Source organism: Sabethes cyaneus, chromosome 1 (genome assembly GCF_943734655.1).
Source record: "Sabethes cyaneus chromosome 1, idSabCyanKW18_F2, whole genome shotgun sequence".
NCBI lineage: Eukaryota > Metazoa > Arthropoda > Insecta > Diptera > Culicidae > Sabethes > Sabethes cyaneus.
Genome location: NC_071353.1, coordinates 156,605,594 through 156,714,926, shown reverse-complemented (window position 1 = coordinate 156,714,926; position 109,333 = coordinate 156,605,594). Strand labels below are relative to the sequence as shown.

Here is a 109,333-nt window from a genome sequence, read left to right as displayed (position 1 = left end):
TGGTCGTGCGAACCAAACCATTGTATATAGCGATTATCGTGTACGGATCATCTAGTTCGCGGCTGTATCGCTTCACCATGCCAAATAATGAGTTCGCTTTCGTTACAATTTTCTCGACATGTTTACTAAAGGTCAGTTCACTGTTCATTTCCACGCCTATATCGCAATGGCACGTTTTCCTTGGGACTAAATCCGCACCGAGATGGTATTCATACTCAATTTTGTTAGAATTGCGACCGAATGAAATCACGTTACACTTGGCAACGTTCACTTTTAACCCAAACAGTTCACAAAAGTGGAGAAAACGATTTAAATTCTCTTGAAGAATCGTACAATCTTTGAAGCCGCGCACAGGTATAAATATTTTTACGTCGTCAGCATAAATTAACACGAATACATCCACTAACGTATCTGGGAGTTCATTCATGACAACCACGAATAATAGAGGTCCCAAATGACTCCCTTGAGGTACTCCTGAACTTGTTACAAACACTTTGGAATCAGTGTTGTGTAGCCTTACATACTGCAAACGGTTAGTCAAGTATGAATGCATCCATTCTAAACAGACCCCATCAACTCCATATTTTCGCAAAACCGCAATCATTGCATTTATGTTGACCAAATCAAACGCCTTGGACATATCTGTATAAATAGTGTCCACTTGGTAACCAGCCGACATCCATTGCACAGTTCTGGAAACAAATTCTGTTAAATTTGTCACTGTTGAGCGTTTTTTAACAAATCCGTGTTGACAGTTTAGGATTAGAGGCTCGATCCACGTATACACATAATCATAAACAATGCTTTCAAACATTTTTGGAATAGCCGATAAAATGGAAACACCTCTATAATTTTCAACAAACGTTTTCGAACCATTTTTGTGAATTGGTACAATATATGATATTTTCCAGATGTCTGGGAACAATCCTGTCGTTAAAGATGTGTTGAAAAGTATGAACAGCGGAAGCAGCAAGCCATCCACACATTTCTTAAGCAAAGAGTTCGGTATCCCATCCGGTCCAGGTCCTTTTGATTCATCTAGCGATTTTATTTTATTACAAATTGTTTCGATATCTAAACTGATTACAGGCATGTTCATGTTGGGTGCGACAAATTCAGAGACATTGGTAACGGTTGCACGGTCGTAGATACTTTTAAAGAAATCAGCAAACAAATCGACGGTGTCTTGAACATTTTCACTTTTCCTGTTATTTAGTATTTAGTATTTATTAATTACCCAGTAGCGTAAAGGTAAACCTTTTTCAAATTTGCTACCTGCGGATGTCTTAGTATTGTACATCAAAAAACTTAACTCTAACAAAAAAACTTAACTACTAACATTAATTGCGATTCCAATAATCGAGGCAGCCCCTCTTAAAAACTGTTTCAGAAGTTGATCGTTTAACAATCGGGGGTATTGCGTTATAGTTTATCACACCTCTAACGAACAGTGAGCTTGAGTAGCTAGTCGAGTTGTTGGGAGGAACTATCAGGTTATGTAGCCGACGCCCTTGGGATGGCAACAATTTCTCAAAGAGTACTGGCGGAGATTGCGTTCTGATCAGCTTGCGTAGGAACACACATGAGCGGTGCGCGTAGAAATTCTCAAGTGGGCATCCGATCAGGTTTTCCTGCAGTTGAGTTACATGCGCGAAGCGGTTCAACCCGTAAACAACCACTATAGTTTCCCAACTAAATGATTCTTTTGATTTGCACACTGACAACCTTTGGCTCCTCTGGCGCTAGTTTAAATGGACTATAAGCGTTATGCTAGGGCCAGAAGCTAGCTGTTGTGAGTTTAGTGTAGAATTTTATGCGCCTTCAGCGACATCATCACTATAGTTTCCCAACTAATTTGACATAAGTTTTATCCAAGTGGGGACCTTTTGCTTGGATGTCTGTTCTCTGTGGCTATTCTATTTGCATCGCATCAGTAGAGTTTTCTTGTATAATTTTCATCAATTTTTATTAACCTTCGGTTACTCACGCTGTTGTATTTGATACAACACGTGTAGGTTTTCCAACGCCATATTGTTATAAAGTTATAAAACGTTGTTTAACTAACGTATATTCTTCAACAAACTTATTGTGCGCAAAATGTCATAATTATTCAATGCATTAATAATTTAAACTGTTGGGAAAATGTATGCAGCAAAACTATCAGCAAATGTAAAATGTTTAAAATGTATCCGTCTGCTGGTAGTCGAGTAATTCGGAGTCAAAATTGGGGCATTCTTTATAATCAAAGTTCTACAGTTCCTAAACAAGCAAACATACAGGTATACTATTTTCAGCAAAGTTGTGTATTTTTATTATTTGTACAATATTGTAGTACATATAAAAGTTATACAACGATTACAAAAAGAGCAAAAATAGAAAAACTGATTTTACAAATTCATATACAATAAATAAGATTTTTCTATCTTCGCTGCAGAGATAGAAGGTTACAGTCTTCAACAAAATTTCTTGTAATAATATGTTCTATAACTTTGCAGAACACATCAATGTGTTATATTGACACTGAAGAAAAATAAATTTTTTATTTCACTTTTAGGGGGATTAATCAAAATTTAAATTCTACCAGACGATAGAGCTTTCAATTTCAAGAAACTCTTACAATGGTTTAATAAACTTAAAACCAAGTTTTCCCAGTCAAAACTCCCTTGCACACGTTTTCTTTGGTTTGGGACTATTTTGCGCGCGAGTAACTGTATTACAAAAGTTGGCGCGAGTGTTCGAGGGTTAATATCTTTTGACCGGTAAAACCAATTCTTATGAAATTTTGCATATATATTCGTAGTGTGAAAACCTCTCGTTTGATATTAAAATAATTGAAATTAGGTAAATTTTCTTCGTTAAAATCATTCTAATTTATTGTTAATTTTGGTGTGGTGTATACGGTTGCTCATAACTTTCAAATTAAACGTCCAATCAAAAAATCATTCAATAGTGATCTATTAGGATATATTATCTTTCAAATGAGACTAATAGCGCATAAATCGGTTTGGCCATATCTAAGAAACAGGCGATAATTATTACCCTGTCAAAACAGGTTTTTTAAGGCTAACTTCTAAACTACTTGTTTCTTTTCAATAAAAAAAATCCTGAACAATTTAGATTTAATAAGGGCTTTCATTTGATGCTAAGATCGTTGAAATCGGTCATGTAGTTCCGGAGAAACCCGTGTCACGTATTTTTCACATTTTTGCTTATAACTTTTAAACGAAACGTCGTATCACGAAACAACTCAATAGTGATCTACTAGACAATAATACCTTTCAAACAAAAGTAATAGCGAACGATTCGGTTCAGCCATCTCTGAGAAACAGGCGATAGAAAAAATCATTACATACATACACACACACACACACACACACACACACACACACACACACACACACACACACACACACACACACACACACACACACACACACACACACACACACACACACACACACACACACACACACACACACACACACACACACACACACACACACACACACACACACACACACTCACACACACACACACACACACACACACACACACACACACACACACACACACACACACACACACACACACACACACACACACACACACACACACACACACACACACACACACACACACACACACACACACACACACACACACACACACACACACACACACACACACACACACACACACACACACACACACACACACACACACACACACACACACACACACACACACACACACACACACACACACACACACACACACACACACACACACACACACACACACACACACACACACACACACACACACACACACACACACACACACACACACACACACACACACACACACACACACACACACACACACACACACACACACACACACACACACACACACACACACACACACACACACACACACACACACACACACACACACACACACACACACACACACACACACACACACACACACACACACACACAGACATTGCTCAAATCGTCGAACCCTATCGATTGGTATATGTGACTTGGCCCTCCGGGCCTCGGATCAATTTCGTGTTTTTCGACCAATTTTTAAACCTTTGTTATAGTATAACAAAGGTAAAACGGGGGTATCCTTGCCAACGAGGAGTGGTTGACATGCCGGCTTCAACAACAGGCACAACCTACTAATTTTCGCTTTCAATGCCGAAAATACAGTTTATGATTGTCAAACGTACAGACCCGCAAGGATCTGCCATCACACTAGAGCATGCTGTGCTGTGCTGTGCTGTGATGCAGTTCGTCCCTAATTGGACCCAACAAGTCAAACAACAGTCATTTATCGTGTGCCTTTTTTCGGTTTGATTACCAGCTTTATGTCCCACTTAACATATCGCCTTCACAACGCTGGCTGGCTGTGAGCCAATCGGAACATGCAGAGCAGGGCGGGCACAGGGAGGGGAGGAAAAGCAATTGTTTGCAAATTAATATGGTAATTCATGTCGCGGTGCTGCTTTCCATAGGAGATAGATAGGATGCTACACAGTGAGCTGCAGCATGCTGCGCATGCATGCAGTTCGACATTTACCGTGAATGGCGGGTTGCAAACGAGCCATAAAGTTGGGCCAAACAGGAAAGTAGAAAAATAAAATAACGGAACGCATGCGAAATGTTTTTATTAAAAATATTTGAATCGCTTTTCCTTCCGAGGTACTTGCTGTGTATGTGTACCTGCTGAACATAGAACGTGGAGCTTTTTTTCGGGGCATTTCGGACCAGCAACATCGCATTATTTATTTATCCATTTGTTGAAACGAGTATCTACATATTTTGGTAGTCAGCATTTGGATGCAGTTTGCTCTTGCACGTATCCAATGTTGCGCTGCGGACCAGCAGGGCTCCCAGTGGGCCACTACCACACCATAAGACATTTCAGTTGGTAAGGGAAAAGTGTTGAATTGAAACTGATAGAGGAAAAAAAAAATTGAAAAACTTTGTTTGATACGGGCGAGTTTGCAGTTTGGAAAGGTCAACACATCGGAAAAGTGGCAAAACATGATTTGAAACTTTAAGTTTGAAGAACTTTCCCACTATCAGCTGAATTGTGTTTAATTCAGCAAATGCGGGCCACACGCGGCCGGCTGTTGTTGAGGTCAACATGAATTTTCAACGCCTCTGTACGCCCGCCGGTTTGGTCGGTGAAACAAGGTGGAAGAAAAAACATGTTGATGCAAAGCAGCTTGTTTGTGCGGGCATATTTTTTTTTTGCTATTTGCGAAAACGAAAACAATGTGTTAAACCGGTGGAAAAGGATCTGGTTGAGCTTCAGGCGTAAAGCCAGGTGCAATCAGGCGATCAATTGAGCCGCATTATGAAAATTGCGTAAACAGTTGTGCGGAAAGCCTTTCCGCTGCTGAGATAATATTTAAATTACAATATCGGAAGTTGAATTAATTGTGCATTTGGTTTTCGAAAATCAAATATGTAGCAGGAAGAGGCTCCAGATAACACAACGTTCGCCTCCCACGGACAGTGTCTATTAACAGTGATGAACTGGAAAGGGTTACTACTTACTTTACTTTTTCGGCGACAATCCACTTATCGAATCCGTGCTGAATTCAGGAGCCGTCTCCACATTACTCGGTCTTGAGCTGCCACTCTCCAGTCGCCCCTGACACCCGCTGTTCTAGCATCCTCGTCAACAGCGGTCATCCAACGGGTACGGGGTCTGCCGCTTAACAATATTCGCAGCTTTGTACACTTGGTATATTTCATGATTCATACGCCTGCGCCACACTCCTTCGTCTAATATGCCGCCAAGAATTGATCGCAGGATCTTACGCTCGAAAACGCCAAGAGCTCGTCGGTCGCTCTCTTTCAACGTCCGCGTTTCGTGGCCGTAGAGTATCACCGGGAGAATTAGTGTCTTGCAGAGCGCGAGTTTTGTACGGAGTTGTAGGCTACGGGACCTCAGCTGGCTACGTAATCCGTAGAAGGCCCTGTTGGCAGCCGCTATCCGCGGCTGTTCCTTTTGCCAACACTCAGCAGATGCACGGGTGCCTCCTTCCCTGTCGGTATACGAACTTGGCTTCCACCGGGGTTAGTTACCCGATCTCCACCAAGGTTGCTCGTATTCCGGCTGGTACCACGAGGAGGTAGGGAGAGGAGTTTATTTATTTATTTATTTATTTTATATTTATTTTTATATTTATTTAGATGGATTTTTTATCTGACTGTTTGTCTTAATGAATAAAACAATTCTGGCTTCTATTGAACACATTGATTAGTCGCTCTCGAAAAACATGAACTGGAACATTGAAGTCAAATAACTCAAACACTTCATTGAAACGTTGGCATATAATTCTGACAGGTTCATGAGCTCCAAATTGGCGGTTCCACGGCTCTAGGTACAGAAAATTCCTTTGACGTAACTGCCTGATTATTTTGATTATTTTAGAGCCTTGATAAAGAATACATATTATTCGAAACGTTGGTAGAAGAGAAAAACACCGTTTTTTCTGCTTATTTACTGCGACTGCGAAGCCGAAAAAGTTTCCATTAAGTGAATCACCAGTCGGTAAAAGATTGTAGTAACTGCCTAACAGGAGCATATATGTTCAACTGCTCCAGCAGCGAAGGACAGTCCACGTGATTGGATAGAAGCTTCGCAGCGAAGTCAGCTTGGGCAATTCGACGTCTCAGCTCCAAAGGCTATATATCAAGAAGTCTGCAGCGATATTCGTATGATGGCAGGTTCAGCGGGTCACTCCAAAGCAAATGGCGAAGCGCGTAGCGGATAGATTCCTTCTGTACCGTTTCTATTCTGTTGTACCAGTTGGCGTGAAATGGGCACCAAACAACGGAATTAGTTTCTAGGATCAATCTCACAAGAGAGCAATAGAGCGATTTAAGGCAGAGAGGATCACGAAACTCATCGGCAATTTTGAAAATAAATCCAAGCTGGCGGTTAGCTCTTGAGATGATACTTTCATAGTGGTTCCTGAATGTTAGCTCGTTGTCTAGCAGCACTCCCAGGTCTTTGACACATTGCACACGGAGGAGGCAGTGGCCCGAAATAGTGTAGTTATGTTCGATTGGCACACGCTTTCGATGAAACGAAATTATGCTGCACTTGTCTATAGTTAATGTTAGACAGTTTGTTGCACACCAGCTCGCAAAAGAATCCAGGTATTCCTGTAGTTCCACACAGTCGCTTTGGCACATGACTCTAAAAATTTTTGTATCGTCAGCATAAAACAACCGACAGTCCCGCGGAAGCAAAAGCGCAACATCGTTTATGAAAATCGAGAAAAGAAGCGGGCCCAGGTTGCTACCTTGTGGAACTCCAGATCGATTCGAGAAGCAGTTGGAAACAGTAGATCCCACTTTAACACATAAATTTCGTTTCGTCAAGTAAGATCTAAACCAGCAGATGGCGTCCGTAGATACACCCAGTCGCTCCATTTTCCCTAACAGTATTCCGTGGTCTACACGGTCGAAAGCAGCTTTCAGGTCCAAGCTTTGCATACAGCGGGAAACAAACTGCATCAAATTTGTGGTTACCGATCTTTTTAGCAAAAATCTATGCTGTTCAGCATCAATGTAAAATTTACAGCAAGCAAACAAAGCGTCATTAACAATTATCACGAAAAGTTTTGAGCAAGCGCACAAGGACGTGATCCCGCGATAATTAGTTATGTCGCGTTTATCGCCTTTTTTGTATATTGGAAAAAGGAAAGCAAATTTCCATCGGTCAGGGAATTTGCGTTGCTGTATCGACATATTCAAAAGCTTGGCGATAGGAGAACTAAGTGCAGAACCGCATCGTTTCAATACCGCAGAAGGGATGCCATCCGGTCCAACTGCGTACGAGGACTTCAGTTTACCCAATGCAGCAATAACGGTATCAGTATTAATATGGGGCAGCTCGAATGGGAAAGCGTCACGTGGTGCTACGTTGCAGGCTTCCTCAATTTGTGCACGAGAAGCGATGGAGTCGTTGAATGCTAATTTAAAATGTTCGGCGAAAAGGTCGCACTTCTCACGTTCACTGTTGGCGATGCAATTCCCTGAAAACATGGACGACTGAAATCCATATTCCTTGCGCTTTGTGTTCACAAATGACCAGAATTGTTTTGGTTGCAGACGAAGATTATCTTGGATGCGCTTCACATATCGGCTGTACAAATAACGATTGTAGCTACGGTATTGGTGGCTTGCAATATTAAACTGAATCTTGTAGTACGGAGAGCGATGGCAACAGTACTTCCGTAGTGCGGCTGAACGCAAGCGCTTAAGCGTGCACAGCTAGATCGTTCGCAAGAATGAGATCCAGCATGCGACCGTCCAGATTCAATATGGTAATAATTTGAGTCAACCCATGCTGGTTAAAACCGTCTAACAAGGAACAGCAGCTGACAGGCATTTGTGAGCGCATCGTATCCACTACGGGTAAGCCATCATCTGAAATTACCCAGTTCAAACCAGATTGGTTGTAGTCGCCGAACAGTAACGCTAATGTGCGTGGATCCACACGAGACAACACAGAACCGATTGAATCAATATGCTGTTGAATAAGCTGAGACTCAGATTTTCGGTCGGGGGGCAAATATATGACACCCAGACTGACAATAGCACACGACGTTTCTATAATCACCCACAACTGTTCGAGAGTGTGATAGATACAGCTATCAGTACACCTCCACCGCGTACCTTACGACTATTCAGATGAGAGCGGTCGTTCCGGAACACGGTATACTGATTTCCAGATAGTTGCGTCGAGAAAATGCGGTCGTCAAGCCACGTTTCGGTAAGCATTATTATTTCGTAATCTCCTTCAGACACAGCCAGAAAGAAGGAATCAATTTTTGTACGCAACCCGCGCACGTTGTGATAATAGATGTGCAGCCGATTTGTTTGCGAAGGCGACACTTGATCCGACGTACTAGAATACAAGGAATTATCAGGTACCGACAGCTCAGGTATACAATTATACTTGCCCGCAGAAGCAGACTGGAAGACCCCGTCCCCACTTCCGAACACAGGACCGGGACGGTGATGGCGGTGGATATCAGCAGCAAGGACGACTGTGTCGGAGGGGTCAGGGGCTTCCATAATGCTTGTTAAAGGGTGTCCCGGATTCGAAACAGCAATAGCAGAAGTGTCAGTTGAGCGTATGAACGAAGTCAATATGGTATCAGAAGTGCCAGCACTCCGATCGTCACGAATTAAAACCATTTTTTAAGAGTTATACAGCTTCGGGTGGATTTATCCCCAGCGTCGATCCAACATATCTGTTTTTTGGCATGTCTATAAACTCCCGAAACAACAGTCCAGTTGGCCAGGAAGAGGCAGTCAGTGCCAGCTGCTTAAGGCATGGGTCTAAAGTTGCTGGAAGAGGATAATGACCGCTGTGGGGTCTATTTTATAACTGCACTACTGCAGGTACGCGAGGTACCGAGGTTACGCATTACCCAACCATTTACCAGCCTGGAAGGAGTTGAAGAGTTCATATATTTGGGATCTCTGGTCACCGCCGACAATCCATGCTAAAATTTGGGCCTTCTTTACCCTCCGGAAGACGATATACAAAACGCTAAATAGACCGGTAGTTCTCTACGAGCTTAAGACTAGTGGAATCTGTTCTCTTCAAGAACCCAACTGGCACCAAGAACAGAGGGACCCAACGTGCTAGATGGCTCGACCAGGTTGAAGCCGAGTTGCACGTTTCGAAACGCTCAACGAATTGGGGACGAGTAGCCTACAATGAAGTGGAATTCTTGATACGGCTAGAGCTACCCCGGCTCTATGCTACTAAAAGACAGTAAGCAGCTGCAGACTAACAGCTTGTTCTGATATTCCATGACTTCCCATTAAATAGAGAAAACATGGAGATAAAAAACAAGTCCAAAAGGTAAAAATCGAACATCAATAAAACCGTTCCACTGCCGTTCGTCGAAAACTCGAAGCAATGAATATTTTCGCAACTTCTTAACGAGACCATTTCTCACCGAATCACTCTCACCGGTCTGGAGGGTGTCGTTAATCAGCCAGTTGCGCCTCACCCTTTCCGGTTCGGTTGATGTTCGGCAGTTTTTGGAAGGTACAATTTTCAACCCGAAAAACGTACCTTCCAGCGACACACGATAAAACGGAAAATCAAACTCTGTTTCACCCGACCGATTGGCATGGTAGGTATCAACAACGATTCCCGGAGGAAAAATCATCCATGAATGTCACTCACAACTGTGACAACTGGATATCACTGTCGAACAGTAGGCCAAGTTAAATACACAAGCAACTTTGTTTATGTAGTGTAACTAAATACAACCGGAAAATAAAATGTTCAAAGAAACAGTATCTTTATAGTGAACGATTGTTTTTAGCATCCGCCATAAATATTGCCTTTTTCTCGAAAATCTCATAGGTAGGTAGGCACCTCCGAAAACCGAGCGGAGAACGAAGTAGCTAAGTTGGATTGTAAACGTAAAATTTATGAGCTGGAAATTTTACACCACACCGAAAACTGCAACGGACCGGCTACAACTATATAGGACACAAAAGTATACTTTAGTGTGCAAAGAAAACCGGATCCGACTTCTCCTCGACGGAAACGATAGAGGTAGGCAGACAGGAGCTCGCTAAAGGAGCTCGTTATCATCTCATTTCGATGCTGGTTGCCTTTTGTGCAACCGGTTGCCATGCTATACTACGCTACAATAGTGTAAACTAGGGTACGTTGTTCTGCTGTTGGCTTCAGTCAGCTTCTTCGGTACGTTTTCGGCACCGTCAGCCCTCTAATCGGCAGCGAAAGAAAACGAGCCCGGAAAGCCATCTGTCTAGCTTCTGCCAGCCTGGCCGTGGCCACCCGTCCCGGTCCAACTGAACTGTAGTAGAAGAACATGGCATAATAAATTTTAGACAAACTTCAGCCGGCCGGCTTGAAGGGCGAAAACGACACCGGCAGCAGCAGCAGCAGCAGGCGCGCACAGCTAACCTTCAGAACCAGATGCTGACGAAGAAAAAGTTAATTTTCGTCGGAAACTGTCGTCCGGACTAATACTGGTGCAATTCATTCGCCGGTGCAATTCCGGTCCTTCGGTATTGCTATACAGGTCTGGAGTCTGAAGTGGAGACGCTGTGTGCGATTTATGGCCCTAACAGTATGACAAGTTGCGTGAATATTCATTGCTAACTGATTCCAGAGCCACCGAAAACAAAACGACTCAAACACTCTATTGAGGAGATCCTTGATTGTTAGAAATGAAAAATTAGCTCGAACATTGCCGGATGATAATAAACGTAATGACTATAATAACTTCATCGTTGTTAGTGTCATATCTCACAACCTATATTGTAGAGTCCATCCATTAGCCAGCGAACGACAGCGAGTAAGGACAGCATACGGCCCGATGATTAGCTGGTCGAAGACCTCGAGTGTGTCTTTTTTGGCATCCCATCATTACCGCTATTTTGTTCGTTTTCTACGCATCCTCATTTGGAAACCACTGGCGTAGGGCGTACGCAACGCAATGGTCTATTCTTCAACAAAAATGTTTCGGCAGTTGGGCAGAATCTTAGCCATAGCCGATGAAGTTACGGACGTCAGCATGTTCTTCAGCTCTTTCGTCGTCTTGGCGATCAGTTGCTTCTCCGTTTTGGCCACGAAATTATTGGAGTACATCCTTCGTTTGAGGTTCGCACAAAAATTTTCCACCAGTTTGGCTGGGCAGCTGGAGGACGTTGGGAAGGTTGGCGGTCTTCGGTACAACGTTTATCTTCAACCGGTCCATATCCTCCAGTGAACTCTCAATGGACGTAATGGACCGAGGCCGGGCCCGGCTAAAAGACCACATTCTTGTTTGCATGAAACTTTTTGCTAAAGGCGGCAATTTCGGACAGGCACTTCTTCCCGTTCATCGCAAAACCCGAAGGAAACTAACAGCGGCTTGGACATTCCCTTTCCTCCCTGATCGTCAACCATAGAAGGACCTTCTTCGCTTCAGGGACTTGGTGTGGAAAATATATTTAAAGGGACTACTTTGTCTGCTATTTGACTACTATTTAACATTATTGTTTACGTCCTTGAGCTCTCGGTCCCCTGCCAATCGTTGGCCGTCCAACGTGTTAAGTAGGTCTCGTTCCCCATTATGACCACGACGTTGTGCTTCGCCGGAAAGAGCATCTTCAGCCGCTCCTTCTAGGCGATTGTCTGCTGCTCGGACACTGGTCAGCTACAAAAGACTATCGCCAAGACTGTCGGAGTGGCTTTTTGAATCCAGTGCCCTTTTGGCATACGAAAAAAATCTCATCGCTATTGATTCAACACCCTCATGGTTTACTTTTGAGACATCACAACCAGTGATGCCAGATCTACGGATTTATCCGCAGTTCTACGGGCCGGATTTAGGAACTTTCTACGGACCTACGAATCAAGTGCTCGTATTTCTACGGATTTTCATAAAGTTCATAGAAATTGTTGAAATTTTCTTTCAATTACAACATTGTTGCTCTATTTTATGCTAATTTTAGCTTTAATCTTTTTACGTGACAATCGAAAACTGTTGAACATTTAAGCCTTCAGAAAACGCAACAATAAGGTGACGAAAAGAAATCTAAAATACGAAGAAAAGACAACGAAGAGACGCCGTACAGACGATGAAAATACAACAAAAAATAAGAAAAGGGTTGAAAAGCTGGTGAAAATAAGATGAAAAGTTGGGAAAAAGGAAACTAAAAACGTGAAAAATCCGACGGAAACAACATGAAAATACGATACCCAAACGCCAAAATAGCAACAAAAAGGACAAATACACGAATAAAAAATATTTTAAAAACGTCAAAATGGCGACGAAACACGTTTCAAATGACAAAGATGAAAACACAGTAAAAAAGTAACGTTTTTGTTGTCTTGATAATCAATAGAATGACGAAAAATTGACAAAAAAAAGTGATGAAGTGACAATAAAAACGCGACGAAACGACGACAAAAGAACCTACCTTCACTGAAGAGATAGAAGGTTACTGTTTTCAGTAAAATTTCTTGTAATAATATGCTCTAAAAGTTTGCAGAACACATCAATGTGTTGTATTGAAACTGAAGGAAAATAATTTTTTTATTTCACTTTTGGGGGGATTAATCAAAATTCAAATTCTACTAGACGATAGAGCTTTCAATTTTAAGAAACTCTTCCAAAGGTTTGATAAACTTAAAACCAAGTTTTCCTAGTCAAAACTCTAGTGCGCAAGTTTTCTTTGGTTTTGGGCTATTGTGCGCGCAAGTAACCGTGTTATAAAAGTTGGCGCGAGTGTTCGAGGGTTAATATCTTTTGACCGGTAAAACCAATTCTTATGTAATTTTGCATATATATTTGTAGTGTGAAAGCCGCTCGTTTGATATTAAAAAAATTGAAATTAGGTAAATTATCTTGGTTAAAATCATTATAAATTATTGTTAATTTTGGTGTGGTGTATTCGCTTGCTCATAACTTTTAAATTAAACGTCCAATCAGAAAACCATTCAATAGTGATCTATCCGGCTATATTACCTGCCAAATGAAACTAATAGCGCGTAACTCGGTTTGGCCATCTCTGAGAAACAGGCGTTCATTTGTACCTAGTCAAAACAGGTTTTTCAAGGCTAACTTTTATTATTATTATTCAGTCTTCGACTCAAGTTTTTCGTACAGACAGTTCGTATCTTAAAAGTCTTAATCTAAACACTTACTTAGTTATATTGTAATCATACATATCACAAGTTTCGTTGAATCTTCGGCAACAGGTTTCCAGAGGATTAAATTGGCCATACTGCGTTCGATGATGAACCGTTCGGAAGAAAGTTGATGATCGGGTGTTCCTTGGCGGGACATTGAACCGCAATTGCGATAACAAGTGCGTGCAGTCGATGTTATTGCTGATAATGTCGAAAATGAACAACCGTTGAAGCAGCAACCGTCTGGATTCGAGAGTAGTCAGACAGATGAGTTGACAACGATGTTCATACGGTGGAAGTGCAATGGGATTATTCCAAGCAAGCGAACGAAGTGCGTAGCGGATGAACATTTTCTGGACTCTTTCAATCCTGTTGATGTGGATGGCTTGGTATGGTGCCCAAACTTGAACTCCGTACTCTAGGATGCTTCGTACCAGGCAGCAATATAGCGACTTTAAGCAGTATATGTTGCTAAATTGCTGAGTGTTGCGCTTGATGAAACCTAACACGGAGAATGCTTTTGCCACACATGATGAAATATGCTCCGAGAAGGTTAACTTACTGTCCAATGTGATTCCCAAATATTTGACGGTCTGCACTCTGTTCAGGTCAGTTGATGACATAGTGTAGTTAAAATAGATTGGATTGCGCTGGCGAGTGAACGTTATGATGTGACATTTTTTAACGTTAGCTTCCATTCTATTTGTTGCACACCATTCCACAAGCAGATCAATGTCTTCCTGGAGTGCGATACAATCATCAACTGAAGTAATCGCACGGAAGAACTTGAGATCATCGGCGAACATAAATTTCGGTGCTTTGAGTAAGTTGCATAAGTCATTGACGAACAAAACAAAGAGCAACGGACCCAGGTGGCTGCCTTGTGGGACACCAGAGCAGATATTAAACGGTTGCTACAAGATGCCTCCAATTCGTACAGACGCGCTTCGGTTACTCAGGTATGAAGAAATCCACGTTGTCAACCAATCGGGAAAACCGCTCCGTTTCAGTTTTTCTACGACGAGTCTATGCGGTACACGATCGAAGGCCTTTGAGAAGTCTACATATACTGCGTCGACTTGCACTCTTTTTTCGACGCTACTTACTAGAGAGGAGACATATGACATCATATTGGTAGTTGTAGAACGCTTTGTCATAAACCCATGTTGATCTTCGCTGATAAAATGATGAACGTGAGGGTATACTGCATCCAGGATTAAACACTCTAGGATTTTTGGAAGACTACTGAGGATAGATATTGCTCTGTAGTTCTTCACGTCATGAATGCTTCCGGCCTTATGAATGGGTATTATCGTAGCGGTTTTCCAGCAAGTAGGGAAGACACCTTCGCTGAGAGATTTGTTAAAGATGCTGCTCAAAGGAGCTGCAAGGGACTCTGCGCAGTTTTTAAACAGGACGGGCGGGAGACAATCGGGTCCAGAGCCTTTTGAAATATCGAGTGACCGAAGTTTAACAAGGACATCGTTTGGCGAGAATGACAGGAGCGGAATCGATGCACCAAGCTGAGGTAGACTGTTGAAATAAGATTCTACAAAGGGCGGTTCATCGTTGTTCAGTACCCCGCGAAAAAACATGGAGAAAAGATCAGCAATATCAGTTGGATTTTCAGCAGACTGATCGCCGTGGTGTACAGATTGTGGCAAACCGTCCGTTTGTTTAAGGCGTTTCACATAGGACCAAAAAGATTGTGGGTTTTGTTGCAGGTCGTTTTGAGTGCGGCTGATATATGCGTTAAAACTTATTATTCGAAGGGAGTGGTACTGCTCTTCCATTTCGCGCACTTTAAGTTTAGCAGTTGTCGTTTTGGATCGAAAGTACTGTTTTCTCGCTTTACGCAATTGGTTGCGCAAGTTTTGAAGCTCCGCATTCCACCAAGGAAGCTTCTTGTAGCGTCTTGTGAGGTTTTTAGTCGGCACTTTATCACGTAGCGTCGTCTTCACAATTGAATAAAGCTGCTGAATCGCATCGTCGCATGACAAACTGGTTAGCAGTTGTCTCCAGTTGATTTCGTCGAATAAGGTATTCAAGTCGACAAAATTACAGCGATTGAAATCATAATCTTGACTCCAGCACTCCGGGACCATATAGGTGACTGAGTGGTACGTCAGAACAAATGGCTTATGGTGAGCACCTATTCTGAGTAGCCCTGTAGGAGGGTCCAATAGTTCAAAGCAACCAGCATCGTTCGTGAAAGCCAGGTCTAGAATTCTGTTGTTGGCATTAGTGAGTGTGTTCAGTTGCTGAAGCCCAGCAGCAACAACATGTTCCACCAAAACAAGTTCTTGGTCAGTAGTAGCATTTGTGGGAAGCAGTTGACCCAATTCGGTATCATAGCACCACTGAAGGTGCGGTAGGTTGTAATCCCCTATGATAAGAAGAGCGTCCCGCGCATTTTTCAAAGCACATAATTCTTGGATACACTCAGAGTGTTTTACGTAACGATCAGCTCCGGTGTTCGGGGGAAAATACACAACGCAGATGAAAAGCGATGAGTCACGAAACTTAATCTTAACCGCGGTTTGCTCCAAACTGTCTGCATCAGCCAGATGCACGGAAGAGCTGTTTAGAGTTATTCTTACTCCGACTAAAACGCCTCCGCCTCTGAGTAGCCGACTTGATTGTGGGTTACGGTCGCAGCGATACAATGTGTATTTGTGGGTGAGTTCGGCGTTGGAGAAGCTCTCATTAAGCCACGTTTCAGTAAAGACGATGATGTCATAGTCACTAGCAGCAAGTGACCCATACAATTCGCTCGTTTTTGTACGTAGACCTCTGGTATTCTGGTAATATATCGAAAAAAGTTGGCGGTTTACCGATGGTGAACACGGTTTGTCAACTGTGCTCCCTACTCCGTCGCGGAAGATCCTTGTAGTTGAATACCCGGGTGTTGCGACTGAACGGTCGCATCGCAAATTAAGATCCGAAGTCGAAATGGAATAATTGAGGTTGCATCTGGAATCCGGAAACGATTTAGACAAGCTTGAGTGTTCAGTACTGCACGCATACTTGCCTGAGAATGAGGGTTGGAAGACCCCTTCCCCAGACCCGAGTACAGTTCCGGGACGGCTGAAGGAGCTTAAATTGGTAACAGAAAACGACGCTACTGTCTCGGCGGGGCAAGGGGCTTCCATTATGCTTTGATGTATGCGTCCCGGCAGCGGCAGATGGTCTGAAGTTACTCTTGCAGTAATAAATCCATACCACGGTCCGCTGGTTCCGTGGCTGGAATTATCGGTGACACTTTCTCTGGTAAACGGTTGTTCCGCAGGTTGACTGGTGGACGGTTTTTTGAACCGAGTTGAATGAACTCCCGAAACTTGAAAATGTTTTTAGGCCCGAAAATGTTTTTAGGCCAAGTTGAGGCTTGTAGCGATTTTTCTTTGATGCCCGGTTTAAGTCCTATCTTAAATGACACGAAAGAATAGTTCGTAGCATCCTTGCCACGCGGTATGAGACGGATAACATCAATCGGTTCGTTGAGGTCTAGACAGCGGCATGTGATTTTGGTTACGTCCTCATTGGTTATGCTTGGATGAAAGCCAGTAAGATAGAGCCAAAATTTTTCAGCCGGGGGTTTAGCCGCAAAACAGGTTACTGAAAGGTCGCTGAAATCGAAATCCTTCGTGCCACAGCTGACTGAGGATCTAGGAGGCTTAGCGAATAGGTTTTGGTCGTCTTCATGCTGCTTTTCCGACAATGATGGCCAGATAGCTGATGACGCCCTTATAAAATCGGTATTCACATTGGGGACACACCGTGGCGTATCCGCTGGCACCGAAATATTATCAAATTTCATCATGGACACCGAGTGATTTTTTGTTATTTCAGCTTGCAGGCTTTTAACCAAGTCAGTCAGTTCTAGGACTTGATTGCGTAGATCGTCTGCTTGTCCGTTTTCAATAAAACTTAGCAAAATGTTTAGTAATAGTAAGAGCTTTCGTTTGGTACTAAGATCGTTAAAATTGGTTGCGTGGTTCCGGAGAAAACCGTGTCACGTAGTTTTCACATTTTTGCTTATAACTTTCAAACGAAAAGTCAGACCACGAAACCATTTAATAGTGATATACTAGGCAATAATACCTTTCAAACAAAAGTGATAGCGGTCGAATCAGTTCAGCCATCTCCGAGTAACAGGCGATAGAAAATTCGGAGCGAACACACATACACACATACATACACACACATACACACACACACACACACACACACACACACACACACACACACACACACACACACACACACACACACACACACACAGACATTGCTCAGTTCGTCGAACCCTATCGATTGGTACATGTGACTCGACCCTCCGGGCCTTGGATCAATTTCGTGTTTTTCGACCAATTTCTAAACCTTTGTTATATAGTATAACAAAGGTAAAAACGGTAAAACAAGGGCAAACCACAACATAACAGCAAACTAAAAAATGACAAAACACGCGCAAAAGGCGACGAAAGGAGGTGGAATCCTATACGACAAAAAGACGACGATAGAACGACGAAAAGACAGTAAAAACGCAGCTTTTTGTTGTCTTGACAGCAAACACGATGACGATAAAATTGCAGAAACAGACGAAAATACAAAAAAAAACAAATAGCGAAACGATGATATAACCTAAGTAACAATTTGGGTTTTATTACACTCTTATTATAGCATTTAAGACCAAAATTGGTCATGACAATCGCCATAAGAGTACAATAAAACTCACATTGCTGTTTGGGAAACAACGAAAAGAAGACAATGAAAATATAAGAAAAGACGACAAAAAGATGCCAAAATAGCAACAAAAATATCAACAAAAACGCCAAAAATTCATCGAAAAAATCAACGAAAATGCCAAAAACGAAACTCGAAAAAAACGACAGATGAACAGATGACGGAATAACATGAAAATATGGTAAAGACGAGGAAAAGACTTCAAAACGACAAAAAAACACGATAAAAAATTATTTAAAGCGCCTCAAAACCACGGCAAAACATGCAAAAATAACGATGAAAAAATGACGAATATACGGCAGAAAGCTGACAGCATAACGACGAAAAGAAGCTAAAACAGCGACAAAAATGGCGAAAACCCGTAAAAAAACCAACAAAAACAAAAAACACGGCGAAAAAATTGAATTAAAAACCGTCAGAAAAACGACAAAGTATGCAAAAAGAACGACGAATGTAGACAACAAAGGAACGACGAAACGACAGTAAACAAAACCACATTTTGGCTGCTTTTTTATATGGCCAAAGTTGATGGGCAAGAAGTTAATGATCGTCTTTTTTGTCAGTTTTGGTTGTCTTCAAAATAAACAGGACAGCAAAAAAGGTGCCAAAAAAGGGATGAAAGGACAACAAAAAACAACCCAATGATGACAAAAAACGAAAAAAAAAATCCACGAAATGACGATGCCAAATTAAACGTGCCGAAAACAGCCTAGAATCTGACCCCAAAGGTGGACCAGAATCTAGACTAAAATCTGGACCAAAATGTGGACCAGAATCTGACTGAATGCGGGACTAGAATCTGACTTGAATCTGGACTAGAATATGACCAATAACTGGACCAGAATCTATTCTGATGCCGAACCAAAATTTGACCCGAATCTGGATCGGAATCGGACTAGCATCTGACCAGAATCTGAACAGATACTATGCCAGAAACTGACTCGAATTTGAACAAAAATCTGACCTGAATTTGACCCAAATCTGAACCAGAATCTAGACCAGAATTTGACTAAGTGCAGGAGCAGGATCTGGTCCGAATCCGAACCAGAATCTGACCCGAAACTGAAAGAGAATCTGACCCGAATTTGGACCAGAATCTAACCAGAGTTTGGACCAAAATCTGCCTTAAATCTGGACCAAAATCTGACTTAAATCTGGACCAGAATCTAGACGAGAATCTGGACCAAATTCTGATTAAATACAGGACCAGAATCTGACCATAATCTGGACTAGAATATGACCAATATCTGGAACAGAATCTGGGCAGAATTCGGACCACAATTTAAACAGATACTATGCCAGAATCTGACCCAAATCTGAACCAGAATTTGAACCGAATTTGAACCAGAATCCAGAAATTAACCCAAATCTGGCCCAGAAGCTAGATCAAAGTCTGCTCAAATGCAGGGACAGAATCTAGTCCGAATCTGGACTAGAATCTGGCCACAATTTGGACCAGATTCTGACCCGAAACTGAAAGAGAATCTGACCTGAATTTGGACCAGAATCTAACCAGAGCTTGGACCAAAATCTGACTTAAATCTGGACCAGAATCTAGACGAGAATCTGGACCAAATTCTGATTAAATACAGGACCAGAATCTGACCATGATCTGGACTAGAATATGACCAATATCTGGAACAGAATCTGATCAGAATTCTGACCAGAATTTAAACAGATACAATGCCAGAATCTGACCCGAATCTGGACCAGAATTTGAACCAGAATCTAAACAGATGCTAGACCAGAATCTGACCCGAGTCTGGACCAGAATTCGGACAAAAATCCGACCAGAAATTGATCCAAATCTGACCCAGAAACTAGATCAAAGTCTGCTCAAATGCAGAAACAGAATCTAGTCCGAAACTGGAAGAGAATTTGACTAGAATTTGGACCAAAATCTGGTCAGGATCTGACTCAAATCTGGACCAGGATCTGACCAGAATCGAATCAGAATTCAGACCAAAATCTGACCAGCATCTGAACCAGATGGAATCTAGACGAGAATCCAATTTCTATAAACAATGGCGGATAACCAGACGGGCTGAGATCACTTTTGAGAATCTTAATGACGTGGAGTTACCACCAGCGGAACTTTTTCCAGCGCCAATCAGACGAAATTGGAACTCTGCAATATCTACAGCAGACTGGTCGATTAAAAATCAATTCAAAGTCGGTGAGGCACTTCAAGTAAAGTTAGGATGCTCTGCACGGCTTTATAACGAAGAAAATACAAGGATTATGTCAACGATTAATCAACAATCGATGTGAAGGCGGAGGCTAACGCGATTATTCTTTCTCTAAAGTTAATTGTGAGTCGGGACAGAATAGTCATCTTCACCGATTCAGAAAGCTCAATCTCAGCAATTCAGAGTAAAAACACCAAACATCCTTGGATTAGAGTGGCTCAAATGGAAATTTATTTTAAAAATTATCTTCATCTTACCTGAATTTGACGAATGTTAATCCGAAATGCGCCGATGCTACGCACGTCTCGCTACTGCCGCAGATCCAGTTCGGAAGCCATAAACAAAATCCATACCTGCCAACCCAATTGACATTCTGGGTGGGACATCCTGGAAAAATGGAGGAAAGAAAACATCGCAGCTGTTGTTAGTTTCGATAGCTGACCTACTCCGTTTCTAGCGCAATTTTTCGGTTTCCGCTCCGATGATCAATTTTTCACAAAAAAAATGTCGGAAAGAAAACACACGTTCGCAACGTGTTCAGCAAACGTAAAATTTTACATTCACCCGTAAGCGATGATTGCTGCGATCAGCATAAATTGGAAAAAGGTTTTTCGGAACCAACAAAAAAAAATGTATTAAGAAAACGTGGAAGCTTTGTCCCAACAACAGCAGCAGCAGTTTCCTGCTTGCTGAATTTAAATCAAGCAAATAAAATGCAAATCAGCTTGTCTGTAGGTAGAAACTTCAGTCGAAGTCATTCTTCCAGAAACTCGGTAAAATTCTCCCCATACCAACCGCTCCTAGCCTTTGTTGAACGATAAATTAACCTCAAATCAAACAAACTTTTAACAAAACGTTAAATTCAACTTATCCTGTGCGATAATCGGCTTGCAAAGCCGCCTTTCAACTATGTACTATCTTCCCATTCATTGATGTCCTCCTCACAATAACGGCCCTGTCAAATGGAATTTTTTTCTTTCTCCCGCCGGGGGCGTAAACTTTGTGCGGTGCTAGGGAGAAAAACTTTTTCCCTGCTGACTCGGTGCAGCAAATTAGCTCATCGAATATTCAGCACCAACCGGGTGACACATGCCCGGACACGGAGGAGGACATTCGACCATCAGCAGCATTTCTATTCAACTTCAACCGGTGCTGCATGCCGGCGGGGGCCAAATGGAAACAGCAAATAGTTTGATTGCCGGAGAATAACCGTCCGGCACATCGGGACAGAGACGAGTCGGGGAGGATATAGGAAAAAGCGATCCAACGACTGCCTGACTGCCTGCGGGGCGGTTGTTGTTGTTGTTGACTTGACGGCTAAACCCCGACCGATCGCACCCCGACCGACGACAGCCGCCAGCGCAGTGGAAAGACACGTGCTTATTTATTTTTCGAATTTAAACACAAATTTCTTCCTTTGTCAGACCACATATTTACGCCTCGTTGCGTTGTATTTTGCGGCGCTGCACCGCATACCAACCCTAGCCTACAGTGGACTCTCGAAAAAGTCTCAAATCGAAATAAGATGGCAAATCTGTTATTACTTATCATAAAAATATCGGTCGATTAGGACAGATGTTTGACTTAACTAAAAAATGTAGAAATTAAAATAGATTTGAAATTGGGCTTAAAATCGGACACGAACGTGAAGTTTGACACGAAATTTTACTTGAAATTTTATGATTGACATATTACATCTTCTTACACGTTTTACCGTTTCTGTTCCTTTTTCTCTTTTATAGTGCTACCTTTCTACTTTGTTTTTTTTTCAGTTTTTCTTCTTTTCTGTACCTTCTTTTTAGTTTTTGCTCTCACTTTTCTTCCTTTTCCTTCTGATCTTTTTCTTACGATTTTCTCTTTCTGTGTTTTTTGTTTCGTTGCCTCGTTTTTCTTTGTCTTCTGCCTATTTTTCTTATTTTCACTCCTGGTTTTCTTTTGTATTTCATTCTATTTTTACTCATTTTTTAGTATAATTTTCTTTCGCATTTTCAAGTTTCCGTCTTTCTAATTTTCCTCTTTGTTTCTCGCCTTCGTCTGTTCCATTTATCGTTTTTTATAAACCCCGTTTTTCTTCTTTTCTGACACCTTTATTCTGTTTTTGACCTCTTTTTTTCCTTTGCGCTTCGCTTTTCCTTTTTCCTCCTTTTCTCTAGTTTTACCACTTTCGTTTTTTTGTTTTTCCTACGGTTTTTTTCTGTTCTATTGTTCCATCCCATTCCAGTTTCGTCCTATCTTTCTCCTTTTATAACCCGTTTGATCTCTTTCTGCCGTTTTCCTCGTTACCTCCATTGGTTTTATTTTTGCTCTCTCGCTATTCTTCTTTTGCCTTTTGGTTTCTCTTGGAAGTTATCACAACTTTTTCCTCTGCCCCGTACGGAAGTTAACAGAACTGTCTCGGTGTCTCCTTTTCTCTCTAGTTTTTTTTTCCCTTTTTTGTCCGCTGTTTCCTCTCTCCCTTCTTTTCCTGTTCCGTTCGCCGTTTTTTTTTTGGTTTTTAGTTTTTTGTTCCGGGTTCGTCTTTTAACTTCCGTTTTCACCCTGTTTTTACTCTTTTCGAGTTTCGTTTTTTTTATGTTCTATCCCGTTAACTCCTTTTCTATAATTTGTTTTCATCTGTTTCTCATTATGGACTGCTTTTCCTCCTTTGCAGTCACGTTCTGTTTCTCGTTTTATCCCGTTTGTTTTCCCTTTTTCATTGTTTTCTCAGTTTCCCGGTCTTTTCTGTTCTCATTTCTCAATATTCATGTTAGCTACCCTCTTCGTTTTCCCTCCTTTTCTCTCTCTCTCTCTCTCTCTCGTTTTTCAGCTGTTCCGCTGTTTCCTCTTTCCCTAATCCTTTTCTTTTTATTTCCTACCCCGTCTTTCGTCTTACCTCGTTTTCAAGCCCGTTTTTCCTCTTTTCCTGTCTCGTCAATTCCTGTTCTGTTTCCGGTTCTCGTCCTTTTTCCCAAGTTCCCAAGTTCCCAAGTCCCAAATGTGCCAAGTTTTACATCTTCCGTACATCTTCCGATCATCCGTTTTACCTCGTTTTTTCGTTTAATCTTTTATGTCATGTTTTCGTTTTTTCTCTTCATTTCTTCTTTTTCTGTCCCGTTTTTCTTCTTTTTCTGTTCACCATTGTCCTACTGCTATATTTCTCCTTTTGTTTTTCTCCTTCCTCATTCCGTTTTTTCTCCTTTACTCATTTTATTTGTCATTACTGGTTTATGCTCTTTTCATTTTTTCTTTCGTTTTTCTTACGTTCTCTTTCGTTCATCTTTAGCTGTGTCCTCGTTTTTCCCTTTTTTCTTTGATTTTCTTCTGTCCCTTTGTGTCCCGAAAAAAGAGAAGCTGGCAGGAAAAACACACGAACAGAGTAAAGCGAAAAACGGAATAAAAAAGGAGTTTAAAAGTAAAAGCAAAAAACCAGACAGGTAAAGAAAAAAGGCCTGAAAATGTAAGAAAAAGACACAAAAAATGGAACATCAGGAAAATCAGGACGCAGGAAAAGGGCTAAAAAACGGGACAGGAAATGAACAGAACAGCCAGACAGCAGAAAACAGGAGAGAAAAAGAAGCATAACGAGACGAGAAAAGGAATGAAAAGAAGAGCGCAAAGAATGGGAAAAACACGTCAAAAACGGACTAGAAAAAAAGATAAAAAACGAGAAAGAGCATAAAGACGTATTGGAATAGAAACGAGAAACAGAAGATGATGAGAAAAAACTAAAACATCAGAAATCAATGAAGTGGGAATGAAGTGGGGAGTTTAAAAGCGACAAAAACCGAGGCCGAAAAAAAGAAAAACAGACAAAAAACAAAACAAGAAAACAAGAATCTTGGAGAAGAATCTAAGAAAAAAGCAAAAAACGGAACTGAGAAAGATCGCAGGAAAAGAGCTAACATGGGACGGATATAAGGAGAACAAGGAAACAGCGAAACAACGGCAAGAGGAAAGCAAAACGAGACAAGGATATACAGAGCAAAAGGAAAAAGCGCAAAGAACGGGAAGGAAGTGAACGGTGCGATAGAAAAAGAAGAAAAGGAAAACGGACTACGGAAAATGATAAAACGGAAGAAAAGGAAAACGAAAAACAAAGGACAAACTGGAGTAGTATAATGGAAAAACGAGAACAGAAGATGATAAAAAAACAAAAACGACTGAAATAAATGAAACGGAGTAGAACAGAAGTTTAAAAGCGAAAAGAGGAGAACACCGGGACGGAAAAAAGAAATACGGACAAAAAAACCAACAGGAAAAGAGAAAAACAGCCTGAAAACAAGAAAAAACGGAAGAAAACAAAAAACAGAACAGCGAAAGCGGGTCGGGAAATGAAGAGAAAAAGAAAACATACAAACAGCGGAAAAAGGAAACAGAAAACAAAGAACACGGGAAGAACGGGAAAAGAGGTCAAATGGGACAGAAAAAGAAGAAAAGCAATATGGACTTTAGAAAAAGGTAAAACGAGAAAGAAGATAACAAACTAGAGTAGGAGAAACGAGAACAGATGATGGTGAGAAAAAAACGGTAATAAATAAATAAATAAATAAATGAATCGGGATAAGAAAGAGGAGTTCAAAAGTGAAAAGAGACAAAAAACGGATCCAAGAAAAAGAAAAACAGACAGAGAGAAAGGAAACAAGAACCGGAAAACGAGGAACAACGTGTGAAAAGAACAAAAAACGGAACAGCATAATCTGAACGCAGGCAGAGCCAAAAAACAGAACGAGGAATCAAGAGAAAAGGAATAGAGAAGAAGGAAACAGCGGAGAAGGGATAGAAAAACGAAACAAGAAATACGGAACAAACAACAAAAGTATAAAGAACGGGAAATAGCAGTGAAATGAAACAGAAAAAGAAGAAAAGAAAAACAGACTAGAAAAAAAAGTTAAAACGGAAGAGAATGCAAACGATATAGAAAACGAGAAAGAAAGTGATAAACTGGAGTAGGCTAATGAAGAAATGAGAACAGAAGATGGTGAAAAAATTGAAAACGGCAGAAATTAACGAAGCGGGGTAAAAAGGAGTTTAAAAGCAAAAAGAGACGAAAACCGGGCCCGAAAAAAAGAAAAATATACAAAAAACCAGACAGGAAAAGCAACACAGAAACAGGAACAAGCAAAATTTAAGAAAAGACAAAAAACGGAACAGAGGAATATCAGGAATATCAGGAATAGAGAAAAAGGAAACAGTGGAAAAACGAGAGACAAAACAGGACATTTACGGGGTTTGCACTAGTGACTCTATCCAGCAGCCGTTGGTTGGCTTGTTAAACCAGCTTCGTACCACGAAGCTAGCTGGCCGGTACGGATGCTAGCGAGAGCAAAAAAAGATAGAAGAAACGAGGAGAGCAGGGAAAAGAGGCCAAACGGAATATAAAAAGCGTTCTAGACGATAGAAGTTAAAACGAAAAATTCGAAAAAGGACAAAAAATAAAGATATAACCGAACAGAAAAAGACGAAAAACGGAAAATAAAAATGGAAAAAATGGAACCGAAAATAGAATAAACGTGACAGGAAAAACGAGACATTGAAAAGAAGAAAAATGGAACAGATGAAGACGAAAACCGAGAAAGAAAAAATGAGGAAAAGAGATAAAAAGAGAGTAAAAATGTCGGAAGAAAAGATAATAAGAAACATACGTGATGAGTGAGTGAAAGAACAGTAAAAGAGAAAAAACGTGACGGAAAAAATGTGAAAGACCAAGAGGGACGTTGGACAAAAAGGGAATTGAATGCAAAATGGAACAGAAAAAGGAGGAAAGAAAAATAGGGAAAACGGACAAACAAAGGTAACACTAGTAAAGGTATTAAAGACAAACCGGAGAGCAAAAGCAAAAACAAGACAAACAACGTGGGAAGTGGGACATAAAAAAGCGTGACAGATAAGATGGAAAAACAGGAAGGAAAAAGAAAGAGACAAAAAGAGGAAAACGGAACCGAAAACAGGAGAAACCGAAAGGGAAGAAATAATAGCAAAATAAAACGGATACAGGAAACGAGGAAAGCGAGAATTAGATATCAAACGGGATATTAAAGGAGAAAATGGGACAAATGGGAATGGGATGGGACAGAAAAAGGAAAACAACCAGAAAGAGAAAAAAATAAACCTGCAAAGAAAGAAATGAAAAACAGTTTCTTCTCTTTTTTATCAAGTTTGCCCTCATTTTCATTCCTCTTTTTTAGTCTGTCCGTTGAGTCACCTGTTCTTCGCCTCGGTTTTTCTTTTTTCTTTTTAATTTTTGGTCTTAAAGAAGTCCTGAAAGAATTCTAAAAAAGCGTCTGAAAGAACTTCAAAAATAGCCATAAGGTAATCTGGAAGAATCTAAAAGAAGGCAAAAAGAGTTTTAAATGAAGTCTTAAACGTAGTCTGAAAGAGGTTTCAAAGAAGTCTTGCAGGAACCAAAAGAAAGGCTAAAAGAGTTCTAAAAAAAGTTTAAAAGAAGTCTTAAAGTAGCATAGAGAATTCTAAAACAGAACCAAAAAAAGTTATCCGCTGTTTGACTGTTTCCTTTTTTCCCGTCCTGTTAGTTTGCCGTTTGTCTTAAAATAGATGAAATAGCAAAACCGGAGAGCAAAGGAAGAAAACACGAGCAATGTAAAAGAAGTTAGAAAAACAGAGATTGGAAACAAACAAAAAAAAAGAAAAAGGGAAATGAAAATATGGAAAACGCGAACAAAAATCACAAAGAATGAGTGGAAAACAAATGGAAAAACAAGACTGAAAATAAAGGAGAATTGAGCCTGAAACAAAGAAAAACGAAACAATGAAACAGAGACGGTACATAAAAAAACGAAAGGGAAAAAGAGAAAATCGGAAGGAAAAAACAGACAAGTGCGAGCGGAATCACGAAAACGGAACTGACAAGAAAAAAAACAGAACAATAAGTCAAAAAACGAGACTGGAAAACAGGAAAATGAAACAGAAAAGAGGTAAGACGAACTAGTCAATCCTGATTTTAACTAAAACTTTTGTCTAATTTCGTGTCTATGTCCATGGAGTTAAATTTCAAGTTCAGTTCAATATCCGATTTTATTAAATCCAATTTCATGTCTACTTTCATTCCAATTTCAAATATCCAATAGAAAGTCTAATTTCCAATAAAAAGCCTAATTTCAAATCCAATTTTAAGTCGAATTTATTTATTTATTTTTTGGAAAAATTTTCAAACAAAATCCGTCTAAATTACAGTTTTTAGGTGAAATTTTTCTCAAAATCGACAAAAATCCATACGGGACAGTTATGCTTTTATGGGCAGTACAGAAGTTAATAAAACTGGTCCTTTCTTTTCTCTCTAGTTTTCTTTCCTTTTTTGACCGCTGTTTTCTCTTTCACTTCGTTTTCGATCCCGTTCTTCGTCCTTTTTCTGATTTTCCTCTTGCTTGCTAACTTTTCTTCTCCGGTTTCGTCTTTTTATTCCGTTTCAGCCAGTTTTTCGTCTTGTTTTTCTTTGTTTTCTGTCCCGTTAACTTTTTTTCTATCATTTATTTTCATCTCTTTCTCATTAGGGGCTGCTTTTCCTCGTTCTGTTCCTCGTTTTATCCCGCTTGTTTTTTCTTTTTTTCGTTGTTTTGTCAGTTTTCCGGACTTTTCTGTTCTCATTTCATCTTTTCTATCTCGGTGCTATCTCCTTTTCTGTCTAGTTTGTCATCATTTTCTTCTTTTTTTCGTTTTTTAGAAGCAAGATCTCCATCTACCTGAGAAATCATTTGACCTCCTTTTCCCTTTCTATTCCCTTTCCTGTATCGTTTTTCTTTTTTTTTCTCGTTTTTCCACTGTTTTGCTGTATCCTCCTGTCCCGTGTTTTCGCTATTTGCCTCTGTCCCGTTTTTCGTCTTTTCCGTTTGTTTTCCCTCGTTTTAGGCCCGCTTTTCCTCTTTTTGTCAGTCGTTTTGTATGCCCCTTTTTCGATCCCGGTTTTCGTCTTTTTTTACCATTGTGCGGAACTCCTTTTCGTTGTCGTATTTCTGTTTTCTGTATTTCTGTCCCGTTTTTCTTTTTTTCTGTTCACTATTGTTCTACTCCTATATTTTCTTTTTCACCTTCTTTATTCCGTTTTTTTCTCCTTTACCCCTCATATCCTTTGTCGTTCGTTTTCTTAATGATATTTCCTTCTTTTCTGTCATTTTTCTTCTTTTTTCTGTTCATCATTAGCTGTAAAGTATCCTCGTTTTTCCCTTTGATTTTCTTCTTTTTGTATCCCGAAAAAACAGAACCTGGCAGAAAAGGAGCAGCAGGAAAAAACACACGAACAGAGAAAAACGAGAAAAGAGAAAAAAAAGCCTGAAAATGGTAGAAAAAAACGGAACAGAGGAAAATCAGGATGCAGGAAAAGGGCTAAACAACGGGACAGGAAATGAACAGGAACAGCCAAACAGGAGAGAAAAAGAGGGATAACGAGACATGAAAAGCAATACGGAGCAAAAATCCAGAGCGCAAAGGACGGGAAAAAGAGGAAAAGAACAGCCAGGAAGAACACACGAACAGACGAAAACGAAAAATGTAGTAGAAAAGGAGCGAAACGAGAGGAGAACCAGACGAAAAAAGGGTCTGAAAACGAGGAAAAATGTAAGAAAAAAGAGTAAAAAGTACGGACGTAGCAAAAGGGTGAAAACACAAGACGGGAAATTGAGAGAAAATGTAAAACAACGGCAAAAGGAGATTCTTCTCCTTCTCACCAAACGCTCCTCCACTTTACAGAAATAGAGAAATAGACGGAAAGACGAGACAAGAACAAGTAAAGAACGGAAAAAGAGGTCAAATGGAACAGAAAAAAAGAAAAGAAAGACTATGGAAAAAGGTAAAACGGAATAGAACGAAAATGATAAAGAAAACGAGAAACAAACTAGAGGAGGATAATGGAGAAACGGGAAGAAGAGATGAGAAAAAACGACAGAAATGAATAAAACGGGTTAAAAAAAGCAAATTAAAGGCGAAAAGAGACGAAAATCAGGACCGAACAAAAGAAAGGCAGACAAAAAACCAGACAGAAAAAGAAAAAAGGATTTGAAAACGAGCAAAAGTCGAAGAAAAAAGACAAAAAACGAGGAAAATCAGGACCAAGACAAAAGGCAACCAAACAGGACGGGCAATAAAGAGAAAAAGAAAACAGCCCAACAGCGGAAAGCTTTTTTTGGTCCTGTTCTCTAGGCTACTTTAAGACTTCTTTTACAATTAATTTAGAACTCTTTTTGCCTTCTTATCCAATCGTTCCAGATTTCCTTACGAATATTTTTGGAGTTCTTTTAGACCTTTTTTTCAGGATTCCTTTAAGACAAAGAGTGGAACAGACGAAAGGAAAAAATGAAGCGAAAAAGAGGTGACTGAATGAAACAGAAGAGTAAACGTGACAAAACCTGGAAATAGAAAATGGCAGAGAAAATACGGAAAATGACAAAGAAAATTACAAAAAATGAAAGAAAAACAATTGGAACAAGAAGGCTAAAAATAAGTTAAATGAGACAAAACTCGATGAAAAACGAACAAATGAAACAGTAATAAGTAAAGACGAGAGAAAAAAGAAATAACGCACGAAAAATGGAGCAAAAAAGTCCCGCTTTTCTCTTAAAAAACAGAAAAAAGGATTGAGAGGCGACACATGACTGAAAAGGGGCGAACAGCGTGCAGAAAAAAGTAAAAAACACGACAGAAAAAATGGGAAAACAGGAAAGAAAAAGAAAGAGACAAGAAGAGGACAACGGAATAAAAAACAAGAGGCAAAACGGATATAGAACAAATGGGAAGGCACTATGGGCCAGAAATTGAAATTTCGGAACAAATATATTTGCGGTTAAACGGTGTGTCTCAGCTAAATGTAGTCTTCGGCAACTTTTTGAATGAAAAAATGATGCATATTTTGAAGGGGTCGTCCAATATTTACGTGTTACTTTAACAACAATTTAAGTAATAACTTTTTGAGTAAATTTTTTTTCACCTTTTTGGTTTTAGAATATTAAAGATAAACCAATTTCAAGTATTTTTTCTGAAGATATCAAACTTCTACCTTTTGCCCATTTTCAGCAATAGACCTTTGTTTATAAACGACCCCTCAAATCACATTTCTTCTTGTAACATGTTTATTTCAACAGACAGCTCAATGTGATGTTCTAGACAACATTTTGCACATTAAAGAGGAATATTTTTGCTGGAGACTGTTTCGCTTTTTCTGCATTAATTAATAAGATATAACTGTTTTTAGGCTAAAAACCGTTTGATGAAAAATTTGTATTTTTTCAAGGGTGGTGTCTTCGGAGAAGTAAAATAATAAAATATAGCGCATCTTCCTGCACTATTAGGGTGACCATGAATCCACCTATTGGGGTGATACAAACTTTTGTTTTCTTAAATAATTTAAAAAAAAGTTTTGACGTAGGACTACGTCTTTGTTTACTATACTGGGACTGGGTAGCACTTTGTGAAAACGAGAATAGAAGTGTAACGTTTGAATGAAAGATTTTTAATGCTAATAACTACTAAACTAGTGAACGAAACTGAACAATTTATATGTCGTTGGACAGATAAAATGACCAGCAATTTTTAAGGGGGGCAAAAGAGCAATTTTAAGGGGGGTGTAAGAGGGGGGGGGGGGTCCTATACAAATGAGACTCAAATTTCCTCAGAACTCGAGAACTAATCAAGCAAATGCAACCAAATTTGGCATGTGGGGGTTTCAGAAGACAGGATTAATTTTCTACAGTGTACTGAGACCTCTTCTCCTTCTAAGAGGGGGGGCTCCCGTACAAATGAAATACAAATTTCCTCAAAACTCAAGAACTAATCAAGTAAATGGAACCAAATTTGGAATGTAGGGGTTTCAGAAGTCAAGATTTTTTTCTATAGTAAATTAAGACCCCTCCCCTCTTTAGGAGGCGGGGCCCATATATAAATAATACACAAATTTCCTCATAACTCGAGAACTATTCGAGCGAAAGGAACCAAATTTGGCATGTGGGGTTTTTTGGAGGCATGAATTTATTTTGAATTTATTTATTTTATGATGCTTTGACACCCCTCACCCCTGTGGTAGGAGACTAATTCATTACCATTTCAACCTTTATGCAAACAAGTGATTTGTAAAAGAAATTTCTCTGTCTCTAAGGTTGCAGGCATTGTACTTATGAACCCCCGTCCACGTATTTTCAAAGCCACCATAGCATTAAATGAAGAATTGAATCTGAATATTTCACTCTTCTCTTTTAAACATTCACTTAAACAATGGCACTCACAGATTCTTATAAACAAACATATGCCAGAAATGCAGTTTACATTAGTCTTCGATCTGATGATCTGATATAGTCCTACGTCACCCTTTCGTGCAACCCTTAGGGCTGCATACCTTGTAGTTTTTTCTTCCAAAAGTTACAGCAAATACTAAAACAAGCAACTTTGTTGAATAAAGTAACTATCTATCTCTTACCGGTTACGAAATATAATGATGTGTTAAAAAAGAGCATTTAAAAATCAATTACACTCAATAACTTTGCACACGATTATTTTATTGCTCACAAATGTTCTACAAAGTTATTCAGTATGTTGAAATACATATTTTCTGTAAAGACTGTTTGACGCTAGGACGCATATTTATTAAGTTATTAAATGTATGAAAAATACATCCGCACTATTCCCAGGTATTCCCAGCCATGGTATTCCCAGGTATTCTCTGAAATGCACATTTGGGCAGATAGCTATAATAATTCCCTACAAATTGGTATGAAAACTAATTGCAGATACTTGCAGATGGCTAAGATATTCAGATTTTTCATCAGACGGTTTTTAACCTAAAAACAGTTATATCTTATTAATTAATGCATATAAAGCAAAACAGTCTTCAGCAAAAATATTCCTTTTTTATGTGCAAAATGTTGTCTTGAACATCACATTGAGCTGTCTGTTGAAATAAACATGTTACAAGAAGAAATGTTATTTGAGGGGTCGTTTATAAACAAAGGTCTATTGCTGAAAATGGGTAAAAGGTAGAAGTTTGATGTCTTCACAAAAATTACTTGAAATTTGTTTATCTTTAATATTTTGAAACCAAAAAGGTAAAAAAAAGTTTACTCAAAAAGTTATTACTTAAATTGTTGTTTAAGTAACGCTTAAATATTGGGCGACCCTTTCAAAATACACATCAATTTTTTATTCAAAAAGTTGCCGAAGACCACATTGAGCTAAGACATGCTGTTTAACCGCAAATATTTTTGTCCCGAAATTTTAATTTCTGGCCCATAGTGGAAGGGGATGGAAAAATGAAACAAAAAAGAAAAAGAAGGAAAACAGAAAAAAACCTACAAAGAAAAAGATGAAAAACGGGGGATTAAATAGGAAAACCGGAGATCAATCAAAATAGACTCAAAAACAGAATAAACGTGATAGAATAGAAGCGAAAAGGAAGCATGAAAATAAATTTAGTAAAAGTTAGATAAACGAAAATTGGAATAAAAAAAAGTAAAAGGGAAATCAAAATACGAAAAACGCAGAAGAAAATTTCAAAATATAAGTGGAAAACAATAGATAAAACAGAACTGAAAATATAAAAATTGAACAGGAAACGACGAAACGAGAACACGATACATAAAAAATGAGGAAAAAAGAGGAAAACGAAAGACAAAAGAAGAAAAGTGAGAGCATAACCACGAAAACGGTAGACAAGAAAAAAACAGAACAATAAGTCAAAACACGAGACTGGAAAACAGAAAAGAGGTAAGACGAAATAGCCCATCCTGATTCCAACTAAAACTTCGTGTCTATGCCCATGGACTTAAATTTAAAGTGCAATTTTATGGTCGATTTCAAGTCCAATTCCAAGTTTAATTTCATTCCAATACCAATTATAATTTCAAGCACAATTGTAAATAAAAACTTCCAATAAAAAGTCTAATTTCAAATCCAATTTTAAGTCCAATTTCCAGTAGGGGAATGTCGTCGTGGTTGGGCCATCTTTTGGTCCACAAATCTCATTGCAAAAGAAACTTTGGAAATTTCACAAAGGTCTTATTAATAGTTCGTATTTAGACCTTTGTATTTAGACCTTTGTTAAATTTTCAAGTTTCTTTTGAAATGAGATTTGTGGACCAAAAGATGGCCCAACCACAACGACATTCCCCTACACTTTGAAATAAAACTTCAAGCCCAATTTAGTTTAAATTCAAGTTTAATTCAATGCTCTTTGTCAAGTCCAATCTCTAGTCCAGTTTCAAGTCTATTTTCGTGTCCAATTTCAACCTTGGTTTTAAATCCAATTGCACCCGAAACTGCCCGAGTGTTCAGATTGACTACCCCACCTTTTGTTTGTACCTGGGCACGCTAGTGGCTAGGGTTAGTTTATATAGGAATGAGAGGGTTAGGAATTTGTTATTGTTGATATTATTCCTACTGCAAACAGCTTTAGCGAAGGCCCCAGATTATGTCAAATTTCTGTCGTGCAAATTACACGATGGCTACTATGATCAGCCAGGGTTACTAATAGGTTTTCTCGAAACTCTGGCAGACACGAATGTCTGTCAAAAATCTGGCGATCAATTTGACCGAAGATAGGGAGGACTTTTTCGGGAAACTTTTGGCAAGTTTTACTCCCAACGCAAACGTAAAATTTTGTCTGAAATTTTTGCACAGCAACGAAATGGAAATCTGACTTGGACAACCAAAATTATTCTTTTGCCAATAAATTTTGAACGAATGAATTAACCTTTCTGGGAGTTAACTTTTACGAGAGTCCACTGTACTACCAACGCGTCCGTTTCTCTTTCCATTCTTCGCTTTGAACTGAACCGGGTGAACCGCAGTTGCGGCCCAAGTCGATCCAGATTTGTAATTCATAGCACTTGAGCTAGTTTTCCCTTCAACTTACGTTCCACCCTTTTTATACTATAGGTACTGAGAAAGAGTTTCGTTACTGCCATATTCCTACGTGTGTGCCTGGTGCTGCGCACATGTGGGACCATTTGTTTGTAGCCTGCCTGCGGTCACGGCACTGCTGCCTTCGGGTTCGCTAATCCCTGTCTGTAGTATGCAACTTTCCGACACTAAGCCAAGCCAAGACATTAACCATTCGCTTTTCTCTCTGCTCTGATCCTATTTGCAGTTAGCAAGCAGCCTCTGGCAGCACCAACCACGCCAGCAGGGGTTCATGTTTCGTGTGTAATCCGGCGTGCGGAAACATCTCAACAGGAATGTTCCACAAATGGTATGCAAATCTGAGTAATCGTACAATCGCGATTACCATTGTCGTGTGCATCTGCATGCTGTACGTTTCCTACACATTCAACACGTGTCTGATAGCCAGCATCAACCGGACATGGAAGAAGGTGAGTCATCTCTGCTGGGTTCCCCCTTTTAGTAATCTATTCTAACAGCTGTTTATTTTAGGCACACACAAGTCTCACAACGGTGACGACCCCCACGGAGGAGACGGAAGCACCGCAGATCAAAATTCTCGGCTCGATAGTCCGGATCGTTCCGCTGACCGGTGATGGTATCGGGTTCGAATCGAAGGGATTCGTTAACGCTACCGATGGTTCGCCAAAGTATCGGTTTCTGCGACAGCAGGGGCTGCGCCCATCGCGCCATCTCCCGGATGCGTTGATTATCGGTGTTAAAAAGAGCGGAACTCGAGCGCTGCTCGAGTTCATCCGACTCCATCCGGACGTGCGGGCGGCCGGCTGTGAGGTGCACTTCTTCGATCGGCACTATGCGAAAGGTCTGCACTGGTACCGGCATCACATGCCACCGACGATCGAGGGCCAAATCACGATGGAGAAAACTCCGAGCTATTTCATCACCAAGGAAGCACCGAAGCGGGTGTACCATATGAATCCCGGAACCAAGCTGCTGGTGGTCGTTCGCGATCCGGTGACGCGAGCGATTTCCGACTACACGCAAGCGCGCAGCAAAAAGAAGGATATGAAGCGGTTTGAAGAGTTGGCCTTTCTGAATGGCACCTCCGGTGGCATTGTGGACACTGCTTGGGGGCCGGTTAAGATCGGTGTTTACGCCAAACATTTGGAGCGTTGGCTGGAGTACTTTCCCCTGTCGCAGTTGCTTTTCGTCAGCGGTGAACGACTGATAGCCGATCCGGCTGTGGAAATCGGTCGCGTGCAGGATTTCCTCGGCCTGAAGCGGGTCGTTAACGAGAAGCACTTTTACTTTAACTCAACGAAAGGTTTCCCGTGTTTGCTGAAATCGGAGGAGCGCTCGTCGCCGCACTGTCTGGGCAAGACGAAGGGTCGCAATCATCCCCGCATCGAGCCGCAGGCCGTCGAGCGGCTGCGCGAGTTTTACCGACCGTTCAATCTTAAGTTTTACCAACTGACCGGGATCAATTTTGGGTGGCCCTGAAGCGGGCACCGGAAGAAGAAGAAGAAGAAGAAGGAAAAAAGAGGACAGGTTCCAAAGTCTCCGAAACCTAAGACATTAGATAGGTGTACATAAGATAGCTACAGCAATCGGTACTGACAAAATATTTAATAGAAAATACATTACACGTAGAGTTCCTAGATTAGGCACAGAAAGAGACGGGGGAAGAAATATGTGAAGGCTTATTTATCGAGTTAAGTTTTTAGTATTGCCGGTTGAATGTTTGCTTTTAAGGCTTAGAACAATTTGTTATTCTCACCTCACCTAACATTTCCGCCGATGTTTATCCTTTGAAGACGTTGAGGCACGGAGATTGAGGTTATCAACAGAAAGACGTCCCATAGCAACGGTTAACTAACTGAATTCATGGATTACTAGGATCTCTAAAGCTTGCCGACAAAACCTCAGTTGTTGATACATAAAATAACGGTTGGTTGTCGCCTACAATTCCACGCTATCGCTCCTTCTTACGTACTTCAGTGGCGTGGGTCCGTTATTGATCCGGCGCCGAACGAAATATGGTCCTCCAGTACTGTCGATCCTGGGCTGCCGCTTTCCAATCCCTTCGAACACCAGCTGAACATGTATCGTCCTCGGCAGCGCACATCCAACGGTCTCACCCGCTATTCTGCCGCATAATTTCGACCAGCCAGTACCAGTGCCCATTTCGCTAGGCTGAATCGTACACCGCTCAAGAATCCACAAACAGATGAAGAGTTTGCAAATTGTACTCTCGGAACTTGTCTAGTAACTGACGCAGGGTAAACATCTGATCGTGGAATGACCCTCACGACAACCAGCTCGGTACTTACTTCTCCATTCGACCGTGTCTGAAAAATGCTCCTTTCACTCCTCCCTACCGCCGTTTTGTCAGTAAACGGGTTACCAGCAGGACCCGATCAATCTGAAAGCTTGAGTCTCCATTTGGATGCTTCCTGGAGTGCATATCCAGACGAGGAAAGTAGGGGCTACCGATGGCCTTACCTCCGGCCGCGGTAAAGTTTATGACCGTTATCATTGGTCGACAAATAAAGACTATGGCTTCCAATGACAGAGCGAAAAAATTCCTCCCTCTCGTCGCGCCAGCCGTGGAACTCATCCTTAGCCCCATCGGATTTATCACTGCACTATGGGCCAGAAATTAAAATTTCGGGGCAAAAATATTTGCGGTTAAACGGCATGTCTCAGCTCAATGTGGTTTTCGGCAACTTTTTGAATAAAAAAATGGTGCAACTTTTGAAGGGGTCGTTCAATATTTAAGCGTTACTTAAACAACTATTTAAGTAATAACTTTTTGAGTAAACTTTTTTTCACCTTTTTGGTTTCAAAACATTAAAGATAAACCAATTTCAAGTAATTTTTCTGAAGGTATCAAACTTCTACCTTTTACCCATTTTCAGCAATAGACCTTTGTTTATAAACGACTCCTCAAATCACATTTCTTCTTGTAACATGTTTATTTCAACAGTCAGCTCAATGTGATGTTCTAGAAAATATTTTGCACATAGAAGAGGAATATTTTTGCTGAAGACTGTTTTGCTTTCTCTGCATTAATTAATAATGGCTCGTGGCGCGAAAAGAGGCCCTCGACGTTTCGCTCCAGCATCTCTGACGATTGCTTTGCGGGCGCCATCACGCCCTTGGTCTTTGCCATTACGACCCTGTAGGCATCACCTCACGGGTTCAGCACTAGCACATAACTTTTCAAAGCAGGCTCGTATACTAGCTTTTATCCCACTCTTAAACGCTGCGCGAGCATAGCGACCATAGCAGACCGCCTGATAGTCACTGTGAGTATAGCCATTGTCTACCCTCCAGTTTCCTATCAGACCAGGACTGCCGAAAGTAACGTCGATGATAGACTCCGCACCGTTCCTACTAAAGGTACCTGTGTTACCGACGTTGACCAGAAGCTTTGCCAGAGCCTCAAGCAGAATCCGACCCCCATGGTTCGTGCGACGACTTCCCCACTCTACCGCCCAAGCGTTAAAGTCGTTCGCCACAACCACCGGCCTTAAACCAGTCAGCACAACTGATACTCGGTCTACGACGCGATATGGATCCGAGATTATGGCAATGTCCATTGCTGACTCAGAAACTGCTTGGTGTAACACTATAAACGTGGCCTAGTCGCCGACACACAGACCGTGCACCGTGGACCTCCCGTTACGTACTTTGCGTCCCGTTTACCGGTACAGATCAGGCACTTGGGAGGCTTCTCCTGCACAACTGGCTCCTATCTGGCCCCTTGCAGTTCCAGGCTTTATGTCCGTGTTCGAAGCACCGAAAGGAAGCTTCCGACTGCTTGAGCACGCTTAGTGAGCATAACGACCACCCACTTTGCCTTGCAGCTTTCAGGGCTTCGTTTCCGTCAATCAGCGGAAGTCGAACGGTGGCTACCTGGGTCCCGGCCGGACCCTTGCGTAGGCGTACCGCCTCGGTTGCCACCACTCCACTTTGCTTTTTGAAAGCTTGTACGACCTCGCGCACTTCGGTGATCTCGTCCAGGTTCTTAAGCTGGAGTCACTACTGGTGTGAGAGCGCGTACCTGCACTCCGTCCCCGAGCACTTCTTTCGCTATGGACTTGCATGCGGAACTCTTCTTGGTGGCGTCCTTCTTTAACTCAAGGATCATATCGCCCGTGCGTGAGCGCCGGATGCTCCATACGTCTGCGCCTAGATCCTTGAGTAAGGCGTCTCCTCTCATGGCCTTCAGAACCATCGAGTATTTCGACCCGTCGGTTTTCAGGATAAGAACGCCCTTCTTCACTCGCTTCCTTGCCGGTTTAGATGGAGCTGTGTTTTTACTGGAGCCTGCTCCGCCTTTCCGCCTTTTCTCTTGGCCTTAACCTCGGTCCACGGGCCACCCATCTTGGAGCTTCCCGTTGGTTCATTGGTTAGCTCTGCCAACCCGCTAGCCTGAGGGCTTTTACCGATCACGCGTTTTTTCGGTCCACCAGGGTGCTATCCCCCGGGGACTGTCTCAGACACTTGGCGAACGCCTTGCCGCTGCTGGTAGCGCTTTCCGTGGCCTACTGGGCCGCGTTGCGACACTCCGTCAACGGGCAGGCGTCCGTCTGTACTGCCTTCGACACCTTCACGGTCACCTTCGTCTCTCCTGCGCGCGCCACGAGGTCGTTATGCGTTTTGGTCGCTGCATTCAAGGTTCTCCGAAGCATGAGCAAGCTCTGATTCAGGTCCTTGGAGAAATTGCCGCGACCTGACGTGAACTCGATTATTATGTCGAGCTGCTGTGACGCTGCTACCACTTTAGGTACAGCGTCTCTATTCTTCTCCATCGCCCTGATTAGCGCTGGGCCGTTGATCGCTGTGTTCGGCGTGGTCCGATCGCTTACATCGGATGCCCAATCTGCATCTGCATATCCGACTAATGGCTTACTAATGTTTCTCCTTGTATATTGCAAAACTAGATCCCTAGTACCTTGAAGATACCTAACAACACGTTTCAGCGCCTTCCAATGTTGTACTGTAGGGTTCTGCTGGAATCGTCCAAGCTATCCAACTGGAAAACAAATATCAGGTCTTACGCACAGCATGAGATACATCAAAGATCCCAGCAGTTCACGGTATGGTTCCGCTGTCTTCGGTCCTGACTGATCCAGTGACAAACCTTTCTCCATCGGGGTTTTAACAGGATTGCAGTCACTCATCTGGAAGTTTCTCATCAGTCGATCAATGCTTGCCTTTTGCGATAGCTTCATAATACCGGTCTCATAATTGTAATCGACTTTGATTCCTAAGAAATGAGGCAGTTCGCCACAGTCAGGCATTTTAAAAACCTCGGTCAACTTACTCTTCAAACTCTTGATGGAGATCAAGTTACGACCCGCAATCAACAGATCATCGACATAAATTATCCGGAAAAGTTCATCGTTATCGTCTAATTTTGTGTACAGACAATAATCATTCTTAAATCTTGAGAAACCCAACTTTAAAAGTTCTTCGTTGAATCGCTCATTCCAACAACGTGGAGATTATTTTAATCCGTATAGCGACTTGTTCAATTTCCAAGTTTGTCCAGGCTTCTTAGACACACCGTCCGGGATCTCCATGTAGATTGTTTCCTTGAGCTGACCGTGCAAGAAAGCTGTGCGCACATCCATTTTGTTGAAAATGAAATTAGTGGTGAACTCCAACCGCTAGTACAACCCGGATAGTGGCCAATCTAGCAACCGGCGCGTAGGTCTCCTGGAAATCTGTTCCTGCCTTCTGTAGGTAGCCCTTTGCTACTAACCGTGCTTTGTAGCGCACCGCTTGACCATTCTCGTCCTCCTTTAAACGAAATACCCATTTCGATTTAAGTGGTTTCACTCCGGCCGGACACGTCATTCACCTTAAGAGATTCGAGTTCACTCTGCACTGCCTGTAGGCAGTCTTCACAATCATCACGTCCAGAAATGTCGTTGAAACTTTGTGGGATATCTGTGGGAAAGTCACTGCCAGAAGTTGCTCCGTAACCAACGAAGTAATCCAAAAACTTACCAGGAAGAGTGCGCTCCCGTTCACTGCGCCTCATCAACGTTTGTCCTTGAGACTCGTGATGTTCTGATTGTGAAGGGAGCGCTGATGATCCTGGACTATTGCGTTCTTCATCAACATTGACATCAAGATTCTCGCTTGCATTATGGAAGTTTTCATCGTCTTCGTCTGCTTCTGTAGCACGTTGAACATCAGCTTCTTTTCCCCCTCTTGTTCAAACTGGTACGGTACAACTAAGGGAGTTTGCCGGACATCTGATTCAGTGGCATACGGAAAACAGCTTTCGTTGAATTTCTCTTCACGAGCTACGATGATCTTTTTGCGCGTCCTGTCCCACAGCCGGTAACCGTTTAGTGCGTAACCCATCATGACAACTTCTACACTCTTTGCATCTAATTTCTTCCTCATTTGGTTTGGAACCCACGCAAAAGCTTTGCAACCGAAAATACGTAGCTTTTTCAAATTTGGTTTAACGCCAAATCAGAGTTCCGCAGGAGTCATCTTACACGACAGACTGGTCGTCGGGCATCGGTTCAGCAAATAAACACCAGTAAGAGCAGCGCCTGACCACATATGCTCTGGAACCTGAGAGTCCAACAGCATTGCCCGTACTTTTTCTATAAGCGTCCGATTAAAACGCTCAGCAACACCATTTTGTTGAGGTGTGTATGCAACCGTTAATTCAACTTGGAATCCTTTTGACTTGAACCACTGCTTCTGTTCGCTTGAACCGTATTCTCTACCCTGGTCCACCGTCAGCTTTGAAATGGTTTCACATGTAGCCGCCTTCGCCATAGCTTCGAATTCCCGAAGTTTCTCGAACACTTGAGACTTCTTGCGCAAGAGATAGATTCCCGAAAAGTGGGTGTAATCATCTATGAATGATACAAAGTATCTCGAACCGCCCCATGCCGCGGGATCAATGGGACCTTTCCAACGGTCGAGTTGCACGCTGTCTAGTTCCGTTGAAGGGTTCACAACATTGTTTGCCTTGCACACAAGGATCACGGAAACCAATTGGCTTCGGCTTTGCATTGATACCAGTAACCATATCATGTTGTACTAATAGTGACATTGCTTGATCACCGGGATGTCCTATTCGTCGATGCCACAATTCAGTTGCTTCCGCTTCGCATAAATATAAAGTTGGCGAATCAATACTAATTTCCAACTCGTACAAACTGTTTCTCAGCTCTGCCGTCGCAAAAATCTGATAATTTTTACGAAGAAAAGCCTGCTTCCCAGCAAACAGCACGGAAATTCCTGCCTTAGTCAACCGCTTGACTGACATCAAGTTATCTCGTAACTCAGGAATATAAAGCACTTCGTTGATATTTACTGGAACTTGCTCGTTACTACAGCCATCAATTACACTCTTCGTTTTCGCTATAAGAGTTTCACCATTCTTTGCAACTTGGATAACAATTGGCTTGCACAAGGTTGACGACGACGAGAACACACTGGCATCATTGACTAAATGGTCACTTGATCCAGAATCCAGCTTGAAAATCAATTTTCCACTACGCGGCCCTACGCGGATCATGAAACTAACTGCTTTGTTGCCTGTAGCGACGTTAGCTTCCATGTTACCTTTTTGCCGACAATCCTTTTTCATGTGCCCTTTTCGGCCACATTTGTGGCACTTGCCGTTGGAAAACTTAGCTTTTCCTCTACCTTTTTCACCTGCAGATTTTTACGATGAATCTTTCTGTCGGTCAAGCAGCTTTACCTCCTCCGTCAAAAGCTTTTGTTTGACCAGGTCCACCGTTAACTCGTCATCGCTGCGATTTTCCAGCGCCGTAATCAATGGATCATAACATTCCGGAAGGGTTCCGAACAACATCACAATCAGGTCAGCTTCCGCTAGTTGAGCACCTGCCACTGCTAGTTGTCGAAATAAACCTTCAAAGATTACTAGATGGTTCCGCATCGATTCACCTTCGTTCATTTTCAGCCTTCCAAGCTGCTTCCGGACCTAGTTTTGAGTTACAAGGGACTTCTTCGCAAAGCAATTTTCCAGAGCTTGCCACATTTGCTTCGCAGTAGATTTTTCACGAATAATCTCCACGACAGTCGTCTCCAAGAAAACTAATCAATAACGATTTGGCTTTTCTGTCCGCTTCACCGAATTTCTCCCTCTCTTCGGCCACCAACGGGGGATCTTCAGTAAGCGTATTCGTAGCTCCTGCTGCATCCAGGAACATCCGGACTCGGAAACTCTAGTTATGGAAACCTGGTCCTCCGCTGAACTGAGGAATTCCATGCGCCGAATTCTTGATCGTGCCCATAACCTATTGTAAATGGACGTTTCAGGAATAAAACAGGAGAACTAATGAAACTAGTCTGTATTGAACGAGAGCAAATTAACAAAAATTAACAAACTTATGTTGCTATAACTGCGTAACCAAGCATACGATTGCCTACTTGATTACAAATTTAACTAAGCGATTGGCTAGCTTATGACGTCAGCAACCATTTTATGCAAAAAAGATGCGTTCAAATAGTATTTGCATGGTCGGTGTAGGCGTAAGAGAGGAGAAACGGAGAAAGTCTATCGTTTGCAGATTAGATCTATTCCAAAATCATACCAGAGTTTGTTAACTGACTGAATTCATGGATTACTGGGATCTCTATCAGTTACACAACACTGCAGCTTCAATGTCCTCGGCATCTAACCAGCAATAGAATTGTGTAATCAACTGCCGTATTGATCATTTTCGAGAAAAATTGCCAGCCTAACAGGATTCCTAATTATTTCCATTTAGCACAGTGACAGTAAATAAAAGAACCAAATAATCAAATCAAGATGTGGATAAGAAGAACGCTTAAACACCTGAGATTGAGCACGTGCTCAACAACCGTTGATAAAAATGGTTCGATAGGAAGCATAGTCAGAAATTTCATACCAGCAAATGGATCCAATCGAAACCAACGTTCTCGGGGGTCACTTGCCGATTCCAACGAGCAAAATAACCGAATAAAGTTGTTAATACCGGTAATATTAAGCCAATTTTGCACAACACAAATCAAACACAAAACCAACAATGGCGACAGACACGCGACCAACTGACACGAGGACGAAAAAAATACGATTAGTCTGTGGTTACTTAGATTCGCACAAATATTATACAATGAAAAAATATACTGATAAAAAAACGAAAACAAATTTGAATTCAGAAGGGGATCTCAACAAAACAAACTATTATAGGTTCGTATAAATTTGCCAAGTAAAATCAAACCGAACAAAACCAAAAAAAAAGACACGAAGCGCATTTACCGGTTCGACTAGTCTACCTATACCTGTATATTAAGAATAAAACGATAGCGTTTTCGAAGCATAATGCTATTAATTACTCTATGCATTAGTATCACAACAACCAGATACCCGGTAGGTAATTTAAAGCAAACTTACCAATGAGAACTGGACAGTGCAGGCCATATATGTAGGTCGAGCGGAGCTACATACCGTTCGGTGTTTATCTTTAATTAAACACCATAATACGCTCTTCCTCAGAAACTCTCTTCATTCTCACTTTGGTTGGGTCGTCGTCGTCGTCGATTCCGTTCCTCATTGGTTGGAAAGGAAGCACAAGAAAGTGCACAAATTAAATGGATTATACAGAGTTTCCTATCTTCTTCATAATAATCCTATAGCTATAGAGATGAGGCTGGCCAGTCATCGAATCGAGTCGAAGGTAAACTTTTTCCTCGAGTGGGTGGCTGGAATCACTTTATTATTAAATCCGAAATCCATCCTTCCTCGTAACACGTTCCTTAATTATGATAATCTTATTAAATGTAGTCAATTAGAAAAAAAGCTTTCTTCCTTTCTCCAGCACTTCTGTCGGCGTAGATTGAAGCAGATCTCTGCACTAAGTATTAAGCATGAATGCCAATGTCGGATGCCATCAATGGCAATGTTGTAGGTATGTACATATAGCTAAAGTAGTGTTCTTATTTGGTCCAGGACACTTTCGGTATGTCGAAATGTTCCGTTAGACCGTCCAGGTGCTGATTGAACTGTTCCACCCGCTGTTTGTGAGTCATCGATGCTTTCTCCATGATGCGTTTCTTTTGCTGTTGGATGAAAAAATTAGAAGAAAAATAGCCCGACGTTAATTATTGTGTTTCTTCAAGATATTCAAAATTATAAGTGATTGATAAAATGGGAATAATAAAAAGTTGCTTAAATAAACGCCCCCTCAATAAAAGATTTAATAATGCTTGAAATGTTCAGAAATAACGGAACTGGATTGGTTTTCTAATGCTCTGGATGATTTTACTCGGAATAACATTCTAAACCTTTCGACCAGCCGTGAGTCGGTCATTTGCAGCTAAACCTCAGCTAAACGCCAGTTGGAACCGCAAAATACATACCATTTTGTCCTGCATATTTTTAAAAGCAGCTTCGGCCTTCGTCAGCACCCGCCCGGAGGCCTGCGGCTGACCCTGACCATTACTGGTACTGCCTCCACCGCCGCCGCTGCTGCTGGTGCTGCTTTGCTCCATTGTTTTTTCCAACTTTTCCCGAAGCTTTTCCTTGTCCTTACTTTTCTTCTTTTTCTTTTTCTTAATTTCAGCATCGCACTTGAGCTTCAACTTGCCCTTGCTAGCGTACTGGTACTCGTCGGACATTACCGAATTAGAGTTGAATTTAGCCGAGAAAACCAAAACTGTTACACTCCTTATTTTACGCTAATTCTACGAGCATCCAATCAGCTCCTCTCCACTCCAAGCAAAAACATAAACAAACTTCGCTTCAAAAGGACGCAAGAAGCTGTCAAAAAAAGAAAAAAGCGAAAAAAGAAGCGTTTCTTGCTGCATGGGCACATCACAGCCGGTAAGCACCAACTGCAAAAATGGATTAAATAAAGTTTATTGAAACTTATTGCTTAAAACACGAACACTACACGAAATAGCCTTAGAACTTTTAAATAGAAATTTAAAACAATTTTGGCTACTTGCTACTTTTGTTTCCGGACGTTTACGGCAAAACCAAAGGAACTTGCGGAAGGAAAACATGCGATGTATATTACTGAAATGTGAAAAATGCTTTTCGAATACCGTGGACCCCTAGGTGGACCCTCGTTCGTTTGACCGTTTTTAATCCGAACATTTTTTAATTTAAACCCCGTTGGTTTGCACAACGTGCAAATTAAAAATGGTTCAAACGTCACTTCCAATATGACATCATTTGCTTATACAGACAATGCACATAAACATGATTTGTTTGAGCTGATCTAGCGTGTTTAATCTGTTTCACATTGCGTTTTCCCAACGGTTATGGTAGAAATCCGATCAGAAAATGAAATATTCGCGGCTTGCAACTGCCAACTGAAACAAACCACCAAAACAATAACAAAGAGCAGGGGAGCCAGTTCACACAAACTTTAGCATATTTAGGGTTACTAGTTGTTCAAATTAAAAACTAACCCCGTTAGTTTGCATGAGGAATCGTTCAAACGAACGGGGGTCCACTGTATACACTACCAATCAGCAAGAAAGTTCCACGGAACTGAATTTGAACTAATTGTGAACTTTCGAGTTCGCGTGTCAAGTAATATTCGAACTTCTGGTTGCTTGGGATAGTCCTCGCGTGCGTAGGATGTTTTTCCAAATTTGACGCCAGTTATCCCTTGGATTTTCTCGTTGCACCCCAAGTAACAATTCCAAGTTTTATTACGTTCGTATAGCGGTTTTCATGACCAATTTCATAAAACCGCTAATAAAACTATGAGCTCCACCAGAACTTTCTGATGACCGCTATAAAACTGCTTTCTGACCAAGTGGCCCACTCCTCAGAATGTTTTCATAACCGCTATAAGAATCAGGTTATAAACGCAAGCAGTCGTATCACGCTCTGCTAAAAGCAGCAATAAAACCGATTAAGCTTTCGCTGCTTGACAGCCATCGCCATAATTTAAAAAAGCTTTTCGCTTTTTGCTTTTTGCTTTTCGCTTTTCGCTTTTCTAGCAAACGCCAGATAAGTTCGCTAGCTTTGTCAACTTGAAAATATATCCGTGAGCAGAAATGTTTTAGTTTTACTGACAGATCATTCTGAGCGATTTGGTACCAGAATAAAATATCCCATAGAATATTTATTAAATTTTAAGCAATTTCGTTGGTTTGCACTACGTGCGCAATTGGGTCCTAAAGCCCTATGTCGTTTTTAGCTTGAAACGATGAGGTTAGGGTTAGGAACACATATTTTAATATGTAATTTTATATTTTTAGGCTATTGCCGTTAAAAACCTTTTTTTTTTAATTTTGTGAAATTTTTAACAAAAAATAAACATTTGGGCAACCTTATATAGACAAACTATAGTTGTGCATGGTTGTGTCAAGCGGTGTCTAGACAACACGAATTATAAAAAGAAACCATAGTATGTCTTGAAATGTCACGGAAAACTTTTTGTTTACCTTCACGCTCAGGTGATAGTGTGTCAAAAAGTCAAAAGTTGCAAAGTCAGGAAATGGCTTGGCAATCGCGACCTAAAACATTTTCTGAGTTTACAGCTCATTTTCCGGTTCCGGTCATCTCAGTTTAATTAAGGCCTTTGTCAAAATCAGCAATAAGCGTAGTGACTGCACTTGGTCACAGCGTGGATGGCTTCAGTTTTCGGATGCAACACCCGCCATCGAGATGCGACCGTGTTTGGTTAGAAACGCGCAGAAATTTTTGGTCCGCCGTTCGCCCTACTGCTGAATCACATCGGAGTAGCAGAACATACCAATCTGATTGATAATACGGTGCCAGTTTCGGTTGGCGTTTTTTTTTCATACTGTTCTGCGGGGTCGATTGTACCGAGATTATACTGTTGGCCATCAGTTTGACATCGTTTAGTCATTCTTAGCGCAAACTAGATTTGGACAAAGTCTAGCACCGTGAATCGATGGATTGGAATACATTACCCGAATCAAAACTTTTATCCGATAACTAGTATTGTCAATTGCAAGGAAAATTGTACCATCCAAAGTGCGATATCACTCATAAAAGTGCTATTTTGCATTAAATCGTTTCGGTATCTTCGGCGCCCTTTTTCGTTATCTTCCAAGCAATAAGTGCGCCGAAGATACCGAAACGATTTAATGCAAAATAGCACTTTTATGAGCGATATCGCACTTTGAATGGTACAATTTTCCTTGCAATTGACAATACATTGACATTAGAGAAAATAATCTGGATTAATCCAGGTACAGCTGCAAAGCACAATACAAATTTGATGTTCCACTTCCTCACGACCAGCAAAACGCAGACAAGCACAAGAGACAACTGCGAAGCTGTAACTGTCAAAACGATCAGCTGCTCTAATGTCAAACCAGAGTTGCCAGTGAGAAAAAGTTATCATTGTTGCCAGAAACGTGTTATTTTCGTTATGTCAAGGAAGATCTCTAATGTCAAGGGAGAATAAATTACAATATTTTTGTTTTTTAATTTTTTAGTGCTCTGCATCTTTTTAAAAAGAAAAAACTATACTCTGGTAGTCATAATGGGAAGCTTTATCGTTCCTTCTAAAAAAATAATCTTTTTATCACAAATTTTAGGACCCAATTGTCTATCCTGCTTTATAATTCACAATCATGAATTGTATATGAAGACACGCACGACTTCAAAACAACTTTTTCACTTCGATTTGACATACTCTAATCATTATACAATTCCAATGTGAAATTGACATGAAAACGATTTAATGTGAACTTTCTATTACGATTTTGTGTTATCTGGGTGCGACTAGTATAGTTGTGTTTGCTGTATAACCTGCACTGCACTTCTTTTTGCTGTAATCGCTATTGAATGAGCGATATGCTTATTAAATTTCATGCGTGCTTGTGTGTATTGGGGTTTACCCTTTCTTCAAAGCTTGATCTATTTTATCCACTTATTCCTCACTGCCAGTACTATCCCATATTATAGCCGTCCCTGGCGAGAGCTCATTCGTGTTTCTGACCAGTACACTTAACTAAAGAATCTGACTAAAGAAGTGACAGGTAACTCATTTTCGGTTCGTCGAAACCAAGTGCGCATGAATCTCGATGAAACCTTCTGAATCTTTTGCTCGAAAACTTGCGGAGTATCAGTCGGTGAACGCGACTGAAAATAATGACTGCAAGCAAACGGCAACAAATATCATCGTATCATCACGAAATCGATGCGTGCTGCCTAACAAAAACACCAGGCAATCAAATTTGTATCGTACAGTTCATAAAATCGCCTAAATGTTGAACTCGAAAAAATATTGTTCGACCTTTTCCTAGCAACTTTGAACAGAGTCACGCACAACAATCATCGTTGAGCAAACCAGGTTTAGTGATGACAGGAGGCCGCGAGTGACTGAGCTCCAATGCCTTTTCTTTAGTCAGATTCTTTACACTTAACTATCCACCTTTTCGCACGGTTAATGACCCATACTAAAGTCACTTGACATCGAAAGGTTTGGTTCTACCCACGCTTGTCAAAGCAGACTCGGTAACCTTGCGGCTGCGGAGCCCCCCAAATGAGGGTTGAGTTTCTACAGGTTTTCAGTTCAAATGCAAAAAAATCAGGAAAAATCAGAATTTTTTTTCAAAATCAGGATAAAAGAGCGACTTGTCAGGATATCAGGAAATACACCAAAAAATCTAGATAATCCTGAAAAATCAGGAACATTGGCATCTCTGCATGCTACTATCACTACAAAGAGACTAACGTAGTGCTGCGCAACCTACATATGCGGTCGTGTCTTGTACACAATCCCTCTGATTTTTATTTCATTTCAATAGACTTTACATGTCAACCCGGCAGGACTATACTCAACCACCGCAAGTTTATTTTGCTTCTTTGTCTTGAAACAGTGTAGTACCAGCCACAAGCTTGATGTTTGTAATGAAAGTCCGTATCGTTTTGGCATAAAAGTTTACGTTAATTTTCACTACCCCACGATTGTAAAACAATTTTTTCAAGAAAGCCATAAAATTGCTGCATTTTTTTATATGAATCGAATGGTATGCGAACCATGAAAATCCAGTCTAAATTGGAAGCTATTAGCACAGACAAAATCTTTCATTCTTTCGTGACGCTGACTTGAATCCAAATTTTGGATTGACACCTTGGCGGTAAGACGTAGTTCTACGTCAAAATGTAAAGTTTCCAACACGCAAAATAATCCACACGTCCCTTCCACGTGAAAAATTACGTAAATTTCTCTATACAGGAAGTTACGTGACTTTCAGTTAAACATTATTGGAAAATACAATAACATCTATCTGATTTCCACGTAAATGCACGCATACTAATGCAAACTACGTGAAATTCACGTAAATAGTACGGGAAAAGTTAGATGGAAAATATTCATATAACTTTTCCCGTAATTTCGACGTGAAAATTATTTTGAGTGAATCTATATCCTTGAAATTCTCGTCATTTCGGTTTTTGTTCAGTTTTTGCTCGGGCTGTCGGCGCGATTCTCGCAGGTCGCTTATAGGCATTTCCCAACTTCTGGCACCCCTGCGCCTCCGCAAGCACGACGGCGGCGATCATTTTGCTGCCTTTTTGCTGCGAGGCGATGCGATTATGCGAAGCGAACCCAAGTTTAAGTTGAAGAGTGCTCCTGTGATGACGGTCACCATGAAGAACGGTGTTTGTGCGTCGTCGAATATTAGAAAATTTTCGAATAAAGTTTGTGAAAAGAGTTTCCCGTCGCGGTGGTAAAGTCTAGTGCCAAACGGTGCACCGAAGTGTCGCGCGTACGAACAGTGTTGAACCGGGTACGGGCCGAAAGTGCCAGCAAGCGAAAACGATGGCCATGTCCAGCTGGATGATTCGCCATCGGAGCCAGCGACAGAGAAGTAAATATTAGGCCCGTCTGCATCCAGTGCCTACGGCACAGCTAGTTGAATGATGGTGATTGCGTCGTGAAAAAATAGAAAATATGCGTTGTGGTTTAGTTCCGACCGTTTCCTGCTCCGAAAAGGGCACGGTGCGGGATGCCCGTGGACAACCTCAAAATGGGGCGGCTTAAGATGGTAGACGGGAAAAATCATCCCGTGTTATTAGGTCATGCTTTGCCAATAAACATCCGGATGACGGATGAAATGAAGAGTACGGTTTGTGGAATTAGTGAGGGGTGTGGTGGTGGTGGGAACGAGCCGTCCGAGGCAGGCAGCGGCGAGTAAAATGCTTGTGCGGTGCTGGGCTGCCAGCTTTTACGATCTGCTCTGGACGGTGAATTGTTTACTATGTGATTCATTGAGAAAAGAGTCAGAAGAATGGTGGATGTGTGAATGGAAGACCATCAGTGAAGGGGATGTGAAAGTGAAGATCACTGGAATGTATAGTTTGTGAAATGCAAAGTAATTCAACAAGGAATGTAACCGATTATTGCAGCCCTGAAATTTAACTGCCTGTTCGATACTTATCCATAAATGAGAAATTTCTATTTAGCTAGTTATGGTCAAAGAGAAGCATACCTACTCTATAAGGAATGTCTGTCCCTGGGTGGTCAATGGGTGACTGCAAAATTCCGAAGTTACGATCCTCAGCAGATTGTAGGAGGCTGTGCCTGTCAAACTAATGCTAACTCAAATGCGCTATTTTATCGTTATCATCATTTAAGTTGAGTCTGGCTGACCAAAACTTTTATTATCACAACAATCCGGCGACCTACCACCATCTCTCAATATGGTATTCGTAGGACAAGAATAAATTTTGAACGTTTTAACCACGGCAATTTGAAATATGTTTTTATCCTCTGCTTAACCAATGTTGATGGTCTTTTGCTCAACCGATTGAGTTGGATGTTTTGAAAAGGCCAACACAGAAAACTATTCATTCTGATTGCACTGGCTGGCTAAAACCACGGGTACTGAACACCATCTCGGTGCCGCGTATGTGTTGTGAAGCAGAGGGCCATAAATATGCACATATCCCCTGGCACGCTAACGGATGTGCGCATTCCGGCTACGGACGAATGGAGTTCACTTCTGCCTTTCTGTCTATTCATATTTTCTTTCTTTTTTTTGTGTGTGCACTTTGGCTACCGTGGACGGCTTGCGCTATGACCCGGTAACTTCCAGCAGTTGTAGTAGTAGTACTACTACTACTTTTACAATCATTGTAGTAGTACCGAAAGTGGCAGAGAAAGAGAATTGTACGCACACAGGATATGCTCTGCCTATGCGTCAAATACGCTTCAACTTCGCTGCCGCCGCCACAGGCGGCCTCTCAGCCAACTGAAGAATGCATGCCCGCTCGCCCCCGTTCAAGCCAATCCGAATCTGAAAACGTAAACAAAAAAGCCGTGCGAAAAGTGCATTCGATCTCCGATGCGATACCGCACCACGGTACCGTCGATGTTCGGTTGTTACAAAATTTTAACTCCGGCCGGTGCGCCGTTGAGCACCAGTCACAAGAAAAACAATCAACCCAAAAATAGAGCCAAAAAGTCTAACGGTACAAAAAAAAAACGGAAAGTGATGAACCTTTCTCGATACCTAAAAATTCAATAAAGTGCTCATTTGTTTTCTTCTTGTGTTTGGCAATAGCAAAATAACATCATCACGCCACCAAGGGCATCGATTGCTGTTAGTAGGCGGCGACGGCGGTAAGTGCAGCGTAACCAACGTAACCGATCATGTGCAGATGAAGCTACGTCGCGTCAAAATCCTGTGCCAGTTGTTTATTTTCACTTTTTTTGGCTCGAAGCTCCGTGTGGATTTTGCGGTTTTTGGCGTGGTTGTAGTTTTCTGAAGAAACAAGTGAATTTATCCACCGGTGGAAAGTCGGTTCAGGTTGGGTGACCAGAATAATTCGATGCATTTCCATACAAAAATGGTTGGTTCAAGAGTTATGAACTTTTGGCGAAGGACTGCGTTTTTCCGCAGGGCGCCATTCCATAATTTACATTCTGAAACTTAATAAAAAGAAAACTTATCCAATCCAACTTATCCTGCAAGTCGTAGGCGAAATATGTATCTGTCGCGAATAAATATACCTACATACCTAGTAGAATCAAATTGGATAAGTTTTCTTTTTATTTATTTTCAGGTTTCGTACTCCACTAAGACGCTTCAAAAACTTCAGTCAATTTACATTCTGCATACCGTCATGACAAAATGAAAGATTTTAAAACGGTAATTGCTTCGACAACTTACTTACTTAGGTGGCTTGCCGTCCTAAGACAAAACCTGTTGAACAAAGTTTCTCCATGTAACTCGGTTGAGGGCTACCGCCCTCCAATTCCTCGGACACCGAGTACTCTCCGCCAGATCTCGCTCCACCTGGTCTAACCATCTTGTTCGCTGCGTTCCTGGTCGTCTTGTTCCTACCGGATTTGAGGCGGACACCATCTTTGCAGGGTAGTTGTCCGGCATTCTTGCAACATGCCCTGCCCATCGTATCCGTCCAGCTTTAGCCACCTACTGGATACTGGATTCGCCATAGAGCTGTGCGAGTTCGTGGTTCATCCTCCGCCTCCATACTCCGTTCTCCTGTACGCCGCCGAAGATCGTTCTTAGCACTCGTCGTTCGAAAACTCCGAGCACACGAAGGTCCTCCTCGAACATTGTCCATGTTTCATGCCCGTAGAGAACAACCGGTCTAATAAGCGTCTTGTACAGGGTACACTTTGTACGGGCACTTAGTCTGCTCGACCGTAATTGCTTGTGAAGCCCATAGTAAGCACGACTTCCGCTGATAATACGCCTGCGATTCTCACGGCTGGTATCATTGTCCGCCGTTACCAGTGAGCCAAGGTAGACAAATTCATCGACTACCTCAAACTCATCGCCGTCGATCATTATACTACTGCCCAAGCTGCGTCGTTCGGCGTCGGTTCCGCATGTACTTTGTTTTAGTCGTATTTGCCTTTAACCCAAACTTTTCTGCTTCGCGCTTTAGTCTGGTGTGCTGTTGTTCAGCCACCGCCACAAATGTTCTGCCGATAATATCCATGTCATCGGCAAAGCAGACGAATTGACTAGATTTGTTGAATATCGTGCCCCGCTCGGTTCATAACACCTTGTAGCGCTATGTTGAAAAGCAGGCATGAAAGAGACCATCACCTTGACGAAGCCCTCTGTGTGATTCGAATGAATTGACAATCCACCCGAAATCCGAAGTTTGATGAGCTTCCTGGGGAAGCTGTTCTCGTCCATGATTTTCCATAGCTCTTTCCGGTCGATGGTATCATATGCGGCTTTGAAGTCAACGAATAAATGATGCGTGGGAACTCTGTATTCACGGCCCTTTTGGAGGATTTGCCGCAGTGTAAATATTTGATCCGTTGTAGACCGACCTTCGACGAAGCCGGCTTGATAAGTTCCCACTCATCTATTCGCAATTGATGATAGACGGCGGAAAATGATTTGGGACAGAACTTTATAAGCGGCATTGAGAACGGTGATCGCTCGATAGTTCTCACAGTCCAACTTGTCGCCCTTTTTATAGATCGGGCAGATAACCCAATTTTTTCACTCCTCCGGTAGCTGTTCCGTATCCCAAATTCTAACAATTAGTCGGTGTAGACAAACGGCCAGCTTTTCTGGTCCCATTTTAATAAGCTCCGCTCCGATGCCATCTTTTCCAGCTGACTTGTTGTTCTTTAGCTGCATGATGGCCTCCAACTCTGCATATTCCTGCTCTTCCAGGTAGCGCTTTTTCTCCCGAAAGATTTGGTTTAGCTGCTTCTTCTTCTGTTTGTGTCTTTCCACGTTCTGACGTGTGGCACTGCGCATCTTGGCCGCCCGCGCAGCGTTCTCCTCATCCATCACCCTCCTACATTCATCGTCAAACCAGTCGTTCCGCTGATTCCGGGCCACATGCCCGATGGAGCTCTCCGCTACACTGCTGATGGCTCTTTTGATAGTGTTCCAACAGTCCTCGAGAGGGGCTTCGTCCAGCTCGTCCTCTTACGGCAGCGCAGCTTCGAGTGAATGCGCGTAGTTTGCGGTGACGTCTGGCTGCTTCAGCCGCGCGAGATCTAACCGAGGCTGACGTCGGTACCGAATGTTGTACCCAACGGAGAGTCTTGGGCGCATCTTAACCATCACTAAGTAGTGGTCCGAGTCAACGTTAGCGCTTCGATAAGATCTGACGTCGACAATGTCTGAGAAGTGCCGACTGTAGATCAAAACGTGGTCGATCTGTGATTCTGTCTGATTTGGTGACCTCCAGGTGTACTTGTGATGGATTCTGTGCTGGAAAAAGGTACTACGTACGGCCATATTCTTGGAGGCGGCAAAGTCGATAAATCTTAGGCCCATTTCATTGGTTTGCTGGTGTGCACAGAACCTTCCAATCACCGGTTTGTATTCCTCCTCCTGCCCGACCTGAGCATTGAAATCCCCGATGACGATCTTGATATCATGTTTTGGGCAGCGGTCGTATTCACTCTCCAACTGCGCTTAGAATTCATCCTTGTCGTCATCGGTACTTCTGAGGTAAGGGCTGTGCACGTTGATGATGCTTATATTGAAGAATCGGCCCTTGATTCTCAACCTGCACATTCGAGGATTGATTGGTCACCACTCAATCACCCGTTTCCGCATCTCGCCCATCACTATGAAAGCTGTACCAAGCTCGTGTGTGTTGCCGCGGCTCTGGTAGATGGTATGGCCATCTCTGAACGTACGTACCGTTGAGTTCTTCCATCACACCTCCTGCAGCGCTACGACGTCGGACTTGCGGCTCTTTAATACGCCGGAGTGCACTCGAGTGCTCCCTTGGAAGTTGAGAGATCGGCAGTTCCACGTCCCGAGTTTCCAATCCATAGTCCTTTTTCGTCCACAGCCGAAATGTTATATAATCATGGCGAATATTTTAATGCTATCCGCTTTATTTTATCAGGCTAAGCAATGGGGGGAGTTGTTTTCTACTTTACTGTGAGGAAAATTTGTATATTAAACCACCCATGAACTCCTCAGAAACTTGCAAAACTCGAGATTGTGACAAAGGTCATCCGAGATTCACGATTTATGTACAACACAGTTTAATTTGTGACAATACGAAGTTTGTCGGGTCAGCTAGTGACTAATAAAAACTACTAGCTAATGTTCTGAAGCGAGATTTCAGCACGTTGCGGCTAACGCCAAAGTCAAAACAGGATACAAAACGGGTAAAATTGCGTTGTAAGCCAGTTATAGTGCTAAAGATGCTGCAGTTGGTTCTTCTGTGTGGTATACGTAAAAATGAATTGTTCCGTGCTAAGCGAGGCGGAGCAGAAATGTCGATTCTCTCTAATATCCTTGGGCAGTCGATCCGGAACGTCAAAACATCTGATATAAAAAAGCTTTGATTACGTCTCGACGTCTTTGCAGAGAGTCCAGATTGATTAGTCTGCAACGCTGTTCGTAGCTTGGTAATCTGATCGGGTCGTTCCATGGTAGCCGTCGGAGCGCAAAGCGAATGAACCTCCGCTGTACTGTCTCGATTTGGGTGACGACGTTTTGGTAATACGCGGGCTCCATACGGGTGCGCAGTATTCAAGATTAGAACGAACTAACGCACAGTAGAGTGATTTCAAACAATATATATCATTGAAGTTTTTAGCGATACGCATGATGAATCCCAAATTCCTGCAGTCCTTGTCGACAACGAAGGAAACGTGTTGTTTGAAGGTCAGTTTCGAGTCGAGTAGTACACCGATATCCTTGTCGGTATTCGAAGATTGAGCTTTCTGGAGAACGTAATCACTTCACACTTATCGGGGTTCAATGTTAGACGATTGTTTTTACACCATTCGGCAAATATCGACAGCTGGTCCTGAAGTGCGAGAGTATCAAACGAGTCATTTACTTCTGCAGTTCAACAGTTTTAAGTCATCGGCAAACGCAAGCCGAGGACCTTTGAGCGTTACGTTGATGTCGTTAAAATAGATAAGGAAAACCAAAGAAACGAAAACGAAGATGCGGAATTCCAGAGAAGGTGATGAAAGCCTGCGAAATGGACCCGTGGATAGATACATTAACGAGACGATTCGACAGATACGATTTAAACCACTGGAGTAGCGCCCCTCCAATGCCGAGTTTGTCCAGTTTAGCGATAGCGGTTTGATGATTCAGCTTATCAAAGGCAGCAGAGAGGTCCGTAAAAATGACCTCTGTCTGAGAAACGGTCGTTGAGCGCATGGGCATTAATCCGTGTTGTTCATCGGCCAAATATTGCTGGACGAACGAGGAAATTGGTACGATCACAACGAGCTCGAAGAGTTTTGATAATGCAAATAAGACGGAGATTCCTCTGTAAACGTCCACGTTCCTTTTATTACCCTTCTTATGAACTGGAAACATATAAGGGAATTTCCAGGCAGAAGGAAATACACATGAGCTAATGGATAAGCTAAGTAGATGACGGATTAGTCGTCCACCGGAGGAAGAGCTTTTCAACTTCAGAGCGGCCAGCCTAATCATAGCATCGTCAATAGTCAGGTTATTGAGAGAGTCGCCGAGATTGGGAACGCTGTCTAGTGCATTCGAGCCTTCTGTGTCAGACAGCCTTTCGTTAACAAAGACACTGGAGAATTTCCGTGAGAATAGTTGACAAACCATATCCATATCAGTAGCAGTGTCGTTTCCAAAGAACATTGCTGACGGAAGATCGTCGTCTTTTCGTTGAGCATGCACATATTTCTAGAATGACTTAGGGCTACGTTTCAATCTGCGCTGGACGTTGTTTAAGTATTTACGGAAGCAGTGACGACTGAATTTTTTGTAACGTCTGTTGAGCGCCAGATAGTGGTTTCGCAGCGATTGGGTCTTGTACCTTGAGTACCTCCTTAATGCAGCTTTTTTTCGGATTTGAGGCGACGCAGCGTAGCGTTTATCCAAGGTAGATACGGTTCTGTGCGTATCGTTTTTTTAGGCACGTGGCAGTCGATAATGTGAAATTCAAAATATGCTAAAAAGTCAAAGACACGCGGACTCTATCCTAGTCGATACACGTTAAAGTGCTTTGGATAAGGTCAAAATCGGCACGATTAAAATCGTAGTACACGGCCAGTGGCGTATTAGACATCCTGGACGATGTATGTTGACGAATCGAAATTAGTAATGGTGGATGATGGAGCGCGTCCTTGACGAGAGGAGCCGGTACCAACGCACATTCTGGAGCAAGACTGCGAATGCTGGAGAAGCAAAGATCCAAACAGCGTCCGTTTTCGTTGAGGATATTATTGATTTGTTGCAAAGTAGCTGTGCTATAGCAGTCGAGCAATTCATTGGTGATCGGGGGAAGTGTTGAAGAACTGGAGTCGACGAACAGATATTCGTTGCCGCGTTTACACCAATTTATACTTTATAGTGATCCAAACTTGCTCGACAGGTAACCAATCGTTGTGTTCCAAGACGGAGGCCTTGAGTTGGCGATGAACTGCTATTACAACGCCGCCACCCGTTGATTTACGACTGTTGTGCACACCTCGGTCGCAGCGAAATATCTCATCCATAACGATGAGAAACAGAAGCGGTGATAAAATGCAGCCCTATCTCACGCCAGCAGTAACCCTTATGGGGTCAGACAAGACGCCGCCGTGCAAAACCTTGCCTTGCCTTATCATCTCGACTGACAAAGATGGGTCAGCTTTGAGCATTTCGGCTGAAATACAGTCTATCCCCGGGTTTCATACTCTTGATGGCTGCTACAATTGCATCCAACGATGGCGCCTCCGAGTTGACGCGATTAATTCGACGAACTGTAGGCATCATACGCTGCTGGTTTTGTTGGTCTCTGACATTTGAAACTCGGAAGAGTTGTTCAAAATGTTCAGTCTATCGCTTAAGCTGTTCTGTACGGTCAGTCAATAGTTGACCAGCTCTGTCTTTTAGCGGCATCTTTGCATTCATCCTGGCACCACTAAGGCGGCGAGAAATATCGTACAACAAACGGATATCACCATTGGCGGCGGCGGTTTCTCCTTGTTCGGCTAGGGAGTTACTCCAGGCTCTCTTGTCCCGCCTACAAGCACGTTTATCAGCCCTCTCCAGTTCGGCGTATCGTTGGCTGGCAGCTGTCTTAGCCGACGTGCGACGCGCAGACGTAACTCAGCGATAACAATATGATGGTCGGATGCAATATCAGCGTTGCGTTTGTTGCGTACATCAAAAAGGCTCCTTCGCCATTTCCGGCTGATGCAGATGTGGTCGATTTGGTTTTCTGTTCGGCCGTCGCGGGAAACCCACGTGACTTTATGTACTGGTCTATGGGGGAAGAGCGATCCACCAATGACCATGTCGTTATTACCACAGAATTCTGTAAACAGCTCCCCGTTTTCGCTCATCTCTCCTAGGCCATGGCGTCCCATGACGCGTTCAAGATCCGCGTTGTTTGAGCCAATCTTCGCGTTGAAGTCGCCCATGTGAATTTGGATGTCCCCCTTCGGGATTTTCTCAACCACGCTGTTCAGCTGGCTGTTAAAGCTCTCTTTCTCCTGCAGGTCGGCAGCATCTGTTGGCGCATAGCACTGGATTGCCGTAAGGTTCCTAACCCGTGTTCTAAATCTGGCAACGATTATTCGCTCATTTATCGGTTCCCACTTCATCAGGGCCGCATGTGCCCCTGGGCTCAGTAGGAATCCAAATCCTCTTTCTCGAGAAGCATTTTCACCTCGTATGCCAGAGTAGAGCAAGACTTGCCCGGATGATGTTCTGTGTTCGCCAGTACCCGGCCAGCGGACCTCGCTCAGCCCCAAGATTTCAAGCTTCAGGCGGCTAACTTCCCTTGCAAGTTGAGCCAGCTTGCCCTGCTGTTCGGATTCGTGTCCGTGTTTTCATGCTAAAGGTCGTTGTCAATAATCCAGAGAGATTTCTTCTTTTATTTTCGGTAACTTTTTTATGTTCTGGTACAGTAGGCTAAGGTCCTTATCCCGCTGATGGAGCTTCCATCTTAATGTGGGCGGGAGCCACTGTGCCACCTTTCCTGTTAGCATACGACAACCGAAGTTGCGTACCCCAGCCGGCACCTCGTGGAGGTAGGAATAGGAGTTAATAAACAGAGGTTATGGAATGCACATGTTCACCCTTTGCCAGCCTGGCGGAAAAGTAGCCAACCGGTGAAAGAGTAGACCAACCTCGAGTTTTTAGTCTTGACCTTGAAATGCGGTCAAACAAATTTTATTAAAATTTTTGAAACAATGGTTCTACAATTGATGAAGCGACGGTAGGGGAAAGTAATGAAAATCGACCGACATTGGACAAAAGGTAGGAGTCACTACGACGACTTGTTAAGCGTAGCCACGTATCCCCCCCCCCCTTACCTTTCCACTCTTTCCCACCCCTTAATCGGTGAAAGAGGTTCAATCTGGATAGTTGCCGAGCTCAATTTACTTGCGGGACTTCAGGTTTTTTGACCCTGGTGCAGTACTGCTGCTGAACGTGAAATTTTCGGTGGTTAACCGGATGGTTCCCGAATTCATTTTACTTGCGGGACGTCACATCTTTTGATTCGATTGTAGCAAAACTGCAGAACGTGATATTGTCGGTAGTTAACCGGACGGTTCCCGAGTTCGATTTACTCGTGGGACATCGGACTCTTTGGACGTGGTATTTTCGGTGGTTAACCGGATAATTCCCGAGTTTACTTTACTCTCGGGGTGTCAGACCCTTTGATACTGTTGCAGCAAAACTGCTGAACGTGTATTTTCGGTGGTTAATCGAATGGTTCCAGAGTATAATTTACCTACGGGACATTACATCTTTTGATACGATTGCAGCAGTACTGCTGTACGTGGTACTTTCGGTGGTTAACCGGGTGATTCTCGGTATACTTCGATTCTGCCAACATGTCGGATAGAAACGCAGTACGAGACTTCGATCGGAAAACAATCTTCGATGGCAAACAAGCCACCTTCCCAGTCTGGAAGTGGAGGGTGGAGCATCGCCTGGCAAAAATGCAGCTAATACACATTGCTGCGTACGCCGATGAAGGAAATATTCTACAAACCAGAAAAAGGAGCTACTCCTGAGCAGGAGATAGCAAGAAAGGTAAAGCTGCAGAAGCGATTATTCGAAGACATTGAAGCCATGGATGAAATTATTATGCTGATCAACAACGATGTGTTGAACAAGGTCATCGGTCTGGAATATGCAAAGGAAGTCATGGACGTTCTTGTAAAGACGTACCAGAAATCCGGTACAGCCGCAATTATTAATATGCGAGACCGTCTCTTTTGTATAAAGCATAAGAACCTACAAACACTGGAATAGGTATTTGAAGAGTTGATTTAGTGCTCAGGGAGCTGTCAAGGGGTTTATCAAGGGGTCAAATTTATCAAGGGGTCACTAATGATCCAATCTCACGAAGAGCTCTGTAAGAAAACAATCGCCAAATTAAAGCAGGTATTCCTGGACGCAAAAGTTGATGAACCCGAAGAAGAGAAAAATCACAACTTCGCACTAAAGTCTAAAAAGTTGACCAGGAGATGTTTCGGATGCAATGAAATTGGACACTATAAGAGTAAATGTCCACTGTTGCAAAAGTACAATGACAAAGAAATACGTTTGCAGAACAAGACAGAGACCAAGAGAGTATACGTGATGAGAATTGACAGGAAGCAAAATAATCACAGCCATAGCAGATTCAGGAGCAAGCGACCACAGAGCGAATAACAAGTCGCTGTCGGAAGAAGAGGAGTTGCATAAACCAGTCACAGAAACAAATGCAAAAGTTAATGGAAACCTTCGGACTACGAAGCGTGTATCACTTTCGATAATTAAATCGAGTGAAGATAATAAAAGGGTTACTTTTACGAACGAAAAGGTAATTTTCGAGAACGAAGTTGTTACTTTGGGGAAGTTCGTCAATGGATTGAACAAACAAGAAATCTGCTCAGCATTGGATAGATAACAAGTGAGTCTTAATACTTGACAAATCCGGGAATAGAGATGTTAATCACGAAGGGAATGGCTAAAAGGTTTATGATCACAATCGATCATCGTTGGTTGAGTCTTTCAATCTTTCATCTTAGGAATAGCTCTAGGCACTTTTAATATATTTTCTATTAGATGATTGTTACGATAATTACGGCTTTACAGTCACTGCATTCCATGCATTGAGTAAAGAACCAGAATAAACACCATCGCATCTACTGGTGGTCGATTGACCCGGCCTGTCAATCACATTCATATCCATTTTCATCCTAGCTGTTCCCCATCAGAGAGCGAAAGCAGCACGCACCGGCATGCCTGCTGCCGTGGCAGGGGCGGCACTAGAATAGGGTCAAATCACACCAATAACCGGCCGCGCACACTGTAAGCGGGTGGGAGGGTACCCTACCTTGAAGTGCGTTCTATTTTTGAACGTGAAGATGTAACGCGACCCGATGGAATCCCATCAAAATACTGATAGACTGATGAGGAGATGTTTGACAAAGCTTGTTGACATATTTTCGCTGATGATGATGGTGGTGGCGGCCGGTCGGTACACACAATTGGATATCAGAATAAATAAAAGTTTCGCAATCAGAACGACCGACCAACACCGGCTGTCCGTGTAGAATAAAAATAAATGTAAATTAAATAAAAGTATTCAGGAGTTCACGCAGGGTTCAACGTTCTCATCACCGTCCGTTGTTGGGATTTAAATTCAATGGAAATTGACAATTTTTTTTCCTTTTCTTTTTTTTTCCAAACGCAAAAGGTCGCCCTCCGCCGGAGGACTGCTACCGTCTGGATCCGGTCAAATCGATCCGGGAGAACGCATCGGACATCTATGCGGCACTGAGTGCGCGCTCTACGAACGAAAACAAACGGCTCAGCCTGCTGAACGGGCTGGTCAAGCTGATCGAACGTTGGAAGAAGGAAAATGCCATCGGGAGCTGCTCGCTGCTGGTCGGCAGTCCCCAGCGGAAGCTGCTGCTACAACGGGAAGCGGCATTCGGTTTCAGCACGGCCGAGTGGCTGTACTGTATCAGCGCTTCGCTGGGCTATCAGTTCACGCAGATCCGTGCTGGAGCCCTGCGGGCAACCCGACACCTGCTGATGACCCCCGGCGATGTGCGGGCGCTGAACGACCTTCAGCTGGGGCATTTAATATGCAGAAGCTTAGATGTGTTGTTGAAAAACGAGGAAGAACGGGTACAGGCGTTGAAGTTGATCCGAAAGCAGCTGGTTATAGCGCCGGAACTGGTCAGTCCGGCTGCGGTTAGGTGCTTGGTTTCGCTTGGCGAAAGCGGAGCCGAAGATCGGGCTGTCAATGTGGACCGGGAAGATCGAATGCTTAGAGCATGTTTGGCAACGCTCTGCGAGATCGGAGTGCTGAACTCGAAGCTGTTGATCGTTTGCGGAGGGGTCAGCGTAATTACCAGAAACGTATTGGAATGTCACAGTCCACGAATAGCGGAGAGTTTGTGCGGGGTTTTGCTGCATCTACTGGAATGGCCAAAAACGCGGCAGATTGCCGGTGTTCGGCTGGATTGCCTAGCGGCACCGTACTGTGACTTTACCTATCGGCTAGGCATCATGGATAAGAACAAGGATGCACGTGATCTTCGATTTACGTGCAGTCGATTGGCTCTGCTTTCCGTTCTCCGCAGCTGGGCTGGAACGCTCGAGTTCTGCAACCCGGCAAAGCCTTCCGGGTTGAAGGCCATCATCGACATCCTCTACCTAAACCAATTGGAGGTCCGAAAAGCTGTACTCGATCTTTTGTACGAACTGCTTGGGCTTCCGCAGCCAGTCTGGACGGACGAGTATTCCGTAGCTTTCTCGGTGGTGGATCCTGCCGAATTTCAGGACTCGTGGCGATTGAATGAAGGGTTCGTCGCTGCCGAAGGCACCGCCGTGCTTCCGTCTCTGGCCAGCCGTGTGCCAAACGTTCCCGACATACACCTCGCGCTGCTCCTCTATTGTTTCATCGAAAACGGACTGCTGAATGCGCTGGTCGAAGTGATCGTCTCCAGCGACACGTTCATCTCGGTCCGGGCGACGATATTGCTCGGTAAAATCCTACACCAAATGCATCTGCTGCTGCCGGCGGAAATTTGCAATTCGACACCCTCCAGCACGCTGCCAACGCTAATCTCGAAAGCGACCGAAGGCAATCATCAGGCCAAAGCGGCCATAGCGGCCCTGCAGCAGTTCCATCAAATGCTGCAAAATCGACCCGCTTCCTATTCGCTGTTTCTCGACTGTATCATTCAGAGTGGCGACCTGATTAACACCAGGATGTTCAAACGGGAGCTGAGTTCACATGTAAGTCGTCTCATTTCTTGTACTTAACCCCGATAATAATCCTCTTTTTTTTGTTTTGTAGGAGGCAGTTCCACTACCGGCAACTAAATATGCCACTCTGGACAGCGTTTCTGGTTTTGGCAGCAAACGCACTCGACACGACTCGGTAGGATCAACGGGAAGCTCCTCCGGAGGAGGAGGTGGCAGTGGCGTTGGCGGTCGATTGGGCTACCTGTTTACCGGTAGTCTTCCCAACGGTTCCTCGCTGGACGATAGCAGCATCGGCGTAGCGGGAAGCAAGCCGCAGTCCGGAGCCGCTGGCAAGCGGTCCAATCTGAAACGGGCCCGTTTCGTGCTGCACTTTTTCGATAATCTCAAAGAAAACGAACGACTCATCAAGGACTCGAACGTACTGGCCAACAAGGATGCCAATATGTGGGATTGGGACATCGTGATAACGATCTTCCGATCGGACAGCTTGGGCAGCAAACTGGACGACCAGAATACGCGCTTCATTCGGAGGATCATCGATTACTTTAAGCCGAGCAATAATCGGTTCTCGCATCAGGATTTGACGGGGAATAACCGGCAGCTGCCGGCGTACGTGACGGCGGCCCTGGAGCTGATCGATTGGTTGCAGCAGAGTCAGGAGGTGAGTAGAAATGAGATTGTATTTTTAATCTCCCCGGTCAGCAGCAAAGGGGAATTCATCGAATAACTAAAAACATCGGGAGAACTAACAGAAGACGATACAATGGTCTCTTTCGATGCAACAGTGTTATTCCCTAGCATTCCTGTGAAAGAATCGATAAGCATATTGAAAGATTGCCTGTTAAAACAACATGGGGACAATGCATGGAGAAGAAAAATAGGAGGTTTTTTGAAGCTGACGCGATTGTGTGTGAAGGAGAACCTACTGCACATTCAAGGGTAACATTTACAAACAGGTAAAAGGTGCACCAATGGGTAATCCTCTATCAGCGTTCTTGTGCTAACTGTTTATGATGGCTAATCTTGAAAATAAATTGGAAAAAAAATAGTTTCGTAAAATGGTGGCGATACGTCGACGACTGGACGTCGAAACTGGAAGAAAAATATACTTTACCTTCGAATGAGCTAGGGGATCGAAGTGAAATGGAGTACATACTAGAAACTGCAAAACTGAACGGATATCAAGAAGGACCGACTAAGCCATTATCTGATGGAAAAGAAGGGAAGAATACAAAAAAAATCCCCAACGATTTCCAAAAAATTCAAAAGTTTGGAAATCCTACAAGAGATGCTCCTCCACTTTACTGGTTGATCTAATACAAGACTGCCGTTTAATCCGTTTTTAGTTTACTGAAAATCGTACCAGGCGAATTGCTTCAACCATTGGAGAAGCGACTGCAACGAGACCCGAACCTGTAGGTTTAATACTAGGCATTCATCCGAGAATATAAGTATCTGTCATTGCCATTCATTAGATTGATGAGGCTGAAGACCTATCGCCAGCTGGCATAACGGAAAAAAAAGTTTCGCCAAAAGACAGAGCGTTTCAATGCATATTCTAGAGAGAAAAATAAAAAAAATCCTCACAGGTATTGATTTTTTTTGACGGCATTGACAACCATTTTAAGAATTTTGAGCTCGGAAATTAAAAAAAAAAAACTTCAGTCAATTTTGAGCTGTATTGGGAGTATCTGAAAATATTCCGGAATAAATTGCTGCCGAGGGAATTGCTGAAGACGGCACTCCAACCGATGGACATCTGATATACTGCCAGAACGTTCGTGAACTTTGACTAAAATTGACGACTTGCTTGCGACGACGACTACGACGTTGTTGTATTGGCTGAAACCTGGTTGGACAATTATGTCTATTCCGTGTAGATTTGTAGTAAATTCTATCGTCTGGTGTTGCAATCGAAATATGTATGAATCTACAACCTCACCTACTCATGTAGAATAGTTCCGATCTTACCTGATAAACCACACACTTTATGTGAAAATCGGATTGCAGCTTTCAACGCAGTTTACGAATATCTTAGAAGTAACAAAAGGCAGTAATTCGAAAGCACCAAGGTGCGCTTCCAGTGTGAACTGGGAGTGCGCCGTAAATACTAAAGATAGAGCAATACTTAGTTCTGTTATGGGTAATAACGAAATTAAACACGGAATATCTATCGAAAGTAATTTTATTATGACCGCGTCACTCAAGTGCTCGTATAAGAATGAATATAAAAGGAAGAGTATAGTTGTATGTACGCATTCGATAAAAGCAGTGCTGCCAGAAGATTGAAGGAGGTGCCGATGTACGTTGCATATTTTAACACTCCTCCTCAACGTCATACGGCTGAACTAATTTGATGACAAACCTAAAGCGTCACTGTGCTGCATCAGTTTTGAAACACCGAGTGGTTTCGTAAATAAATCAGCTGTGTTTCGCTCCGATGGACAAAATTGCAGTTTCACTTCACCACGGTCACAAACGTCTTTCACGTAGAATTGGCGCGTCTCGATGTGTTTCGACCTCTTTGATGTTCGGCCAGCATTCACAAAAGCAATGCATCCCTGGTTATCTTCATTGATAATCGTAGCATCGACTTGTCGTTCGCCGAGATCTTGTAAAAGCATTCTAAGCCATATTGCTTCTTGACAAGCTTCACTAAGTGCAATATATTCCGCTTCCATCGATGACAGTGAAACGCACGTCTGCTTACGGCTACACCAAGAAACCGCTGTATCACCATAGATAAAAACATATCCGCTGGTCGACTTGCGTGTTGCTGAATCACCGGCCCAATCAGAATCAGCAAAACCCTGTAGACAAGGATTCTTTCCATTGAACATCAATTTCAAATCACAAGTTGTGTACAAATATTTGAGAACTCTGCTTCACTTTTATGTTTTAGCAAATATACTATGGTATATCGAGAAAAATCATCAATCATTGTCATAATAAACCGATTTCCTCTTGGCGTCGGCGTCTCTAGCGGACCGCAGAGATCGGTATGCACCAAGTCCAGAACAGAATCCGTTTTTGTCTCAGATGCATGGAATGGTGCTCTGCTCATTTTTCCTTCGCAGCAGATTTTGCATACCGATCGAATTCCACAGTCAATCAGATTCAAATTTAATCCTAACTCGTTTCGTACAATCTGCTCGATGGCACCAGGTTCGCGATGACCTAATTTTCGATGCCACATATGTTGACAGTTTTCTTGATGTTGAACTGCAACCAGCAACGCCTTTGTGTACTCCTTCAGCTGGTACAAACTAGCTTTGCGTTCGCCTACCGCTATAACGACTTCATCCTTAATCACTTTACATCCATGTTTTTCGAAAATTACTATGCATCCTTCGTCAGTCATTTTACTAACCGAAAGTAAATTACCGCTTAGAGATGGTACGCGCAAAATTTCCTTCACCAAAACTTCCCGAGGGTTTCCCTCTCCATCAACAGCAGTCAATCGAACATTACCGGATCCACTCGACAAAACCTTGCTTCCATCAGCCAGTGTGATTGATATACCTGTATCCGCTTTGAAATCCGAAACGTCTTTTGCCATGTGTGACGTGGCTCCCGAATCCAAAAACCATTTCACACCGCCACTTCCAGATGCGTCTCCACTAGCAAAACAAAATTCTTCTTCTTGCTGTTTCGTTATCTTCGCATTTTGTTCATTACGCTCGTTTTTCTTTCGGTCCTCGACTAATTTGCGGCAATCTCGGCGAAAATGTCCCTCGATTTTGCAATAATGGCATGTTTTTTTCGAGTCTCGCCATCCAAACGGCTTTCCAACATCCGTTTTCAACGCTTTATTTTGATGAACCGAATTTTCATTCCTTCGTCTCCATTCATCCAGAAGTTTTCCTTTAACGTATTCTAAATCGAGTTCTTCATCTCTCCTGCTTTCTAAAGCGACGATCAAGACATCATAAGACTGTGGTAAACTAGAAAGTAAGATGGCTACCATCCAAAAACCACTTAACGTATCACCCATCGCCTCCAAGCGCTGCGACAATTCCATAACGCTGGCGATATGGTCCGCCATATTTCCATCTTCTTCAAGTTGTAAGCGGAGCAGCTGCTTTAACACGTGAATTTTATTTATTAGCGAGGACCGATGGTGAAATCTTTTTAAAGCCTCCCACATATCTTTCGCACTTTCAGCCTTCATCACATGCGTTAGTTGATTATTTTCCAAAGCAAGTCCAATAACTGCACGTGCTTTTCCATCTTTCACCAACCAAGCAGGATCCGGCTTCTCCGGCTTATTACAAGAAACCATTTCAAATAGTTCCTCCTTGATGAGAAGCAGCTCCATACGAAAACGCCACGTAGCATAGTTTGTGTCACCTAACTTTTCCACTACGAATTTTGCGTCTGCCATGATTTTTACAGGCACTTAACACAGTTTTATTACTACAGTTCTATTATTCGCGCTGTGGATTTCGTTTCTGGGCGCATAACCTGTTATGGGTAATAACGAAATTAAACACGGAATATCTATCGAAAGTAATTTTATTATGACCGCGTCACTCAAGTGCTCGTATAAGAATGAATATAAAAGGAAGAGTATAGTTGTATGTACGCATTCGATAAAAGCAGTGCTGCCAGAAGATTGAAGGAGGTGCCGATGTACGTTGCATATTTTAACAAGTTCAGCAATATTATGGATAATAATTTACTGTATAAATGCCCCATATATAATATTTTCGAATTTTGCTTGGCTGAGGTGTTACAGTTAAAAAAGCAAAACAAGTTCACTGAGTGCAGGACAAGCCTGGGCATGAGGGTGGTGGTCGAACCATATCTCTGGAAGTGTGTGTCATTACCGGTATGATCTCCATTGCCTTATCATTGAAGGGGCTTCAGAAAGATGATCGGTAAAGAACAAGGTGAATCGGAATAGTTGTCAGAAAAAGGGTCAGAAAGGAGTTCGAAAAGAGTCATAAAAAGAGTCAGAAAAAATGAAGTAAGAGATTTAAAAAAATGAATCCGAAAATAGTCAGAGAGAGATTGGAAAAGTGCCAGAAAAATATTCGGAAATAAGTCAAAAAAGAAATCAGCTAAATCGTCTGAAAAAGCGTTAGAACAAGAGAAAGTCAGAAAGACAGTCAGGGAGTAGCAGGAAAGAAAACGGAGAGTCAGAAAAAAAATAAAAAGACAAAGTCCCAGAGTAGCCCTGCTGGAAAAGGGTTTTTTAAGTAAAAAAAAAGTCAGCGGTCAGAAAGGGGTCAGCCAAGGGTAAAAAAGAGTTAGCTAAGAGTCAAAAATAATTGAAAAAATTCTAAAAGTATCGGAAAAGGTTTGGAATAAAAAAGAGCATGAAAAATAGCCAGAAAAAGAATCAGAAAAAGACTGCAAAAGAGTCAGAAAAGAATAATAAGGCCAGAAAAGAGTCAAAAATCTCATAAAAAGAGTAACAAAGAAATCAAAAAAGATTCAGAAACAACAAAAAGACAGAAAAATAGCCTGAAAAAGGTTTAGAAAAGTGCCAGAAACTGAAAAATAAATCGGGAAAAAATTGGAAAAAGAGTGACAGTAAAAGGCAAAAAAATAATCTCGGAAGATTTAGATGGAAAGCATCGGAAGGAATCAGAAATAGAGTCAGAAAAAATTAGAAACAGAGTGACAAAATGGGTCAGAAAAGCGTAAGACAAAGAGTCTTAAAAAAGTAGGAAAAAGAGTGAAAAAGAACCAGAAAGAGGGTCATAAAAGGTAATAAATGAGAAAAAGGTTAGAAAAAGAGTCATAACGAGTTAGCAAATAATTAGAAAAAGGTCAGAAAAAAATTCAGAAAAAGGGTTGACAAAAAAGAGAGAAAGTCAAAAAATGAGTCTTAAATGAGTCAGAAAGTACTTAGAAAAAGAGCCAGATAGGGTTCAGGAATGGTCCAGAAAAGGGTCAGTCCAAAAGTCGCAGAAATAATCAGAGAGAAAATCATAAAAAGAGTTAGAAAAACATTAGGAAAGGAGTCAGAAAAGGTTTAGAGAAAAGTAAGGAAAATAGTTCGAAAGAGCTAGAAAGGAGTTAGAAAAGGGCCAGAAAATCAGACCGAACAAGAGCTAGCAAAATATTGAAAAACGAGTCACAAAAAGAGTTAACCAGAAAGTGTAACAGAAAAACCGTAAAATAGTTTAAATCAGAAAAATCAGCAAAAAATTAGATAAAGAGTCAAAAGAGACGAGTCCGTTAGATAAAGAGTCATAAAGGATCAGAAAGAGGGACCGAAAAAGAACCAGAAAAACAGTTAGAAATATCAGAAAAAGAGTTTTGAAAGAGTCAGAAAGAGGTCATAAAAGTTTCTAATAAAGAATCTGAAAAGGAGCTCAAAAAAGCTGGAAAATAAATCGGAGAGTCAAAAAAGTTTTGAATCAGAAAAAAAAATTAAAAAGTCAGAAAAAGGTTAAGAATAAGGGTCGGAAAAATCCGAAAAAAGTCGGAAAGAATCACCATTAAGGTTACAAGTTAGAAAAAAAGGTAGAGGCAGAGGTAGTAGAGAGTCGGAAAAGGGTCAGAAAAAGAGTTCTGTAAAAAGTCAGAAAAGATCAGAGAAAAAGGTATCGGAAAAAGGGTTTGAAAGAGTCAGAAAAAGAATATGAAAAAAGACCCAGGGAAAAGCCAAAAAGAAGTCTTAAAGGAGTCAGAAAAAAAAGTTAGAAAAAGCATCCGAAAGAGTCAGAAATACAGTAAAATGAAGATCGCACAGAGAATCTTAAAAGAATCCGAAAAAGAAAGATGGAAAAAGAACCAGAAAAACAGTTAGAAAACGCCCTTAAAAGAGTCAGAAATAAGCCAGAAATGGATCTGAAAAGTAGCTAAAAACAGTTGATAGATGAGTCGAAGAGAAACCCAAAAAAGAGTTTCAAAAGGAAGAGTTCAATAAGGTAAAGAATCGAAAAAATCCGAAGATAAACAGTCGTAAAGGGTCGGAAAAAGAGACCGAAAAAGAACCCGCAAAGAGTAAAGTAAATGTCAGAAAGAGTGTCTTGAAACAGTAGAAATAAGCTAGAAGATTTTCTGGAAAAGGAGCTAAAAAAAGTTGGAAAAAGGGTCGAAGAGAGAGTGCCATAAAATAATTTTAAAAGAGTCAAATAAAAATTAAAAAAAAAACTATCAGAAAAACAGTACAAAAAAGTCGAAAAAAGCGTCAGATAAAAGGTTAGAAAAAGAGTAAACAAAAATATCAGGAAAAGGATCAGGAAAGAGTCGGAAAGGTGCCATATAAAAGCCAGGAAAAGAATCACGAACAAGATCGGAGGTCAGTAGGTAGGTAGGTAGGTAGGTAGATGCAGAGGTAGAAAAAAAGCCAGAAACAGAGTTAGAAAAGAGTCGAAAAAGGATCAAAAAAAAAGTCAGAAAAGGTATCAGAAAAAGGGTTGGAAAGAGTCAGAAAAGGAGCAGAAAAAGAATCAGAGAGAAAGCCAAAAAATGTTTTAAAAAAGTTAAAAAAAGCCAGAAAAAGTTTTAAGATAAGTTTAGAAAAGCATCAGAAATAGAGTAAAGCGAAGATCGCACAAAGAATCTTAAAAGAATCAGATAATAAATCGCGAAGCAGGTTGAAGAGAAAACTATAGAAGAGTTTAAAAGAGTCAGAAAAAGAGTTAAAAAAATGGTAAAAAAAATCTTAGGTCTAGAGTTCAAAAAGAGTCAGAAATAAGCCAGAATTTTTTTTGAAAAAGTGTCAAAGGGGTCCTATAAAGGTCAGAAAAGAGGTAGGAAAAAAGAGTCAAAAATTAATAGAAAAAAGTTGAAGTCAAAAAAGAGTTCTAAACGTCAGAAAAAAGTTAGAAAAGGAACAGAAAAAAAAACCAGAAAAGGTATCAGAAAAAGATAAGAAATATCAGAAAAAAAGAATATGAAAAAGAATCAGAGAGAAAGTGAAAAACGAGTCAGTCAAGAAAAGTCGGAAAAAGTTTAGAAAAATGCATCAGATCAAGAGTCAAAAATACAGTAAGACGAAGCACAAAGAATCTTAAAGGAATCAGAAAGAGTTGCAAAATGGTCAGTCTTAAAGGGCGAGAAAAAGAGTTAGAAAAATGTCAGACGAAGAATAAGAAAAAGACCAGAAAATAAATATGAATATCATCAAAAGAGGGCGAAATTAGAATAAACGAAGGAGTAAAGTCTCCCAAAAGAGTGAATGCGCAAATCAGAGAGAGAGAGAGAGAGAGAGAGATTGAGAGTTTTAAAAGGGTAGGCAAAATTAGTAAAAGAGTAAGTAAAGGGGGTTGGAAATTGGTCAAAAAAGGATTAGACAGAAAATCTTAAAACAGTCGAAAAGCATGACAAAGAATTAGAAAAAGGGTCAAGGATGGGTTAGAACAGGATCAGAAGAAGAGTCAGGTAAAAAGTCGCAAAAAGAGTTCGAGTAAAAGTCATTGAAATAGTCCTAAAAGAGTCAGGCAAATAGTAAGAAAAACGTTAGAAACAGAGTCGGAAATAAAATCAGATAAAGGATCCGAAAGGGGTCAGAAAAAGTTTGGAAAAAAAGATTCAGATGAATGTCAAAAAAAGAATTAGACAAATGGTCGAAATAGGGTTAGAAAAAAAGTAAAAAGTAATAGAAGAAGTCAGTAAAAAAGAAAAATAGACAGTGAAAAAAAAAAAGAATCTGAGAAAGGACAGAAAATTAATCAGAAAAACTGTAGAAAAAGCGTCTTAAAAGAATCAGAAAAAATTTAAAAGCGAGTCTGAAAAATAGTAAATAAAAGCTTAAAAAAAGAAACAGAAAAGGTGGTTGGAAAAGAGTCAGGAAAGGAGAGAAAAAAACCAAAGAGGTGTCACAAAAAAGTTAGAAGAATGGTGAGAAAAAAGTCCATATCAAGAAAAGGGTCAGCAAAGTATCAGAATGTAAGTCAAAAAAGCGTCAAAAAAGCGTTAGAAAAGGGTCAGAAAACTATCAGAAGAAGAGTAAGAAAAAGATCATAAAATTGTCTGTAAAGGGTTAGAAGCAAAAGGAGAACAAATGCCGATGATGCAGAAGCAAGACGAACTATGATAGAGCAGCCTAAATAAAATTTTATTCTCCAATGGTTTCAGACCAAAACCCGCTATACGTTCTGTTTCACCCGCCAAATTCATCAGACATCGCTCAATCTGGTTTTCATTTGTTCTGATCTGACGGCGACGGATCGCATCACAAAAATGAAAAAAGAATCAAATTAAATTTCACATTCTAAGTGTCTTTTACTTTTTTTTTCTTTCTTACAGCTCGAATGCATCCGCATCCTGACGGATCTGTTCACCGACATCAGCCGACAGCTGATGGCAATCCACGCGAAGAAATCCGCCCACGAGTGCCTGTTCAGCCCGCAGCACATGACCAGCACCATGTGTCAGCAGTACTTCCTGCTGATCGGTCGCATGTGCCGCACCGAAAGGGGACTCGGCGTGCTAACCAATACGGATGTGTTCAAAGAGTAAGTCCACGGTCCGTGGATCGAACCATGAAACCAAATTTTAATATTTTCCCTTACCGCAGGCTGACGACGATCGTTACGAAAACCAACCATCTGTGCTACGTCAAGCTGATCGTGTCCGGACTGGACTACAGTCTGCACGGAGAACCTCGGAAGATCCTGCAGTGGGCACTGCTGGAGCACCAGTCGGCAAAAGCGCGCCTGTACTGCACCCAGTTTCTGCGGGTTCTGCTGCGCGCCCGGCTGCCGGACTTCGAAGTTTGGGGAGTTCCACTGCTGCTAAAGCTGGTGAAGCAGGACAAACGTCAGGCTCGGTGCGTTCAGCTGGCGGCGCTGGAAATCCTAGAGGAAGCTTGCTACGAGCGTGTCTACCTGGAGGAAGTGGTAAACGTGTGGCCCAATCTGGCCCAGGTTAACGATCACGGCAAGCTAGTGATGATGAAGTTCTACTCGATCCCGCGAGGGCTGAATCATCCGCGGGCCGGTATTAAGGACGAAATCGAACTGTGGGAAAGGAGCTACAATAAAAGGTTGGTTGTTGCTTCAACTGTGGATAACATACAGTTTTAACTTATTGGTTTGTTCTATAGATACGTTCTGCTGATTGAGGCGGACATCCACGCTTACCTAACGCAGCACAGCAAAACGGAGGACGGAACCTACAGTCGAAGGCACTGCGCGCAGCGCACGGGGATCGCCCCGCCCAATATGTTACCGCATCTGTACGGACAACTGGTGCAGACAAACCAGGGACTTTCCAACTTGCAAACTCACGGTAATCTTACGAATCTGATTGACACGCTAGTGCAGGCTAAATGCGGCAACGAGCGGGAGGTACTCACGCTGAAGGCTGCCATGTGGGCTTTGGGTCACTTCAGTACAAGCAAAGATGGGGTAACCTATTTGAGCGAATCCCGAGTGCAGGTTTACGAACGCTTTGTTCAACTGGCCAAATACGCCGAAGTGTATTCGGTCCGATCGACGGCCCTGAACTGCCTTTGCTTGGTGGCCACCACCCAGCTTGGAGCAGACGTCCTGCAGAAACTAAACTGGATTGCTGTGCGACACGATAGGAACACCTGCTGGCCAGTGTATGAACCGGAGGAGTGGTTCCCCCGACAGTTCAATACACCGGTTCGACACAACTACTCGCTGGCACCTTATAACTACACGGCCCTGCTAGGGGATAACGAAGAAGGGTATGTCAAATTCAATAACCTCCCAATTGATAGTCCCAATTTCTACTCTAATTTTTAGCCTTCTACCAACCGACGGTGACGACCAGCAGCTGATTGTTTCCCGGATGGAGAGTACATCGGTCGGCGAGGATCAAAGCGATTGCGCTGACCCCTCGGCCAGTTTAGCTAACCGCTCGCGAACCCTGCCGGAAAGTGTTCTTGCCACCAGTCGCACTCCGGTCTTCCAGAAACACAAGCGTTCGCTGTCCGAATCGAAAACAACCGACGGTATCAGTCTGATGGGAACGATACCGCCAACAGCAGGTCAACAGAACAGCGTGGTTCCCCCAGCTCCGGCATCCTTCCAAATGAACCCCTACTCGAGCCGAACCCGTTACAACTCGGGCACCGATTCGAACACCTCCGGTGTCAGCAGCTACGAGTCGATCTTCGGTGGTCGCTTCCACTCGGACATGATGCAGCAAAGTCAACTTTCGCCCATTCCCAGCAGTTCGAACTTGATCGATTTGAAGAAAGCTTCCTCGAAGGAACGCTACCGACGGACGTCGCTGACCGGGCTTCCGCTGCGTGAATCGAACGTCATGTCCGCTCAGGACCTGCACGGCTATCACACGCTGCGCATCCTGCGCCGGCGCTGTCGGCCGATGCTTTCCGAGTCCGCAGCGGACGAGCTGGCCGAAATGATGGACGAAACGATGGCCAGCGTAACGTCTTCGTCGTCCACGTCGACCATTTCCCGCTTTCGGCTGCGCGCGTCCAAGTCGCTGTCCGAGCAGCAGCGCAAGCTGAAGGTGCGCAGCCTCGATCGGAACTGTAGCTTCAACGCGATGATGGGGTGAGTACCTAGAGCAGCGATTGGTTCAATGGAGGAAGACTCTGACTTTGGTTAATTTTTTTTGTATTTTGAAAGGTACGACGACTTTCGACAAAGCGTTCGATTGAAGCAACAACGGCATCAGCTGCAGTCGGATATCCGCGGCCCTTGCTATGCTGGTAAGTTTTTGATATTTTGAATTTTCTGAATTTACGATTGTTATTTAGATTGCTGGATATAAAATGAAATGTTGTTCAAGGTGAATGTAATTTATCGCCAGCGTTTATGCAAAATTTGTCTAAGAAAAAAAAAGTTCTTCAAAAACGGCTATGGATTTTAAGTTGCTGTGTAATATTGAACGAGGAGAATACACAGAGCCGTAGCGTGACATTGGGGCGCCCTTGGTGAAACCCCGATTTAGCACTACCAATAAAAAGCAAAGCCTTGGGTTTATACCGAGTTTAGACATTACCCTTCTTCATCGACAGACTTCCCAGCCGGCTGTTTTAGAGTACAGGAAAATTAAGGGGACAGTAAAACGATCCTACTGACTCTATCTAGCAAGCATCGCCTAGCCGTAATTCGAACATACGACGAATGGTTTGTTAGACCAGCATCGTACCTAGAAGCTAACTGGTCGGCACTCCCTCTCCCATTCCCCAGTACTCCCTCGTTTCTTTAATCCGTGTTCCTTTCAAGTTTATTATTTTTGATAAGATTTTAACCAAATATTTTTATCAGATTTGGTTCCAAATTTTGTAACAAATTTTGAAACAGATTTGGACTAGATTCTGGATCAGATTTTGGACCATTCCGGACCAGAACTAGATTGCGAACCGCATTTTTTCATCAGATTTTGGAACAGAATTTTGAATCACATTTTTAGTCAGATTTTTTACCAGGTTTTACATCAGACTTTGCACTAGATGTTGGACACAGTTTCTAGACCTGGTCTGGACCACACTCTACTCTGGATCTGTCTCAGAGTTGTACCGGGTTTTGAATAAGATTACATTTTGAATCTCATTTTTGATCAGATTCTGAACATAAACTAGATCTTAGATCTGCATCAGATTCTAAATTAGATTTTGAACCAGTTTCAGAACCTGGACAAGATTGTGAGCTTTGCCCCGATGCTGGACCACATTTTCTGTCAAGTTTCGGGTCAGATTTTACATCAAATTTGGGATACAATTTTTGAGGCACATTCTTGAACCAAATTTTGGCAGATTGTTCGTTTTCGGTCAGGAAGTAAAAATTCAAAATTTGGTGCCGATCGGACATACCCGGAAAATAGCCGTTTTTGCAAAACCTCTTATTTTCTTTTGCTTATATCTCGGAAATTTTCTTTTTGTTATGACGAACATCATAGTTTGTGTCTTACGTGCTGTGATATTTATTGACTAATTTACGTGTGAAATTGCAAGTGTACAGAGGAATTTTTGTTTCCAGAGTGTACCTTAAAAGGATTATTATCAAGATAAGTAGAAGTTCAGTAGCAACTGCTACTTGTTATTGAATTATTAACGAAATAATTTTGCAGCCGGCTTCGCCGCTGCCGTATTGTGATAAACCTTTTGTTTTTGTCTCTATTGCCTGTGTGCGCTGTCGTAGCGTCCACCGTGCTAGGCAATATGGAATGTGCAAAGTGTAATGGGAACGTATTCATCAATGATCTTGTCTGCTGCCACCGCTGCGGCGGGAGCTTTCACTCTCGCTGCGGTGGAATAAGTGGACCTGCTGTAAAATTGATCAATGCAAGCGATAATGTACTGTTCAAGTGTGATGGCTGTCTATCAGTTCAGAGTTGTGACGAGCAGAATGTTTTTGCGGTTTCGGATATCATGTTGATGAAAGGTGAGATCAAGAAGATTTCAGACTCCATCGCAGATATCCAAAACAACATTGCTGCTCAGATAGACAACGCGTTTAAGAGCGGGATGGAAGAGTTGGGATTAAAAGTAAATGGTGCTATAACTGATAGATTTCTCGGCTTTGAAAAAGTTATGCTTGAAAAAATGAAAAATATGGCTGGGTCATTTTTTGAAATGAAACGTAATCAGGAATTAGTAGTTATGAACGAACATGTTTCAGATTCGGAAAAATTGAGCGTGAAAAGTAAAAAGCGTAAATTAAATGATAGCGGTAGTAATGCGAATAATGAAGAGGAAGAGGTAACCTTTGCTAGCGTTTTGAAAGGGAATGTAAAGAAACGTAAGGCTGGTCCAGTTATAGTGATTAAACCTAAAGAGTCCTCCCAGAGTAGTGAGGCTAGACGGGATTTTTTAAAATCGAAATTAAATCCAAAAACACACAAGATAAGTAACTTTAAAAACGGGAAAGATGGCTCGGTTATTGTTGAGTGTGCAACAAAAGATATTGTGGAACACGTGAAAAAAGGCATTGAAAGTAATCTTGGTGAAAGTTACACTGCTGTTGTTCCCATTCCCCCGGTGCCAAGGTTAAAAGTAATGGGCATGAGTGATCAGTATTCTTCTGATGTCTTCATTGACTTTTTAAGAAGTCAAAATGAGGATATTTCCATAGATCAAGTCAAGGTTGTTAATATGTACGAGAATCCACGTTTCAAGTATAATAAGTTCAATGCGATAATTGAAGTTGACAAACAGACTTACAACTGTTTATTGACTTCAAAAAAAGTGAATGTCGGTTGGGATCGATGCAATATTGCTCCGGCAATTAATTTTTTTGAGATGCTTCAAATGTGGAGAATTCGGGCACAAAAGTACGGATTGTAAGAATGACGAAACGTGCTCTTTGTGCAGTGAAAAACACAGAACATCTGATTGTACGTCCACTGTTTCGAAATGTGTTAATTGTATTAAATTCAATAAAGAACGTAAAATGAATTTGGACGTTAACCACGCAGCATCTAGTTCAGCATGCTTAGTTGAAATTGTATGAGCAGAAAAAAGGCAGTGCACATTTCGATAAATAGCAACCAAACTCTAAGAGAAATGTGAATAAATTTGACATAATATATTTGAATATTGCTGGGTTATCTACAAACTACGTTGCGTTGCGACAGATTGTAGAAGAAAAACGTCCATCTTTGATATGTTTGTCAGAAACACATATTGTAGATATTGATGCATTTGATCAATATTCTATACCGGGATACAAAATATCTGCCTGTTGTTCACATTCAAGGCATACTGGAGGGGTTGCTATTTATGTCAAAGAATCTGTTCAATTTATTCTTCGCTACAACGAAGCAACCGATTGTAATTGGTTCTTAGGCATAACAGTGGAAAGCGGCATGAAGATGGGAAATTATGGTGTTATTTATCACTCTCCCAGTTCTAGCGACCAACGATTTATAGAGATATTAGAAAATTGGTTTGAGATATTCGTGGATTGTAGTAGATTTACTATGATTACGGGAGATTTCAACATAAATTGGCGCGATAACTATAATTCGAATCATTTGAAGCGATTAGCGGAATTCTTTAATTTAAAACAAATAATTAAAGAATATACGCGTATTTCCAGGTTCAGTAGAACTTTAATAGACCACGTTTACGTTAACTTTGACTCTGTTTTGGCAGTGGTGTGCCCTGAGTTAAAAATTACTGATCATGAGACGATAGTAATAAATATCGATTGTAGCATGAACAGTAGTAGTAGTCTGGTGAAATTAAAGACCTGGAAAAATTACTCGAAACAAAAGGTATCGGAACTTGTTGCTCGAAGCTTGGATTCTCCATTAACAGGGAGCCTAGATCAGAAAACGGCGGTGCTTAATGACACCTTAAAAGCATGTACCAATCAGTTAGTCAAACAAAAGTTCGTTGTTATTCGGAACTCGAATAGCTGGTACAATTTGGATTTGCTGCGCCTTAAACGCAAAAGAGACAAATGGTACAAAAAGTTTTGTAAAACAAATAGAAGTGATCATTGGTACAACTATACCGTTTCGCGGAATATGTATTCACAGTCTCTAAACAAGACACGGAGTGAATATATACAGAGGAAAATTGATCAACACAAAAACAACAGCAAAGAGTTATGGAGAATACTCAAATCTTTGTTAAAACCTGGCGATTGTAAACCGCGGTCCATAACTTTTAACGGCACTGAAGAGCAATCTGAACAAACAATCGCTTCTAAGTTTAATAATTATTTCATCGATAGTGTTTCTTCAATTAATCAATCTATTGAATTAGTTGATGAACCAGATGAAATAAAACAACCGATTGCCACTAACTGTTGTTTCAGCGATTTTCATCCAATAACATTAGTAGAACTTAAAAATATTTGTTTTTCGTTGCAAAAAACGACTGGAATTCATAATGTTAACGCTAGAGTTGTACAAGATTGCTTTCATGTCATTGGACACGACCTGCTGAGCCTTATAAATGAATCATTGCAAACTGGGCACGTGCCACATGTTTGGAAGGAATCGTTAGTGGTTCCAATTCAAAAAATTGCTGGGACGATTAAAGCCGAAGAGTTTCGCCCTATCAATATGCACACTTTAGAAAAAAATTTAGAGCTTGTTGTAAAAGGCCTGCTGTTGAACTATATTAACAATAACGATTTGCTAATACCAGAGCAATCAGGATATCGGGAAGATCATTCTTGTGAAACTGCATTAAATTTGGTGTTAGCAAAATGGAAAGAGAATATTGAGCGTAAAGATACTATTGTTGCGGTGTTTTTGAATTTGAAACGTGCTTTTGAAACGATTTCTAGGCCCTTATTGTTGCAAACAGTAACGCGCTTCGGAATAACGAGTAATGCATATAAATGGTTTGAGAGTTACTTATGTGACAGAACTCAAAAGACAATTTTTAATGATTTTATCTCAGATCCCGTGAGGAACACTCTAGGTGTACCCCAAGGGAGTGTATTAGGGCCTCTATTATTCATTATGTACATTAATGACATGAGACGAGTCTTACGTTTCTGTGACATCAATCTTTTCGCTGATGATACTGTGTTGTTCATAGCAGCTAAAAATCTCGATTATGCCATAACACACTTGAATGTAGATTTGCGCTCGCTGAGTAGAATGTTGAAATTCAAACAACTGAAGTTGAATACCAGTAAAACCAAATTCATGGTAATATCGCGCAACCGTTTGAATGATCACGTTGATGTAGAGATTGACGGTGAAATCATTGAACGGGTACACGAGATTAAATATCTTGGAGTAATTATTGATGACAAACTCAAGTTCAATACCCATATTGACAATGTCATCACAAAATTGCCAAGAAGTACGGGATTCTCTGTCGTTTGAAAAAAGAGCTGAATACTTTTAGTAAGATTCATCTCTATAAATCAATCATCTCTCCCCACTTAGATTTTTGCACTTCCATATTATTCTTAGCGAATGAATCACAAATATCGAGGTTACAGTGTTTACAAAATAAAATCATGCGTTTGATTTTGCAATGCAATAGATTCACTTCCTCAACGTTGATGCTGGACGCTTTGCAATGGTTGTCGGTGAACAATGGTGTTCATATTCAAAGTAGTTAATGGATTGCTGCCTCGATATTTGTGTGATCGAATTGTAAGGGGAAGTGACATCCATAGATATAATACTAGAAATGCGGCAGAGATTAGAACACCTAATTTTATAACTAGTGCTTCTCAAAATTCTTTGTTCTTTAAGGGAATTAAGATATATAATTCGATACCTAGGCACATCAGACGTACAACGACACTATCAGAATTTAAGAGACAATGCATTTCACACGTAAAGGCTGTATTTTGAGTTTTTTTTTAGTATATTTTTTTTAATGTAAATAATATTTGACGAAGTTCTTGCTACTGATTATTTAATTTGGACATTTGTTAATCAAGTATTTGTTAGAGATTAATAACGCACATTAAAACTATTATGTTCGTCACCATGGTGATGATGGATTTTGTAATTGTTGATGTAGTTAAAAAAAAAATAGAGTAGTCTTCAAAGGTTTGAGAACCGCGCGCGTTAAGCAGATATAGAGGACTGATTTTAAATTTGACTGTTCTTTCTATTAGAAATATATAACCCTACTACTAGTAATTGACAAATTCGTGAGTGTTCAGGAAGATTTGGATGCTTCTGCTTGTTATTAGATGTGTATTTTCCGAGCCAGTCAAGGATTTTTTCGGGTTGGAAATTTTCTTGACTTCCCTGGGTGGGGATGCCCTTATAAGTCTCATATTAAGTTGAAGGTTGGACTTTGCTTTGCTTGCTGATTACAGCGGGAATGGCCTCGTCGGGACTGCGTCGACTTAGTAGCGGGCTAAACTGGGTATCGGCTTAACCAAAATGATATGAACATCTTGGTAACTGACAGTAGGTTGCAAATTGATACTGGAGATTCTTGGTTTGGCAATAACTTGAAAAATCATATATTTTTAATAGTTGTAACTTGTATTTGAATACTATCGCAGGAATTTATATCTGTGTCAAAAACCAGATCGTTTTGTTTGCTTACCTGGTTCAAATGTATATTCACTAATTATCTGTTAGATAAATCGACTACCTCAAACCTTTGTAGGGGAATGAGGTGGGCTCCATCATCATCAGATCATCAGATTTTTTTGCATAAGAACCACTTATCGCCCTGACGTATTCTTTGCCGATCCCGAGATACAGCGTTTTAAAGCAAGCTATCTGCCATTTTTTATGTAAAACCAAGAACCAAAAATCTTCTTCTTGAAGCAGTGATTCTCTACGCAATGTAAAAATACTTTGGCATATCAGAAAAGCTTTTATACAGTATATAAAAAATTTCTCTTAACAGTGTTGACAACTTTTCAGTTTCCCGCATGATTAGTTACATTAATTAAGGGAATATCAGTTTCCTAGCAAAAATAAACACAATAAACAAGGAAGGTAAGAGCCCGTGTCTATTAGCGAGATGGAAAATAGTTTACAAGGCTATTATCAAACAACTAACGTATATTGTACGCCTTTGCTTCAAGTAATATTGCTTCATCTAGCGCTATAAATCAAACTAAAAACTGAAAAGCTACCAACACTGTTAAGAAAAACTTTGTTATAATACTGTATAAATGCTTTCCCGATATGGCAAAGTATTTTTACATTGCGTAGAGAATCACTGCTTCAATAAAAAGATATTTTGCTCTTAGCTTTACATAAAAAAATGGGAGATTGCTTGCTTTAAAATGCTGTATCTCGGGATTGGCAAAGAACACCTCGGGGCGATAAGTGATTCTTATGCAAAAAAATCTTCCAAACACGATGAAGTTGGAATTTTTGAGATCAAATTGTTTTCATAGAGAGAAAAATGTAAATTTAGTTTTCAAATTGAGTTTAAAAATATTTGGCAGAACTGGTGCCTAAAAATAATATCTTTTTCGAATTCCTTGAGTACCTAATTACCTTTGAAAATGTGGAAATAGTGTTTTTCTAAACCCAATATTTTCCGAGATATAAGCAAAATAAAATAAGAGGTTTTGACAAAAAGGAGTATTTTCCTTGAAAAATGAAGTGCTCTAATAAATCGAGGGAATGTCCGATTTGTACCAAATTTTGGATTTTTACTTCCTAATCGAAAACGAACAATCTGGCAAAATTTGGTTCAAATCCGTGACGGTCGATTACAGGGGTCTCGGACCCTGTAAATTCTAGACTCGAAACTCTGGACCAGATTCTAAACTACATCTTTAATTAGATTCTGGCCCTATTTTGGACCAGATTTTGAACCTGAACCGAATGTTGGATCTCCATCAGGATTTGCGCCGGATTTTGTACCACATATTTTAAAAATTTGGACCAGGTTTTGGATAATATTTTGGACCACATTTTTGATCAGATTTTGGATCAGATGATTCAGATGTGGAACCAGATGTTGACCCACATTCAGGAGCAAGATAAGATTTTGAGCCTAAACCAGATTCTGGAGCACATTTTTTATCAGATTTTGGATCAACCAGATTTTCGATTTTATCAGATTATGAATCTGGACTATTAGTCGTGGACCACATTTTTTCTAAAATTTTGTTTCAGATTTTGGAACAGATTTGGTCTAGATCGTGGACTATGTTTTGGAGCACATTTTTTATCAGGTTTTGGATCAGATTCTAGACCTTGGTCCAGAGCGTCGTAGCGTGACATTGTGGTGGCTTTCGCGAAGATATCCCCTCGTTTCTTAATTATTTTTTAGAATTAGACTGTCATACATGATTTGTACAGCTCGCTATATCTAGTACTTCGCTACACTCGAGAGTGCCTTATTGAGCTTCAGGCCGTTTTTGGTGTCCGCTAGAGCTACGGTCGGGCCAATTACAGCATTAAAATCATGCAACTTGAAGTTTTTAGGTTTTTTTTTATTAGATTGCAATTTGAGAAACAGAATACGGAAAAAATAATAACCTGGCGTAGTTAGAAACGAGGTGGGTGGGAGTACTACTAGGAAGTGTCTTAGAATCATTTTGCTAACAAACGAGATACAGTCTTCAATAAATATAGCCAATTTATCTGTTTCGCTGCCGACGTGGAAATTATCGGAAGGACGTTCCAGGTGGTTACTGGGCAGTATAGCAGATTGAAACGTGAAGCAATGAAGGTTGGATTAGTGGTGAATACGTCTAAAAACCAAATATCTGTTAGTAGGGGGAACCGAGCGCTAAAATGGTGCTCGCCTTGTTGTTCAGTTGTTACCAGACGCAGAGGTGCGCAGCGAACGTGTGTTCGATGGTTAGACAAAGTGGAGTAAGACCTGGACCTGAAAGACGGCTAAAAGACGATTGAAAGACGGCTGATGGATGGTTGAAATACGATTGAAAAATGACTGAAAAACAACTGAAAGACGGCTGAAAAATGACAGAAAGACGATTGCAAGATTAGTGAAAGGTGGCTGAAAGACGACTCAAAGACGGCTGAAAGACGAAAGAAAGTCATCTGAAAGACAACTGAAAGAAGGCTGCTTGATGATAGAAAGACTACTGAAAGAGACGATTCAAAGATAACTGAAAGACGACTAAAGGACGATGGAAAAACAACGGAAAAGCGATTGAAAGACAAATGAAAGACGGCTGAAAAATGACTGAAAGACTACCGAAGGACTACATAAAGGTGACTGAAAGATGGCTGAGAAGACGAAAGAGGATTGAAAGAAAACTGAAAGTGGATGGAAGACGACTGAAAGACCGCGGAAAGAGGATTGATGTACCCCTGAAAGTCGACCGAAAGATGTCTGAAGTCGACTGAAACACGGTTGAAAACAACTCAAAGATTGAAGAACTGGTAAAAGACGATTTAAAAAAACGGCTGAAAGATGAAAGAAGACACGTAAAAAGTCCAAAATGCGCTGAATCGCGATACATGCCAGAATATGGTCGGGAAAACATGTGCACGGATGCTCTACACCCCAATAGTTGACGAAAACGCATTGCCTCTATGGATGATGAGACCTACGTAAAAGCGGATTTGCGGCAGTTTCCGAGACTTCGGTTTTTCTCTGCTCATCATAAGTTCGACAGAACAGAAGAAGCAGACGCTTCTGTAGACACTTCCTGAGACAGATCCGCCCATTTACAGTCTCGGCAGTCACGAACGGCGCACTCCGTTTGCCACATGAGCAGATCCGCTTGCCAAATCATGTATTTCTTGGCAAACTTTAAAAGTTTCTGCTTCCTTACTTCCTTCGGAATATCAAACTTGTGCTGGGCGGTGAAGAACAGTAGCCCCGAAAGCTGCCGAAAGCCCGCCTAGAAGTAAGTCTCAGCATCCATGATGAGACAATGAGGCTTCGTCAGCATCTGGGTGTACATGTACAGTTTCCGGGCCCATGACTTTCCCACCGTATTTTACCGTTCGTCACGATTTGGAGCCTTCTGCACTTTGTACGTTCCTTGACCCTCTGAACGAAAGACTTGGACAGATTCAACTTTTTGGCCACATCCCTGACCGAAGCATTGGGAGCGTTTAGGAACGCTTCCACGATACCCTTGTGATCCTGATCACTAATAAAACATCCATGCTGACCGCATTTCTCCTTCCGTTCGATGTTCAGAGTTTCGTGGTTACGTTTAACCATAAGACTCACAGTTGAGTGCACGATTTCGAGTTGTTTTCCGATGTCCCGATGAGAGAATTGTGTATTTTCCAGGTGCTTGCGCAAAATCAATTCGCGACGTTCCTTTTCGGGTGACGCCATTTTTTCCAATTTTCGAAAAACTGTAGGAACAAATGAGGGAATCACAAACTATAGCGCGAGTCGAGCAACAGGTAGAATCAATTCTTTTGATGAACCCCTCAACAGCGAAGTTGCAGAAGGAGGCGGAACGAAAGTTAACCTAGCAATGCCCATGGAAGATAGGGATGTCCCAGTATCAGATCTCCGAAAAGTTGGACGAGAAATCGGGTTGCTGAAGTTCAACAAAACCGCTGGTAAGGACCACCTACCGGCATAGCATTATAAATGTGGTCGGGTAACAAGGAGGAGCAACGGCACCTGAGCTATTTCCGAAATCTGGGAGAAGAAGAAGCTACCGCCGGAGGAATGGATGGAACGAGTTTGTCTCATCTACAAAAAAGGGTCTTCGGTCTGAGTGCTTATCGCGACATAACGCAGCCGGCTGTCACCGCAAGCACAATGTATCGCAAGGAATTACCTCATGGAGGTTTTTTACTATCCGACAGATCTTGCAGAAATGTGGGGAGTACAACGTACTCACGCATCGCATCTTTATTGCTTTCAAAGCAGCATACGATACAGTCGATCGAGACCAGGTTTTCTGGATAAACGGACGCAACTGAGCTACATTGAATCGCGGGATGTATTTCTTACGCATCTCGGGGACTCTCGAGTCCCTTCGAGGCACAGCAAGGGTTGCGACAAGGTCCTACTCCGAACGACAATAACCTGAAGCTAATCAACTTCACTGCAGCCAGAGGAATGACTATCTGTAGTACCTATTTTGCACCGTGGAACATTCGGCAGCACACCTGGAAACACCCTAATGGAGAAGTGAAAAGTGTTGGGTACTACTACTGCTGCCACTTCTAGCGAATGGTTTGACGCAGAGTGCCAACGGGTGACTGACGAGAAGAATTGAGTCAGAAGTCACATATTGGCTATAACTGTGAGACGCCAGACCAGTGACAAATACTGAGATGCTAGAGCTGCCGAAAACAAACTTCACCATAGTATGAAACGCCAGCACTGGGATCGCGTTCTTGCGACGGCAGAGAATCACTTCGAGAGGCACGATACGACGTCTTCTTTAAAAACGATCAAAAGGATCTGGAACCGGCCAATGCCAGCTCCTGTTATGTGCAATGAGACTGAGGCCGGTACAGGCAACCTTTGTTAGCGATTATCAGTGCGCTTTTCAAGAGGAACGCTCCATGACGGACCAAATGTCCCAAACCTTGCAACAAATCCTCGCTAAATTTCGAGAATTTAACTTGTAGACCCACAATGTGTTTATTGACTTCAAGGCGGTGTAAGATTCAGTCAGACGGAATGAGCTGCGGCGGATTGTGCTTGAACATGGTGTCCTAACAGAACTGACTAGGCTGATACGTGCTACCCTTGATGGTTCAAAATCAATAACTACTAATTTGGCTCAGTTTACCTCACACTGTATTAAACATTTAGAGGACGGCGCTCCAGTGGATGCCATCTATACAGACATTAAGGCTGCATTTGATCGGGTCGATCACTTCATTCTGGTGCCGAAAATTGCTCGATTGGACGCTTCATATAGCTTCATTGAGTAGCTTTAATCATGCCTGATTAACCTGATTCTCTCACTGTGAAGATTGGAAACGATGAATTATATAGCTCATCAAGTGTACCTCTAGGAAGCAATTCCAGATCGCTGCTATTCTCTATATGTTTGAAAGATATTTATTTTGTTATCTCACCGAGATGCAAATTACTATTTGCGGACGACCTTACGCGATTTGTTTGAATGGTGCTCCGATAAGCAACTGATCCTTAGTATAACTAAATGCTACGTAATCTCGACAGGGTGGATTTTTGGAACCACGCACTATGTTTGGGTCTTTGGGTGTGTCAGGCCGTGCAAACAAAAACTATCATGTTAAGATAATTGTTTACAGGACCGGACTGGTTGTAATCAACGAACAGTAAGTTATTCAATTCAGCTGGTAGATGAAAATGCACACTTCCAGCTAAGTCAATATGTATGCTGATACTCCTAACGTCGATCAATACAAGTCCGCCACGAGATTTTCCGCTGTTCTGTTGAAGACGATAACGCCAGGGAACGGAAAAGCGCTTCCGAATAACTGCTGCAAGTGGATCTGCTGGTCAAGCTAAATCTACAACTGAACGATTTGGTCTTAGCAATTAAAAAGCATCGATTTTAGTTCGAAACCCACGCACGTTCTGGTAGTAAATCAATAGCGGCTTTGAAAGAGCGGCTTTCACTTGTTGATGAGGTACAGAACTGGAAGCAATTGTTTGGAGTTATTGCACATGCCAGGTTTGAATTTTGGGAAGTCCTTTCTGTACATCGACACACAGCTGTCAGGAATGGCTCGACTGCGTTTGGGAAGTCAGGAGCAGGACTTCAACCGGTCCTTTTTTTCTACTGCATTCACATCACCGCACATTCAAATTCACACCGTCTGTTTAGTGGTGGAATACGAACGCTATGTATAACGCCACTAGCAGCTTGCTTAGTCATGCCTCCGTTTTGAACGGTAGAACGAATGCATTTTAAACCTTTTTAACATTTTCGTTTCGATCAAGTTGCCTTTATCGTTTGGAGCAGCGAATGACTGCAAAACAGTCAAGTGACTGGCAGTCACCACGCTAACAAGAAGCAACTGCGCTATCGTATGATTCAATACTACAAAAAAAACAACCACTACATGTTCATGGAAGAAGTCGGTCGGACTCCGAACTTAGATTCTTCGATATGAACGCGCAAAGCGGGAGAACGACTGTTGACTTCTCCTGGGAGGCCGCATGAAGTATAAGACGGCAGCAGCACAAGCGGCAGATTGGCTGGATTCAAAAAACAGTGAAATGATTGTTCAAAAAGCGCAAGTTGAATGCAAAAAGCGTACGCATTCACGCAGTCACATTCAACTTGCGACCCTTTTCAAGCCCTGGTCAGGGCCTACCATTAGATAACATCCGTTTTATGTTATCTACAGTCAATATCATATGATCAATCACCGGCTTTTTCAAACCACACTAACGATTCCGATTTCCCACAGGTATCTGCCTCCCGCGCAACATCCTGGACCTGTTCCCGCAGGAGGAACCCAGCGGTACGTACGTATCGAACTTCACGCTAAACGAACTGGAGGCGAACGTCTACGGCTATGACGCGGACACCAGCAGCAAGGAAAACTACGGCAGCAGCAGCATCCTGATCGTTGACCGTGAGTCGGTCGATTCGCTCAAACTGCTGCGAGCCAGCTCGATGGACAGCACCGGAACGGTCGGTCACCAGCGGGACGAGTGTCTGCAGTGCTGCCGGCGCCGTCGCTACGAACCGTCGGCCACGACGAGCAGCAGCCGCAGCGAGTGTTTCAACTCGTCGGAGAACTCGCTCAGCGAAGAGGTCGACCGGATACGGGTCAGCATTCTGCTGCACGTCCAGCGGATGGCCAACCCCGTCTGGAGCAAGCAAAGCCGAACCCAGCTGTTGGACCTCAAGCAAAAACATGCCGCCGCTTTTCAGGATGTTTGCCTGTATTCGGAAATTTGTCAACAATTGGGCCGGAATACGTACCGGCTGGCATCGAGACGGTTTTTGCAGGAACTCTTTCTGGACTTGGAATTCGATAGTTTCTTTCGAGAAGCGGCTGAAATTGCCAGCTTGAAAGAAGAACGCTCCGTCGTTGGTGGCAGTGAGGGCACATTGAATGGAATATCCTCGGCAGTAATAGTAACGAAACCGAATGTAACAAAACATGTTAGTGGAAGTAATAGGACTAATAGTGCGAAAACTAATCACGACAGCAGCAATAAACAATCAGCGGAAAATAGTTTTAATACAAACGGCGGTATTCAGAATAACAACAACAATAACAACAACAAGACTCCTTCGTTGCAGCTGATAGCTGCAAGCAGAGACGGCGGCGGTGCAAGCAACAACAGTGATGGTGCTTCCACGCTTCACATCACCAGCAGTGGTAAACCGCACCTGATGCGATCGCCTCCGCTGGCAAGTTTGTACGAAACCAGCATCGAAAATCTAACGGAAATGGGTTCAACTCCAAAAGAGGCGAAGCCTTCGCTGCGCGTACAGGCGACCCTTGGACAAATGGAACTGGTAAGTGTCTGCCATCGTTTATAGGTAGCATTTAACGTTTTGCTAATTGTTTTGTCTTTCCCTTAGAACAAAAAAGTACTAAATCGTCATTCGATCGGCACGGATGTGCCGGATGGCAGCAGTACTAGCACCACCACCAGCACCAAAAAATCCGCACCGGATTCGACGACGGTCCAGTCGCAGCAGCGAACCGCGGTCGAAAACAACGACGACGACGATCCGTCGTCGTGCTCGTCCTGTTCGGCGGTAAGTTCCTCGCACAACCAAAACACCAAATACCGGACCCGGCCGCGCTTCAACACGCTCGAGCTGGATCTGAGTTGTACCAAAAATAAGTTCCCTATACGGCGGGACCGGCAGGGTACCGGTGGCGGTGGTCTTTCACCGACCACTCCGCCGACGGTGGGCGGAATCGTAACGACGTTCGGCGTCACTGTGCTCGGCTTTGAGGACCGGGCCGTTACTAGTCCCACCACCGTTACTGGCGGCGGCACTGTCGGGCTACAACACCACCACCAGCAGCAGCAACAGGTGCAACCTCCTACGCTATACTGTGAACAGCGGTTACAGCAGCAGCTGAAGGGCGCCAAATCGGAAGCGGCATTGATGAGCACCGGCAGGAACTGAAGTGAGCCTGATAGGTACGTGTGTGGTTGCGGTCGATCGGTAGGTAAGCGTTGTAATCGTTTCGTCGGGCTAGCTAGGAGACGTCGCATGGTGAAGAACCGCGATAGAGCAATGCCATTTCTGCCTTTGCCATTGTTGTTTGATTTTATGAACCGCTACCGCGGTTGTTTGCAATTCAGTAAAACACATGGTCAATCGATTTCAATTGCGTGGCGCTGTTTGCCAGAGTCATCTACAAAAAACTTTAAAGCAAACGCTATCTTGAGAGTGTTAATCCACTCGATGTTCCACATTCACCCCTTCGATCCCTTAGAAACTTATTAGCTGTTTTATCCAAAAGATTGAAAGACTTGATCTTTGGGTAATTTGCGAGTGAATCTAAACACAGTATGCGAATCAGTCTATTATTATTATTTTTTTTTTGTGGGGTGTTGAGTTGAAGTGTGCTGGCAGCTTGATTTTCAAGGCTCAACCCAAAAAAGTAAATTTTAACTTCTATCTTGCAGCAGTACTCCAGACGGACTAGCCTTTGTTGGCCGGTTGAACACTGGTTAGCCAGTACTGTCTTTAGATAGGTTTCGAAAATAAAATAAATTTACTGTAGTGCGATGTCTCTTTCTTCTTGCTTAAGAGTCGGAAACACTTTAAATTAGTGATACTGATTTTAACATACCGTCAAACGGGGTAACTTGCAACAGCGGGGTAACATGCAACAACGCTATATCGAACCAATTTATTGTACTTTTTGATTTGTTATTTCAATTTTCAATCTATATCAGTTACTGAATCTTGTTGTTAACAGTTCAAAGAAGCCTTAGATACTGTTATATTGATTTTCTGCTGTTTTGGTAATGTTTAAAAAATCCCACAAGATGGTGTCAAATTCATCGTCAAATTTTCGTCTGTAAAACGTTTGTGTCGCCCACAAGCACTTCAAATAAAAGAAGCCTACCATATATTTTTTATAGTAAAATGAATAATAAGGAAACAAAATACTTGATATATGATGACTAGTTTTGTTTATCCTGCTTGTTATTACATTATTCGTAAAACAAGTACTTCAACGGGGTAACTAGCAACAGTATTTTGCATTCGTACGAATAGTTTGTTTCGAACGAATCGGGAAGCACTATTCTCATATTCGAATGAACAAAATTGATTCGAACGAAAACAAGAATAAGGGTGATTGTTATATTCCCCGTTTTTATCTTGTTGCTGATGACTTAATTACTGATGTGTTCATGTCCCTTGGCTTGTGGTTCGGTAGAACAAAGGTATCAAGTCTGGTTGGTGGACGGTTATCTGCCATGGTTTGTTGCCATCTGCCACAAGTCGACAGGTGAGGTTCCAATTATAATCTAAATACATTTAGCAAGATCACGCCCTCAGTAGCTTCTAGATCTGCTTCCTTTGCTCTCCTGTTGAGTGTCTTTCTGCCGATTTCGTTCGCCCCTCTTCTCAAAATCAATATCAGATGCTTCTCTCCTTACGCTTCCGAATTTCTGTTCCTATGTGGCGATATTGACGATAGAGTTCCTAATTGGAAATCCAAGTGTGAGACCACGAATCCTGAATGATGCAGAACGACCTGCAGTTGCCTTCACCGACACGGACCACATCTTGCAGGCAATCGAACGAATTTCACGTTTAAATTGAAAATTCGTAATAGGATCGCTACGGTAATCTGATTTGTGTGTCGAGCCCAAATTCCCAAATCCCTGGCCATCTTGATACGTGTGTCTAACTTTGAAATTGGATGGATTAATAATGTTTAATCTCACTGACTTGGTCGTCGCGACGTTGAATATGAGACCTACTATCTTGGAGTTGTCATCAAGGTTGTTCTGCATATCATATTGTCGTCAGCAGAGCAAAAGCAAAGCAAAAGCAAAGTCTTGGGCTTAAACCGTCTTTAGACATTACCCTTCTTTATCTTCTTTATCGACAGACTTCGCAGTCGGCTGTTAGAGTACAGGAAAATTACGGGGCTAGTGTAACAATTCTACTGACTTTATTTAGCAAGTACCGCCTGTAGTGAATAGCATTAGTAAGGTAGAATCTAAGTAAATCAATAACACTCATTGAATATATGAATTATGAAACTTGCTTTGTCACAAAATTGAACATAAGATAAAAATGACGCTTGAATGGTAGCACTGCTCAGACATTAATGAAGTATGACATATTGTCTGGCAACCAAGCATAGAATTCTTTGACCTGTGTACAACATATCCCGTAAGGTCCTGTATCGTTAGAAAAATCGGTAATCGGATAGATTATTCTGTGTGCTACTTTCGCGAATGACAGACGTGTTGTTCGTCTTCTAGATTCGCATACGACACCGCCTAGCCGAAATTCGAACATACGACGACTGGCTTGTTAAACCAGCATCGTACTTCGAAGCTAACTGGGCGGCAAAGTCAAAAGACTCCAGGGTAATCCTCGGTCTGGTTCACTGTCAATGGTTCCAATTAAAATCTCGTCCATCACAACGAGAAGCAGTTGCGGTGACAGTACATACGTAGCCTTATGTGACTCCTGCAGTAACACATATAGGGACCGACAGGAGGCCATCGTGCAGCAAATTTGCACAGACACAATGCGATAGACTACTTTATCGGTAACTCATCTACGCCTTAGTACGCCCCAGATGTTTGCGTATTTCGGTCGAATGCTTTCTTGAAATCAACAAGTACCAGAAGAAAACAGGTCAGAATTTCGATGACTTGCTTCAAAATAATACGGAGAGTCGTATTATGATCCACACATCGATTGGCAGGGAATCTAGTTTGCTGTTGCCGGAGAGCAGCGTCGGTTTTCTCCCAGATCCGGTTGAGGATTAACTTACAGAGTACTTTGAGAGTAATGCGAAGAAACGTGATGTCACGCCAATTATCGCATTCAGTTGGGTCTCCTTTTTTAGGGACTTTGGCCAATATCCATCGGAAAAGTTGCGGTTTCCTTATTGCTAATATATTGCTAAAAAGCTGATGCATCATCTGCGCTGACAAAGATGGGTTTGCCACTAGTAGAAGGCTGCAAAAAGTAACGTCGTCGTTCATCAGCTAGATAGTTGATCCTGGCTCTCTAGTCCTGCTTACAAGACTTCTTAACAGCCCTCCTCAGCTTAGCGTATCGTTGACGGACTGCTGTCTGAGCTGATCCTTGTTTCGCTAGGCTGTCAGCAAGCTCATTACTCTCGTTTCCGCAGTGTCCAGGCACCCTAAATAATGAAACTTTGTTTTGGCGAGAAAGTTCTCTTAGTTGTGCTGCACTCTTAAACTAATTTGGATGTACGCTTAGTGGGTTTGAGAGCCAGTCCTGCCCAGGCTGTCCATAAAGTTACCTGCTTTTCGACTACTACATTATTTGAACTTCCACTTCTGTTTCGTGGCAGAATCGACGAGTGCTCTCCGTAGACTCATAGTAGAGTGATAGTTTCGATCCTTGAGCTTTGCTCTGTAATATACACAGCAAATGTTATCTTTATTTCATAACGGAAAAACGAAGGAAGTTTCTGTCGGGAAAAACTTAAGTCCGGTCGGGAAAATATCGGGAAAAAGTCGGGAATTTTTTTCGAGAAGTTCTGTGGCCACCCTGATGAGAGAAATCGACCAGTAATACGATAGTGTCTAATTACGATCACCTGAAACGTAATGAACATTCATATATTACGTAATCAAGATGTCGATGATTTTTAACTCCCGCGCTCCACTTCGTGACGCGATTTTACCTAATGGATATACGACGTGTAATGCGTTGTTGCACAACTCCCGCTCCACTAATTGTGTAACGTAATATGTGAATAGTCCTTAAAAATGCAGCTCTATCGGATCCAGACAAGGAATATCAACTGCATGAATAATATAAAAAGTTTAATTCGTAATTTCCGTTACAGGGCTCATCAATTATTTTTACCAACGTGACATAGGGCATTTATACGTATATTCATAGCAAAAGCATTGAAAATCGCAAGTTGTATTATCATTTGCATATTCAAGTCAAAAGAAACTCATATAAATCATAAAATTCATTCAATTTTCAAAAAATATTGCTTGTTGCAAGTTACCCCGTTTGAGGAGTTACTAGTAACAAATTAGTTAAAAAATTCTACAACAGCCAATATTGATCGGGTATTTTTTCTCAATATGTGAAATTGTTCTATCCTAGATCTAATAACTTTGTATTAATTAAATGTCCTCAAATGTACTACAGATAAGTTTTTACTTGCACTCATAATTGAGAACTGTTACAAGTTACCCCGTTTGACGGTAATTTCCATCTTTTTGGAATTTTTAAACTTCCTTAAAAATTCTAGCGTTTACTTGAACTCGTGCATATATTGCTGCTACGATCTCGTTGAAGTACTTTACCTTCTCTTACCTTTAATCTTGTAGGGTTTACCTGATACTCCTGTGCTTCCTCACCCCACCTGAATTTGTCGTTGTTCTTCAGTTTCTCTTCTGTTGTAGGTCGTTTAGTCATACTCCGTCGTTCCTCCCCGGATGGATATGGGATATATGTAAAGAGAGAGAAAAAAAATATAAGTGAGATGTTATTATAAACTTAGTCTAAGTGTAGATGCAAGGGCATTGAGGGTTAGGCATGACTAATATACTAAATGATATGTTTAATTGGATGGGGTCAATGTTTTTATAATTATAATTAATGAACTATTGTCGCTGTCCCAGTCAGAAGCATCATCGTCTTCATATTCCGACTCGATCATTTCGGCATACAGTCGTTTTGTGCGGTCTTTCATTTTATGCTTCTCCATTGCGATCTCTTGCCAATACTGTAAGGGTTCACCCGTCCTATCTGCGTCCTGCCGGATACACGTCCTCCCCGCATACGCTGGTCTTCCCTTCTTCTTTGGTTTATCAATTTTGAATTCTAAAACCTTTTTTAAAATCGCCATGTGCTCGCTTCTAATTAAGTGGCCATAGAAGTTGAACCTAGCTTTTCGGTTTTATTGTTAATTGTGTGGCTCCCCAGTAGCATCGATGCTAGTGGTGAATTAACCTCGTTTTCATTGTTCATGGTTCCATTTGGTCTTTCGTTTTCCGGGTTTTCCGAGCATGGCCTGTCCGGCGTCGGACCTTCCATATTTTCATTCTGATTCGCAGCTGATTCATTTTGTCTTCCGACCTGGACGTTGCTATCCTTATCTGCGCTAAGCCCCCGGAGAGTGATGAGCATTTCGTTCTCCATGTTCCGCAATGCATGCCGATTCTTCTTAATGATCGTCGCTACTTCCATGTAGTATGTGACCACCGGTGTGATTAAGCAATGGTAGAGTTTCGACACTACTGATCACTTACGAGGATGTTCCTTGAGAAATGAGCACAGAAGGTGGAAAGCTTTTTGAGCTTTTTGGATTCTCCCCGATGTGGCGGCACCTCTTGTTAGGCTACTCGTTATTTGCTCACCTAAGTACCTTAAAATCGTGACCAGTGGTAATTCCAGGGTGGCAACTCAACCAGGAAAACCAGGAAAAGACCAGGAATTTTTTTTCACCAGGAAAAAAACAGGAATTTTCACTCAAAACCAGGAAAAAAATTAGATGCTTGCTGGTTGCTTAATTACTTGTGTGGCCATGCCCGCTGGTTCGACAAAACCAAAAAGTCTGCTTTCCCAACTGTTGATGGTCATATGCCCTGGCTTTCACCTGGCGCCAGGATAGATTTGCATCAATAGTCTGAATCAGTTGACTGACGTTGACGGCGTAGCCATCCATTAGCCTATCGATAGGTTTGCCTCTTCTGCTCTCCCTGTGGATGACAGTTGAGTCCAGGTTTCCTGCAGATTTCGTTCGACTCTCTTCTCAAAATATGTCAGATCCACCTCTACCTACGTTTCCAAATCTCTGTTTCTATCTGACGCTGGTGATATCAACGATCGAGTGTTAGGCCATCAAGCCCGAATAATGTATTCCGGCAACGATTAACGAAGACCTGCAGTTGGCTCCGATCTGATTTGAGCACGCACCAAACATTCCAAAGTAAGATCCAAAAAATCGCCGCTATTCATCCTGATTTGTTTGTCTATATCGGTCTTGGCACCACCGTCTGGGGTTGTCTGGCTACCAAAATCTTCCACCTCCTCAACCTCTACTGTGAAATTGGAGGAATTGTTATTGTGCGCTCCCACTGACTTGGTCTTTGACTTTGCGACGTTGACTATGGTCGCAAAGACCTGGAGTTGTAGCACAGACCATTTAAATTTCTCTGCAAATGCTATTGCCATTGGGAGAGCAAGAAAATGTCGTCGGTCAGCTCGAGGTCATTTAATTACTCCATTGTCAAAGAGTTTCTGGGTAATGCTCGGTTAGGTTTGCTATCAATGAAAATTAAAATTTTATTCATGACGACGAGGAACGGTATGTAACCCTGTCTCACTCCTGTAGAAATCCTTATAGGGCCCCACAGAAGGTTATCGTGCAGCTTGCTACTGCCGGAGAGTAGCGCAGATTTTCTCCTGGATTCGCTCAAAACACCTTTTGGAGTACTAACAAGAGCGATACAGAACAACCGGACTCACAGTGTAAAGTTAGACCGCGAAAATCCGTCAAAAAATCTGATCCATTGTTACATCATTGCTAGTTCTTTCGGACTCTAATTGAACTTGAAATCCGAAAAACGTCCAGAGAATCCAGTAAAGTTGTCGCCACTAAACGTTTCGAAGACCCCCTAAGGTCTGCTCTAGTTCAAAGAAATCAAATCGTTCGTCCTGCTGGATGTTTTCCCGACAATTTCCAAAAAGCCAATATAAGATTGGGACAAAGCTATTGGTAAATAAAAGAAAGAAAATTGTTAAAGAAAGTTGTCACAATTATTGGTTTTAAACCAAATAAAAACTGCAGTCTTTGGTCTCTAGCAAAAGTATAAAATAGGTCTCCTGCCCAAAAGTGTGGTAAAATGCTGACCACTTTTAGCATATGTATTCTAACGGGACCGAACCTAACGAACCTTGCCTAACAACGTAATCTTTCTGATTTTTTGTAGATGTCCTAGGTACGGCACGCGGAAAAAGTTAATAGTAAAACGAATGGCATTGTTTCTGCCGTTCTCCTAGCAACCGACGGCGGTCGAAAAGAAAAACAAGATTGCCTTCAGTGCAAACCCAACACATACACAAACCCACACAAACCCATTTGTTGTTGTTAAATTTTATCCAGGTTAGGTTAGAACCTAATATCTAGTCACCTATGACAAAGAACACAAACCGGTATAGAAAGAAGAGAATTAACAAAATAACAAACGAACGAACCCTGAACATAACCATACCGACACACCGACACCGAGTCCAGTTAGGAAAAAAAACCAGTAGGTTGTTGACAACTGTTCAGAACAAAACAAATAAAACATATTCCAACAAATATAACAAAACAAAACAAAAAAACAAATACGACACAAACCTAGTAAAACAAAAACAACTATTACAATTTATTCGTCGCAGGTTCCTATGTGTATTAGTTTGTAGGTTTCGATTTTATTTATTTATTGTTCTATCTTACTCTCCAAGAAAGAAAGAAAGAAAGAAAGAAAAACGCAAAAAAAACAAGAAAGATAAAACACTAAACAGAGAGTTCCTTTCGTCGTCGTTGTCGAAAATGTGTTTTAACACAAAACAAAAAACAAACAGCATGCTGACTGGCAACTACTTATCATTAATATTGTGTTTTTTTTTATCAATTAATATAAATGGAATGGGGACAGAAACGTCTCATTTTTAGTTTAGTTTTTTTTTTCTTCATTCTCTCCAAATGCTCCTCTAACTAAACCCCTTTCAGAACGGGGTTTATTACGGCGGTAGTAGTTTTCGGTAACAGTTTCACACACCTCTATGACCTATTTGATGGATGATGATGATGATGATGATGGGAATGAGTATTATCGGGGGTAGATAGTTTAAGGCGCAAAACACTACACCAGCAGCAGCAGCATTAGTAACTTACTCCCCCACAACACTAAAGAAGAGATAACTAATTTGGACAGACAAAAAAAAACGATAGTTTTTTGGTGGTCGATTTTCTTGTTTCTCTCTGATTGTGCTATATATTTGTAAATCTGACTCTATGTAGAAGAAGAAGTGTACGGGAAGAAAAACTTGTTTCTTATTTCCTTTTCCTATATTTGGAATATTTACTTACTATGACCTGTAATTTATGTATACATGCGCGTGATGATAGCGCGCTTGTTTTGTAAATAGTAAACTGTAGTAGTGTGTTGCAATTGGTAAACAAAAAACTGGCTCTGGCCAGTTTTTCTATTTTTCTCACACACAAACACACACCCAAAAAGAAAAACGATTTAAAAAAATTAAACAGAAAAAACACGTTTAATTCATTCTATATTTTCTAAATTTTTGTATTTTTGATTATTAGCTTTTCGAAACAAAAAAAAAAGAACCTAATTTATAAGTTCTGTTGAAACGAACTTAAAAAATTTAAGGAAAAAGAAACCGAAAAAAAACTAAATATGATCACACCCTAATTTGAAAATGCGATTTATGTGGAAAATAATTGGTAAGCGCGAAAATCCAATATAGAATTTATCAGAGATATTGTCTGCTTTGTTTTCGATAACGTTGATGACGGCCCCTTCCTTAAGGAGTAACCACAGAGAGTAACTAAACTAACGCACTCGGCAAACATCACCACATTACCACAGTGAATCAGATTTATCACCTACATTTCGAAAATAAATCAGGTGTACCGCTAGGTAGCACGCTTGACCCTCTTCTTTGCAGCATTTTCTTTCAATGACACCGCAAATTCCAGCTGACGCCGTTGACTAAAAGATCTATTTGACGATTCTTTGTATCAAGAATTGTTTAATTTACTTTGATTCTTAAGTTGATTCAAAAAGACAAATTTTTGTCTACCAAAAATTCAAATAAATGAATGACTCAAACCTGTATAACTGCTTGATTCACACTGAATAGCGCCATCTTTTCGACAATGATTATACAAAATCTGAAGTCCAACCGAAGTCGCCATTAACTTTAAAGTTGGATTAAAGTCCGAGCAAAATTGGTCTGTAATGCAACTCGATTCGGCCCCCCAAATCCAACGTCAATCAGTCCCAAATCGACTCCAAGACCGATTCAAATCATTCCCGACTGAGGTTACAGTCGCCGCCGACTTTAAAGTCGGATTTAATTTCGACTGAAATCGGATTCATATCGGTCCCAAATCGGACTCTAAAATCGGCTGCATTTTCGACTGGAATCGGATTGAAATCCGACTCAAGTCTGACTGCAAGCCCAGCTCAAATCGGCCCTAAAAGCACCGACTTTAAAGTCGGATTGAAGTCCGATCGAATTGGTTTCAAATCCGACTCAAGTCGGTCTTAAGTTCGACTCAATGCGACTCCGAATCTGACTAGAATTGCCACCGACTTTAAAGTCGGATTAAAGTTTGACCAAAATTGGTCCCAGATCCAGCACGCATCGACCCCTAATCGGATTCAAACTGGTCCCGAATCAGACTTTGTTCGGTCCAAAATCTGATTCGAATCGGCCACAAATCAGACTCTATTTGACTCCAAATTCGACTCCAGTTGGTCCCGACTGCAATCGGTCCCAAATCCAACTAAAACCGCCGCTGACTTTGAAGTCAGATTAGTGTCCGACCAAAATTGATCGAAAAACGGTCCAAAATCCAACTAAAACTGATCCCAAATCCGTCTCAAATCGATTCCAAATAGGACTGAAATTACCACCGACATAAAAACATAAAAATCGTATTAAAGTCCAACTAAAATTCGGCTCAAATTGGACTGAAATCTGCTCCAAATCCAACTCAAATCCCCGCCGACTTTAAAGTCGTATTAATATCCGATCGAAATCGGGCCCAAATCCGACTGAAATCGGCGACGACTATAAAAACAAATTAAATTTCGGTGAAAATCGGACCCAAACCCTACTCAACTCGCCACCGACTCTAAAGTCGGATTGAAGTGCGACTAAAATCGGTCCAGACCTATCTGAAATTACCACCATCTTTAAAGTCCGATTAAAATCAGCTCCAAACCCGATTTTCTGGTTTTCTAAAATGGACCAAATCCACCCCAAATCAGTCTAAAATCCGACACAAATCTCCTTTAATTTGGACTCAAATAGACCACAAATCCGCTTGAAATTGGCACCGGTTTTGAAATCGGATTAAAGTCTGATTAAAATCGTTCCCATATCCAACCCAAATTAACCCCAAATCAGGCGCAAAACTGTCCCAAATCCGTCTCAAATCGACCACAAGTTTAAGATCGAATTAAAGTGGAGCAAAATTCGACCTAAATCAGCCTCAAATTGGTTTTAAAAGTGCATTAAAATCCGACTCATGTCTGACTTTAATCTGGCTCAAACAGGCCCTTAAAGCACCGACCTTAAAGTCGGATTAAAGTCCGGTCGAATTGGTTTCAAATCCAACTCAAGCCGATCTTAAATTTGACTCAATGCGGCATGGAATCTGACTGAAATTCCCATCGACTTTAAAGTCGGATTAAAGTTTGACCAAAATTGGTTCTAGATCCAGCTCAAATCGGTCTTTAATCGGACTCAAACTGATCCCGAATCCGACTTTGTTCGGTCCAAAATCCGATTCAAATCAGACTCAAATTGACCCCAAATTCGACTCCAGTTGGTCTCAATTGCGGCTGAAGTCGCCACCAACTGTAAAGTTGCTTTGAAGTCCGTCTAAATTTATTTACAAATTCGTTGCTAACTGTTTTCAAAATCGACTTTAAACCCGACTGTAATCGGTTCCAAACCCGATTAAAACCGCCGCTGACTTTGAAGTCAGATTAGTGTCCGACCAAAATTGGTCCCAAAACGGTCCAAAATTCAACTAAAATTGATCCCAAATCCGTGGTTAATCGATTTCAATCCGACTGAAATTACTACCGACATTAAAATCGTAAGTCCGACCACAATTCGTCCCAACTTCGATTGAAATCTGCTCCAAATTTGACTCAAATCCCTGCCGATTTTAAAGTCGTATTAATGTCCGATCGAAATCGGGCTCAAATCCCCGACTGAAATCGGCGGCGACTCTAAAGTCGGGTTGAAGTGCGACCAAAATGGGTTCCAAGCCTCTCTGAAATTGCCACAAACTTTAAAGTTGCATTAAAGTCCGTTTAAAGCTCCAAAACCGGCTCAAATTGGTCCTCAAACCGATTTTCTGGTTTTCTAAAATGGATCAAATCCAGACCAAATTAGTCTTAAATCCGACACAAATCTCCTTTCGAACGATCTTAAATAGATCACAAATCCGCTTGAAATCGGCACCGGCTTTGAAATCGGATTAAAGCCCGACTAAAATCGTTCCCATATCCAACCCAAATTAACCCCAGATCAGGCTCAAAACTGTCCTAAATCCGTCTCAACCATCAACCACGAGTTTAAATCGGATTGAGGTGGACTAAAATTCGATTCAAATCAGCCTCAAATGGGCTCCAAATGCAATTCTAATTGGTTTTTAATGTGGTTTAAAATCCGTCTCATATCTCTGACTTTAATCTGGCTCAAATAGGCACCAAATCCGGCTCAACTCGGCCCTAAAACCACCAACTTGACTCAAATTGGTTCCAATTGCGACAGAAATCGCCACCGACTTTAAAGTCGGATTGAAGTCTGGCTAAGATCGTTTCCAAATTCGTCGCTAACAAAGTCGCTCTAAGCCCGACTGAAATCGGTCCCAAAACCGTCGCTGAACTTTGAAGTCAGATTAGTGTCCGACCAAAATTGGTCGAAAAACGGTCCAAAATCCAACTAAAACTGATCCCAAATCCGTCTCAAATCGATTCCAAATACAACTGAAATTACCACCGACATTAAAGTCCAACCACCATTCGACTCAAATTTGCTCCAAATCCGACTCAAATTTCCGCCGACTTTAATGTCGTATTAATTAAAATCGGGCGCAAATCCGACTCAATTCAAAAAATGCGACCAAAATCGGCTCCAAAACCGACATTAACTGGGCCCCAAACGGTAACCGAGAAAATTCGACTAAAATTGATCAAATCCAGGTCATATCCAACCCAAATTAACCTCAAATCAGGTTCAAAACTGTCTTAAAACGATCTCAAATCGACCACGAGCTTTTAGTTGGATTAAAGTGAACCAGAATTGGACTCAAATAGGCTCCAAATGTAACTCAAATTGATTCCAAATGCGAGTAAAGTCGCTCCCGGCTTTACATTTGGAATAAAGTCTATCCAAAATCGTTTTCAAACCCACCACATATCGGTCCAAAATCCTCAAGATATCCATGAATACGACTCGAATCGGCTCCAAATTCGAATCAAATCCCTGTCGACTTTAAAGTCGTATTAATGTTCGATCAAAATCGAGCCCAAGTTAGCTCCAAAACCAACTTAAATTGGTTCCGAACCGATTCAACCAAAAAATTCAATTAAAATTGGTGAAATCTAGCCTAAATCTGATTCAAATCAGCCCCAAATTCGACACAAATCGGACACAAATCTTATTTAGCTCGGAATCAAATTGACTCCAAATCCGATTGAAATCAGCACCGACGTTTAATCTGGATTAAAGTCCAACTAAAATCAAGCCCAAATCTTACCCAAATTAGCCTCAAATTAGGCTCAAAACTCTCCCAAGTCCATCTCAAATCAACCAAGAGTTTAAGATCGGATTAAAGTGGAACAAAATTCGATTCAATTTAGCCTCAAATGGGCTCCAAATGCAATTCAAATTGGGTTTAATTGCGGAGAAAAATCCGGCTTATATCTGACTTTAATTTGGTTCAAATAGACACCAAATCCGGCTCAAATCGGCCCTTAAAGCACCGACTTTAAAATCGAATTGAAGTCCGGTCGAATTGGTTTCAAATCCGACTCAAGTCGGTCTTAAATTCGACTCAATGCGGCACGGAATCTGACCGAAATTCCCATCGACTATAAAGTCGTATTAAAGTTTGAATAAAACTGGTCAAATTGACCCCAAATTCGACTCAAATTGGAACTAAAATTGACATCGACTTCAAAGTTGGATTGAAGTTTGGCTAAAGTCGATTTTGAAATCGTCGCTAACCGTTTTCAGATCCGACTGAAATCGCCACGGAATTTAAAATCAAATCCGATCAAACCAATCAAAATTGGTCCCAAAACGGTCCCAAATCCAACCACAGCTGATATCAAATCCGTCTCAAACTGATTCTAAATCCGACTGAAATTACCACCGACATTAAAATCGTATTAATACCGACCAAAATTCGTTCCGAATTCGACTCAAATCTGCTCCAAATCCGACTCAAATCCCCGCCGACTTTAAAGTCGTATTAATGTTCAATCAAAATCGGGCCCAAATCCGACAGAAATCGGCGACAGATTAAATTTCGGTGAAAATCGGACCTAAATGCTACTTAAATCGCCACCGTGTTTTCAATGTTGGCTAAAAATCTGACTAAAATTGTCCCCAAATCCGGCTCGAATAGGCCCATATTCGACTCTAAAGCCAGATTGAAATGGTCCCCAAACCTATTCAACCAGAAAATTCGACAACAATTGGCCAAATCCAACCCAAATCTGACTGAAATCAGCCCCAAATCCGACACAAATCTGTCACATTCCAAAAATCCGGCTCACTTAAATCGAACCTAATTCAAATTAGCCTCAAATGGCCTGCAAACGCAATACAAATTGGTTCCAAATGCGAATAAAGTCGCTCCCGGCTTTAAATTCGGATTAAAGTCCAACCAAAATCGTTCTCAAACCCACCTCAAATCGGTCCAAAATCCTCAAGATGGCCCAAAATACGACTCAAATCGGCTCCAAATCCGAATTAAATCCCCGTCGACTTTAAAGTCGTATTAATGTTCGATCAAAATCGAGCCCAAATTCGACTGAAATCAGCGGCAACTATAAAAACAGATTAAATTTCCCAAGTGCCCAAAACCTGCTTAAATTTGCCCAAATTCGACTCAGATCAACAATGACTCTTAAGTCGGATTGCGACCAAAGTCGACTCCAAATCTTTAAAGTCCAAATAAAGTCAGCTTCAAAACCAACTTAAATTGGTTCCAAACCGATTCAACCAGAAAATTCGATTAAAATTGGTGAAATCCAGCCCAAATCTAATTCAAATCAACACCAAATTCGACACAAATCTTATTTAGATCGGAATCAAATCGACTGCAAATCCGATTGAAATCAGCACTGACTTTTAATCTGGATTAAAGTCCAACCAAAATAGTCCCCAAATTAGCCTCAAATCAGGCTCAAAACTGTCCCAAGTCCATCTCAAATCGACCACGAGTGTAAGATCGGATCAAAATTCGACTCGAACATAACTTAAATCAGAATCAAATGCGAGTAAAGGTCAGATTGAAGTTTGACCAAAATTGGTCCCAGATCCAGCTCTAATCGGATTCAAACTGGTTTCGAATCCGACTTTTGTCGGTCCAAAATCCGATTTAGATCGGTCTCGAATCAGATTCAAATTGGTCCCATTTGCGACTGAAATCGCCACCGGCTTTAAAGTCGGGTTGAAGTCCGGGTAAAATCGTTTCCAAATTTGTCGCTAACCGATTTCAAAAACGACTGAAATCGGTTCCAAGTCCGACTAAAACCACCGCTAACTTCGAAGTCAAATTAGTGTCCGACCAAAATTGGTCCCAGAACGGTGCAAATTCCAACTGATCCCGAATCCGTCTCAAATCGATTCCAAATCCGACCGAAATTACCACCGACATTAAAGTCCAACCAAAGCTCTACTCAAATATACTCCAAATCCGACTCAAATCCCCGCCGACTCTAAAGTCGTATTAAAAACCAATCAAAATCGGACCCAAATCCGACTACAGTCGGCGACGACTGTAAAAACAGATTAAATTTAGGGGAAAATCAGACCTAAATCCTGCTTAAATCGCCACTGTGTTTTTGAAGTCGGTTTAAAATCTGACTTAAATTGTCCCCAAATCCGACTCAGATCGGCCCAAATTCGACTCAAATCGTCATCGACTCTAAAGTCGGATTGAAATGCGACCAAAATCGGTTTCAAATCTGTCTGAAATTGCCATCAGCTCTAAAGTCCACCAATTAAAGTCAGTTTCAAAACCAACTCAAATTGGTCCCAAAGCTATTCAACCAGAAAATTCGACTAAAATTGGTCAAATCTGATTCAAATTAGCCCCAAATTCGACTCAAATCGAACCTAATTCAAATCAGCCTCTCAAATGGGTTCCAAATGCAATTCAAATTGGTTCCAGATGCGAATAAATTCGCTTCCGACTTGGAATTCGGATTGAAGTCCGACCAAAATTGGACTTCAGTTCCCAAATCTAACTCAAATCGGCCCAAAATCCTCAAGTTGGCCCCAAATACAACTAAAATTGGCCCCAAACGCGACTAAAATCGCCATCGATTTGAAAGTTTGATTAAAATCCGACCAAAACCGGGTCCAGATCCGACTCGTGTCAGTCCATAAAACGGCTCGTATCGTTCCCTAGTCTGACTCATATCGTCGTCGACCTCAGCGCCATATCCAATACATATCTGACTTTAATCTGGTTGAAATAGACTGCAAACCCGGCTCAAATCGGCCCACCTACTTGCAAGTCGGATTAAAGTCTGATCGAATTGATTTCAAATCCAACTCAAGTCAGTTTTAAATTCGACTCAATACGGCCCATGAATCGGACTGAAATTGCCACCGGCTTTAAAGTCGGATTCCAGTTTAACCAAAATCGGTTCCAGATCCAGCTCAAAACGGCCCCTCATCGGACTCGAACTGTTTCCAAATCCGACTTTTTTTCGGTCCAAAATCCGATTCATATCGGCCTCAAATCGGACTCAAATTGGTCCCAATTGCGACTGAAAACGCACCCGATTTTAAAGTCAGATTGAAATCCGGCTAAAGTCGTTTCCAAATTCGTCGCTAACCGTTTTCAAGCTCGACTTAAACTAGCTCTAAGCCAGGCTAAAATCGCCGCTGACTTTGAAGTCAGATTAGTGTCCAGCGTCCAAAATTGGTCCCGAAATCCAACTAAAACTGATCCCAAATTCGTCTTAAATCGATTTCAAATCCGACTGAAATTACTACCGACATTAAAGTCCAACCAAAATTCGTCTCAAATTCGACTCAAATCCCCGCCGACTTTAAAGTCGTACTAATATCCGATCAAAATCGGGCTCAAATCCGACTGATATCGGCGACGACTATAAAAAAAGATTAAATTTCCGTGAAAATCGGACCTAAATCCTGCATAAATCGATACCGTGCCTTTAAAGCCGGTTTAAAATCTGACTAACCTTGTGCCCAAATCCGACTTAAATCGGCCCAAATTAGACTCAAATCGTCACCGACTCGATGAAAAGCTGACAAAAAAAAACATTGAAAAGACAAACAAAATTACGATGAAAGGACACCAAAATAGCAATGAAAAAGCATTTAAGCACAAACTATAGCTTGTGATACGACGGAAATAGGATGAAAGTACGATGAAAGAAAGAACACGAAAAGACGCCAAAGCGGCGTTAAGAGAAAAACGCGACAAAAGACGTTGAAAAACGCCAAAAAAAAGAAAATACTTGCAAAAAGGTGATTAATATACGACAGAAAGACAGCGAAAGAACGATAAAAAGACAGGAAAAAGTTGTCTTATGTTATCTTTACTACAAACAGGACAATGAAAAAAACAGCAAAAAGACGACAAAACCGATGAAAAGATGGCAAACAACAACGAAGGAAAGGCAACAAAATTCTGTCGAAAAGACACCAAAATAGCAACCACAAAAACGGCAAAAATCTGCCAATACAGACGAAAAATCAAAATATAATGAAAATACCTTGACGGAGAAACGACAAAAATGCAACGGAAATGCAACGAATAGACGCGATGCGGCGACACAAACAATACGACGAAAAGCTGTTCAAAAGTGTCAAAAGGAAAATACATTCAAAAAAGACGAAGAGAAGATTGCGAACATGCGAAAGAAAGACGACGAAAAGGCAGTAAAAAGATACAATTTTTGTAATCTTCACAACAGGACGACAAAAAAAACAAAAATGTGATAAAAACCGATGAAAAGATGACAAAAAACGATGAAAAAATCAGAGGGGTTGTGCACAAGACACGACCGCATAAGTGACGTAGGACCACGTAAGTCTCTGCAGCGATAGTAGGATGTATCCATGTATATAATAATACGATTCTTCATGTATACAAGCTACACCCGTAATGGTCATCAAAGTAGAAACATTGTATACATTCAATCTTCAACCGATTTTGGAGTTATATCCATGAATTGATTGAATCTATTTTATTAAAACGAAACTAAGTTAGTAACTAAACCAAACAGTAAATAAATTTGTATATGTTTCTACGTTGAATAGTGCTTTTCCTCTGGTAATCGGGTAGACGGTACGCGCGAGTTTTCAAAAAGTTGAAAATTTTGCGCAACTTTTCTGCGGCTTACAAAAGGACACGGATAAAGCATTTACAACCTGCAGACGTATTGGAAGTCGCAGAAAATGTCGCCTGTGACCAGAAAACTTATTTCCGTCATTGGTTGGTCGTCCGCAATGGCGAAAAATTCAACTTTTCCCTCGTTGACTGTGTTAATTATGGTATTAACTGGGCAAGAAAATATAATAAACTCTTCAATCGTTGTGTGGCCCTTAAAAGAACCGATTGTTTGATTATTATAACTCCTGCTTGCAATAAACTTGCACTAACGCATTTAACGTAATTCTCTGTTCGGTAAATTGGAGTACCGATAACCGCTAACCAGGCACGGCTTGTTGCAACGGACCAACCGGAAAGCCTCAGCAGCTATGCGATCAACGAAACCGTTCGTGTGTGGTCCTGAATCACGATGAAATACCACTCCAAGTGGCCAGCTGCAAGTGACGTGGGATGCATCTAGTCGTTTTGTTGTCGCGAGCAGCATATTTCCTGCCAATTCCAGGACTTCAGCAGCCACCTATGCCATCACGGCAACGAAATGAACCACCAGCAACAAGCGAACAAGACCACGAGGTGATCGGTCAAAATTATTGGAAAGAAGCGACCAATCAGATCAATCTAAGTTAAATAGAATTTAAATCTGTGAGTGAAAATTCCTCAAATCTTCATGAACACATGTTTCGTTCTTAAAAGAACGGTTTTTCGACGTGATAAGCTGGAAATTTAAGCCTTCTTTTCCGTCTTCTTGGGCAGCAACAAAACAGTTTGGATGTTCGGAAAGACACTTCTCATAGCAGCGGTGACACGGGACAGCAATTTGTTCAACTCTTCGTTGTTGCGGATGGCCAGCTGTAAGTGACGATAATTCTGATCGTTTCGTTGTCGCGAGCAGCATATGTCCTCCCAATTCCAGAACTCCTGTCGCCAGATATTCCATCACGGCAGCGATCATTGAGTGCTCCAGCTCCAACACCTCGCTTGGTGAATTTGCATGTCTTCGTTGCCTTATCCGTGGGAAACAGCAACAGCTGAAGCTCAACAATTTTCGATCGGATTCTATAGGGCGTAAATTAAATACAATCATAAGGAAGCTTAACCCATAGCTTATATCGTATATATTTCTGGCATCCGTGCTAGGGAAGCACTGACGAGGGAAGGCAAAAATATGAAAATAATTCAAATTTTCAAAATCAATTCAAAAACAACCATTTTTCAAATTCAATTTCAAAAACAAAATCAATAGTTTTCTATATTTTCAATATTTTCAATCGATTTCCCGATCAATTGGTGTAAATATCTTGGAAATCTATTGAAAATTGACTGAATTATAAGCCAAAGCATGAAAACGCGTTTCTACATTGATGACGTCATTTCCAACAACCAATCACGAAGCGAGAATTCTGGTAAAACATCGGTTCATTATTTTCAATTTTTCAATAGTTCCACATTAAGAATCCACACTTTTCTTTATTTGGGTCAATTCTTAGAAGATTTTCCAATCGATTGGTGTAAGAATATTGAAAAGCGATCGGAAAACCGCTGAGCTATTAGCGCTCAAAACCTTTCATTTTTCGTGACGCTCGCATTTTTCGATTTTTTTGGAATGACACCCTATCTCAAAACTTGCCGTAAGACGTAGCCCTACGTCAAAAGTTTGATTGAATTCCGATCAAAATCTGTTCCAAACCCGACTTAAATGAATTCCCAAATTCGACTCGAATCGTTTCCTAGTTTGGTTCATATCGTCGTCGACTTTAAAGTCCGATTTAAATCCGACTGAAATCAACCCGAAATCCTACACAAACCTAATTCAGATCGTACTTAAATCGACCCCCAAATGCGATTGAAATCTACACCGACTTTTAATCCTGATTTAGGACCAATCCAAATCTGACCCCAAATCAGACTCGAAATGGTTTCAAATCCGATTCCAGTCGGTAACGACTTTAAAGCTGTATTGAAGTATATTAAAATAAGACTCAGGAAAT

The 109,333-nt window shown here is 41.6% G+C and overlaps 3 protein-coding genes across 3 annotated transcripts; 2 read left to right on the top strand and 1 right to left on the bottom strand.

Moving 5' to 3' along the window:
- The first annotated feature begins 34,789 nt into the window (after positions 1-34,789).
- LOC128745089 (heparan sulfate glucosamine 3-O-sulfotransferase 6) lies at positions 34,790-35,954 on the top strand. The gene is made up of 2 exons (XM_053842074.1): positions 34,790-34,924; positions 34,986-35,954. Exons 1-2 carry the CDS (start codon positions 34,790-34,792, stop codon positions 35,952-35,954), a joined length of 1,104 nt encoding a protein of 367 aa, XP_053698049.1.
- An 8,213-nt stretch (positions 35,955-44,167) lies between these two features.
- Positions 44,168-45,195, bottom strand: LOC128745090 (protein FAM32A). Its single transcript, XM_053842075.1, has 2 exons — positions 44,850-45,195; positions 44,168-44,549 (listed from the first exon to the last, which is right to left on the bottom strand). The coding sequence occupies exons 1-2, from the start codon at positions 45,105-45,107 to the stop codon at positions 44,427-44,429; spliced, it is 381 nt and encodes a 126-aa protein (XP_053698050.1). The 5' UTR covers positions 45,108-45,195; the 3' UTR covers positions 44,168-44,426.
- Positions 45,196-50,098: 4,903 nt separating this feature from the next.
- LOC128733006 (rapamycin-insensitive companion of mTOR) lies at positions 50,099-98,463 on the top strand. Its single transcript, XM_053826528.1, has 10 exons — positions 50,099-50,297; positions 62,077-63,629; positions 63,691-64,260; positions 72,810-73,018; positions 73,081-73,548; positions 73,609-74,217; positions 74,276-75,052; positions 75,128-75,210; positions 88,221-89,284; positions 89,351-98,463. Exons 1-10 carry the CDS (start codon positions 50,249-50,251, stop codon positions 89,909-89,911), a joined length of 5,943 nt encoding a protein of 1,980 aa, XP_053682503.1. The 5' UTR covers positions 50,099-50,248; the 3' UTR covers positions 89,912-98,463.
- The last annotated feature ends 10,870 nt before the right edge of the window (positions 98,464-109,333 follow it).

Bases quoted from the DNA above. Each gene is read 5' to 3' on its own strand.
- LOC128733006 (XM_053826528.1), top strand. From the start codon at position 50,249: ATGGCCATGTCCAGCTGGATGATTCGCCATCGGAGCCAGCGACAGAGA. The intron at 73,019-73,080 runs GTAAGTCCACGG...CCCTTACCGCAG, and splicing joins AATACGGATGTGTTCAAAGA to GCTGACGACGATCGTTACGA. The intron at 75,053-75,127 runs GTGAGTACCTAG...GTATTTTGAAAG, and splicing joins AGCTTCAACGCGATGATGGG to GTACGACGACTTTCGACAAA.
- LOC128745089 (XM_053842074.1), top strand. From the start codon at position 34,790: ATGTTCCACAAATGGTATGCAAATCTGAGTAATCGTACAATCGCGATT. The intron at 34,925-34,985 runs GTGAGTCATCTC...TGTTTATTTTAG, and splicing joins TCAACCGGACATGGAAGAAG to GCACACACAAGTCTCACAAC.
- LOC128745090 (XM_053842075.1), bottom strand. From the start codon at position 45,107: ATGTCCGACGAGTACCAGTACGCTAGCAAGGGCAAGTTGAAGCTCAAG. The intron at 44,550-44,849 runs GTATGTATTTTG...TTCATCCAACAG, and splicing joins AAAATATGCAGGACAAAATG to CAAAAGAAACGCATCATGGA.